General features: G+C 42.1%; 4 protein-coding genes and 1 long non-coding RNA gene across 7 annotated transcripts in view; 4 read left to right on the plus strand and 1 right to left on the minus strand.

Moving 5' to 3' along the window:
- Positions 1–15819, plus strand: part of LOC138961693 (cartilage matrix protein-like) — an 18667-nt gene extending 2848 nt beyond the window's left edge. Inside the window, exons 2-7 of the mRNA XM_070333362.1 lie at positions 8120–8290; positions 9349–9612; positions 11357–11674; positions 13018–13207; positions 15055–15211; positions 15659–15819. Coding sequence (XP_070189463.1) covers positions 8120–8290; positions 9349–9612; positions 11357–11674; positions 13018–13205 — 941 coding nt within the window. The 3' untranslated portion in view covers positions 13206–13207; positions 15055–15211; positions 15659–15819. The remainder of the gene's footprint in view (positions 1–8119; positions 8291–9348; positions 9613–11356; positions 11675–13017; positions 13208–15054; positions 15212–15658) is intronic.
- A 7646-nt stretch (positions 15820–23465) lies between these two features.
- LOC138961694 (adhesion G protein-coupled receptor B1-like) lies at positions 23466–97024 on the plus strand. Its single transcript, XM_070333363.1, has 28 exons — positions 23466–23589; positions 44912–45015; positions 45546–45604; positions 45999–46150; positions 46624–46911; positions 47392–47607; positions 48133–48273; positions 48536–48628; positions 60491–60585; positions 61197–61382; positions 61974–62036; positions 64154–64259; positions 65076–65207; positions 67736–67811; positions 70352–70448; positions 71445–71491; positions 71962–72079; positions 72582–72685; positions 73314–73416; positions 74283–74433; positions 74724–74793; positions 86602–86668; positions 88222–88307; positions 90083–90209; positions 90680–90721; positions 91047–91133; positions 93219–93267; positions 94151–97024. Exons 1-28 carry the CDS (start codon positions 23547–23549, stop codon positions 94198–94200), a joined length of 2952 nt encoding a protein of 983 aa, XP_070189464.1. The 5' UTR covers positions 23466–23546; the 3' UTR covers positions 94201–97024.
- LOC138961692 (uncharacterized) lies at positions 53718–59798 on the minus strand. Of its 2 annotated transcripts, none has more exons than XR_011454281.1 (6): positions 58887–59798; positions 58556–58597; positions 57949–58027; positions 56915–57016; positions 56248–56294; positions 53718–55282 (listed from the first exon to the last, which is right to left on the minus strand). It is a non-coding gene; the product is annotated as an uncharacterized lncRNA (long non-coding RNA). The 2 variants fall into 2 exon arrangements; XR_011454282.1 differs by having other exon boundaries at positions 57940–58027.
- Positions 97025–119371: 22347 nt separating the features above from the next.
- Positions 119372–144179, plus strand: part of LOC138961695 (uncharacterized) — a 64908-nt gene continuing 40100 nt past the window's right edge. The window contains exons 1-6 of one of the 2 annotated variants that reach the window (XM_070333365.1): positions 119372–119901; positions 121786–121956; positions 134800–134975; positions 137974–138139; positions 138825–139038; positions 139741–139868. In XM_070333365.1, coding sequence (XP_070189466.1) covers positions 119841–119901; positions 121786–121956; positions 134800–134975; positions 137974–138139; positions 138825–139038; positions 139741–139868 — 916 coding nt within the window. In that variant the 5' untranslated portion in view covers positions 119372–119840. The remainder of the gene's footprint in view (positions 119902–121785; positions 121957–134799; positions 134976–137973; positions 138140–138824; positions 139039–139740; positions 139869–144179) is intronic. The other variant, XM_070333364.1, reaches the window with a different exon arrangement.
- LOC138960849 (uncharacterized) overlaps positions 142246–144179 on the plus strand; it is a 4912-nt gene continuing 2978 nt past the window's right edge. Inside the window, exons 1-3 of the mRNA XM_070332491.1 lie at positions 142246–142261; positions 142903–143150; positions 143692–143956. Coding sequence (XP_070188592.1) covers positions 142246–142261; positions 142903–143150; positions 143692–143956 — 529 coding nt within the window. The remainder of the gene's footprint in view (positions 142262–142902; positions 143151–143691; positions 143957–144179) is intronic.

Genomic DNA, 144179 nt, shown 5'->3' on the forward strand with positions numbered 1-144179 from the left:
TAAATAATCGTGAAACCATTTCAACAATTGTCCTCTAATTCCTACTAGTTCCAGTTTATATAATAACCCTTTGTGCCAGACTTTTTCAAATGCCTTTGACACATCACAAAAAACAGCTTGAGTGGTAATTCCCATATCGTAATTTAAACAGAACTCGTCATAAATAGAAGCCAGTTGACAACTGGTAGAGTCACCAGGAATAAATCCTGACTGTGCCGGTGTTAATATATCATTTCGCTGTAAAAAGGTGTAAACATGGCTGTGGACACAGCGCTCCATTACCTTCCCAACACAACTTAATAATGAAATTGGTCGATAATTGTTACAGCAATCTGCTGGGCCGGCTTTGTAAATAGGAGTGACATGAGCCGTCTTCCACAAACTAGGATATATACCTTCTCTAAGGCTTCTATTAAACAAATATGTCAGGGGTTCTGCTATGGCGTCAACAGCAGCAACTAGAAGTCTGTTGTGAATGAGATCCGGACCAGTGGCTTTACCTTTATCAAGGGCTTTAATAACCTCTTTAACCTCGTCGACTGTAAGATAAATCTCATTAATTTCGCTGTCGAAAAAATCAGCTTGAGGCAAATTGTCGTCTGGCGTGTTAAGAACGGAATTTTGTATGAAAAAATTGTTCAGAACGTTAGCTTTTTCCTGGTTTGACTGGTAAATCTTGCCTTCAAAATTAATCGGAGGAATTTCATCAACACCAAGTCCTTTCTTGTCCATAAATGACTTTACCAACTGCCACCACTTTTTAGTACCAAAGGAACCTTGGTCGGAAATGCGTTCGTCTAACTCTATATAAAATTGCTGGACTCTGTCTCGCTTAGCTGCTGTAACACGATTACGCGTCTGACGATAACTCAGCCAATCTTCTAAAGAGTTACTCGTTTTTGCTCTCAGGTGAGTTTGATCTCTCTCGTCGATTAACTTTAAAATTTCTGGGGTAATCCAGAGTGCGTCTTTAGGGCGTACAACAACTTCTTTAACAGGCATGAACTGCTTTGCAACATTCATAAAAGTTCTACTAAAAACATCAATGCTATCATTAAACATTTCATTCGTCACCATACCTGTCCAATCAACTTGTGAAAGAGCGTTACAAAACCCTTCTATATTCAATTTATCGTAATTGAAAATAGTTCGTTTAAAGGAGTTACTTACATTTACAGTACTTTTTAATATCGCCCGTGGTACGCTGTGATCGCTGCAAACTGGTGGCAAAACATCTACAGATTTAATTATTTGTGGCGTTTGTGTAATTATAAGGTCTATGCAGGTACTGCTTGTTTCAGTTATACGTGTCGGAACATTGACAAGTTGACAGAGTTGATATGAATGCAACATATTGAAAAAATTGTGAGAAGGAGAACTTAAAAAATCAACGTTAAAATCACCACAGATCACAAACTTCAACACTTGACTATTTACTTTTCTTAAACTTTCGTCTACTAATTCCCAATATTGAACATATCCATTTGGTGGACGGTAAAATGAACCTATCAAAATACTTTCTTTATTCAGTTTTATCTCGACCCACACGGCTTCTAGGCCGACGACGTTAAACTCAGGACGGGGTTTATAATACAAATAATTTTTTACATAGATTGCTACTCCGCCATAAGGATGGTCTGGACGGTCAAGTCGAACAGGGGGACTAAAATTTGGAATCAGTAATGAGGAGTTATCATCAGAAGGCGCTAGCCATGTCTCCGAAAGTGTTAAGACATCGTGCCGTTGAACTTCGGGTTGCAATAAATTAATTTTATTCCTAAGGCTTCTGACATTGATGTGTACGACACTGATTTCATGCTCGTGTTCAGGACCTGGGTTCTTTTCTACATCACCTGATAAATACAACTTCGACTGTGCAAACGGGGTTACAGAAGGACTTGACTGCGGGTCATTAAAATCAACGTTATTTGTTTTTGGCAACTTGGTGTTGGTTAATAAAGCCGACCAGTTTTTAAAGCTGAAGGTAACACAACAAAAAACGAACAATGATAACGGAACACGGGCTGATGATTTAAGGGAAGTTAAAATCACAAATGATAACACAGAAGATTCACATAAGAAAGCAAGTTTGCGACAGAGAACTACTGCTTTTCCATAGAAACACCCAATTCTGGCCCTGTACATGCTTAAATTAACTGACATATCCAATCAGGATCAGGAACAAGAAAATGGCCAGGGGGAGGGTGTATCTGCGGGCTGGTCTGGGAGGATTTGCGCTACAAAAAGACAGCAGAAAAAACAAAGGTAAAGTTTGTAAAGAGGGTTCAAAAACAAGATTAAGTAAAGAATGTATATACAGAGTTCCCAATGGGTAACGGTTTTCCATTAGAAAACAACGACAACAAAAAACAACAACGCTTCTGTAGCTCTCAGCTCGTGGTTCAAAAATATACACATGCACATGTATGCAGACACACACACACACACACACACACACACACACACACACACACACACACACACACACACACACACACACACACACACACACACACACACACACACACACACGCACACACACACACACGACGTGTAAGCACTTGGTGTGTGGCAATGTTCAATAAACGTTTCAATTTCTGGTTGATAACGCACGTTTATTACAACCTATGAGGTAGGAAAAACACCCCCGTCAAAGGGAAATAACCTTCTCAGTTGGTGGCAGTGACTGAGTGAGAATGGTTATTTCCCTTTGACCATTAAGATGTCCCTCTATAAGTCCTTGTATAGTTTTAATCCACCAATAACTCCCTAACCGTGTGTTTGACTGGTCCCAATTTTTGTAAGGACCGTCTCAGGAATGTATAGAACCTGTTCACCAAGTTTGGTGACGATCGGTCCGTTCATTCTTGAGCTCTATATGCGAACACAAACAAACAAACAAACAAACAAACACATCGAGCGAAACCTATACACACCCCTATACCGGGGGTGTAATTACCACTCAGCACAGGGAGCAGTCAAAGTGTTGGTAATTGGTATGTGTCTAAATGGAGGGATGGTCTAATCCCATGTAACAACCAGGTATCAAATAGTGAGCAGAACGCTTCACGGGAAGGACTGTGCCTTTATAGCCAAGCGACCATTCAGAAATCTTCGTAGGTCTAGCCCCCTGGTCACGCGGTACGCTGAAACAGAGAGTCTGCTATCTCTTCCTCCCATCTCCCAACCCAGCTTCGAAATGGTCCAAAGACTATTTAAGTCATTTCACAAAACTATCCATGGAGAAAACTACCCCAGGTTTCGTGAATAATTATGAGCAGCAAAAGTTTTTGTTTTTTGTTGTGTTTGTTTTGTTGTTGCTGTTGTTGTTTTGTATATCCCGCACGTTTGTCGTCACACCTGCACACGTTTAATAAAGAATGTTCATCAAATAACCACAAATACGTGTGTCACCCCTTGTTTCAAATAGTCCGAATTCATGATCAGATTGAAAAGTTGAATCTTAATTACATAACACATATACCTGGTGTCTGTAAATGAATCGCATTAAAACACAAGTTTAAACAAGTTGCATGAAGCGAAATTAATACATTTAGTCAATCTGTCAAATTAACCGAATGATACTGAACGCACTGCATTTCACGAAAAAAGAAGATAATCATCGACCGAGACTGACAAAGCTGACGTTTAAGTGTATAGCGCAGTAGCATAAAGTGCTTAACAGAAAAGCGTGCTTTTCTGTATTATTTTATTTTCTGAGCTTATTTTTAATCCAAACATAACATATATATATGTTTTTGAAATCAGAAAATAATGTCAAAAAATAAGATGAAATCATTTGTGGATTATTTGCTACATTTTTAATTTTGATCAAAATGTTGAGATTGTAAATGCCCAAACTCATTTATTAACTCTTAAACTTCAACACTAAAATGCTATCCCATAGCTTCTGAGAAGAAAATAACCCACACCGTTTAGCATTCCATACCGAAATTGTTGGACAAGGTAGGTGAAAAACAGAATGCTTTAGGCACAAATTTGATTATTTTTTCCACTGATATGCAAACTGTGTCCAGTTTTAGCTGTTTTGATTTGTTTGTCATTTAAAACGCGGGCATCTTGCTTTTGTGAATTTCATTTTGATAGGTGTCTATTTCGCCTGTTCCAAAGTATAAATACTACCTCCTGTAAAAAAAACAACCCCACTGTAAAATCATGTTTGCTGAATGTAGAAGGGGAAGTAATGGTCTTTCGCGGCATAAATTATAACTGGTTTTACGTGCACACAAGCAGGCTTAATCGCATTCTAACGCATCTCCCCAGTTGTTCCATGACAGGTAGAATATAACTCTTACATATATTTCTTCTTTTGTCGGTATGTCTATCAATATGTGCGTGTCTCTGATGGTAGCGTAGGGATGCACATGGTTTTATCACCAGGGGTAGGTGTGCACATGGTTTTATCACCAGGGGTTGGAACCTCAAAGCACTTTGGATGCAAATTCTGAAGTGTTTGTCGCAAACATTGTGTTATGAAGGAGACCTACAACTGTGCCATGTATCTTCTAGCTTGCTGTCTTGTCACAAAATTGACAAGACATTATACAACAATAACTGCGACCTTTTAGAACGTCTTCAGATTATTTTCGGTTGTGATCATTCCATGTTTCATTTATGTAAAACGATTGTATAATTATAACCAAAAGTGAATACAGCATGTTTACAGATCAACTCCACCTAATTGAAACTGTTTGCCTCACCGTCTCCAATCTAGCCAGTCGTTTTCACGATAAGACCTCGCCTCCATTTTGTCACATACCACAAACAGCTTTTGTTGTCTCTGTGCCCAGTGGTATTGTTTTAAGAATTCATTTCCTGAACGACACTGGTGCTTTCTTTTCGGAAATTCATTCATACACACATTAAAATTCACGACAGCAAGCAGTCAAGCTGTTGATTTCTGGTATGTGAACAAGTGGAGGGATGGTTTTATCCCATGATAAGGCCTTGACAGATCTGAGACACTGAGGCGAACAGTTTTCATGAGGCGGAGTTGGTCTTTAAAGCTGTGGTCTATGTATGACTTTCCGGGGCTACGAAGTTGAAAAGATAGGGATGAAAATCATGTACAGAATTCTGTACAGCAAACACTACCCGAAACCCCACCTATACGGCGTGTATGACCTTGAGAGCTTCAGTCAACGCTTGAATTTTGCAGAGTAACATCCGGTTTGCTTTCTCAAGACTGATCATATTTTATCTTCAAGAGAGATCAAGGGGAAAAAATAAACGCCCCGGCGAAGATTCGAACTCTCGACCTTGAGACTTCGTGTCTGATGTCCTAACCACTAGGGTACCGAGGCCCCGAGGCCTTTAGTTCAAATCCCTGCCAATTCGGTGTTTTTTTCTGCTCTATCCTTCTTGACAAGTATGCTCAGCTCTGAGAGAGCAAACCGGATGTTACCACTGCAAAATTCAAGCATTGACTGAAGCTCTCAAGGTCATACACGCCGTATAGATGGGGTTTCGGGTAGCGTTTGCTGTACAGAATTCTGTACATGATTTTCAGCCCTATCTTTTTAAACTCGTAGCCCCGGATAGTCATGAATAGACCACAGCTTTAAAGCTGTTGTCTATTTATGACAGAATTCTGTTCAGCGAACACGGCCTGAGACCCCACCGAAACGCGTGTATGACCTTGGAAGCTTCAGTCAACGCTTGAATTTTGCCTTGATAACATCCGGTTTGCTCTCTCAGGACTGATCATACTTGCTCCCATGGGGTCGCCTTCACGCGGCGGGAGTGTTTCCACAGAGCTACCCCACCCCTTTACTTCTCTTCTTTTGTCTTATTTCTGCCTTACCAGTCCTTTCACCTATATTTCCTTCCAAGAAAACTCTCCCTACTATTCCCTGCAGTTTTCCAATTCTTTTCTTGTTGTCTTATTTCTACCTGACTGGATCCATCACCTTTATTTCACTTACCAAAAGTCTTCTTTTCCACATCCTTATTTCTCTGCCCCCCGCATGTCGTAAGAGGCGACTAACGGATTCTGTTTCTCCTTTTACCTTTGTTGAGTGGTTCTTGTATAGAATATAGTCAATGTTTGTAAAGATTTTAGTCAAGCAGTATGTAAGAAATGTTTAGTCCTTTGTACTGGAAACTTGCATTCTCCCAGTAAGGTCATATATTGTACTACGTTGCAAGCCCCTGGAGCAATTTTGTGATTAGTGCTTTTGTGAACAAGAAACACTTAACAAGTGGCTCTATCCCATCTCCCCCCTTTCCCCTATCCCATCTCCCCCCTTTCCCTCGTCGCGATATAACCTTCGTGGTTGAAAACGACGTTAAACACCAAAATTTAATAAAGAAAGAATGATCATATTTTATTCTCAAGAGAGATCAAGGGGGAAAAAATAAACGTCTCGGCGGAGATTCGAACTCACGACCTCGAGATTTCGTGGCTGATGTCCGAACCACTAGAGCTACTGCGCCATTTGTGAAAAAGAAGGAAAAACATTAAGGGCACAGTAAGTCTCCCGTAAACCATCACAGATGCTGTCAGGCTTTTACAAACAGTACAAACACCCTTCCATTTGAACGCTCACCGAACGGGAACATCCTGGCTGCTTTCCGTCGAGAGTGAGAAATTGTCAAAGAATTTATTTTCGCGGACCGTCTGATCTACAATCAGGCGCCTCGTTTTGGCGCTAGAACTAACTTTTAAAATCTAAATAATGAGTTGACAGCTTGTAACACAAATATTCTTAAATCATAAAAGAGTTCTTTTTTCATCAAGACAAGATCAGTACAATTCGAAGTGTTGAAAGTTTTAAAAAAGATAGCCCGGAAGCAGGGTCACGAAAGGTCGTGTCTCAAAGCAGACAGTTTTCGTGCTATTGCAGATACAGCCAGTCGCATTGAAATCACAAACTGACTACTAAATTGTGAAAAAAAGGAAAGTGGATCACACGGGTTCACGATGGCTCAGGGATTAGATCAACCACGAAATCTGGTGTGTGGTTTACGCGAGCTAAATACCAATTCAAACAAACTGTTTCATTTAATGCTATTAAATGCTATTGCAAGTGCGTTCCATAAGGTTAGAACTGCTTTTTTTGATGAGAAGATTTAAATTGTTTTGTAAACCATTTGAGACATACTGGGGCTTGAATATGAATTCATTTGATGTTTTTCTTGAAGCAGCATGATTTATATCTCTATCCGCCGACTGTTCAGAAGTGAATATAACTACTACGTATTTCTTTAATGTCTGTTTTCAACTGCACAGAGCTTTGGAGGAACCGGCACGGTTGGTCTAGTGGTAAGGCGTCCGCCCCGTGATCGGGAGGTCGTGGGTTCGAACCCCGGCCGGGTCATACCTAAGACTCTAAAATTGGCAATCTAGTGGCTGCTCCGCCTGGCGTCTGACATTATGGGGTTAGTGCTAGGACTGGTTGGTCCGGTGTCAGAATAATGTGACTGGGTGAGACATGAAGCCTGTGCTGCGGCTTCTGTCCTGTGTGTGGCGCACGTTATGTGTCAAAGCAGCACCGCCCTGATATGGCCCTTCGTGGTCGGCTGGGCGTTAAGCAAACCAACAAACAAACAAACAAGCTTTGGAGTGATTCAATTACTGTTCTTCTCATTTGTCTTGCATGTTGTAAAAAGAGATATCGCAGCCATCACATGGTGCGAGTGCCGTGTAGCATGACGGTGTAAACATGTGCTGTGATTCGTTGAAACATGTTTGAACAATGAAGGCAAATTTGAACGGCAGTGTGTCCGTTTTTGTTACGCATGAAAGGTAATTCAAGCGTTGCTTCATATAAAATTATTAATTTTGTTGACATTGTCAACACTGGTGGAGTGGCCTAGTGGTTAAGACATCGGCCCCGACATTTCAAGGTCTTGAGTTCGAATCTCTTCTAAGGCGTTTATTTTTCCTGCTTGCTCCCTCTTGATAATTATTCTTAGTTCCGAGAGAGCAAACCGGATGTTACAACGGCACAATTCAAGCGTTGACTAAAGCTCTCAAGGTCATACACACAGTGTAGGTGGGGTTTTGAAACTCGTAGCCCCGGATAGTCATAAATAGACCACAACTTTAAACCAATTATTGTGGCCAGCCCTATCACTGCATGTTTCGTGTTGACAGTGGAAGGCAGTCTTGAGACCTGGGGGCCTTGGGGCTCGTGCAGCAACAGTTGCGGAAGCGGAAGCCAGTCCCGCAGCCGTGCATGTAACAACACTGCACCTTTGACTGGTGGTACCAACTGCTCTGTAACGTTGTCTGAGACACAATCCTGCAACGTGCAGGCTTGCCCCAGTAAGTCAGTTACTGATTATGATTGAAAGTGTTTATCACGAGTTAATATGTTTAAGCGATATGTATTATGTATTATGTCCGACTAGAAATTTCATGTCAAAATGTATTGTGGTGTGCTTGGCAAACCTAAATTAATCAATACTGAATATCACTTACATTCATGGATTAAGTATTAAAATGGTATAACTTTCAAGTTAAGCTATATGAAAATCGTCTGCAATCTTCTATACATTTTGAAAAGGAATGTCACTTTTTTTCTCCATTTTATGCACCTTACTGTCTAAAGTTTTTCTGCATATTTGTTGTCCACACATTTTCTTGTATTCTCATTTATTTCACCTTGAAATCTGTTTGCCTTCTTCGGCGATATATCCTCCTAAAAATGAAGCAGTTTGTCTTTCTCTATATTTGTAACCTCCCCGCATGTTTCCTGTCAACGGGGTTATTCTGGCAATGTTCTGACAAAATCCAAAAACAAAGAGACTGCCAACGTTCCAAAATTCAGAATAAAATAACAAGAAAGGTAGACTGTTGGAACGTTTGTTATTGACAAAACAATACATTCAGAGATATTTCGACCCAACGGTCTTTTAAGTGAACAGACCAACAAATATTCACACAAAACTTATCTGAATATTATTTTGTTGGTCTGTTCACTTAAAAGACCGTTGGGTCGAAATATCTGTGAATGTATTGTAACAAACGTTCCTGCCAACAACCTACCTTTCTTGTTTTTTTATTCTAATGTTCTGACAAACATCATCTTTATGATTGACGCCCCAGGCTGATTGTGGTCGTCCATGAAGTAGTTTTCCATTTCGTCATCTTTAACGTCGACATTTTGTTATTTGTTTCCTTCCTCCCCACGGTTGTTTCATTGTCGTCATTGATTAGGCAGGTATCCCCATTGTTGTTGGTGCTTCAGGCACTGTCCACGACCTCATTCAGCTTCCAGAACCCAAAGCTTGATTGTTCATTGCCATTTCCGTGTTTATTATTGTGTCTTTTCTTGATTCTTTATTTATTATTCTGTTCACATTTTCCCCCTATCTCGCCAGGTTGCTCAGGCAACGTGCAGGCAGATATCGTCTTTGTGATGGATGATTCAAGCAGTGTGGTGGACGTCGAGTTCGAGAAGATGAAAGAGTTTGTTCGCGATCAGGTCGACGTCTTCGACATCGGGTCCAACAAGATCCGCGTGGGCGTGCTGAAGTTCTCGTCGTCTGCCAACACCGAGTTTAACCTGAACTCCTTCTACGGCAAGGACGCTATGAAGAACAGGATCATGAACATTGGCTACACCGGAGGCACCACGAACACGGGTAAGATACGATGGAGCAGGAGGAGGGTGGTTATGTGGATTACTTTCGTAAATGTTGACAGATACCCACAAACAGAAACACATCCGGACATTAAAGAATAAGAAGTAGAGCAAGTTTACCTTTTAAATATCTTTGAACAATCATGGATTGTTTGCTACATTATATTGACAATGTTGATGTTGTTTGAACAAAAATAAATCAAACTTCGTACTTTATGCGCACGAAGAGAAGTTTAAACAAGTCGCGTAAGGCAAATTGACTACATTTAGTCAAGCTGTCAAACTCGCGGAATGAAACTGAACGCACTACATTTTCTCCCCAAGACAATACAGCTTCGTCGATCCCCGCGGGAAGGAAATTGCTCACTTTTGACGTGCACAACAAATTGACAAGCCAGAATAGCGCGGTAGCGCATTGCGCTAAGCAGGAAAGCGCGCTTGTCTGTATTCTTTTTAACTTTCTAAGCTTGTGTTGAAGACAATTAATCATATATATCTGTTTTTGGAATTAGGAAATTATAAAGCATAAGGTGAAACCTTTTTTTTTATATCGATTTCTTAAATTTTAATCGTAGTACTAATTAATCTATTGTCGTTAATTGTGATCACATTTTAAGAGTAAACATGACATATGTATATTTTTAGATTCAGAACTTGTTGACGAATACGATGCAATCAATTTTAAATCTGTTGGCGAAAAATCGATTTTAATAACAACTTTAATGAGCAAAATCATTAATTACTTTGTAAACCTCCAAGCTGATATCCAATACCAAAGTCCGACCTTCGTGGAAGATTATTTGACCAAAATTTTAACAAAATTGGGAAGAAAAGGAGAGCATGACAGTGCCGCCTTAACTTTCACAAAAAGCCGGATATGACGTCATCAAAGACGCGCACACACACACACAATAACACACACACACACACACCACGACCCTCATCTCGATTCCTCCTCTATGTTAAAACATTTAGTCAAAACTTGACTAAATCTTGACATCAACATTGACAAGCCTCGATCTGACCTGTTTTTAGCGCATTCGCGGAGTATAACTTAAATAAGTAAGAGCTCATCTGCAAATTAAAACTGCTTTCTTTAAAAAACGAATGAGATATTCTTCAGTCTCAAAGTCAGTACCACTGGCCTACGTAGGTCAATATTGAGGATCTCAACGAGGAAATAAAGAATACAACACACACTACGCACATTCAGCATGGGTTTTAATAGCGGAGTCGAGATCATTGCTTGCCTAAGCAGCGAAAGGCACGCACGACAAGTACTACTCGAAACATTTTACACAACAGACAATCATCAACACAAAACTGAACACACACACAGAGAGAGAGAGAGAGAGAGAGAGAGAGAGAGAGAGAGAGAGAGAGAGAGAGAGAGAGAGAGAGAGAGAGAGAGAGAGAGAGAGAGGGAGAGGGAGGGAGGGAGGGAGGGAGGGAGGGAGGGAGGGAGGGAGGGAGGGAGGGAGAGGGAGAAGAGAGAGAGAGAGAGAGAGAGAGAGAGAGATCAAAACTTTCAGATCTCAAAACTTTACTACATAAGGATACAGGTTTTAGGTTTAGTCTAATCTTCCAACCTGTCCTTTCAACTTGAATTGGCCTTGTTATCATTTGCAATCGTGGAAACAATAGGTACATCTTTTAGTGAAACACTTTGGAAGTCAGGCATCGCATTGCATGGATCATTTGCTACCCAAATCCTTCAAGCTAATTTCTGCTGTGTCCACAACCAGGGGATGCGTTGAGCTACATGCGTACCAGCATGTTCACCACCGCTAATGGTGACCGTGAAGGCGTCCACAACATCGGTGTCATCATCACCGACGGTCAATCGAACAACTTCACTCACACAGCCGACCACGCAAGAGCAGCCCACAACGCTAACATTACCACCTTCTCCATCGGCATCAGCAGCGGCAGCGCTATGGGCGAGCTGAGCGAGATGGCCAGTAAACCGGACTCGGACTATCTCTTCACTGTCGCCAATTTCTCGGCGCTCAGTGGGATACACACGGCTTTTCAGGCTAAGGCGTGCGTGCCTGGTCTCCCTGGTGAGAATTTTGTTTATTTGTTTGTTTACTGGGTAAATTCGGTTATGGCAATCTGTCTCGCTTCTTGGTGCTCAGTAGGTTATACCAATGTCGTTTTATTGAGATTTAACTCAACCATAATTATGCAGTACACTACTGACTAGGTGGTAGGAGCGGGGGGGGGGGGGGGGTGCCTTCTGATCCTGATAAGTTGTGTGCTTTGCTTGTTTGTTTGGCTGATTGGCCGGTCGATTTAGTGAGAGGTATCTTAAAGGCCCAGTCTGCCTCAAATGGTTTACATAACGATTTAAATATTATCACGCGAAAAGCAGTTCTAACCATATGGAACACACTTGCAATAGCATTTAACAGCATTAACTGACACAGTTGGCTTTAATGGCTATTTAGCTTGCGTAAACCACACACCAGATGTATTGGTTTATTTCACTCCTGAGCCATCGTGAACCCGTGTCACACACTTTGCTTTATTTCACAATTTCGCCGTCAGTTTGTGATTTCAACGCGACTTGCAGTATCTGCAATAGCACGTAATTGTGTACCACTGAATCTAAAATAAAACAAACGACTGCGAGTCACACGAACTTATCGGCCGCGGTTGTCTTCAAACAAGCAAGTGTATGCAGAACATTCGTTCTGCTTGAAAAACACGACCTTACGTGACCAGCTTCCGGCCGGGTTCCCTTTTCTCAAACTTTCAAAACTTCGATATACATGTACTGATCCTGTCTTGATGAAAAAATAAATCTTTTATGATTTATGAATGTTTGTGTTACAAGCTGTCAATTAAATCATTTAGATTTTAAAAGTTAATTCTAACGCCAAAACGAAGCGTCCGATTGTGGTACTAGACAATCCGACTGGCCACACAAAAATAAATTCTTTGAAAAATGCTCGCTCTTTACGGAGGGCACCTAGGATGTTCTCAAGCGGTGAGAGTTTAAACGAAAGGTCCTGGGTGTTTGTTCTGTGTGTAAAAGCCTGACAGTGTCTGTGACCACAAACTGATGGTTTACTTGAAGCTGAGTCTGCCTTTAAGGGAAGAGTATTCTATTCGAGATTGTTTGTTAGTTTGTTTGTTTGTGTGTTTAGGGAAGAGGCTTGAAACTTGTTGACAAACAATTGAAGATAAAAAGAATAGACTGTGGAAGCCTTCGAATCGCTCTTGGCACAGAAATAGACATAAGCACACTGACACAGACTCATGGACCGATGGTTGAAATATACAGACTGAATATGGTTATTATTGTTTAAAGTCCCTGTATGCATGCAACCAATATGGTTCTCCGGGACCGTGGAATGTCTTTGTGTTTTTGATTTAATAATGCAATATTCACGACCTCAAGTATTCCACAACTGTGGTGGGCATCTGAGCGGTCAAGGGAGTCAGATCGTGTCCCCGAACTTCCCTGACCACTATCCCAACAACTCTGTGTGTACGTGGACCCTCACTGGACTCCCCGAGACAACATTCGTGTTTCCTTCTCTCATCTGGACCTGGAGAATTCGCCAGACTGTCATCAAGATTCACTGAGTGTACGTATGGAAAATGTTTCGCCACTGTCACAAAATTGAGCATTATTTGAAATTTCTGTCTTTCTGCTTTTTACATTTAGTAAAGTTTTGACTAAATCTTTTAACATAGAGGGGCAATCGAGACGAGGGTCGTGGTGTATGTGTGTGTGTGTGTCTGTGTGTGTGTGTAGAGCGATTCAGACTAAACTACTGGACCGATCTTTATGAAATTTGACATGAAAGTTTCTGGGTATGATATCCTCAGATATTTTTTCATTTTTTTTATAAATGTCTTTGATGACGTCATATCCGGCTTTTCGTGAAAGTTGAGGCGGCACTGTCACGCTCTCATTTTTCAACCAAATTGGTTGAAATTTTGGTCAAGTAATCTTTGACGAAGCCCGGTACATGCTAAACAAATGACTGACCTTGCAAATATGATGGCAGCTCTGTCCATTTTTTGACTGGAAGAAAAGCGATGTAAAGTTTACGTTTGATGTCACATTCTTCTTCTTCTTCTTCAGCGTTCCAGAATTGTCTGGTATGCGTGAGCTCGTTTGCCCATTATTTTGTGTTCCCCAAACTATACTCTGAGAGCATAGTCTGCTCACTCTGCTTTCGTTGAGTAGGCATGCTGGGTATTTTCGTGTTTCCATTACCCACCGAATTCCGACATGGATTACAGGATCTTTTTCGTGCGCACTTGGTCTTGTGCTTGCGTGTACACACGAAGGGGGTTAAGTCACTAGCAGGTCTGCACATAAGTTGACCTGGGAGATCGGAAAAATCTCCACTCTTAACCCACCAGGCGGCAATGACCGGGATTCGAACTCACGACCCTCCGATTAGGAGGCCGACGTCTTACCGCCACGCCACTGCGCCCGTTCACATTCAATTATGACGCGATCGCTTGAACTTCTGACGCGCTTGGGTCCATGAATTGCATTCTAAACATTACACTCCCTGTGGGTAATTGTTTATTTTTTATTTATTTATTTACGAGGATTTATATCGCGCACGTATCTCACCACACAAGGCGACTCAAGGCGCATGTTACCTATTAATGCCGTGTGAGATGGAATTTTTTACACAATATATCACGCATTCACATCGGCCAGTAGATCGACTGCCTTTAGGCGCTGCATCCACCTTTCACGGCCTATTATTCCAGGTCACACGGGTATTTTGGTGGACATTTTCATCTACGCTTATACAATTTTGCCAGGAAAGACCCTTTTGTCAATCGTGGGATCTTTAACGTGCACACCCCAATGTAGTGTACACGAAGGGACCTCGGTTTTTCGTCTCATCCGAAAGACTAGCACTTGAACCCACCACCTAGGTTAGGAAAGGGGGGAGAAAATAGCGGCCTGACCCAGGGTCGAACACGCAACCTCTCGATTCCGAGCGCAAGTGCGTTACCACTCGGCCACCCAGTCCCTTTGTACTACCAAAATGATGACAACAACGATGTTCAGTGGCTTGTTGTCAGACCAGCACTTTTTTGTTGGTCCTCAGTGAGCATATCGCCTTTTGGTACATCCTTGCCAATCTCGGCCTTCGGCCTTGGTCGAAAAAGATTAAACAAAAGACGATATGGTGCAACAAAAAAGCTGGTCTGCCAACAAGCCACCAAACATCTATTAATGTTCCCTGACTATGCATGTTCACTTTAGTACGTCGACTTTCAGGCAGTAACCAAAAATATTGGAAATGGAGGCATATCCACGAGTGTCGTCATTCATGCATTTAGCTGTTATCGTCCAATGTCAAAGTAGCGTCAACAGTTTGAGAGTAATGTTGTGTCTTAACGAAATTCACATGTTGTCAAATCGGGAGAGTAACAGGCCGACCTATCATCCTTTCAGTTTCAAAACGGTGCAGACGGAACCGCGTCTCTTCTCAGCAGAGTTTGCAGTGCCGTCCTGCCTTCTGACATAACGTCAACAGGAAACGTTATGTACGTCAGGTTCGTCACAGACCTTGAGAGCAGCGGGACTGGCTTCAACATTACATGGACTGCGAGTAAGTTATTCTGTTTGTCATCATTTTCTTTTTTTAATTGTTTAAACAGGTTTTTTTATTCAGTTGCATAAATACAAAGCCATATAATTGAATGTTATAATAAAAGAGCACAAGATAAACTTATAAATGTGCGTACGTACGTGCCCACTGCGGGTTTAATGTGTGTGTGTGTGTGTGTGTGTGTGTGTGTGTGTGTGTGTGTGTGTGTGTGTGTGTGTGTGTGTGTGTGTGTGTGTGTGTGTGTGTGTGTGTGTGTGTGTGTTTTCCATTAAATTATTGTACACACGTATGCCCAAGTGATCTATCGGTTTTATTTGAGTTTTAGAGCTAGGGATATACATCTTTTAGCTTAATCGTTTTGTTCGACCATCACACCCACACACACCAAACGACGCGTCTATCACGAAGTCTCTCATGAAACATTCATGTCTTTTGATGGCCTTTCAGAATGTTTGGAAACGCACACATTATGGTCTGGCACCATTCGGACGCAAAGGGCGGTGAACAGCAGTCATGAATGCACGTTCATTATCCGGCAGCTCCAGTCTTACGTCACATACCTTCAGTTTCAAAATTTTCATGTGGGCAACGACACCGTCAACTGTACGACAAACTACGTTGAGGTAGGTTTTGATGTTGTAGAAATATCTGATAAATACAAGACTAGATACAAGATATAACACTATGGCTCGGTCAATAAAGATGAAATAGACGAGGAAGATTGACTCACATCACACCGACACAAAAGCCTGACACAAACCATTCTTATTGTACTTGTACATTTGAGCGATGGGAGCGCGATTGCGAACTTCACAAACTGTGACTGCATGCTCACCTCATAAGCTATCGAGAATTTATACTGGCTGCAGGGTGATTACCGTTTTGTTGCTTGGTGATTATCGCGAATAAAAACCCTTCCAGATTACAGACGGGAAAAACAGAGGATGGAGTAAGTAGAGGTTACATGCCGAGTCTCAGTGATTATTAAAAATAATGGTCGAAGTTAGCGGATCATGAAAAATGCGAGCTTTAGCGAGCTTTTTCATGACCGCGAACTGAGACCATTATTTTTTATAATCACTGAGACGAGGTGTGTAACCTCTTTATTCCTCCTTTCTTCAGTTATTCAAAGAAAAGAGGAGGTTTTTTGCGAAAGTTTGATCGAATCCTATTCACTCAACCAGTCAACCTGCGCAGGCGATCGATTAATGCGCGGTTGTATAGTTCCGTGCAAATCATTCCATTCTGTTAACACTTCTTGTCAGTTTTCCTATTTTGGACTAAAATCAAGTACACAGATATGCTGTTATTCTGCTGTGGCGGCAAAGGCAGATATTGTGTGTTCTGTATATGTTTTGGTATCGCTTAGGATAATGTTCTTTCGTCAAATGGGACTAGCAGACGAACTTTTGCACCCGTGTTCCAACGCTAAAAACTGTATGAAGTTCAGTTTTCTGTGGAAAATAGTGTATGGAACCGCTTTATGTTGTTTAAATTGATGAGATGCGTGTGATCTGTTTATTAAATGAAATATTGTTGAAAACTGACCGTCGGATTGCAGTCTGTTGTCGAAGAAACTGAGTGAAAAGAAGGGGAACTACTCTTGTCGCTAGACAAAGTATGAGTTACTTGCCTTGGGAAATTGCTTGTGATGAACGTTTGAGCACGGCAGATCTAGATTCAGAAAACAACCGCACTCATGGATTTTATATGGAGATTCATGTGTTCAGGCCTGTAGTTGTTAATTTAAATGCGGTATGTTTGTATTGTTTGCTCCAGAGATGTATACTTCGTACATTAGAGCGTTCGGAACTTTTCAGTCGCAAAAAGTAGTACCGAAACAGAACAACTTCTCAACCCATTGCACTATCGAGGATTCAGGCTGTTGCTGGGTCGTTATTTGTTTGGTTGCTGGGTCATTATCGAAAAATAACTAGCTCTACAAGTTTACAGAGGTAAAGAAGCAGAGGGGGGAATAATGAGCGATAATGGTGTCCCTCCTTCCATTTCGTGACCTTTTGCATAATCGTAATGCGTTTTGCATCCCACATAGCAACACATGTTTACCGACCTTAACAATTATGTCACTCCTGCTATGTGTAGTGCTGGTTAGTCTTTTAACTGCTTTCGTTTTTTTTTTTTTTTTTTTTTTTTTTCCCCAGTTCGCGATGGTGATGAGGAAGGTTCTCCACTTCTTGGCCAGCGTTACTGCGGCACTGACACTCCTCCATTGCTCACGTCATCACAGAACATGACGTGGATACGTTTCGTCACAGATGGTTCTGACATTGCGGCGGGGTTTAATGCAACATACTGGAGAGCAGAACGTATGTCTTTTACGGAAAAGAAAATAAATATATAAGAACGGAAGGGATTTATTCAAGAAGATTTTCACATCAACTAAATCAGCCGTACTTATTTTTATCAATAACAAAATCTGAACCGATATTACAGACTAAAACTATTGAAGGAAGAATGTATCTGTTCACAGCTAAATTGATAATCGTCTACTGCATATAATGGTTAACTGAGACTTTGGAAAAACCGAATGCTGCACAAGTCGCTTAAATATATTCAGTCAATCACTCGGAAACTTCCATCCCCTGCCCTTACCTGGCAAATGTACTTTTTTTTCTCAAGGAGAGACCCAAATACCCCTTTCAAATGCAAAATGTCAACAGCATCATATAGGGCAACACATTTTTAAGGTGATTCGAACCTTTACCTTGATTGTTCTTTGTTCTAAGCGTGTCCCACAGTCGTGCTAACAGAGCGGAATGGAACGTTCACCTCCCCGTCCTACCCCAGCAACTACCGAAATTACATGTACTGCACGTGGCACATTACAGCAGAGACTGACAACGTTATCCGGCTGACCTTCGCCAACTTTAGTCTGGAGTCATCGACCATTTGCACATTTGATTGGGTGGACATTTTGGATGGCACCACTTCGCGTGGCAGGTGCGTAAAATTCAATGAACTGTACCACGTTTTGACGAGACTATCTCATGTTGATTTTTGTCCTTACGAAAATTTAAGTAATGTGACACGTTTGTTGTTTGTTCACAAGCGTGGGTTAATTCACAAATGTCCATAGAAGCTAGTTAATATTCTTCTTCTTCTTCTTCTTCTTGATCTTCTTCTTCTTCCATAACCCAAGACCCCATGATGTTATTAACTATTGTAGGTTCGGTGCAGGTTTTTACATTTAGTCAAGTTTTGACTAAATGTTTTAACGTAGAGGGGGGAATCGAGACGAGGTTGTGGTGTATGTGTGTGTGTGTGTGTGTGTGTGTGTGTGTGTGTGTGTGTGTGTGTGTGTGTGTGTGTGTATGTGTGTCTCTCTGTGTGTGTAGAGCGATTCAGAGAAAACTACTGGACCGATCTTCATGAAACTTGACATGAGAGATCCTGAGTATGGTATCTCCAGACGTTTTTTCATTTTTTTGATAAATGTCTTTGATGACGTCATATCCGGCTTTTCGTGAAAGTTGAGGCGGCACTGTCACGCTCTCATTTTTCAACCAAATTGGTTGAAATTTTGGTCAAGTAATCTTCGACGAAGCCCGGACTTTGGTATTGCATTTCAGCTTGAAGGCTTAAAAATTAATTAATGAGTTTGCTCATTAAAGTTGTCATTAAAATCGATTTTTCGCAAACAGATTTAAAATTGATTGCATCGTATTCTTCATCACATTCTGAATCTAAAAATATATACATAATGTCATGTTTACTCTTAAAATGTGATCACAATTAACGAAAATAGATTAATTAATCTTACGATTAAAATTTAAGAAATCGATCCAAAAATGATTTCATCTTATTCTTTATCATTTCCTGATTCCAAAAACATATAGATATGATAGGTTGTACTCAAAACAAGCTCAGAAAGTTAACAAGAATACAGAAAAGCGCGCTTTCCTGCTTAGCACAATACGCTACCGCGCTAATCTGGCGTGTCAATATCACTACGTTTTGCACGTGGGAGGTGAGCGATTTCCTTCACGCGGGGATTGACGAAGCTGTACTGTCTTGGTGAAAAAATACAGTGCGTTCAGTTTCATCCCGTGAGTTCGACAGCTTGACTAAATGTAGTAATTTCGCCTTTCGCGACTTGTTATTATATATAGTTTCCCATCGTTTTGTATATACGGAGCTGCGATGATATCTGCATGGCCGAGTCTGGTCATGCAGGAGGGGGTAAGCGAGGAGATGGCACGATTGCAGTAGATGATGTGGTGTCTGATCTTCCGCCACACAATTGCACAGAGACCAGCATGGTTGGCCTAGTGGTAAGGCGTCCGCCCCGTGATCGGGAGGTCGTGGGTTCGAACCCCGGCCGGGTCATACCTAAGACTTTAAAATTGGCAATCTAGTGGCTGCTCCGCCTGGCGTCTGGCATTATGGTGTTAATGCTAGTACTGGTTGGTCCGGTGTCAGAATAATGTGACTGGGTGAGACATGAAGCCTGTGCTGCGACTTCTGTCTTGTGTGTGGCGCATGTTATATGTCAAAGCAGCACCGCCCTGATATGGGCCTTCGTGGTCGGCTGGGCGTTAAGAAAACAAACAAATTGCACAGAGCTGTACATAGTTGTGATGCCTATATTTTCAGGTGTGCATTCTTCTTCTTCAGCGTTCCAGAAACTCTGGTGACGTGTGAGCTCGTTTGCCCATTTGGGTTCCCCACACTATACTCTGAGAGAATAGTCAGCTTCACTCCGCTTTCGTTGGGAAGGCAAGCTGGATATTTTCGTGTTTCCATAACCCACCGAACTCCGACATGGATTACAGGATCTTTTCCGTGCGCACTTGGTCTTGTGCTTGCGTGTACACAGGGTTAAGTCACTAGCAGGTCTGCACATAAGTTGACCTGGGAGATCGGAAAAATCTCCACTCTTAACCCACCAGGCGGCAACGACCAGGATTCGAACTCACGACCTCCCGGTTAGGAGGCCGACGTCTTACCACCACGCCACTGCGCCCGTCAGGTGTGCATTCAGACCGCATTGTCATATACGAAGGAAAAAGGTTATGTTGTTGGTCTACCGTATAGACACTGTCTCAAGTGAAACAAATCTGTTTGCCGAAGATGGTAGGAGAGAAAATAACATTTCTAAGCATAGAACTGGTTTTACCATAAACGGCCTCATTACAAATGTCTGTCCACAAACGGATATGCCTATTTTTTTATGACCGACAAAATTAATAAATTTAAAAATTTATAAATTTATAACAAAAATTATAAATTTATTAAAAAGAATTTTAAATTTTTATTTTTAATTTTTTTTTAATATTTTTTTTTATATATATAGTAGTATATATTACCCAATATTGACGGACTGTGTGATGATATCTTCTGCTATGGTCTGTTGAGACAGTGATATCAAAATCGAGACCGGAGGTCGAGATTTTGATATCACTGTCGAAACAGACCAATAGCAGAAGATATCGTCACACAGTCAGTCAATGTTAGATATATTGCTAATTCTTTGGACATTTTGTATTTACTGTAAAGAAATTACAAAAAGTATTTGTCTCAGTTTTGGCTGTTCCATATCCCTCCCTCTGATTATTATTTCTTTTTGTTCACTCTTTTCTTGTACTTTTCAGTATTTCAAAATGTCTTTTCTTTCAAAAAGTCTTTAGTCACTTGCTCAACTAAATTCTGGGATAATTACATTTTCATATATATTTGTCAGTTTTTAAATGTAGGTGTTTTTGTTTTTGAAGTGGGGAAGCAATAAAGAGGTCGTCGATATCAAAACTGATATCGACGGAAATGTCGTCGATATCACTTTTGCACTGAGCTCAGTTTTGCCCAATTGACCAATGGAAATCCACGTAACATATGAAATAGCAATATATATATATATATATATTTTTATAGTAGTGAAGGGATACTTTTTTCTCTCTATTTAAGTATCTCTTCACAGACAGCCTATTGGGAGCATCAGACCCTCCTCAAGGGGGACCGAGATTTACAGAGCAAAATCCCTTTGTGGGGGGATGTATCACAAGGTAATAATAATAATAATAATAAAGATAGCTTATATAGCGCCGCTTCACAAATTTAACTATGCTCTTAGCGCTGTACATCGAGATATAACAATTTCAATAATATAAATACAAAGATGATATTATCATAATACACATTTACAAATATCACTCACGTGCATACATCCTCGTGCACACCACGCGCATACACACTCCCACTCATTAACAAGTGCTTCCATCCCCCTGCCACTGAGATGTTCATATACCCCCCTGGACAAGCTCACACCATGTCCGTCTCCTCTCTGGACTGTACATACACTCAGCAAGAAAAAACAAGTCGCGTAAGGCGAAAATACAATATTTAGTCAAGTAGCTGTCGAACTCACAGAATGAAACTGAACGCAACGCAACGCAGCAAGACCGTATACTCGTAGCATCGTCACTCCACCGCCCGTGGCAAAGGCAGTGCCCGTGGAATTGACAAGAAGAGCGGGATATTCGTTGCGCTGAGAAGGATAGCACGCTTTTCTGTACCTCTCTTCGTTTTAACTTTCTGAGCGTGTTTTTAATCCAAACATATCATATCTATATATTTTTGGAATCAGGAACCGACAAGGAATAAGATGAAAGTGTTTTTAAATTGATTTCGAAAAAAAAATGTTGATAATAATTTTTATATATTTAATTTTCAGAGCTTGTTTTTAATCCGAATATAACATATTTATATGTTTTTGGAATCAGCAAATGATGGAGAATAAGATAAACGTAAAGTTGGATCGTTTTATAAATTTTTATTTTTTTTTACAATTTTCAGATTTTTAATGACCTAAGTCATTAATTAATTTTTAAGCCACCAAGCTGAAATGCAATACCGAACCCCGGGCTTCGTCGAAGATTACTTGACCAAAATTTCAACCAATTTGGTTGAAAAATGAGAGCGTGACAGTGCCGCCTCAACTTTCACGAAAAGCCGGATATGACGTCATCAAAGACATTTATCAAAAAAATGAAAAAAACGTTCGGGGATTTCATACCCAGGAACTCTCATGTCAAATTTCATAAAGATCGGTCCAGTAGTTTAGTCTGAATCGCTCTACACACACACACACACACACACACACACACACACACGCACATACACCACGACCCTCGTTTCGATTCCCCCTCGATGTTAAAATATTTAGTCAAAACTTGACTAAATATAAAAAAAAGACTAAATGCAAATTTCATACACAACCCTATGGCTCAATCAAGGCTGAAGCAACTATACAAAAAAGACACATTCAAACAACAAATCTAACTTCACCGCTAACAGTCTATAAAGATGGCAAGGACAATTTACAAGGATTCGCGAAAAAGGTGCGTTTTAAGGGAACTAATCTAGTCCTGAGGAGGACCATTGTTTTTGTACCTAGACCAGACACGTGTTTCGACACTATTGTGTCTCATCAGTGGTCAGGTGGTACTGATGGCGAGAGTTGTCAACCCATGGTATCCAACTAAGAAGCAAACCACTCTCTGAATGGTAGCTTCTGTTGGCATGGGAGACTACCCTCATCTGACAACCCCAAGGGGATATCTGTGAAGGGAAACACTTTGATTAAAGGCCAAAGTGTGGAATTGATATCTATTAAGAAAGAATTTAGAAATGTAGACAAGTTTTAACCAAGCAATTAGGTTAAAACAAGGGAAATTTGAAAAAGCCTAAAGGGAGGTAGCTCTGTACCAGCCTGCAGATCCAGAAATGGATACGCGAACAAGTTAGATCTAATTTTGAAAAGGTTAAACAGGAAAAGCGGTCAACTTTTCACTGCTGTTCAACACAGGACTTGGTAAAGAAGAAGTTTTCTGCAAGACTTGTTCAATTGGATCGCTTGAAAGGCGATGCAACTTTCACGGTGACCACATTATAAAACATCAGATATTGTGTTAGAAACAATTGAAAGTCAGCAGAGACTTTCTTCCGAGATTTGTTAAAATCTCTTAGCAGAGAAAGAGAGAGAAATAAGAATCCCTTCACACACAGCCTATTGGGAGCATCAGACCCTCCTCAAGGGGGACCGAGATTTACAGAGCAAAGTCCCTTTGTGGGGGACGTATCACAAGGTAATCTAGTCCTGAGGAGGACCATTGTGTTTGTACCTAGACCAGACACCTGTTTGGACACTATTGTATATCTTTGCTTCTGTATACTAAAATAACCTTTAAGTCAAACACCTGGATGTAGCCTAAACCAAAAACTGAATGTTATCAGATACTGTGGAAATTCAGGACCTGGAACGGTGACATCATCCAGCAACAGAGTCACAGTCACGTTCAAAACGGACTTCAGTGGCACCATGCGAGGCTTCTCCGCGTCCTACGTCACTTACCCTTCCTCAGGTAACTGGCCCATTTCTTTCACTACTAAATGTACAGTTTGGGTATACCGTATCATTGTTCAACCTAGAAGATGGTAATCCAAGACGTTGGAATAGCAGAATAAGTAGTTATACGAGAAATGGTGGTGATACCAGAAGTAGTCAAAGTAGTTGTTATAGTACATGTAGAAGTAATAGTATAATATAGTGGCCGCAGTGGAAGTGTTAGAAGTAGAAACAATGGTAATGATAGTATGAGTTGTTTCTAATATACTGACTATTAGCAAATGATCACAGACATGTCGAGAAAAAGGATATCTGCATGAGCCGGCAGATGAATGCTGATATCATGTTTTAGACATGTCCGTTACCATTTGCTAAAAGTCAGCATATTAGATATAACGGTTTTATTACCGTCTATTTTCGACCAAAAGAAATGTTGAAGCAATCCCGGGAATTAGACAGAACATCTGCAATGGGGCCTGGATCGATCCTTTATGATTATGCCTTTCGGTCAAAGTATTTTCGAGACCTGGGTCAGCCAATCTTTCACCAGAAGTGATGAATTTTAACAGGTAAAATGCACTGACACAACAATCTCACAAGATAAACCATGTTGAACATGTTTTTCTTGAGTGACGTTATTTCAATTGATTCTTCAGAACTTTGACAATGACATTTTTAAATGAGCGGGTCAGCATTGCACACTTAGAGGGTGGGTTATGCCCTGCCGCTCTGGAAAGCACCCACCGACAAAACTTGCTTTTCCGTATTTTTACATTTAGTCAAGTTTTGACTAAATGGTTTAACATAGAGGGGGAATCGAGACGAGGGTCGTGGTGTATGTGTGTCGGTGTGTGTGTGTGTGTGTGTTTGTCTGTCTGTGTGTGTGTGTGTGTGTGTGTGTGTGTGTGTGTGTGTGTGTGTGTGTGTGTGTGTGTGTGCGTGTGTGTGTGTAGAGCGATTCAGAGTAAACTACTGGACCGATCTTTAAGAAATTTGACATGAGAGTTTCTGGGTATTCTTCTTCTTCTTCTGCGTTCGTGGGCTGAAACTCCCACGTACACTCGTGTTTTTGCACGAGTGGAATTTTACGTGTAAGTAGTAGTATTCGCGCACGGACCGGCCCCCATTTTTTTGCGCAATGCGCAATGCGCAAGGGTATGGCCCAGCATAAAGTTATAGGTTAAGGTGCCTGTGTTTAAGTAGTGATAAGGAGATATTGCGGATAAACGGTTTATTGAGTTTTATATTTTGTCATGTGATTTCATGTGCCTGTACCTGTTGCTCGGTACTAATGACCACTCCAGCTGGGGTAAGCACCATTAAAAAGCAGTAATTCCCCCCCATTTTCTCCGCGCTTCGCGGAGTCCTCTCTCTTTAATAGCTATGTAGTTTGGTGCCCTGTCAGGGGAGGTGTCAGGATAAGGTAATAAAAATGGTATCCCTACTCTTTGCGGAGCCCCTTCCCCGATAAAACCACCAGAGGTGGCCAGCGGTTAGAGAAGTTTAATAGGAGGTGATTTGTCTACCCCGAGGGATGATTAGGGTTTAATGCTTAGATTAGTGCTAGACAAATGGTGTGGGGTGGGTGTGGAAGTTAGCTCGACTGATGAGAGGGATGGGAGCTGATGTACACATATAACAAAAGTTTTAACAAGTAGACTCAGATTGTTGTTTTTTATGTGGGTGTTATAAACATCGGAGGTACATTTTACACCCGAACAAGAGTTGTTCTACAGTCAGTCATACATAATGTTAGGTTAGAGACTGATCACGTCTGAGCATTGCACCACAGAGACGCAAGACCTTACATGCTAGACCATGTTGGTTGGTCAGCACTAAAAATAGAAACGGTTGTTCTACATACAAGGTTTTGCTAGGTACACCAGATAAGATAGGTATTATTTTGTTTTTGATATTTATTTTCTTCGTTGTTGCGGTGTTTAATTTTTTTTTATTTTGTTGTTGATAGACTATGTAAGAGGTAGGGTTATATGTGTGGTGGGAATAAAATGTAAGTGCAAACACACACACACACACACACACACACACACACCTCCGATCACACACACACACACACACATACACACACACACACATGCGCGCGCGTTTACACAAGTACTTCCAAACAAGAAGGTAAAAAAGTCAGACGTAAAGAGTAACAAAACAATACATAAAACTGCTCACGGTAGCATTCAAGAGTTATACAGACACATAGTTATTAACTTTTCCAATATGATCATTTTATTATAAAAGTGACAGCAGTCTTTTGAATATTAAAAATAAAAAAAAATTAACATTTTGCAGACACATACATTAAACCAAAAAAAATCCAAATCATGATTGTCAATTTAAAGGAACGAGGTGGTCCCCGGATTAGTTGTCAACTTCATAACCACTTCTTGGTGTCACAGGAAGAGGATTTACGGTTGTGGTAGGACAGTAAACCGGACATGTGGAATACAGGGGTCGCTGCAGCTGCTGAGGGTATTCCTCGCTTTGTGTCGAAGCCGTGGCTGTGGTTGATGGTGTTGAACAGTAGTAGTCTGACGGCGGACACTCTGTGTGATTTTTCGGATGTTTTTCCTCCTGCTTCTCCTCTGTGGGTGACAGAGAAGATACCTGTTGGTGGAAGTCTTCTTTGAGTTTTTTCTGCACTCTAAGCAGTTTAAGGGTCATCACATTAAAACTTTGTCAATACGATACATTTCTTTCTCTCCTATTTTTTGTAGTTTTTCTTTGTAAAAAAACTACCTTGTAGTTCTTCTGCGTGAGCGTCTTTCAGCTTATGGGTTACTGGCGTTGTTTTCAACACACTGCTAACTGTAAATAATTCTTCTGTCCTCGTAGGTAAATAACTTTTTTTTAAAGAGTCACCGTGTTTTACTTAGTCTCACACGATCACCAACCTGTAGCCTACCTTTGGGTGTTTTCTTTGGGGGTTGTCCGTACAAAACTTACCAAACTTCTTCGTTGTTTCTTCGTTAGCGAGGCAAACTTTAACAGGTGCTGTTTTATACTTCTGTGAAACGAATGGTTATACGCGTGTACCAGGTGTTGTAATTCTTCTACATATCTTACACGATTAGTGTGTGTAAAAAAGCGACACATTTTCTCTTTTTAAGGGGCGCTCCCATAACTTGACGTGGGGCGACTTTCGTATTTAACAATGTTGGGTTATAGTAACCGAGGTCGTTGAAGGTAGACACACCAGCCGGTTCCTGGTAGCAGTTTTCAAACAGATTGCTGCTCTCCGAGTATTTGACAGGTGTGTGAGGTAGTTCGTCTGCTGGTGTTTCTTCTTTTTGTTCTGGACTCTTCTGACACGTCTGGTGGTTTTTTTTAAACTTCTATAGCTACAACTTCTGTTTGTGTTTTAAGTCGCTTCAACAGTCTTTCTCGGACTTTGATCAGGCGAGTAAATTCTTTACTGGCCAAGACCACCCCTCTTTGACTTGGTCGCACGCGTCTGTTCTTTCTGTTTCCTTGGTGAAAACCAAGGAAACATATCAGGTTCGGGTAGCGGTGAGCTAAACAGAGGCTCTTTCTCGTCAAACATCTCTTTTGTCGTTCTCAGCAACAACAACAACAAAAGTGTTAAACAACTTTTACCTCTAGGAGACTGTCTTTGTAGACTGTAGTGTAGAGTAGGCGGTGTTGTCTTGTGGCTCGATCAGGGAATTTAGTAAAAAAAAATTAGCCAACACCATCTTTATATATAACCTCCTTACACTATGACATCAGTTACTATTTTTTACAACAACAGCTTTAGACTTGTTGCGTTAACGCATCTCTAAAAAAGTGCTATGAACTTACGGTCATTTACAACAGGGTTTTGGGGGGTTAAAAAATAGAAATTATGTCACGGAGCCTTGTACCTTGACTCTTTTTGATGATGAAATACATTGCAAACAAACCACAAGTAGAACTTAACATCCCCTGTAATACCTGTTCGTTGGTTTTAGAACACAAACCAATGACGCATAAAAAACAAACACCTTCAATGTCTTTGTGATTCGGTTTAAAACCAAAACTATCAAAATATTCAATATTCCCCTAACCAGCATAATACACACCAAACCAATGAGACCCAACCTTATGTGCTGGGTCTGTGTTTATGACGTAAGACGAGGGGTGAAGTAAATTTATCTCAGAAGGAAGTTGGTCTCTGGTGTAAACACCCATAAACGACCGTCTTGCCACGGGGTGTCTTAACAGTAGGCGAGAGATCTCTAGTCCATTCATGATGTAAAATCAGTGATAACCTGCCTACTCCGATCATTTTCTAGCAACGAGGCCATTTCTGCATACACAATAACGTGAACAGGCTCTACCAGGGGTGCACTAAACTTTTAGTCCCAGACGCAAACTCCCACAGTAGTATTCATAGACAATTCTGTTACCGGCGTCACCAACACCCACTCCTGTTCCTGCGGTCAAACTAAAGAAACTTCCCACATACTGTCTGTTTTCAAAAGTCTGGTGTTAGTGGTTTTGCAGGGGCTTGTTTTCCATCAACATAGAGGCAGAGAAAATTCAAGTTGTGGGTTTTAAAAGTTGAATGGTTTTTTTTTTGTGTAGCTACCGTTAAACGCAGCGCTCTCTACTAGTCCTACTACAACGCGTGTTGGTGGCTGCCTGAGAAACAAATTGTCTAAAACAGCACTATGGTTTCCACGCGGGATCCCGTAAGATTTCATAACTACTCTTTTTAGAGGGTATTTGGCTGTGGACCTCTCCAGGGCTTTTGCGTGAACAAGACTTACAGCTGGATTTAGTTTTGCTTTTCTGACAAACAAAGAGGCGTGTGTAACCACCGTTAGGTAAGCAGGGTTAATCCGTGGCTCATCACATTAAAACTTTGTCAATACGATACATTTCTTTCTCTCCTACGTTTTGTAGTTCTTCTTTGTAAAAAAAAAACTACCTTGTAGTTATTTTGCGTTAGCGTCTTTCAGCTTATCGGTCACTGGAGTTGTTTTCAACACACTGCTAACTTTGTGGCTCGCTCAGGGGATTTAGTAAAAAAAAAAAAAATTAGACAACACCATCTTTATACATAACCTCCTTACACTATGACATCAGTTACTATTTTTTACAACAACAGCTTTTAGACTTGTTGCGTTAACGCATCTTTGAAAAAAGTGCTATGAGCTTACGGTCATTTACACCGGGGTTTTGGGGGTTAAAAATAGAAATGATGTCACGGAGTCTTGTACCTTGACTCTTTTTGATGATGAAATACATTGCAAACAAACCACAAGTAGAACTTAACATCCCCTGTAATACCTGTTCGTTGGTTTTAGAACACAAACCAATGACGCATAAAAAAAAACAAATAAAAAAACACCTTCAATGTCTTTGTGATTCGGTTTAAAACCAAAACTATCAAAATATTCAATATTCCCCTGACCAGCATAATACACACCAACCCAATGAGACCCAACCTTATGTGCTGGGTCTGTGTTTATGCCGTAAGACGAGGGGTGAAGTAAATTTATCTCAGAAGGAAGTTGGTCTCTGGTGTAAACACCCATAAACGGCCGTCTTGCCAAGGGGTGTCTTAACAGTAGGCGAGAGATCTCTAGACCATTCATGATGTAAAATCAGTGATAACCTGCCTACTCCGATCAATTTCTAGCAACGAGTCCATTTCTGCATACACAATAACGTGATCAGGCTCTGTCAGGGGTGCACTAAACTTTAGTTCCAGACGCAAACTCCCACAGCGCATCAGCTCAATCTGATCTCCACCCAACATTGACGGTGACAGGTCAAATACATACAGCGTATAGCCTCCGGAGTAGTCTTCATAGACAATTCTGTTACCGACGTCACCAACACCCACCCCTGTTCCTGTGGTCAAACTAAAGAAGCTTCCCACATACTGTCTGTTTTCAAAGTCTGGTGTTAGTGGTTTTGCAGGGACTTGTTTTCCATCAACATAGAGGCAGAGAAAATTCAAGTTGTGGGTTTTAAAAGTTGAATGGCTTTTTGGTGTAGCTACCGTTAAACGCAGCGCTTTCTCCCAGTCCTACTACAACGCGTCTTGGTAGCTACCTGAGAAACAAGTTGTCTAAAACAGCACTAAGGTTTCCACGCGGGATCCCGTAAGATTTCATAACTACTCTTTTTAGAGGGTATTTGGCTGTGGAGCTCTCTAGGGTTTTTGTGTGAGCAAGACTTACAGCTGGATTTAGTTTTGATTTTCTGACAAACAAAGAGGTGTGTGTAATCACCGTTAGGTAAGCAGGGTTTAGTCCGTGGGTCATCACATTAAAACTTTGTCAATACAATACATTTCTTTCTCTCCTACTTTTTGTAGTTCTTCTTTGTAAAAAAAAACTACCTTGTAGTTCTTCTGCGTGAGCGTCTTTCAGCTTATCGGTCACTGGAGTTGTTTTCAACTCACTGCTAACTGTAAATAATTCTTCTGACCACGCAGGTAAATAACCTTTTTTAAAGAGTCGTCGTGTTTTACTTAGTCTCACACGATCACCAACCTGTAGCCTACCTTTGGGTGTTTTCTTTTGGGGTTGTCCGTACAAAACTTACCAAACTGTTTCTTTATTAGCGAGGCAAACTTTAACAGGTGCTGTTTTATACTTCTGTGAAACGAATGGTTATACGCGTGTACCAGGTGTTGTAATTCTTCTACATATCTTACACGATTAGTGTGTGTAAAAAAGCGACACATTTTCTCTTTTTAAGGGGCGCTCCCATAACTTGACGTGGGGCGACTTTCGTATTTAACAATGTTGGGTTATAGTAACCGAGGTCGTTGAAGGTAGACACACCAGCCGGTTCCTGGTAGCAGTTTTCAAACAGATTGCTGCTCTCCGAGTATTTGAAAGGTGTGTGAGGTAGTTCGTCTGCTGGTGTTTCTTCTTTTTGTTCTGGACTCTTCTGACACGTCTGGTGGTTTTTTTTTTAAACTTCTATAGCTACAACTTCTGTTTGTGTTTTAAGTTGCTTCAACAGTCTTTCTCGGACTTTAATCAGGCGAGTAAATTCTTTACTGTCCAAGACCACCCCTCTTTGACTTGGTCGCACGCGTCTGTTCTTTCTGTTTCCTTGGTGAAAACCAAGGAAACATATCAGGTTCGGGTAGCGGTGAGCTAAACAGAGGCTCTTTCTCGTCAAACATCTCTTTTGTCGTTCTCAGCAACAACAACAACAAAAGTGTTAAACAACTTTTACCTCTAGGAGGCTGTCTTTGTAGACTGTAGTGTAGAGTAGGCGGTGTTGTCTTGTGGCTCGATCAGGGAATTTAGTAAAAAAAAATTAGCCAACACCATCTTTATATATAACCTCCTTACACTATGACATCAGTTACTATTTTTTACAACAACAGCTTTAGACTTGTTGCGTTAACGCATCTCTAAAAAAGTGCTATGAACTTACGGTCATTTACAACAGGGTTTTGGGGGTTAAAAAATAGAAATTATGTCACGGAGCCTTGTACCTTGACTCTTTTTGATGATGAAATACATTGCAAACAAACCACAAGTAGAACTTAACATCCCCTGTAATACCTGTTCGTTGGTTTTAGAACACAAACCAATGACGCATAAAAAACAAACACCTTCAATGTCTTTGTGATTCGGTTTAAACCAAAACTATCAAAATATTCAATATTCCCCTGACCATCATAATACACACCAACCCAATGAGACCCAACCTTATGTGCTGGGTCTGTGTTTATGACGTAAGACGAGGGGTGAAGTAAATTTATCTCAGAAGGAAGTTGGTCTCTCATAAACGGCCGTCTTGCCACGGGGTGTCTTAACAGTAGGCGAGAGATCTCTAGTCCATTCATGATGTAAAATCAGTGATAACCTGCCTACTCCGATCATTTTCTAGCAACGAGGCCATTTCTGCATACACAATAACGTGAACAGGCTCTACCAGGGGTGCACTAAACTTTTAGTCCCAGACGCAAACTCCCACAGTAGTATTCATAGACAATTCTGTTACCGGCGTCACCAACACCCACTCCTGTTCCTGCGGTCAAACTAAAGAAACTTCCCACATACTGTCTGTTTTCAAAAGTCTGGTGTTAGTGGTTTTGCAGGGGCTTGTTTTCCATCAACATAGAGGCAGAGAAAATTCAAGTTGTGGGTTTTAAAAGTTGAATGGTTTTTTTTTGTGTAGCTACCGTTAAACGCAGCGCTCTCTACTAGTCCTACTACAACGCGTGTTGGTGGCTGCCTGAGAAACAAATTGTCTAAAACAGCACTATGGTTTCCACGCGGGATCCCGTAAGATTTCATAACTACTCTTTTTAGAGGGTATTTGGCTGTGGACCTCTCCAGGGCTTTTGCGTGAACAAGACTTACAGCTGGATTTAGTTTTGCTTTTCTGACAAACAAAGAGGCGTGTGTAACCACCGTTAGGCAAGCAGGGTTAATCCGTGGCTCATCACATTAAAACTTTGTCAATACGATACATTTCTTTCTCTCCTACGTTTTGTAGTTCTTCTTTGTAAAAAAAACTACCTTGTAGTTATTTTGCGTTAGCGTCTTTCAGCTTATCGGTCACTGGAGTTGTTTTCAACACACTGCTAACTGTAAATAATTCTTCTGTTCACGCAGGTAAATAACCTTTTTTAAAGAGTCGCCGTGTTTTACTTAGTCTCACACGATCACCAACCTGTAGCCTACCTTTGGGTGTTTTTCTTTGGGGGTTGTCCGTACAAAACTTACCAAACTGTTTCTTTGTTAGCGAGGCAAACTTTAACAGGTGTTGGTTTTATACTTCTGTGAAACGAATGGTTATACGCGTGTACCAGGTGTTGTAATTCTTCTACAAATCTTACACGATTAGTGTGTGTAAAAAAGCGCCACATTTTCTCTTTTAAGAGGAACCCTTGTTCTGATTTCCCCCTGATCTGTTCCATGAGTGACTTGTCTTTCTTTCATGCATCAGTCAATAACCACTCTGGTTTGCGGACATGGTTATTTTTGAAGGTACACTACAGGGTGCTCTGGTGGGAAAAGTTTTGTCCTCAGACGAAGATGATCGGGTGGCTCTTGTCGCAAGTCAAACAGCAAATAACCGTGAGGCATAGAAGTCGCATCTTTAAATGCCTCTTGGACATACTTTAGCTTCCCAGGGTACATCTGCTTGGCCAGATGGGTGATCTGTGAAGCATCCCGTGGGTTTTTAAACACCACCAGGTAGTGACTGTTCAAACTGATCGTCCTCTGCTCTTTGTTTTTTCCAAACAGGTTCTGTACAATATACATTACACTCAGATTCCGATGATGACTTTCTTTGGTGAATAGTTGTGTGACCTTGTCGTTTGTCTCACTCATCAAATCATCAATGATGACCAGTCGCCTTTTGACCCCTGTCCACTGTTCCACGTCGGGTAAACCCTCCACAAACGTCACATGTCTCATCTCATTGTAACCAGACTGCCACGCCCCATAACACCAAATCAATTCCTCTGGAGGGGGTGTCATCATATCTTGTAAGTGATTCAAATATTGTTTGACAAAATGAGTCTTCCCACTCCCTGTGGGACCGGCAATCACACAGGTAAAAGGATGTTTCCACCTTGGATCCATTTTCACATACTAAACTAAGATCCTATCCGTATCTTTATTTATTAATTCCACCAAAAAAAAAAAAAAAACCCCATCTACTTTAAATTTTATATTCAAAACTAACTAGTTATGTTAGTCTTTTTTTCTACCATCCAATACACACACACACACACACACACACACATACACACACACACTCACACACACACACACACACAGTCACACACACACACACTGTCACACACACACACACACACACTGTTACACACACACACACACACACTGTCACACACACACACACACACACACACACACTGTCACACACACACACACACACACATACACTGTCACACACACACACTCACACACACACACACACTCACACACACACACACACACACACACACACACACACACACACACACACTTTCTCTGCGCTTCGCAGAGCCCTCTCTTTTATGGCGCTAATAACTATCAGAGGTGTCAGGATAAGGCAATTAAAATGATAACCCTGCGCTTCGCGGAGCCCTCTCTCCGGTAAACCTCCAGAGGGGGTCATTGGGTGCTTACGCTTGAGTATTGCACCACAGGGATGCAAGACCTAAACATGTTAGAACTTGTTGATTGGTCAGCACCTAAAAATAGAAACGCTTAGTTAGAATACGGCGGTGATGCGGTCAACAGGGGTATAAATAAGCTTCTTCTGGGCTAAGTCTTGAGTGTCTCTTCGACTTTACAAGTGTGAGGTGGTGAAAAAAAAACCCAACTATGGCGACCAGCAGCAGCAGCAGTGACGCTAACACAACGCCACAACCGGCCTCAACAGATTTGGTAAGTTGATTTTGTTTTTGTAAAGATAAAAAAAAATAAAGTAGCGTGTTACTTTTTTCTCAGACATAGCTTTTTAGAAAAATAAATGTTTTTATGTAAGATTTTTTTTTGATATTGTTTTTTTTTTTGTAGCTCAGACATAGTTCTTTTTTTCATTGCAGCGTAACCAATGCCCGCACTGTGAACAGGTTTTTACACAAAACTACAACCTTAACGCTCATGTTAACGAAGCCCATAACAAAGCCAGACCTTTTCTCTGTGCTATGTGCGGCAAGTCGTTTAGCAGAAAACACGGCCTTGCTCGGCATGAAAAAACCAAAAACTGCCAAGATGTTGCGAGTCGGACACCTCCACCACCAGCGCCGACAGTCGCTGGGTCCAAAAGAAAAAGTTCGTCTTCACAGGAAGCCCCTTCCCCCAAAAAGGGATTAAACAAACGAGCACTAGAAAAAGAAAAAATCAAAAAGTTACCTTCTGAAGAAAGACAAATGTACGAAAAGCATTGGAATTCTGTTAAAACTCATAAGCGGCCTGGTAAACTTCAGTCAACCTATACCATTCTCTGGAACCCTTGTTCTGATTTCCCTGATTGGGACGAGTCGCTTCTTGAGCTGTTCCATGAACAAAACAAACGCTTCAAAATCAATTTTTCTCACTCTTTTCTTCTCAAAAACAAAGAGTCGGGTGACTTGTCTTTCTTTCATGCCTCAGTCAATAACCACTCTGTCTTACAACGACCGCGCCTGATCAACTCAAAGCAGGACTTTCTTTCTTTTCTCGGTGAAATCAGTGACCATGACATTTTAGAACAAGTTAGACTCGAACGCCCAAACTCTCGGTATTCTGTTCACAGCATCATGTCTTCCAGTTTCTATGTCACGCCTTTGACTGACTTTCCTATCGGTTGTGCCTGTGGTAGTCTACCTGACTACATCACAAACACACAGTTCTTGCACAAGTTGCAAAAAGACGAGCATCATCATTTTCCTTATACTGATGGTCTGTGTCTCTTTCGCTGTCTTGCTTTGCACAAAGGAGCCTCGCGTCATTCTTTACAAAAACCCACAAAAACCTTGTTCAAACAGTGGGCCGGACATTCCCCCCCTGTCCACTTTCCGGGGATCACTTTGTTTCAACTTGAGTCGATTGAATCTGAGTTTAATGTGAACATAGATGTGTTTGAGTTTGATGAGAGCCAAACACCTGTCTGTCTCGTTCCTCTGCGTCGTAGCGCTTACAAACATTCTGGCGTTATGCGTCTCTTGCGTTACAAAGACCATTTCATGTACATTTTAGACATTGATAAACTCGGTCATGCGTTGGCTTGTTCCAAATGCGGGAAACTCTGGGCGTCTTTGTCTCAAATGAATCGACATGAACAGACTTGTCAGGGTGAGGGCTCAAAAGAAAAGTTCAAAGGTGGGGTTTACTCACCACCTCAAAACATTTTTCAACAGCTACAAAACCACGGTGTTCAGGTAACCACAGATTTTGTTTTTCCCTACAGAGCGACTTTTGATTTTGAGGTGTTTTTTGACACAGATAACTTACCACAAACAAAATCAGCTGAGTCAAACTGTACACAGTACACAGCAAAACATATTCCTCTTTCTGTTTCTGTATGCAGTAACGTTCCCCATTTCACAGAACCAACCTGTTTTGTGAGTAAAGGTAACCCTCAAGAACTAGTGGATAACATGGTTAACTACTTAGAACGTATCTCTGAAGCCTCCTGCGCTCTTCTTTGTGAAGAATTTAAAGATGTGTTTGATCAGTTGACTGAGATCGAAGAGACACAACAACACGAGACAGATAGCCTCAACATCCCCGTAGAAAGACTCAGACAGAAATTATATGAGTATTTACAAGAACTGCCTGTCGTAGGTTTCAATTCTTCTCGCTACGATCTGAATGTGATCAAACCTTTTCTCATTGAAAAGTTTGTCAAAGACAAAACAGCCCATAACGATCTTCCAAAAGACGAAAGTCAAACAGACCCTGTTTTTGAACCAGATGGTTTTGATACCGTGGGTGAAGAAGAAGAAGAGGAAGAGGAAGAAGAAGAAGAAGACAAAGAAGTCAAAACAGAGGGAAAAAAGAAGGCCCCTAAAAGACCCCCTTTCAAGTTTGTTGTTAAACGAAACAACCAGTATATGTGTCTTTCTACAGACAAACTTCGGTTTCTCGACATCAACAATTTTCTTGCGCCAGGTTTTAGTTATTCCAAGTACCTCAAGGCGTTCGGTGTCGAAGAGGAAAAGGGTTTTTTCTGCTATGAATACGTCACTAGTCTAAGTACACTAGATGAAAGAGAACTCCCACCCCATGCAGCTTTTTTTAGTAAGCTCAAAAACTCAAATATTTCTGATACAGAGTACGCTTTTTGTCAGCGTGTGTGGACTGAAAACAAAATGATGACTTTGAAGGATTTTTTGGTGTGGTACAACAACCTAGACACAGGGCCGTTTCTGGTTGCTTTGCAGCATCAGATTAGTATGTACGCTAGTCTGCGAGTTGATTTGCTGAAAGACGGTATTTCTGTCCCCGGGGTGACACTGAAGTATCTGTTTGACACGTTGTCTTCAGATACCTACTTTTCACTTTTTAACGAAAAACAAAAAGACGTTCACGCACTTTTGCGAAAGAACATTGTCGGGGGGCCGTCTATTGTCTTTCACAGATACCACGAAAAAGACAAAACATACATTCGTGGTAATCAGGACAAACCGGTACAGTCTGTTCAGGGATTTGATGCAAATGCGCTGTATTTAGCTGCACTCATGCAAGACATGCCCACAGAGCACCCTGTCATTCGTAGAAAAGAAAACGCTTTTAAAGCGGAAAAAACAGATCCCTACGGTCAGCTAGCTCGGGAATGGTTGGAGTGGGTTATGGCATCAAAACAGATCCATCTCCAACATAAGTTTAACGCGAAAGAGAAGGCCCTTGGTCGAAAAAGGATTAGAGTTGATGGTTGGGATGCCACAAATCAAATTTGCTATCAGTTTCACGGATGTTTGTTCCACGGACATGACTGTTCTGTGACCGCCGGTAAAACGACTAACCCTGTCACCGGAAAAACACTAGTTGAACTCAGAGAACATACAAGCAACATTACCAAATACCTACGTGAGGATGTGGGTGTGACTGTCGTCGAAAAATGGGAGTGTGAATGGCACGCAGACAAAAAACAAAACACCTCCATTCAGACTTTTCTACAAGATCGTTTTCCGACACTTAAACCCTTCCGCCATCCTTCTACCATCACAGATCAAACTGTCTTAGACGCGGTGCAAAACAAAACTTTGTTCGGGTTGGTACAGTGTGATATTTATGTACCTGATCATCTAAAAGAACATTTCAGTGAAATGCAGCCTATTTTCAAAAATGAGTCTGTCAGCCGAGAACAGATCGGGGATTTTATGAAAGACTACGCTGAAAAACACAAGCTCTTATCCCAACCACGCCGTACACTTGTAGGGAGTTACCACGGTGAACAAATTCTGCTAGCTACACCCCTTTTGTTTTGGTACGTGCAGCACGGGTTGATTGTTAAAAACATCACGCTGATCGTAGAGTATCAACCCAAAACCTGTTTCCGTCAATTTGGTGACAGCGTTTCAAACGCAAGACGAGCAGGAGACCAAGATCCGTCAAAAGCTATCTTAGCTGAAACTTTCAAACTGCTCGGTAACTCAGCCTACGGAAAAACCTTAACTAACGTGGCCAACCATCGTGATATTCATTACGTTTTGTCTGATGAGGCCTCAAAACTGATCAACAATGGTCGTTTTCAAAAATTAACCGAAGTAACAGAAGTTGTCACTGAAGTAGAGATGGCTAAAAAAAAAATCAACTGGTCACTCCCCTCTCAGATTGGTTACTTTGTTTACCAGTACGCTAAACTACGCATGTTGGAGTTTCATTTTGATTTTCTGGATAAGTTTGTGTCCAGAGCCGACTACCAGCTTTTGGAAATGGATACAGATTCTCTATACATGGCGCTTAGCGCTTCAACGTTAGAAGAGGTGGTTCGTCCTGAACTGCGAGAGCAGTTTTACCAAGTGTATTTATAACCAATGGTTCCCTGCACAAGCCTGTGACCAACACGAGGCAGCCTTCCAAAACACACGTTTAGCTAACGCCCCATGGGACGCGACTCTCTGTCAGGCCTGTACAGCGCGTGTCCACTATGACAAACGAACACCCGGTCTCTTTAAAACCGAATACCAAGGAAATGCGTTTATTGGCTTGTGTTCGAAAACCTACTTTTGTGAGGGAGACAGTGGGAGTAAATTTAGTTCAAAAGGCTTAAACAAAAACCAAAACAAACTGACAAAAGAGTCTTACCAACAGGTGCTTCTAACGCAAGAAAGTGGTGGCGGTACAAACACTGGTTTCAAGACAGACGGAAAGTCTATGTTCACATATTCCCAAACCAGAAAGTCACTCTCGTTTTTCTACATCAAGCGTGTGATCGCTTCTGATGGGGTTTCAACCCTACCTACACCCGTCTAAAGGGTCTCTTTCCTTTTTGACTGTGATACCCCTCTAATGGGTCTCTTTCTTTTTTTGACTGTGATACCGCCGCCTGTGATATGGTTAACATTCCAATGCCAAACAACTTTGTCGTTTTTTTGTAAATAAATTTGTTAAGCCGTGTTTTGCTTCTGTAAATAATGCTCGTATTGTTTAATCCCAAAAAACCCCAATGTGGCTTTGACATACCCTGTCAAAACGGTCCCAAGCCCGTGAAAACACAGAGGGAGGGTAAACACCTATATGCGACTCTTTAGACAGTCCAGTGAAATTTAAACACTTTTCTGGCTGACTATTGGGGTGTAAAGGTGCCCAAAGCAAAACGCCGCAACAACGAAGAAAATAATAAAAATAAAAAATAAAATAAAAACTTTAGTCAGTGGGTTAGTTACGAAGGTTCGCTGTTTTATATAGATGCTGTTCACAACTGCCTAGTACAATTAAATGGGTTTATCTGTGCTTCGCGTAGCCCTCTCTCTTTTATGTTGGTAATAGTTATGTAACTCGGTGAACTGCCAGAGGTGTCAGGGTAATGCAGTAATCCTGTCATTACCCCAGCTGGAGTGGTCATTAGTACCGAGCAACAGGTACAGGCACATGAAATCACATGACAAAATATAAAACTCAATAAACCGTTTATCCGCAATATCTCCTTATCACTACTTAAACACAGGCACCTTAACCTATAACTTTATGCTGGGCCATACCCTTGCGCATTGCGCATTGCGCAAAAAAATGGGGGCCGGTCCGTGCGCGATACCTACTACTCGTGTATGACCGTTTTTACCCCGCCATTTTGGCAGCCATACGCCGCTTTCGGAGGAAGCATGCTGGGTATTTTCGTGTTTCTATAACCCACCGAACTCTGACATGGATTACAGGATCTTTTCCGTGCGCACTTGGTCTTGTGCTTGCGTGTACACACGAAGGGGGATAAGCCACTAGCAGGTCTGCACATAAGTTGACCTGAGAGATCGGAAAAATCTCCACACTTAACCCACCAGGCGGCCGCGGCCGGGATTCGAACCCTCGACCTTCCGATTAAGAGGCCGACGTCTTACCACCCCGCCACAGCGCCCGTCGTTTCTGGGTATGATATCGCCGGACGTTTTTTTTCATTTTTTCGATAAATGTCTTTGATGACGTCATATCCGGCATTTTGTAAAAGTTGAGGCGGCATTGTCATACCCTCATTTTTCAATCAAATTTATTGAAATTTTGGCCAAGCAATCTTCGACAAAGGCCGGACTTCGGTATTGCATTTCAGCTTGGTGGCTTAAAAATTAATTAAGGACTTTGGTAATTAAAAATCTGAAAATTGTACAAAAAATATTATTTTATAAAACGATCCAAATTTACGTTCATCTTATTTCTCATCATTGTCTGATTCCAAAAACATATAAATATGTTATATTTGGATTAAAAACAAGCTCTGAAAATTAAAACAATTAAAAATTATGATAAAAATTAAATTGTCGAAATCAATTTAAAAACACTTTCATCTTATTCCTTGTCGGTTCCTGATTCCAAAAACATATAGATATGATATGTTTGGATTAAAAACACGCTCAGAAAGTTAAAACGAAGAGAGGTACAGTAAAGCATGCTATATGAAGCACAGCGCAACCGCGCCAAACAGGCTCGTCACTTTCACTGCCTTTTGCACTAGCGGCGGACTACGTTCAATTTCATTCTGTGAGTTCCACAGCTTGACTAAATGTAGTAATTTCGCCTTACGCGACTTGTTTACATTAAAAAGCGTTTTATCTGACAACATTTTAAGCGTCATTGTTCAGAATAAGTCACGCTGATATTGTTACTTCAAATTTCTACAATGTCTTGTTTATTTTTAGCGTGATAAAGAAAACAGGTCCCGGCCTTGGGTCACCTAGAATCAGTTCTGATTAGTCAAATAGCCATATGTGGTGCACTGAAATGGTAATAATAGTTGAAATAGTGGTATTTGTGTCGTAAAAGAAGTGATGAAACAGTAATAGTGGCTGTGGTATTAGTACAAATTAACTCCCGCTCATAATTATGGTGTTGTTGTTGTTTGCAATTGCTTTGTCGCCCAATTATTCGTAATTGTTGTATTACAATTTAATCATTTATCACTCATCTGAGCATATATAACCACCCTTCTGTAACAGGATATATGTTCATTGAATCGTCTTGATTAGAGCGTTCCTAGTGGTATTAGCAAACAGAGAAAATCAGTTGTTTTGATGAAACATTGAGATAAAATGATTGGGCAAACCAATCTGTTTTGAAGTCAGATTTGCAATATGCTTCGTTACCATGTATAGTGACATACATTTCGAACCAACTATTTGGTTTATATTTGTGTTGCAGTCCAAAGAATTGCCAGGATCCTTGACTAAATTCAGATGTGTTTTTAATTGCTCATTACAAGAATTCCAGTCTCCTAACCCCCGGTAAAACCTGAGATTCTGAGCAAATCAGAATACCAAACAATCAAAATACACACAGATTTTTTTTATCAGATGGCAAGAGCGAGCTAAAGATCCCTGATTGTGGCAATCATGTATTTTGAACAACGAAGACCTCTTTGAGGCACTTAAAAGTCAGTTGTTTCCCTTGTCAGAGTTATTTTTGATGACAACAAAAACGTATTTTATATGTATTGTGCGTGACAATCAAGGGTTATTTTTTTCATATTCAGATATACTTCAAGAATAAAGTTGAAATACTATTCGATTTTGTGTCAGGCAAAGAAAATCTTGAAGAAGGAGGGATTGCATGCTAAGTAGGATAATGTCCAAAACGCCTCCCGCGCTTTTATCAGTCCACACAGACAAAACGACACACATACAAACGACCAACTAAACAACCAATGTAATAACCAAACAGGTTAGCTATTCACCAATCAACCGTTTAACTCACCATCCTACCAAACAACTAAATAAGAAACAAACAAACTTTTAAAGATTGAATTAAAGATAGCACACCGAAGACGCCATAATGGAAATTATTCTGACGATTTGGACCTCAAAACGTTCTAGGGGCATTCGCTGTACTATCATTTAGAATCAACTCCAATGATTTGCTTAAAACTGCTCCGAAATTATGCCAAATAAATAAAGTACATTAATTTTAATCAGCAAGCGGTTGCTTCGTGTCAGGAGTCCAGTCGTCATCATTATTTATTTAGTGTTCATAGATATCAATCAGGGCCAAAGTGCGCGTCCTTGCGTCCTATACGCACTGGAAGCCAAAAACACGTACTAGAAATTGATGGAGGGGGTCCCGGGACGCATTAAATTTTAAAAGAGCGGATCCTGGGACGCACTACATGTTTGTTATCATGCGTCCCGTAGGTAATCTTTTCAGAATGCAGTCGTCAGCTAACATTCCAACAGAAAGACCAGAAGTCAAGCTGAAAGTGTGCGTGTGTGTTGCATTTAACCTTCGCCGGTCGTCGTGGGTCCGTGTGGACCCAGAAGGGTGTTTGATTGCAAATATCTCTTAAACCAGTTGGAATTTTTTAATGAGCTTTTAAGAATGCATCAGACACCTAAAAAGCTCTTATGTTCTAAAAGATCATTAAATTTCAGCGAGAAGTAATGAAAAAAAACAAAGGTCAAATTTAGACTACACACGGAAGACATCGTGGGGCCGTGCGGACCCATGTTTCTCAAACTGAAGGAACTTACATAAAAACTAGGGAGAGAAGTCACAAACCTTCAGGCATTGGCTCTGAACATCATTTTCTACGATCTGTTTAATTTTGGAGTTAATAAGCAAGTCGCGTGGAGCGAAATTAATACATCAGATTTGAAAAAAAGAACGCTTAAAAACTAGTTCTAAGAACTTCCTCGTGTGTGTTGTCAAGCATTCAACTCCCAAAACGAACTCTGTAGCGCTAGGCTCACTTTCAAATCTGTATCTCTAAAAATAGCGGATGTAATACTCAGGGTAGTACAAAAATTAGGACACGCACAAAGAGGCGTCACAATGAGAATTACGGTATTTGTACTCTACTCAAAACATAGCCACGTTTTCAATTTCAGTAACTCAGCGCTTAAACGTTTATTTTAAGGTTTTCCTGGTGTGTGGTCACATTATTAGCCTACAACCCCCGACCTGAACTGTGGGCTATATAACACTTGCGTTACGTTTCACGGCTTATTAATATATGCATCGCCTTATGAGATGTGCTTATGAAATCGCGGTCACCCATGCGTTACGTTTCATAACGCGGTTCAACATTACCACTTCCGCTTACTCACTCGCACGTGAAAATGGCCGATTTTGAAGAAGAAACTAGTCTCGGCCCGTTCTGAATAACAATGACCGAGACTTCTTGTAATTCCTTCGCGTGACGTCGAACCCTCTTACACCACAATGTGACGTCTTCAAGACATAACGCTGACTTTATTCCTGGATTACTGCGTCCCATGGATACATTTCAAACATGAGGCGAAGCCTTCAAGGCTCACGTAAGAAATCGACAAACAGTAACACAAACTCAATCACTCCGTCACACATACACACACACAGTAAGCATAGGTGACACGGTGCAAGAGTGCGAGACACTAGATCTAGATATGTCTGTCTGTAGCCTACTTACGGGGACACGACTGCCAGATGGCCAGATCGACACTGCGCTTTCGACAGCGCTTCCTCGCGCAGACACTGGAAACACGCTGTGCAGATTAACCTGTGGGAAATCTCCTTTGGTATCTTCTTTATCTATTTTTCTGGAGCTACGAAACCGAACAATGTGAAATCATGAGTCGTCTTCTCCGAATCGGCGAACTGCAGCTCGGTGATAACTGTATCTATACCACAATCCTTCACGCGATCTGACCTAACCTTGACCCCTGACCTGGTCTACATACCACACACGACACAAACTAGTCAGCTGTTTTTACCCCCAAAAAACCCCCCACCACCCGTTCTTTGGATACACACTTTACATACGTGCCGACGAAATGTTGATCATTGCTTCAATACTTTGAAGCTGTTGCTTGAATAATAACCAGGTAAAATTAGTATTTCGGTGTTCAGTCAAATGTTAAAGTTTCTACCACAGACATACATACATACGCACGCACGCACGCACGCACGCCCGCACGCACGCACGCACGCACGCACGCACGCACGCACGCAGAGACAGACAAAAGTTAGCATCGCATGGGCTACACTTACGTGAGCCAAAAAGGATCACCATGTATGATTCAGAATCCAAACATAATGTGAGCATTCTTCTACGGATAATCACATTTTCTGTCGGATTAACGCGGTTGTCCGACAATGGTGATAGAGGAGAGCAACACTGCAATCGGGCAACTCCCCGTGCAAAGACAACAATCAATTGACTGGCATCTCCTTCGTGAAACCCGATTGTGTTGGATTTCTGAATTTCACTGGTTCAACCACGGCATTCGACCGTCTGTGTTTCTGTGTTGTGAAACTGGCACCTGGCCTCTCCTGATTGGTCAACTTGCTCCGCGTTATGAAATCTACATAGAGAAATAGAACTTGTCCAAAGCTTATGATTTTGACATAAGCTCATGCGCAGAAGAGATTGCATAAGCGTAAGGAAGTGTGACACCCTGCATAACGCAAATGTGACAGGGCCTTTAATCAATCAATCAATCAATATGAGGCTTATATCGCGCGTATTCCGTGGGTACAGTTCTAAGCGCAGGGATTTTTTTATGCAATTTATATCGCGCACATATTCAAGGCGCAGAGATTTATTTATGCCGTGTGAGATGGAATTTTTTTTACACAATACATCACGCATTCACATCGGCCAGCAGATCGCAGCCATTTCGGCGCATATCCTACTTTTCACGGCCTATTATTCCAAGTCACACGGGTATTTTGGTGGACATTTTTATCTATGCCTATACAATTTTGCCAGGAAAGACCCTTTTGTCAATCGTGGGATCTTTAACGTGCACACCCCAATGTAGTGTACACGAAGGGACCTCGGTTTTTCGTCTCATCCGAAAGACTAGCACTTGAACCCACCACCTAGGTTAGGAAAGGGGGGGGGAGAAAATTGCTAACGCCCTGACCCAGGGTCGAACTCGCAACCTCTCGCTTCCGAGCGCAAGTGCGTTACCACTCGGCCACCCAGTCCACCATTAGGGCGATTTGAGACAGTTGTCTTGATAGATATAGTCGCTTGAACTTAAACCCGGTCTTTGAATTTGATGTTCGTGCGCATTTCAACACAGTTAACCCTCTGTATGTTTGTTGATGTATTTCTGCTGTTAACGTGTGTTTACGTTCATGTAGCCTACAACTTCAAATCGTTACCCCATGCCCTCTCTGTGATTCAAAGTCACAAGGACCAGGTTTGTATTCTTGTCTCTTGCCACAGGACGCTTGCCTGATCGAGTTCATTGTTGGTCACGAATGAATTTTGTTCAATTGTATCGACAGTGGTGTCCGCTGAGATCAAACTAACCAATGAAACTTGGTCACGTGATCTTCTGGACAACACATCTGTTGCCTTCATAGACCTTAGCAACAAGATTGAGAGTGCGGTAAGTGTGCTAGTGTTGTTGTTGTGGTTGTTGTTGGTGTTGTGGTGGTGGTGATGGTGGTTAAGGTTGTTGTACCAAACACATCTTTGTGGTTAGTTTATTCGCACACCTTCGGTCATCCACCTTTCGTTATTCATTCTCACCTTCTACAATTATAACTCTACATAGAAGACTTAAGTATTTATCCTCTTAGAGAACTTGATATATTGAAACTTAATATTCTCATTCAATATGCCCAATATATGTATCTCACACACGCACAAGAACATGACACAAATACACAAATCAAGTTAGGCAGTCAGACGAACATCATCCCATACCTTATTTTCACGAAGAAACTGCCTCGAACTACAAAGCTTCCTTTGGATGCACCCATAATTCGTTTCACGTAAGTAAGGCAGGTTTCAATTTTTTCCAAAGAATGTTTCTCATTGAAAGCATGCGAAACACTTCTATCAGTGGAAAATATCAGTTCTGTATTGAAACAGTTAAAGATAATACAAATCGAGTTTTTTCCCGTGTATTTACAGGTGCACAACAGGCTAGGAAGCGTCCTTGGTTACGTCAGCACGAAAGTCAGAAGTTTCCGGTAAGAACTGTGAATATTTTGGGGCGGATGATTTGTTTGTTTAGTTTTTCGTTATATTTGCCATGTTTGTATTGTAAATAATAATGTGGTGTTCCTTACTGTTTCTACTTTATTTTAAATGGGTGGGTTATCTCTTTCATAAGATCAATACTTTGCCTTGTTTGTCTTTCTTCGTTCTCCTTTTTGTCCCCTCTCAAAACATAGAATCGCACGTCTACACATAGGACACAACACGCACATACGCACAACATGCCTACACGGACACACACACACACACACACACACACACACACACACACACACACACACACACACACACACACACACACACACAATCTTGAAGAATGTGCCCCTTGTTACCAGCTGTATATATTTATTTGTTGTTCACTTCCAGGGGTAGCAGTGTATATGCAGACATTGCTGTTACCAGCAACCAATCGTTATCTGACACTGGCGATCTCGAGACATTGTTATCTTCCCTTGTCAGCAGTGGCTTAGTGGGTAACCTGGCGGTAAACAGCAGCTATTTCCAGTTCTACGATGAAGGTAGATATATTAAGTCACTTGAAAGCATAAAGTTTAAGCTAGGCTGAATTTTTGTCCTTTTGTTTTAATGAGTGTTTTACAAAATGCTGTTGTCATGTTCAGTTGATCTTCGTTGTGATTTTCTGAAAAGGGATGAATACATTGTTGTGATTGTTATTGTTATTGTGTGATAATGTTATTAAGTTTCCATATCATACCTGTAACATTCTACACCAAAGTAAATTTATTTTTTAGAAGTTGTCTTCCCCTCATTACGCCCTAAGTCCAGTGCGTAGTTGCTCACATATATGTGAACTCACCGTCTCAATAATAGTTGTTTAAACTACCTTACTAAGCAACTTCTGCTTAAATTGTATTGATGACGTTTTGTTGACTTGTGGATATGGCAGACTTAGTAAAATATACTCTTAAGTCTTGATTTGTTATTTCAAGTGACTCAGTTGATTTCTTTTTTCTGGTGCCTTCCTTGACAGCTTACTACATAGCTGACACGTTCGTGGACTACACTTCTAAAGGAAAGGTCAGCAACTCCAGCCCCGGGGTTTACGTCATCGTGACCGGATATGACGTCACAGCCACGTGTAGCTCTCGGACACCTGGGGTTAGCCAGCCCAAGTTTAATTGGACGCTGGGCGGCCGCGACATGACCAGCATGCAAAGTTCGGGGCGTTACGTCATTTCTCGCCCGAACCGCAGTGACAACGATCCGTTCAAGTTTGTCAGCTCCGTCAGGATCAAGGAGATTTTGACGACGGAAAGTGGTAAGTTACATATGTCTGTGATGCAGGGGAGGGGGGGGAGTAGAGTAAGAGCGAGTAAAGAGAGAGCCATATAGACAAAGAGATAGAGTGAGAGACAGAGGATGAGAGAAAGAGAGACAGATAGAGAGAGAGAGATCAGAACTCCGAACTTTATTGCGACAGGTTAAAGGTTTTAGGCAAAGACAGAGAGAGACAGACAGAAATACAGACAGAGACAGACACGAACAGAAAGACAGACGAGAGAGAGAGAGAGAGAGAGAGAGAGAGAGAGAGAGAGAGAGAGAGATAGAGAGAGAGAGAGAGAGAGAGAGAGAAGGAGAGAATGAGAGATATATATATACAGAGCCAGACAGAGAGAGAGAAAGAAAGAGAGATGTTTTTGGCAAAAAGACGCAGAAATCGACCAAAGGCTGGCTTTGCAGTCTTAGTCACACTAAAATATTGGTTTGTTGTTCATCTGCTTTTTTTTCTAAATTTCAGGTCAGCTGGTATGCAATGTTACCGCAGCAGGCAATACAATCAGCCAGCAGGTCGTGCTACAGGTTGTCGCAAAGCTGGAAACCACCTTGAACCCGAGTAGCTCTATCGTCAGCCCAGGAAGTGACGTCAATCTGGTTTGCGTACGCAGAGCGGGATATGAAGTTCCTTGGCAAGCCATCTTATACCCTGCCGAAAGTGCTGGAGGTCAAGTCCAAGGTGTGTTGTTTGTCACTTGATTAGCATGAACAGATTCTGCACAACTACGTTTGCGTTCCAATGTATTGCGACTTTAAACATATCGTAAAAGTATATATTTTTTTAAATGGATGCAGCGAGAGCTGTTTGCATTCAGTGAACTATTCATAATATCAGCTTTAGAGCAATTTCACATACATCATTGTATGTGCATTTTAATTACTGGAAATGAATGTTCAGTAGTCTTCTTCGGGTCTGCTTTGCCAAAAACAATCCTCTGAAGAGTCCAGCGTTTTACAAGCCTGCAATTACCACAGAGATTTACTTTGCAGTATAAGACAAATCCGATATTTAAATTCATTTTTAGTTCAAAATAACCTGTTTTGTATTTGTATGTATGTGTGTGCATACACAATTGCATATCGGGGTTAGGACCATGGTTAAAAGGATGATTCCCTTCGTTTTGTTGTCTCCAAAGTCCATCGAGCCAATAATTGTACACTTCTTTTTTTTACATGAAATATATATTTGTTTCTCAATGTGAAGTTGTGAACACTACTGAAAAAGACGAGCAGGCCAACTTCACGATTCGAGGCGTGTCGTCAACGGTTCGCTATCGATGTAACATCTCAGACAGTATTGCCACAGCCGTCAGCAATGAGGCGACTATTTTCATCCCAGAGCCAGGTACATTTAAGGGTGTTGTTTGTCGGTTAGAAGAGAGAGAGAGCGACAGACAGACAGACAGACAGACAGACAGACAGACAGAGAGAGACAGACAAGACAGACAGAGACGGACAGAAAAAGTCAATGTGTGGGTGTACATGTATGTGTCTGGTAGTATATCGTAAAGCTTCAAATAGTGTATGTTTTATTTTATTTGTACTGTACAACTCGTAGGTAAGAAAATAAATAAATGTATAAAATGTATGCCAAACATTCTTAACAGCGACCAGAAATTGCTCTGAAGACGAGGACTGGGATAAGACTCCAGGAGGAAACACTGCACACCTGAGTTGTCCCCAAGGCTACGCCGATGGAGGTGAGGCTAGTATGAGTTATTTTTAATATGCTGACTGTTAGCAACTGATAACAGACATGTCGAGAAAAATGGATTATCAGCCATGAGCCGAAGGCGAATGCTGATATCATTTGTGAGACATGTCTGTTATCAGTTGCTAACAGTCAGCATATTAGAAATAACGGTTTTATTACCGTCTGTTTCGACCAAAAGAAATTTCGAAGTGACCCCGCGAATTAGACGGAACAGCCGCAATAGAAACTGGGTCGCTCGTATCTGATTATGCCTGTCAGTCAAAGCATTCTCGTGACCTGGGTAAGCCAATTAGAGTCACTCACCTGGCGAGATGAATAATTACAGGTCAAATGCGATCACACAACAATCTCACCATGTTGAACATGCGTTTCAGTTGCTTCGATATCTGTTGTCCACCTGAGAGCGACAGATTTCGAAACAACGCCAGAGAGAAAGAAAATGACGTAAAGATATATTTGACGTAAATTAAGTGACGCAATTTCGCTTGAATCGTCAGAACTTGGAAAATGGCATTTTGAAGTGAGTGGGGTCGTCATTGCAAACGCAGAGGATGGGTAGTGCCTTGCCGTTCTTGTTAAGCGTCCACCGACAAAACTGGCTTTTTTTGTATTTTAAAGATAAAATGTGTACATGCTGTACCTGACAGCATTTGAAGTGTAATTCTGATATTGTTAGTTCCAATGTTTACTTTGTCTTGTTAATTTTTAGCGTGATAAACAAAAAGGGTCCCTGCCTGAACGTTATAACATTTAGAAGGTCACCTAGAATCAGTCCTGACTGGTCAAAAAGCCATATTGTGCACTGGAATGGTAATACAGTGTGTTTGTTCTTAGAGTTTCTGTATGTTGCGTCAATAGAGTTGAAAATCAAGCATATTTCCCCTCTGAAAATGTTGATAAAAACATGAAAAATTGAGCAATCTGGTGCACTCTGAGCCAAGAAACTTCCCCTAATACACCTTCCAAAAAGTAAATTTAAGAAGACAAATTTGGATCAAAACAAGGACAACCAATCGATCTGGTGCAACCTGAGCCAACAAATTACCCAACTACTTTCCAAAACCGTCACTTAAAAGACAAATGCCGGCTCCTAGGGGGGTCCGGGGTCATGCCCCCGGCCCCCCCGGGAAAATGTTAATAATAATCAAGGAAAATGGAGCAACCTGGTGCAATCTTTATTCTCAAATTTTTTACAATTTTTACGCTAGGTCCGGGACATCCCCCCCTCACCCCCCTCCCGTAGATCCGCCCCTGACTGTTCATAACGTCACTGGAATTTTGAATTTTGTGTGTTTCTTCTGTGTGTCCCTATATGCTACGCTAGTGGAAGCAGTATTCGTGTGTTTTGTGTGTGTGTCTGCATTCTACGCTAATGGGGATTATTATTTAAGGCGATGTGAGGCACTAAAATCACCAAAATTAAACTTGGAGAATACATGGAATAACTTGGGTAGTTATTGAAGTGACTTATGAAAAGAAATGAAAAATATGTAAATACTACAGGACATAGACTGCTATGAGAACTGGCTTAAACAGCGCCATATTGGATTTCTTGGAAACTGTTTTAACTCAACTCAACTCAACTCAACTCAAATTTATTAATCCATATGGAAATTATATTGTAACAATACTCATTTCCAATCAAAAAAATAAGAATGCATAATAAGAAATAAAAACATCATAAGAAAATAAGTGAGTATGATTATTATGAGTATGATCACAGTCTCACTAACGCAAACAGTCATCCGTCAAGTCAAGTCTGCCAACACACAACTCACTCACACAACAACAACAGCAACAGCAATACAATTTAACAAAAACCATAATTCCAATAACAAAAAGACGTCCGAGAGTCCACCTCCACATCCACGCACACACAATACAATACAATACAATACAATACAATAACTTTATTAATCTCTAAAAGGGAAATTGCATTGCTGAGCTTTTGTGTCCGTAATAGACCATACATAAAACATTCAAAAATAAACATTTGTTCTTTGTCATTCATACATTCTTGTGTTCTTATACATTTCTTCAATTCATACATCAATATTCTATCATAATTATGTACATACATTTATTCTCTTTTAACAGTCTGTCTTCAAACGCATCTCAGAGAGGGAGGCTAGAGATTTGTGTTGTGCCATAGGTAAAATCATGTGCTTAGCTATGAAGTAATGTTATCACATGTTATTTAAGGAAAATGAGTAAATATATGTACCAAGCGTATAACATCAGCAAAACTGAGAAAATACAGCACATTGGTTATCACATAAGAAAGTATATTAAAAATAAATTAACATGCATTCACCATCAGCAATGCACAAACGAAAGTCAGCACCTTGCCGGTTATCACATATTGTCTAAGAGAGTAGAATAAGAGTATATAATCATGCAAAACAAAATCAACAATACTGAAACAATACAGAACACTGACCCCGTGCATCAGAGTATACAAAGCACCACATGTCGACTAGAACACCGCACATTTGAACTACGGTAATACAGTTACTAAAAATACATACATTACAGATAACCCAGCAACAGAGTACAGTAATAATTATGACAGAGAAACATGATAGAGGCCTCTAACATGTGATTGGTTGAAAGCATGGATAGCTCTGGGAACAAAAGAATTGCGGAAACGTGACGTTCTAGCAACCATAGCCCTCAGTCTACCACTCCTGTCAATGCGTCGAGAGTCAAATTCAGGTTTCAGTGGGTGTGTCTCGTCAACCAAAATTGAGGTCAGTCAGTCAGTCAGTCGTCTCTGGCAAACTGATTCAATGGTCTCTTGTTTCCTGCCTACAACAGATCCAGCCTTCTTGACTAGCTTTTCTAGCCTGTCACTATCCTGTTTACTAAGGTTAACCCCCCAGCACACACATGCATATGTCAACACGCTACCAACAGTGGACAGGTAGAACATCTGCAGGATGTCATTACGACGATCTAAGCTTCCTTAGACAGTACATGCGCGTGTGCGCTTTCTTCAAGATTTGGTCAGTGTTGGCATGCCAAGACAGCTTGTTGTCGATCACTACACCTAGGTAGCGATAGCTTTCAACCTGTTCGACTTCAACACCAGCTATCACGATAGGCTTGTGTGCTACCTTTTTTCTTCTAGTGTCAAAAATCATTTCTTTAGTTTTTCCTGTGTTCAAGTCCAGGTAATTCTCGTCGCACCAGTCCACAAAGCTGCTAACTTCTTGTCTGTAGTGTGTGTCATTGTCGTCAGTAATCTGTCCTGTAAGTCCAGTATCGTCAGCAAATTTGTCGATGAAGCACGACCCGTGAGAACTCCTGCAGTCAGCAGTATACAGGGAGAACAGAAAAGGTGACAATACTGTTCCCTGCGGAGCTCCTGTGTTGGTATTCAGTACACTAGATAGCACGGTCTGCGGAGCACCGGTGTTTGTGTTCGGGCCATTAGATGGTACTATACCAGCCCTAACAAACTGGGGTCGGTTGGTCAGATAGTCTGTGACCCACAATGAAGTTGGAACGCTAATTTTCATTTTCAGTAGCTTTTCAGCAAGAAGGTGAGGCTGTATCGTATTGAACGCGCTAGAAAAGTCAAAAAACATCAGTCTAACACATGCTCCAGGTTTATCCAGATGAGAATAGATACTGTGCAACACATGTAAAACGGCATCCTCAACACTTCTACCCTTTCTATAGGCAAACTGCCACGGATCCATAAACTCCGCGGTAAGCACCTGAAGCTTCACTAATACTAGTCGCTCAAGAACCTTCATGACAGCAGAAGTCTATGCTACAGGTTACAGCAACATCATACATCAGAAATGCTTAATATTTGGCACAAAGATACACACGCCGTGTATCTACAATCATATAGAACGGTGTTTTGAGAAAAGACTACAGTTGAATTTATATTAATTTTTAGAAATAATGATTAATGAATATGCGGTTAGAAATTCATTAATCCTTATTTCAAAAATTAATATAAATTCAACTGTAGTCTTTAGTAAACATATCGTTCTATTCACGACTTTCCGACCTTGACATTGTAGTGGGGGTCAAGTGGGCGTCGGCATCATTGTCCAATCAGAAATTTTGATGCGCTTCCGCTTCCTGTCCCGCCCAGTCTGCGCAAAAGAAATGGCGCAAAACTGTTTGCGCGGAAAAAGGTGATGAAAAAAAGAACACAACCTGGTTTGATAACCAAATGATTGCGATCTTGCATTCTAGCATCATTTAATGTGGAACAACGACACATCTGATAAACAAATAGCCAGTTTGTTACCAACATGAGAAACTAGGGTTTAGAATCGAAGCGGTAAACCCGGACGCTGTTTGTACACGTAAATCCGGAGAAGCTATCGAAGTAGGTGACATGTCGTTTCACTCCGAGTGTGCCAGCACCGGCCCTCTACCCGCCAAACCCCCACTAGGCAGGGAAAGTGGTTCGACCTTGCATGAATGCAGGGCAAGTTCGAGTTTGCTAGCTAAAATTGCTGCTAGTGCTTGCCTTGTCTAGATCTGGAACTTTTTCAATTGGATTTTTTCTCTCTATTATACTGGAATAAGTGGGTGCTTTTCTAGATCAAAGCATCGACCGAATTAGATAATGATGTTCCTTGCATTGCATTCTCCTAAATCTGTTATTCTAACCAGTTTGTTTAAGAATATAATTGTTCGTTTTTTGTTGATAAGCTTACAAGATTTTTTCTTTTTTAAGTAAGTGGTTTCACACGTACAACATGAGACCCACATGCACTAGACAATGGAAGTTGAGGTCCTCGTTCAATACCACAAATGCCAGTATTATACTTCAGACTCCTTTTGGAGGAATGTGTGGGGTTTGGGTGTTGAACTTGAAGTGGCAGATTGTTTGCACAGGTATGAATGTTCGTACGTTCGTACGTGCACGCATGTATGCAGGCATTTGTTTGTCAAGCAGGAACATGCAACATTTTGTTGACCGTATGTGAGTGCGTGTGTAATAAAACCAACGACAAACAATACAAAAAGCTCCAGCTCTGCTTCTTCACCAGTCACAGACGCATTGCGTTGTTCAGCTTTCCAGAAATATATTAACTCAGTCAGAACCGGCTTCATGAATATTTTATTTCAGGAAAAAGTCAATCGAATCTACACAAAAAAAGGTTATTGCGTTGTTCTGTCTTTGAGACTGTACCACGTAATATTGAGCTTCTAGAAGAAACATGTCTGTGGCATAGTTTGACCCAACAGATAGAGAAGTCAACAGAGGTATTCTGCCGTCAGCAGCTTTATTGCTGTTTTGAATTTGATCTTGCATAATTTTATTACATAATTTTGCAACACACAAAGAAATCGTAATTGAATATTTTACGCAAAATTGAATAATTCGCAAACATGTTTGTATGAACAAATATTATTTTAAGAAAATATGAGTGTGAGGATGGACGTATTTTGAGTGAAGTAGCAGAAATTCTTTTTAAGTTCTTTAGCTACATGCACACGTTCTGTTAATTACGTTCTTAGCAGGGAGATCCAGATTAATAATACTGCTGTGACAGGTTGTGGTTTCCATACACACTTTGAATACAGGAAAACAAAAACAAAAACACAGTTAAAAAAAAATGTGCACATAGGATTAAATCATTAAAGTGTACAGAATAAAAGCAACATATGTACAAAAACAAATCTCGTGGTTCTCTTGTCAAACCCACTGTAGTAAGCACAGAATAGGAGAGAAGATTTTGGAGAAGGTGGCTTTACCTACTGAAGTAAATGATCAAGAGGATTCTAAGCATCCAGTGCTAAAGCTCTCAAATCACAAGACATACACACTTGTTGTGGCTATCCGAACTGTTGATTTAAAAAAAAACATACCTACAAATTGAAAACATCTATTACAAAATTATATATATTGTATGGATCTGTCTTTGTAAAATATACTGTACAGAAAATTTTAAATAATCTGCACAAATCTCGTGGTTCTCTTGTCAAGTAGTAGGCACAGAAAAAAAACCAAAAAACCCTGTGTTTTGTCTTGTAAATTATACTTTACTAAATGTGTACAGTATTCTAAGAAAAAAAAATTCTTCCTTTTTATCATATCAATTGCCTCCCTTGAATTTTATTTGTAAAATAATTCTGAGAAAAAAAGCTTTCTACTTAAAAGCAGTGCAATCAAGAAAATGGGTACAACCTGTGTGTATACCTTTATTCCTTATTCTTTTTATTTAATTGAGGATGTCACAACGCAGGTTTACTGATTTAAAAAAAAAATTCGCTTCAAATTATCTCCCTTGAACAAACACTTCTTTTTACAATTAAATTTTGTTTACACGAAGAGGTAGTTTTAAGGGTATATATACAAAAAAACAATATTGCAACCTTAGATGTATTTACATTTGGACTAATTCCATTAAAAAAAAATTCAAACTATAAATGATAAATCAAAATAAAACAGATTTTGGGGCTGTACACAAGCTAATAGGATTAAACACGAAAGTCGTACCCAAGAATCGTCAAATACTTTTGCTAACAGCTATACTTAAACATAAGAAAATATGATCTGCATCTCTTGTTATGAAGATGATGGCACTGGTCCACCGAAGTGCATGCCATATATGCTTTACTGTGCGCTCTCCCTCTCAATGGTCTTTCTCTGGCTGACTCGATTCTGAGGATATAAAAGAAAACACATTCAGTACAAGCTGTAAAAAATAACAACAAAACTAGTATTACTTAAAGTAGCTGCTGGTTTCTGAGTATTTGATTGAAGGCCCAATCCGACTTGTAAGAAGTTTGCCCGACTGTCGCAGATTTGGTCAGGTATGGAGTAAAATCATGCCTCAATTTGGTAACATACAAACTGCAATATTCTAAGGCTGTGAGTGTGAGAATACATCGGTGCCACTTTTTAAAAACTTTCTTTTTGTGTGTGCGCATGTTTTAGTGCCAAAAATGAAGAGGCCGAGTGCTCTCTCTGCAAAACTTGTGTGAAGCTTCAGAGCTCTATCAATGGTTTGAAAGAAAGAACATACTTTTCCATTTTTGACGTTCTTGTTCCCTTCCCTGTGAAATTTACTGTCCGTAGGTTACCGGATTTTGTTAATGTCCGTGAAAACCTCAACTATTCATTGCTGAGTGCCTAGTGATAGCTATCCCCCCCAACGACCTAGCACTGCTGAATCCTGATTCTTCCCATTGTTTGATTCTGTAATGAAATTGTGTAGTTGGTAGTTATGTGAGCTTCTTCTTGGAGGGGTGGGGGTGGGGGGGGGGGGGTGCTGGTTGGTTGGGTTTTTGGGGGTTATTAAACCATCAGATTAAAAAGTAAGACTTCATTGTATAAATGTGCAGATATTTGTTCAGGTGCCCACCATTTTCTATGTGAAAACATGTTGCTAACTAACATGAACCCAACCATAAAACGTGATGTAGGTGAGTAGCCCATCTAGAAAAAAGAACCTGTTCTAATTCGGAATTAGAACAGGTTCGTTTTTCTAGATGGGCTACTCACCTACATCACGTTTCATGGTTGGGTTCATGTTAGTTAGCAACATGTTTTCAAATTCTCATCAGGTAATCACGGCTGACACTAAACACAGAACAGGTGGGAGAGACATAATTCAATTTACTCACCTTCCTTGCATTGTGAGACTGGCCATATGAATCTGCTGAAGTAGTTCCTGCACATATTTAATCAAATATTCATCTTAATAACGTGTTAATATCGCTTGTTCTAGCAAATCAGACTTGACAGTTTTCTGATGGCTTGCACAATTTAAGAGCTTGCCTGTCCCCAATCATTACAATAAGAAACAACATCTAGTATGCAAGTATTTTCAGGGTATGAAGGTTTTAATATAATGTCGGTTCTTCTGGGGGCATGGAGAAACACCTTACACAAAGTAGAACATACACAACAAATTTCAAACAATTGAGGTCACACCATAGTTTTACTCACAAACAAACAACAGCAATACAATAAACAGTCTGCAAACGCCTACATGTTGTCTACACTAGGTATAAAGAAACAAAGAAGCACATGAAGACGGGCTTTGTCAAGTAGACCATTATAGCGAATGAGCAACAGCTGATGATCCAGACCACCAAATTGACATGATTTCCCCTTATTCAGTTTGTGATTGTAGTCATATTGACGATGCATGACTTCAATTTTTCAAAGTAAGTCTCTTGGTGCGTTTACGGATACATTCATTGTCACAATTACGACATGCTAATGTCTAATCTGGGTAAACTTCAATTCATGACTTTTTTCAAACTGGCATAGAAATTATGAGCATACCAGAATTATTTTCCTGTTAGACTGTCTTCTTCTTTTTCTTCTTCTGCGTTTGATATTCAATTCATGGCTGTCATATCGTCAGGTCAGTGGCTGCCATGAAGTCTGCAAATTAGATGATATTGTAAAGAAAGTACATGTAAGTAACATCTCATGATATTCTAACTTCAATTACATCACCTGTCTCACAGTCTGCCTCTTTAAAAATTAATGAATAATTTCAGTAACATAATTTTTGGGTAAAAAATAAAAAGGTATGAGAAATAATCCTCACTTTTTTTGTAATAACCCTCACCACCAATTGTTTTATTTCATTTCCATTTTAACAGATTTAGCACCTCTCCGAAAGCCAGAAATACACTTTAAATCCCACGCCCCCCCCCCCCCCCCCTCGGCCCCCCCTACATAAACTAATTAAATAACTAATTAAGGAAAAAAATCCTTACATCATAAAAAGTCAGAACCACCAAAACCACCCCCCCCCCCCCCCCACCCATCCAATAAAACCTGAATACAAAAACACTTCAAAATAAAAAATGAAAACATTTAATTCCACTTACAAAATATAAAAGTTGTTATGCTTTATTTTCATTATCTGTTTACAAACACATAAATTGCTGTGCAAATCTTTTTAAAAACATCAATGCCTGAGACACCAGTAACCTGTTTATATTGTTGACCTTGTAGCTTTTCAGTTTAAGAGGCTGTTCTGGAATCTGCACTAAAGTCAAACATAACCATGAATACCGTGGGAAAAATATTACATCACCAAGACCGAAAAAATAACACCAACCGACACTCCTCACCCTTATTTTACCCACTATGCCAACCCAAAGACTGGAAAATAATAATCAAATACAGAATGAACAAAAATGCTTGATTTCATTTCTTCAATGATAAGTTGAAAATCTTCATTCTTCATAATAATGTTATTGGCATAATGTGTAATTGCCACAATTTACAGAGTTTAATTAAAAAAAATGATGCGATAAAAATCAAAGTGAAAACATTTGTTTTTATACTGATACCTTATTTACCTTGTGGCTTGTGTGCCTCAGGTTTAGGAGCGGCTCAAACGTCCTCTGCTCCTCAGTCTGCAAGAAATTAAGCGATGGCCTGAAGCAGAATAGAAAAAGATCCTTTGTCAGCACCCTGTGTATGTGTGTGGGTGGGTGTGTTAGATAAATAGGCGGGGGGGGGGGGGGGGGGGGTGCAATAGCTACCACGCCTAATGCAGTCTGCAAAACAAGTGCAACACTTCTACAGAGCTTTTATGATACAAAGCTTCAAATAAGAAACACATTACAATCAAATGAAAGCTGAGCCTGTCATTGCAAAATAAGGAATATACAACAATCCAGTGGCATGTAAAATATTGTTCCTTCAGAAAGATGGCTCTGACAGCAGAAACAATTTAACTTGAAGTTTGAGTCCAAAATTATTTCTCTACATTAGTGAACGTACTTGCAGTAATACCCCTCACACATGAACTATTCACAGACTGAATAACAGTGTGTTCCCAATGTTGCTTCCGTGTATCGGTTAGATCCATCTCGGTTAGATCCATCTGCAGAGTACGGATTGTCATCCGTTTAATATTAAAAAGGAAAAACAATCAGAACTTGTCATCAGTGATCAACCTACCTTGCAAGAGTGGGGTGAAACACTCACTTCCTGCCAACATGTCTGCAAAAAAAAGAGGAAACAATACCAATGGAAGCTTAAAATGGTTCTTTTGTTCAATATGTGTACACGTGCTTCATTTCTGGGGTGAAAGTGTAAAATATATTGATGGATTGATAGAACAATATTGCCTCAAGTTCACCGCACCAAAAAATACTTATCAATCAACATTGTCATCACTCGATCAGCTATTCCATCTCTTTCATAAGTGTGTGTGTGATGGTGTGAGCGTGTGTGTGTTTGTGTACGTGTGTGTGTGTTTGTGAACAAGCGTTGAAAAACGTATGTTTACCTTGCTCTAGATCTACCGACTTTCGTAGGCGGAGACTTCTCTGCCGTGACAGCGGCTTCGTTTCCCTGGCAGAATTCAACATCTTGTACAGATCTGCCGGTCATTTTCATTTCCTCCGCTTCTAGAGTCACTTGATCCACAGGTTTAACGAACATTGAATGTTCTTTTAGTTCTTGTGACGGAAGTAAAATCAAGGAATTAAGTGGGCATTCCTGAGCCCTCTGCTGGCTTCATGTCCACAAAGTAAATCGCACAAACTTGCAGGGTTTGGGGGGTAGTTTATTACTTTGAAGAAGAACAGCTAGTCGTCGCTGCCCGTTCAGCATTCTTCGCGCGACTTTTGTTTTGCAGAGGAAGGCATATGCAGTTTTTTTTCCTGATGAATGTTGCCAGGGTGCACAAACTGAGAAAGCATTCCCGATTTTCCACAATTTTCTACTTCTTTAAGCTTTACAGTCTTTTGCACAACATGATTTATAACTGCCGGTGTACGTCTAATTCATGATGCCAACCAGCTGGGTCAAAAGTTACGTTCGAGAAAATACTCGTTGAACTAAGTTCCAAACGAATGTCAAGGCCAGTTCTTGACTGGTTTTGAACTGAAGTTGGGCTCCAAATGAAAATAAACACTTCCTCCAGCTGCGCGACCCATTGATAACAACAGTTGGAACTGGTAGGAAGATGAACAGGTCTTGCGAACTGGCTACACACTGTTACGGTTCAAGTTTAAGTTCAAAGTAAACACTCAACTGAGGTTGCAGGTAATGGCGGACTTGACTTCCTTCATAACCAAATATCACTCTTCTGACAAAAAAACGCAAATGCTATGTTAAACCGGAAAATACGTAAACCGGAAAAGGAAGCGCATCAAAACCAAAATGGCAGCCCCCATGAAATTCGAAAGGTCACGGAAACAAGTCGTGAATATGATTGTAGATAAAAGTCATGTGTATCTTTTTGCCAAATATCATGCATTTCTGATGTATGATGTCAAACCGTTTCCTAGAAATCCAATATGACGGCTGTTTCCATAGCAACGGCGATCTGTGTCCCTTAATATTTACACATTTTTCATTCATTGTTATAAGTCACTTTAATAACTACCAAGAAAACTAGGTTATTCCATGTATTCTCCAAGTTTAATTTTAGTGCCACACATCGGCTTAAGCTTGTTGTTTATTCTCGCGTTTCTGAATGTTGCCCGTGTCTTTAGTTTCGAGTTGGTATGCATGTTGGAAACCAGGTAACACCCTTTGAAGATGTGAGTTTGACTGCACTTGAAAAGTACATCTCTCAACAAACTACTTCAGTTCAGCATCTAGAACAAGAGGAACAAGGAGAACAAATAACTTATTGTCTGTCTTTACAAAACAGAACATTTGCTTTTAGGCCTGCCCACAATATTGCACACAAACATAAAATGATTACAATTAAATTAGTCTCGGCTCAAGATACGTCATCTTTGTCATCTTTAGTTGGTAAAGTACCCCCCCCCCTCTCTCTCTCTCTCTCTCTCTCTCTCTCTCTCTCTCTCTCTCTCTCTCTCTCTCTCTCTCTCTCTCTCTCTCTCTCTCTCTCTCTCTCTCTCTTTTTTAATTGTGCAGGTCTTCAGTATCGACAGTGTGGCAAGGACGGACAATGGCGAGAACCAGACACATCTCAATGTGTCCGACAGGAACTGGAGGACTTGAAAACAACAGTAAGTGAAGTCATCTTCCGGGGTACACAAGACATTCTTTTTTTTATGGCGTTAAAGTACCGTAAAAGAAGGCCGCAACTGGTCAACCCGTTGATTGCACGTGACCGTACTAGTAAATTAAATGTTAGCAGATTAAAGCTGCGGATTCAAGCTTACCAACTAACATTTCTGGCGAAAATAGTTTTCTGGTGATCCTTGACCGCGGGAGGAATCAACCTGTCAGCACAATCCATTGGATAAGTTCTCATACGAGTATGTATCTATCCTACTGGTTGACGACTTTGAAGGAGATGGTGCACAAACTATTGCTTACGCAATCTTTCAGAGCATGTCTTTGCCTATCAAGTTCACCTGCTTCGAGAAAGAAGGGCGTGGTACACAAACCAATTTTAGGGCTGGGTGAGGGGAGGGGGGGCAGGGCCCTTTGGTTCCGGAGACCCCGTCCCCGTTTCCTCGCAAATATACCTTGTTTTTCAAGGAGAGACCCAACATACCCCTTTAAAATAGCATCTAGGGGGCAGGGCCGAATGTCGGAATCCCCTCTCTCTCTCATACACTAGGCCCAGCCCGGATTGCATACGCTCTAGAACAAGAATGTTTTTACCCTACAGATTGACCAGATTGGAACAGGAACGACAAACGAGAATACCAAGGATGTAATTGAAAAACTTCATAGGAGCACAGGCGGTTCAAGACCCCTCCTGAGTGGTGACGTCATAGCGGTCGTTGACATCCTTGACAAGGTGGCCAACTTCTTTGTGGACACCAATCAAGCCCCTGGAGAAGAGGAACAAGAGGTACGTACGCTGTGTGTGTGCTGGTCCGACTTTGTTGGGGTGTTGTTTGCATGAGTTTGCTATTGCTAGTAGTCTTGTTGTTAGTCGTTTGCATTTAATTGTTACGGAACGACAAAAGTTCTTATTACATATTTGACTGGCCACCTATTTAAATCTAGGTCTCGGTCCATCTCCCTGTCTGTCTGTCTCTCTGTGTATTTCTGTTTGTCCCTCTCTCCATTTGTCTCCACTTTCTTTCTCCGTCTCTCTCTCTCTCTCTCTCTCTCTCTCTCTCTCTCTCTCTCTCTCTCTCTCTCTCTCTCTCTCTCTCTCTCTCTCTCTCTCTCTCTCTCTCTCTCTCTCTTTCTTTCTTTCTTTCTCTTTTTCTATCCCTCTTTCTCTCTCTCTCTCTTTCCCTCAATTCTTGTCTTTCTTTCCATCTGTCACCAAATTTAAATACACGCGCAGGTACATGTTCTCATATGCCCCTTCAACCCCCCCCCCCCCCCCCTCCCCTCCCCTTCTACTTCTCTCGTTCTCTTCCTCTCTAGCCCACGTCAAATATTATCACACTCCTCATTCCAATGATTGGATTTCATTTTTACCACTCAGAATTTCGTCATGATCGCAGACAATGTGCTTCATGCTTCAAGTGGTGTGTGGCAAGATCAGACGGTAAGCCTTTCTTAAGAATATGGTTTAGCCTTTAAAGGTGATGAGAATCACAATCACCATCAAGCAAATAAGCGATCATTTTGGAGGTTGTAGTTACCGTCATATACGGACCAGCGACTAAGCAAATATACAGAGAAAAAGGTTTAAAAAAACCACTCACTACCATTTGCATACACAACCACACTGGCCTGTAGCGAAATGTATTTGGAAATATTTCAAACTGTGAATAACAAAAGTGTATTTGAGATCCATTAAATGAATAGGTGGAGCATTCTAGACAGCAACCCCATTTTAATGTCCATTTATGCTGCAGTGCAAAACCATCACTGGCAAGAAGTAATTACTAAAAGATTAGGATTGTTTCATACACACCATTCACTGATAGGAAGTCTCGAAAAGCTGAAATTATATATCACTCACTTGGCACATAACTGTTTCCCAGAGTTGTACATGTACAACTCAATCCATACACAAGAGGCATGTGTTTCCCAAAGTTGTAAATTTGCCTTTCACTTGGCGAACAACAGGTATCTCGTTCCAGAAGTTCTTAAAAGGAGGTACCTGTTTTTAAAAGTTTTAAAATGTGTCAACCATTTGGTACACAATAGGTATGTGTTTTCAGAAGATTTGAATTAAAATTGTCGAGTATTTGGCACACAAGAAGTTGTTAAATAAGTCCTCCATTTGCTACATAAAGTCATCTGTTTTCAGAAAGTTTAGAATTTTGACTTACTTGATGCTTAAATATGGTATCTATTCCCAAACGTTGAAAGCATCTCACTTGCCACACAGAGGATTATGATTCCAGAAGTTGTACACCAGGAGACTCCTGATTGCAGAAAAGGCGAATGCAAATTCATTGGTAACGAATGCGTTACTTGCTTCCAGAAGATGTAAATATATCACGCTCTTGCTGCTTCTGGAACAAAAAACAAGTCGCGCAAGGCGAAAATACAACATTTAGTCAAGTAGCTGTCGAACTCACAGAATGAAACTGAACGCAATGCAACGCAGCAAGACCGTATACTCGTAGCATCGTCAGTCCACCGCTAATGGCAAAGGCAGTGAAATTGACAAGAAGAGCGGGGTAGTAGTTGCGCTGAGAAGGATAGCACGCTTTTCTGTACCTCTCTTCGTTTTAACTTTCTGAGCGTGTTTTCAATCCAAACATATCATATCTATATGTTTTTGGAATCAGGAACCGACAAGAAATAAGATGAAAGTGTTTTTAAATTGATTTCGAAAATTTAATTTTTATAATAATTTTTATATATTTAATTTTCAGAGCTTGTTTTTAATCCAAATATAACATATTTATATGTTTTTGGAATCAGCAAATGATGGAGAATAAGATGAACGTAAATTTGGATAGTTTTACAATTTTCAGATTTTTAATGACCAAAGTCATGAATTAAATTTTAAGCCACCAAGCTGAAATGCAATACCGAAGTCCGGGCTTCGTCGAAAATTACTTGACCAAAATTTCAACCAATTTGGTTGAAAAATGAGGGCGTGACAGTGCCGCCTCAACTTTCACGAAAAGCCGGATATGACGTCATCAAAGACATTTATCAAAAAAATGAAAAAAACGTATGGGGATATCATACCCAGGAACTCTCATGTCAAATTTCATAAAGATCGGTCCAGTAGTTTGGTCTGAATCGCTCTACACGCACGCACGCACGCACACACACACACGCACACACCCACACACGCACACACAAACACACACATACACTCACACACACACACACACACACACACACACACACACACACATACACCACGACCCTCGTCTCGATTCCCCCCTCTATTTTAAAACATTTAGTCATAACTTGACTAAAATGTAAAAACCGGCCCCATTCAGCTGCTTAATATACGGTAGATGTTTGCTTGCAAAAGTTACAATTCCTTTTTACTCACTTTGTATATAAAAGGCGAGGTATCTCTTTTCATAACTTCTAATTATTTCTCAAATGTTTGACACAAAAAAGTTTTTGTTTTCGAAAATAGAATAAGTCTCATTCAATTGGTGCAATGAAGGTATCACAAGAGATGTGATATTTCTGCGGTACATAAGACGTATCACAAAAGAAATTTGATGTTCCTTTTGATAGACAAAAGCCTTGTCCTTGGTGAATGCTGTGGATAGGATGGGAAAGGCCTCGAGCAGAATGCTCAACTCCAGTGGTTCACAACGACTAATCACAAGCAACAAAATTGGTCAGCATTGTGTTTTATTATTTATGTCCGTCTGTCTGCTTGTCTGTCTGCCTGTCTGCCTGTCCATCAGTCTATTATTGTGTACACACACACACACATACACACATGCTCACACATACACACACGCACATATTTACCACCATATTCTTGCAAACACACATGTATCTTCTAGGCAAGGGCCGCTAGCGGAAAACATTTTTAATTAATTTTTTTTTTAATCAAAGCAACTTTTATTTAATGCTCAAGAAGAAACGTTTTTCCGAACGTTTAGTAATATATTGTGTTAAAAGGATTAGGTGCTATCCCTAATCGTTTTGGCTCTACACTCGTACATTCTTGAGGGATTAGACCATAAATGAATAAATTTCAACCCCGTACGAGCCTCAGTAACGCACCCACTGACCTCTCCACTGTGCCGGGTGCACGTTCTTTTCACACCTAGTTCCTCGGTCAGGTTCTGTTATATGAGCGTGAAATTTTTATGAAGCACGAGATTTCAAACGAATTATATTAAAATGTGACTTTGAGCTTAGGGCTCTTTTCAGGTATAAATGTGAGGGGTGTTTCTCTTGCTTTGCAAAAATGTACGTGTACAGGGCTCAAACTGCATAAGCTTGAAACTAGTGATTTTACCAGAAGGTAGTACAAATCGTTCTAAACAGTTTTTCTTCTTGGTCAGTTTGCAAACGTTGTCAAGATTCTTTTAAAATAAGTAAAACCGCCCTCTACCTGCCATTCGGCCAGACGATATATTCACAAAACATTTGCACCATTTACATTGTTAAAGAAAAAAACCAATCTACGCCTTCATTTCAGTTCTGCAAGTTGGACGATCAAACAGAAGCGACATCGTGTTCCCTACACCAAGCCAGACGGATAACTATCCTCAATGGGTTACTGCAGCCAGTAACTCCGCCTTCCTTTCAAAGGACGCCTTAAATGCAAGCCGTAAGTTGAACTTCTCTGAGCCGTGTTTTCACGGACATCCAATCAGCAACTATGGTTGGCCCTGCGTATTTGTTAATGAGTGATGTTCAATGTGTGTGAATCCTCTTACAAGCATGACGGACTGGTAAGGTGTATTTATTCATCGCCTTGTGATTTGAAATTAATTGTAAATCCTTGTTTGGGCAATCCTGAGTTGGAAAATTCTTTTTTGATATACATTTACATATATTACCACTTTCATGCTATCCACTGATTGAGAGCGTTGAAAGAACGCGCATCTATCAGTAAACATTTCACCTACACGAGCCTTCTTTTGCCTGTGTTCCAAAAACGCACCAGAGCTGGAAAAAACCTTTGCTCCACTAATTTCTCTTTTGCTCAGAGCTGGAACATCGTCTTAGCGAATTAACTAATTTTGAGTCAATTCTAGGACCAGCACGTAACTTTTGTGTCACCAAGTTAGAGCGCTTGCACTGTTTTACCTCCCCATTATGGTTTGTGTTGATCTTTGTCGAGCACCATGAAATGGCTCTCTCAGAACATTACCACCTCAGCCTTTAACCCATGAAACGACTCCCACACCGTGTAAAACGAAATGTGGTGATAACTGTGACAACTTTGCCAAAATTTAAAAGAAAATCTTAAGGTAGTTCACTGGACCCGTTAAATATAATTTGGTTTCTCCCAAAAGTTGGTTATTTTTTAAGTTCGATCTGTCTGCTATGCATTCAGCATAAAAAAAATATAGGGTAGTGGGTTCGTTTCGGAGCTATGGGTCTCGAAAGACAGTGCCCGTTTTGAATTTTGGACCGAAAAATCGAAAAATGGGTATGTTTTGAAAACGGCCAATTACACAAACATCTGCTTAGGAATAGTCATTTAAAAAATATCACCCAAAGCAGCAATGGGCAGGTAACGAAGTGCACTGGTAAACGAAAATGTTGCGCATACTCAAACTTTGTGACGTCACGTCTTTTGCCAGAGTTTATTTTAAATTTGTTCCTCATGTTGAGGTATTTTATTGCTGGTAGCCTGGAAATAAATTACGATTTGATGAGATGGGTTGTAAACGCAAGAGCGATCAAAACGGCATTAAAAAAAACAAAAAAAACGACAGGTTGGTAGTGTTTTTAGGGGGGGTTCACTCCCTTGATTAACTCCACCCTTTGCACTATTACTGTCCAGTGTGCCTCAGCAAAATATGTGTCACGATAATGTAAAGGGCTGTTGTCCGATCATTTGTCTCAGATATATGAGCCAACTAAATTATGTTTTTAAAAACCACTGTTACATATGACCTCTGTTGAAAGTCAAAGGTCACCGCAACTTTGAAAGGCCACAAGTCCGATTCAAATGTAATAAAAACGCCAATCAAAAGGTGGAGGTCACTTGTTTGATACAAGTGTAATAATAAAAATTAATAATCAAGGCTTGGTTTATAATTTTGCTTAATAGTGCGTACTGTTATTTGTTACGGTTTGAAGGCTGGGACTTTTTGAGGGTGGAATTAAAGCAATTTTTCGCCTTATGGGCCCCTTATGCCTCGAAGGACTTCAATTATTGTATTAGCTGCTGCCAGCGTACAGTAGAAAGAGGGCTGCATACACAAGACACTTGTTCTTAATACTACTGGCTGTTATTCTAGTTCAAACACCGGTTTTAACATGTGGTATTCTGATGCAATCACGCTGTGAGCATCACGGGTTGGGAGACACTCTCTTACCTGCTACCGGAGCTTCAATGTTAGCTTTGGTGATTATTACGATGTCACTGGCAAAGAGAACGGCTTTGTACCGATTTCATTAGATGCCCACGTGTTTTTGACCTCGTGGTTGGGAGGCGTGTCGCATTGTTTTTATTTCTGGCGGTGTCGTCATTTTCTGACGTCATTCACTTACGCTGCCTGAAAAATGTGACATTTGTTCTATTTACGTCATTCAAATGTTCGACGTGTTCTTCTTCTTCTTCTTCTTCTTCTGCGTTCCCTGTTCGATGTGTTCGAATTCCCAGCCTGCCAGGAAAAAATGGCGACACAACTCAGTGGCTTCCCTTTGTGTATGAAGAGTAATATCCCTGTCTCCATTTGACCTGCCAGAGCGCTATTTAGAGATCAAATAACCAAAGGGAGGTAAGCGCTCCAAATGCCTACGACGTGTAATGGAGTAAGCGAGAGTCATACGGAATCAATCTCATGGCACCTGAGAGAACAACAAGCATTGAAATGAACAAGTGACTTTCAACCCCATTATGGTTTGTGTTGATCTGTGGCAATTAAAGGATGAATGCTTTTTAGTCTCTCATGTGCCAGGAGATTGGTTCCACATGACTCTCGCGTACTCGATTGCACAAACATGTCGTATGCATTTAGAGCGCTTACTTCCCTTTGGTTATTTGATCTTTATCCAATGTTGTAATGCCGTTATAACCAAACAGTTTATCTACTGCTTTGCGAACAAAAAGTAGTGTTTACAATCTTTCTTTCGTTTTACATTTAGTCAAGTTTTTATTTTTACCTTGCATTGAAACAGTGGGTGAGGTCGGGTACAGCGCCGTCATCTACAGGAATCTCAGCAACGTTTTCTCTGGACAGGTGAACCAGACTCTGTGAGTATACCATGGGACATTTTTCTGTTCATCTTCATCTGTTGTTCGATCATCTGAGACAAGAAGAAAAACCAGTGTGCATTCTGCATCGAAGCTGAGGGTTAAGCCATAACTTGTCTTGATGAATATGGCCTTGAGAAATATAAGAAGGCTTATTTGTCAAGTCTTATGAATTGAAAACGAGCTCTGAAAATATTATATATTAGGTAGGTATTAGAAAGACATCAGTTTAAAACCAAACTGAGACCGTCACTAACATACACATTATATCAAGAAAGGAAAACAATAAATGTTGCGCTGGTACTTAGAAATACTGATAACTTTGACTCTTCACATTTATACTTTGTGCAAAGACATAATTATGTGATGCTGTGTTCCGAATGCAATGTTTCCTTTACAGAACTGACGTTGTTGAATTAATATCAATGGATTTATTTTACAAAGAAGTTTCCTTTCTCTCTTCTCCCTCTCTCCCTCTTTCTATCTCTGTCTCCCCCCCCCCCTCTCCTTCTCTGACTCTATCTTTCTCTCTCTCTCTCTCTCTCTCTCTCTCTCTCTCTCCCTCCCTCCCCCCCTCTCTCTCTCTGTCTGTCTCTCTCTCTCTCTCTCTCTCTCTCTCTCTCTCTCTCTCTCTCTCTCTCTCTCTCTCTCTCTCTCTCTCTCTCTCTCTCTTCTATTTTAAAGTGTGCAAAGGTATTACCGCTTCCAAAAAATAAGGATCTTACAGACCCAAACAACTTTAGACCTATTTCCCTCTTACCTGTTCTATCTAAACCCTTAGAAAAGCACATACAAAAACACCTACTGGCATATATGGAACAAATGAATCTGTTTCATCCTTTTCAGTCTGGATTCCGCTCTAAGCATTCCTGCCACACCGCCTTAAGCTCTTTATGTGAGACTTGGCTGTCAGCAATAAACAAAGCAGAAATAACGGGAGCGTTGTTTTTGGACTTTAAGAAAGCCTTTGACCTAGTAGATCACTCACTTCTACTAAAGAAATTAAAGTGCTATTTAAAAGACGACTCCGCCTGTGCCTTTTTTGAATCGTATCTTTCAAAACGGAAACAGTATGTATCCATTAACTGTAAAACTTCGTCAAACGAGTTTGTCAGGAGTGGTGTCCCTCAAGGGTCTGTATTAGGACCTATCTTATAAATATATAAATATTTATATAAATGATTTACCCCTTTACGTGTCCGATGAAAAAGTTAGATGCGAGTTCTTCGCGGATGACTCTTCTGTTCACACCAGTCAAAAATCTTTGGAATCCGTCAACTCTTCTCTTCAAACAAGTGTGGATGAAATCACTGAGTGGTGCGTTTCTAATGCAATGATCATTCATCCGATTAAAACAAAGAGTATGGTGATAACCACGAGACAAAAAACCCAATTAAGTCCTTTACAATTACAACTGTCAGTTGGTTCAACTCAAGTGCAGCAAGTTAGGGAACATAGATTATTGGGTGTTACCATTGATCAAGAGTTGAAATGGCAAACTCATTTGAGTAATATTTGCAAACTAGTATCAAAATATTTGAACTTGTTATCAAAATTAAGGCATTACGCAGATTCTGCAGCACTCAAAATGTTCTATTACGCCCACATAATGCCTCATATAAACTTCGCATCGACACTTTGGGATAACTGCAGTGATGTTCATTTAAAAAGACTCAATTCCTTGCATCGCAGAGCTGCAAAACTTATTCTGCATGATTTGAATAGGTCCACGGATGATAAACTAAAGCTCCTGAATTTCCTCCCCTTGAAAGATCAGTTGACGTTAAACAAGGCTGTGTTCATGTATAAAATTCCAAATGACGACTGTCCTAAATATTTGCAATCACATTTCAAACATGCCACAAAAAGATATGGGTCCCAAAAAATCATCTCTCCTATACCTCGCATAGACCTCTCTACAAATCGAGCTTAGCCTTCTCGGGAGCGTTTCTCTGGAACTCCTTCCCCCAACAGATAAGAAATGCAACTTCAGTGAAAATGTTTAAGAGACAGTCACGTTCACACATCATTCGTAAATGAAATGTCTTGTTCGATTGCTATTTTGTTAAACATTTTGTACTAGTGTTAACGGATGTGTAGCTGATCGGAGCAACTTTATTCCCAAATGAAAGGTATAACTATGTCAATGTAATTTTGTAATTTTTCAGTTCTCCTTATGAAATTCCTTAAATGCACATTGTGTTGCATTCCATACAATGTATTTCTGTATTTTATATGATTGAATTTATATTTTTGTATGTGCGTCTGTCTTTATGTGTTGTATAAAGGACAGGTTGGAAGAATAGGCTTTGCCTAAAACCTTTATCCTTTTGTAATAAAGTTCTGACTCTCTCTCTCTCTCTCTCTCTCTCTCTCTCTCTCTCTCTCTCTCTCTCTCTCTCTCTCTCTCTCTTTCTCTCTCTCTATCTCTCCCTCTCTCTCTCCCTCTCTAGTGGTGTGCACATGTATGCGATGATACGCAAACATACACATTAGACTTATTGCATGACCCTGTAATATATTTTCTTAATCTTTCTCAGTGAGCTGTCAATCAATTCTCCAATCCTGGCACTGAGTCTAGCACTAGATGGCGACCGTCTTCTCAAGCCTGTCAGGCTCACGTTCGATCACATCATGGTTGGTATCAACAGAGGACTATACTATTAGTTATCGTTAGATTTTACTGTGATATCAACATTTATCAGTCTGAATGTCGAGAAAGCTGAAATCATATCAGATCGATATCAAATTCGCTGGGAACTTCCTGCGCGATGTCAATTGATATACAGTTCCTAGTTGACCAATGACAACAGCATGTTTTGTCATGTGATCAGTAAAAATGCGATAAAGCCCTGTATTGTTAATTTCCCATTTACTTTTGTGTCAGTCAGACTCTGTAAGCAAAACGTCCCACCAGGTTTTATAAGAACAATAATCTAGCGAGGTTGCCGAACTTAACAATGGAATTACAGTACAACCTGTCTAGACCACCCAAGAGAGTGAATTAAAGTGTAAACAGGGACAAAATGTATTGTGCATTTTTTGGAGCGGTCGTCGTGGGTAGGGGGTCGTTACTGAGAGGTGGTCGCAGTGCAGGTTTGACTGCATGTACTTTCCTGGGACCATCATCAAATGAAATTAAGGGATAAAGCTGGATAGCTTAATTGATTTGACCATTTTCTGGGGTTATTTTCTACGAAATTCTTCCTTGGTCAGCCCGAGTAGAGCCACACGTTTTGATCACCACGAAGAGCTCAGAATGAGGTTTTATTATGGAAACACGGACATACAGCGACTGTTAGTAAATATGGAGATTACCAGTAGAAAATTGATAGCGCGTGTGGGTGGTGTAGTTTAGGCTGCCTAACTTATCAATAAATGAACATAGACTTCAGAGACTCGATCAAATAATTTCAATTTTGCAAAACAGAACAGCATTATCAGTCCCATAACATTCTATATTCCTGCTCTTAGACTGAAAAATTCCATGCATCGTAGATTCGTACCTTATTATCACTTTGAAACTTGAAATTACCCACCATAACAATTCCAGAAGATAGGATCTGCACGCGGAAAAAAACAACCATGGATTTTAACATCTCGGCCCAATTTTTATTTCTGTGATGTTTTCAGGTTAATTTCAGCAGTGCCTCATGTCAGTTCCTGGACTTTTCAGCAAGGTAGGTGATCACCGCTGTTGTCTTGTGCTACCTATCATCATTCATTGGTCGTGGGATGGGATGGGATACGGGGGCAGATGAGAGTGTGGTGAAACTTGGTAAGGGGAGATTCAATTGAAGGTTTTCTAATTTTACAATTTCAAGAGCAATATATCATTAATACCGGCAATAGAGGGGAGCATCTTCATTGGAAGAATTCCTGAGCTACGTCACACCCTCCTCAATTTCCAACAAGAAGGAGTGCACTGATCACTCAGTTTTATGTTTGTTCTTCGTTCTGTATATAGCTAATCTTTACGTTTCTTTAGCTTACTTTTTACAGTTTTTCATTGAGTAACCTTATAAATGGCGGTTTTCTTGCAGTCATTGAGGGCATCTGGTCATCAAACTCTTATTCTAGCTTATAGCACTAAAGGCCTAAAGTAGATGCAAACGTTGAAAAGCCTTTCTTGTATGCGAATTTGTTTCAGTGCCAAGGGCATCTGGTCAACAAAAGGATGTCGGGTGACAAAGTCCCACAGTACCATGACTGTGTGTGAATGCGATCACCTCACCAACTTTGCTGTGCTCATGAGTCCATACAGACCTGTAAGTTGATCAGTTTATGTTGGAATGTTTTGAAGATGTGTCCCTTGTTTTGCGTTCTTTCGTAAAAGTTGCTGTGCTTGAAGGTCCATGCAAGCATGTGGGTTGTTGAGTTCATTTTGAGCTGACATCATGCTGTTTTATTGTCTCTTCTTCTAAACTCTGCATTTGTGTCTGAACTTATTGTGAATGATTTATCTGGACTGAGCTGTACTATTCTGAGTCTGTGATCGGCAAGATAGATTAACACTACATTATGGTTCTGTGCAGACTAAGCTGATCGACATTGCTTACTCAACGTTGAATTTGAAATATGACATTGTGTTAGTCACAAAACTAACAGCAAGCCGCATGGGTAGCAGACTTCCAGAGGACTTTGGGACGCGCATGACATTTACATAGAAATGGATACACACAAACAAACAATGAACTCAATCGTGATTTATGTGAACACTCTCTCATGCGCGTTTGACCGGATTCACAACAGCTGTGGTTATGTTTCCAGGCGAATGAAGTCGCGAATGTGCTGAACGTCTTCTCCATCGTTGGTTGCAGCATCTCTATCTTCTGTCTGATCCTCACTCTCGCCATCTACTTCATCTTCTGGAGGTAAGAGCGAGGGCCCGTAGCTTAATGATACCACCTCCAAATGAAAGGCTCTGACTTTGGATCCAACGGGCAGCTTCTAATATAGTAAGGACGAATTTGTCCAACCTCCCATGTCATCAGAACAATGTGCATAGACCTGTTTGTGTCTGAGCCCCCTTCTTTTGAATGCGAATGCATATTTGTTATTACGCGTACTTAATATCAGAAGAATCCTTGTCAGTGTTTGGTGGGTCAATGAAATGCAAAATATCCAGCATGCACCGGCCAAATAGAGGGTGTGGGTGAGGGTGTCGTGAGACGGTCATACACGTAACATTTACCAATAAGAAATTGTATCCCATGAATACCGCAGGAGAAGAAGAATATAAGAGCATTGCATGACTGCGCTGTGCATGTATCAAGTGTAGTTTCAACTACAGGAAGCTCCGCTGTTGGTTCTCATTTTGGAAAGAGGGAAATGTGCTTACGGCTGACTATACATAAACCCTTCGTCTTTTGCGGTTGATTGAGCTAAGTGCATTGAACCATACTTGGCTTCTTAGCCCAAAACGGCATACGCATATTAAAACTGTTAGCAAGCATGTAAGAGTAAAACAATTCATTCTGGGTATGTGTGTGTTTTTCTCAGGTATGTGAAATCCGACCGCAGCGTTCTCCTTGTCCACATGTGTGTGGTCCTTGTCCTCGCTTACGTCACTTTCCTTGCTGGCGTCAACCGTGTGGAAAATGAGGTACGTCATCGTGACGTTGTACTGTCATTCAGGAGCCATCACTTTTTTACTTTCCGCGAAACCCGATTGAGAAGCACAGTAGTTTAGACCTAGAGAAAGCCAGATTGGCAGATTTCATTGAAAAGCTGTACTGGGATTTGCTTGGTTGCTTTGGTTTTATTTGTGGCGATAATATTTGTTAGGTTAACCTTTTTATTTGGTCACTCACATATTACTCGTTACTGTTTTAACCAGTGAACGTCTAGAATAGTACATAAAATCCACCAAGAGAAATCTATTCGTGAATCAAAATTACAAAAGTCTGTGGAGAAATAGTTTTAAAAAAATGAGAACATAACATTTCAAAATTCAGGAGCCCTACCACAGAACATTCCTTTTATGATTAGTTAGATTCATGAAGCAAAGCAACAGTGAGACTCTGTTCATCAATTAAACATTTCATCAGGTAACCTATTTGTCTGAATGCTCATTTCGAGGCAAATAACAACGAGGGTTTCAACTTACTGAAATACTAATTTCCTGATCGCTACAGAGTGTAAAGAAAAAGTCAGTTACAGCCAGTGTACTGCACTGCCTGTGGTATATTGTCCTCTTGTTTTTGATGCTCTGTGATGGATGTTTTGTATTATTAGTTATTAACATGGTCATCCAAAACAATATTCGAATTTTCATGTTTGTCCTCATTGCCATGTCATTTTCAGGTAGAAAAGATTCCGATATGCATTGGTTTATTAATTGTGATGACATTGATCAGTGCACTGGATTGGCAGCATGCACACGATGTTCTTACCAGATGGACTTTGACTCTGTTATTGACTTTCTCATCATTTTTGTTTGTAATTTAATGTTGTGTTTGGCTGCTTTAGATTGTGTGCACGGTTGTTGCGGGGCTACTACACTACCTGTGGTTGGTGGTCTTCTTCCTGATGCTGTGTGAAGGGATCGACATTTTCATCACCATCGTCATCATCTTCCCCACAAAGTCTGCTCTGGCCTGGCTCCTACTTACGGCCTATGGTCTGTATCATTTGTTATATTTAATATGTGTGGACTTATCAGAATTTAGTAACGGATAGCTTCTTTGTTTCCATTCCTGCGTTTGCTGTGTTGTGGCGTGTCCGTGAGAGTGTGCGTACTAGCATATTCCTGTTGGTCAGTATGTTTGTTCCTCTGCCTCTGACTCTGTGCGTTCCTTCAGAAACATAAACCTAATTCGAAGTTATGCTTTGTTTGACAAAAAACAATACACAGAACCCCAAAGCCTGCGTTTCTTCAATCTCACTCATCTATATTGCTCGTTCTTTCAGGTGTGCCTGTGATAATTGTTGGAGTTTCAATGGGCGTAACCAAGAGCCAGGGATACGGAGGGACAGTCTTGTAAGGCACATTCTTAATTGCGTATTCCCTTATGAAATGGTGGGGTATGGCTTATATCTGATCCACGTTTTTACTGTTCCATTCTGTTTTGTATGCTAATTGTCAAATGAGAAAGAAGCCGAACTTGACAGAAGATGATAATAATGATTCCAGATTAATGCTCAGTGCTTCTGGAAAAGTAGTATTGTTCATGCTGCTGCTGTAGTGGATTTTGATGATGTTGGTTGTAGTGGTCGTATTCTGTGTGCATGCCGATGTGGCATGCATTCACCTACTTTTTGTTGTAATTACGTTTGCTCAAGTCATTGCACGATGTAAAAAGAAGTAAACCGTGTTTTTATTGTGGCACCTTGTTGTGACCCGTTTTGTGGAGCGTTAATATTTTTACGTGAAATTCACGTGCTCCTTGTTCAGTTGTTGTGACCTGGTTTTGGTCGGAGCGTCACAAACTGCGTCGTTTAGTTCTAGAACACCGTGAGATTCACGTGCTTTTTTTCGTGTCTTGATTTTGAGGTGAGCCCTGCGAATCTGCGTTGCAAGTTTTAGAATACGTGTGACTCACGTGTTTTTAGCTTTGTGATGTCAGCTAGTTCCTTGGTCTTCTTTCTGTTAAATATACCGTTTTAAGTTTTGAGCATGCACGGAGTGCGTGATCGGTTACTGATTGGTTGTAAAATAGTAGTTTCACCCGATTCTGTCTTAGGAATGTTGTTGGTTGGTCAATCCGGTGACCTTTGACTTTTGAATAACTATTCCATGTTAGGTTTTTGTTTCCATAAATACCGCTGCTTGACTCCTGTCTCGTCAGTCGATCTGAGGGTTTTAGGAAGCGTTTGGTTTTGATGTAAACGTATGAAGGTTATCAAGTGAACCAACGGAGTGTTTCTTATGTTTTAACGTCAACGTAATGTTCTTGGAGACAGTTGTTTCTCAAGTGTGAATCGTTTTGTGCCCTTCGTTTGTGAGGCAACACGTTTTTGGTACTGCTGGTCAACCCACACAGCGCATAAGGTAATTTTGTTGTTACTTGTTTGTGTTGTGTTTTGGTCGCCATTTTGTAATGACTTTGTGAGTTGTTTATGTATAACGTGAGTTGAAAGTCTGACTTGTTGTAGTGTTTCTTTATTGTGTGTTCAACTGTTCTAGTGTTGTGAACGTACAGCAATGTTTTGTAGACGCTAGAAAGTCGCTAATGTTTATAATGATAACTTGTGTTTTCTGTGGTTAACGAAGTTCGAAGTGAAACGTTTTCTCCGACTTTTTCAGCCTTACGTTAAAAGAATTTAGGTAAAAGAAGCTTGCGGTCTGTGGTGATCGTTTGTAAACGGGCTTATTTCTTGTAACGTTATTGAGGGAAAGTGGATGAGTAAATATCTTGTTTGTGACTTTGATTAACGCAGGAACGTTGTCGTTAGACTTTTTTGGTATGACAGTTTGCTTTGTATTCTTGGCCTGATGAGTCAACGTTTTGTATTTTTCTGAAAGTAGCCATTTTGGTTTTAAACGTATGTATGCTAAGTTTCTTGAGTATTCTTAGCGCTTATGGTATTGTTGAACGTACGGAACGTAATTCTTTATTGTTGAACGTACAGAACGTAACTCTTTATTGTTGTTGAAGGACTAACCAACGAGTGTTTGGTAATTGTAACTTTCTTGTCTGTTTGTCTTCTCCTGTCTTGTGATTGTTTATTTTTCTTGTATTTACTTCTCGTGTCTTGTTAATGCTTTTGATACTTTTGCCATGTCTAATAATTTGTTTTCTTTTCTCTTTTTCTTTCTGTCCATAAGTTTTTTACCGCAATAAGTAGTATCGCAATACGTAGTATCGCATTACGTAGTACTGTAACTATATATGCATTACTGATACCTTAGTGTCAGATGTAAAATAATAAACCAGTACTTTTGCGCGTTATCGCTTGTAACCTGTGTTTGTCATTTCGTATGAACAATATGTAGTACCAGCCTCGCTCACGAAGGCGCGCACAGTAAAAAACTTTAGTTGCTGTCGTCCAGTAAAAAACTTTAGTTGCTGTCGTCCAGTAAAAAACTTAGTTGCTGTCGCCCAGTAAAAAACTTAGCTGCTGACGCCCAGTGAAAGAACTTTAGCTAAAGTAAAAAACTTAGCTGCTGACGCCCAGTGAAAGAACTTTAGCTAAAGTAAACAAACTTAGCTGAAGTCCAGCCAAGTGAATGTAAAGAACTTTTGTTATTGACGCTCAATGAACGTAAACGTAGCTGTTGATAACCAGCAAAAGACTTTATTGTTACCTGTCACTGTGTTAGTGAACCATAGTTTGACACAGATCAACTTGTCGGTTAGAGATCTTCCTACTCCATATCCGGCGCATCTTTTGTGACTTTTGTGTATTATCCCAAACGACCCTCAGATCGATTCATTTTACTTTATAAACAGATAAACCTTATGTAGGTTTTTAGTGCTTTTGAATAAGCGAGCATTGTAATGGAGGAGATTCCAGCTGATAAACCATTGGAAGCTTCAGGTTATGACATTAACGGCGATGAAGATGAACATTCTCAAAGGCCTAGGCGTGACATTAAGCCTACTGAAAAAGGTAGAGAGTACCAGATTGAGATCAAAACTAGAAACTTTGCAAGACAACGAACATTCTTGGAACGAGCAATCGGTGAGGTAGTAACAGAGCTTAACCAAGAAACTCCTAATCAAGAGTCGTTAACCAGTCAGAAACAAATTGTTTTGAGCATGTACAAGGATCTTGGTGACTTAGAGAAAGGTCTTCGTAGTATTGGTAGCGGTGAAACCATTCAGGAAAGTTGGGATGATGTTCAGAGAACAGTTCAGAACATTATGTTTGACATTGATCGAGCTCTTGACAGACAAACGACTAGCGTGCAGGTGGCTAAGGAGCCTACTTCCAGGCATAGCAGTGTTACACCTAGCGTTGGGTCATCCACCCACAAGTCAGCCAGTGTTAAGTCTGCCATTCATAAAGTAGCTAGCATTACGTCAGCCATCCACAAGTCAGCTAGCCACAAGTCAGGTATCAGGAGATCAGGTAGCCAAGTAGCTTCTCGCGCCGAGTCTCTCCGCTCTAAAAGTGTTAGCTCTGAAGACACTAAATTGGCTCTTAAATTAGAGGCTGCATCTCTGGCCATAAAAGTGGAAGGTGACGCAATAAAGGAAGCTCAGTTTAGTGAACTGGATCTCTTACAACAACAATATGCTGAGAGAACAGCAGCTAGGCAGACTGAGGAAGCTGAGAGAAATGCAGCTAGGCAGATTGAAGACGCAGCTAGGCAGGCCGAAGAAGCAGCTAGGCAGGCTAAGGAAGCTGAGAGAACAGCAGCTAGGCAGGCCGAAGACGCAGCTAGGCAGGCTAAGGAAGCTGAGAGAATAGCAGCTAGACAGGCCGAAGACGCAGCTGAAGCAGCTCTTGAAGAGATTAAACAGAAGAAGGCTTTGAGACAAATTCAGTCCACCGAATTAAAAACTAGCTTAAGAGAACAACAAGCTATGTTACAAGTATTGGAACAAGGTGAATCCGTTCAGCAGGATCTCCCCGATCTACCGTCAGTTGATTTGTTGAACACTAGGTTCCACCCTCATCCTTTCGTTCCCTTGTACAGTCTTGTAGCCCCTCCTCTAAACAATGAACAAACAGCGATAGGAATAGGGACAGGTGCTGCCGTCATTGCTGACCAAGGGACACACCAGTCAGCCTTGGACGCCACGTCTGTTCCTGTCTGCCAAGCTGCCGTCATTGCTGATCAAGGGACACACCAGCCAGCCTTGGACGTCACGTCTGTTCCTGTCTGCAACGCCGCCAGCACCCGTGACATCTCTACTGTCAACGCTGCTGTCACCAACTTCATCGCAGGAACCACAACGACTGAGCCACGACAGCACGCGTTACCTGTCGTGGACCTCGTCGTTGGAGTCAACGCCTCTACACGTGCCGCTAGTACCAACAACGCCACCTATGAGGCGTACGGACCTCAACGTAGAGAGGATGTCAACGCCCCCCATCACGCCGGAACGAGCGCTCCTTTCGTCCGTCAGGAGCCCTTCACACCCAACTACACGACGGCTGCAACTACATCCTCCATGCGGCCTACAGCGCTGCTGACCACACTGCAGCACCCTCTTGGTGCGTACACTGGTCAGCCGCCTCTGCACAACGTTGGACACTCAACGACAAGCGTCACAGGCTCTCGCCCGCCTGATCTCGACCACACAGGTTGGTCCTATCACCTACCAGAGACAAGGGAAGGTGATGAGACGCAAGGACAACACACCTACTTCCCAGAAGAACGTCACCAACGCATGGACCACAGACGTTTTCAAGTTACCCCACCCTGTTTCCCCTATGATACCCACCTACATCCCAAACCAGAGCCTTTCGTGCCCACATTCCTGGACCCACATCAGACCACCCCCAAAGTTATTTGGGGAAACGAAAACGCAAGGCCCCCTGCGTACATGAACTTTGACAAGGAATGTCATGCAGATCGTCCATTTGCCTCCTACCCCCCGTCTGCGTACTACCAACGTCCACTTGCTACTCCTGCCAAGCAGGACACTCCTATGGACTCTCTTGCCAAAACCCTATCAGACGCTCTGATGATCAACCGTTTGCCGATGCAGGAGCCGTGCATTTTTGTTGGTGACCCTCTCCAATATCCAATTTGGAGGTCGTCGTTTTCGTTCCTCATCGAGAGACAGAACATAACCAGCAGTGAGAAGTTATTGTATCTGCAACGGTACATCGGAGGTCAAGCAAAGGAGGCCGTGACCGGCTTCTTTCTGCTAAGAGAAGGTGATGCCTACGAGAGAGCCATGGAAGTGCTGGAAAATCGGTTCGGCAACTCATACGTCGTTTCGCAAGCTTTCCGGACCAAGCTGGACGAATGGACCCCAGTCAAAAGCAAGGATCCCAAGGGACTCAGAAGTCTGGCCGATTTCTTGCAGCAATGTTCCGTTGCTGCCCAGGAAGTTGGTGGACTGAGCATCCTGGATGATGCCCAGTACCTACGGAAGATCGTCGGAAAGCTCCCAGACTGGATGAGTCACAGATGGTCTAGAACAGTTGCTCGAACCAAGGTTGAAAAGAAGAGGTATCCTCTGTTCAATGAACTCGTGTCGTTCGTTACCCTCGAAGCAGACATTTCTAACGACCCTGTTTTCGGCTTGACAAGTGCATCGGGGACACCAAGAAAGTTCACAACGAACCTGTCAACCCTGACAGAGGATGTCTCCGCATGTCTGCACTGTCAACTTCCGGACCATGACGCTGGGACATGTAAGGAACTCATAGAGAAGCCTCTGGTTGAGATACGAGATTTTCTGTTCAAGAACCGTATCTGCTACGGATGTCTCAGAAGTAAGGATCACCAGAGCCGTCAATGTATGCAGAAACAGACGTGCAAGAAGTGCAAGAAGGCTCATCCCACTTGTCTTCATGATGACAATTTCAAGTATCAGAACAGTATGAGTGAAACCAAAGGGGCGAGTGAACACAAGAACAATTACCGTACCTCTGCTGCTGACGTTCAAGAGCCACTGTCATCGTCGACCCCTACGGTGTCTGCTCTTAAGGCCAGCGAGGAAAACAGCATCGGTTTCACGTCTATGATCGTTCCCGTTCTCGTTTCCAGTGACTCTAACCCCAACGTAGAAGTGCTGACGTACGCACTACTGGACACTATGTCCAACGCCACTTTTGTAGTGCAGTCAGTGGCTGAAGAAGTTAAAGCCAAATCGCAGCCGACTACACTCAGGGTCTCCACACTGACTGAGGACAATGCTATGGTCTCCGGCAGGAAGTACTCTGGATTGCGTGTCCGCTCTCCTACCTCCAGTGAGTTTGTCAGGCTCCCTTCTGCCATCTCACGACCTTATCTGTCCGTTGACCCCACGCAAATCCCCACCTCAGAGACTGTCAAAGCTTACCCACATCTCCAACACCTGTCTCCTAAACTGCCCCCCTTGTACCCTGACTGCGAAGCAGGCCTCCTTATTGGCTACGACTGCGCTGAAGCCCTCATGCCCCTAAACGTTGTCCAAGGACTGCCATTTGCAGTAGAGACTAAGTTAGGTTGGAGCATCGTCGGCAAGGCACCGCATTCCGTCGCCTTTGATGGCATAGGCTCGTCCATGCACGTAGTCGTCAAGCCAGGATCAAGAAAAGAAGAAAGTGCAGCTCACGTCTACAGAATACAGGTGGATGAGGTATCGTGTACTGACCTACTACACGTTATGGAGAGAGACTTTGCTGATAGTGACACAGGATCCATGTCTCAAGATGATGTGAAGTTCATGAAGATCGTGAAGGAGAACGTGAAGGTCAACGAAGCTGGTCACTACGAGATGCCTCTGCCTTTTCGGCCAGAACAACCGTCTCTTCCTGACAACAGAGGTGCCGCAGTCAAGCGTCTCATGGGACTGAAACGCCAGTTTGAGAAGAAGCCTGGGTACCGTGAAGACTATATCAAGTTCATGAACGTGATTTTGGAGCGAGGTGACGCTGAACTGATTCCCAAGAACGAAGTCGAGGTCCCAAATCGCTGGTACATCCCACATCACGGCGTGTACAACGACAAGAAGCCAGGAAAGATTCGTGTGGTTTTTGACTGTAGTGCACGTCACCTAGGCACGTCCTTGAACGATCTTCTCCTACAAGGCCCAGACCTAATCAGCTCCCTTTCCGGCGTTCTCTGTCGTTTCCGCAAGGGTCCCATAGCATTTTCCTGTGACGTGGAAAAAATGTACCACCAGTTTCACGTCTCCGAGCCCCATCGAGACTTTCTGCGCTTCCTTTGGTGGAAGGACGGTGATACGAGTGGCCAGCCGCTTGACTACCGCATGAAGGTGCACATTTTCGGAGCTACATCGTCTCCAGGCTGCGCAAACTTCGGCCTCAAGCAGGTGGCAAAGGACAACGCCAAAATCAGCGCCAAGGCATCAGCCTTTCTGCAGCGTGACTTTTATGTCGATGATGGACTTCAAGCCAAAGACTCTGTTGAAGAAGCAGCAGATGTGCTCATGAAGGCTAGAGAAATTTGTGAACACGGACAATTGAGGCTGCACAAGATAGTCTCCAACTCAAAGGAACTTTTAGAGTACTTCCCCGACTCTGAAGTTACGTCAACCAAGGCCACAGAACTCGCAGTCCCTTGTAGCACACCAGAAATTGAGCGGACTCTTGGCCTTCACTGGTGCACTGATGATGACACGCTGGGTTTCACTGACAACCCCAGACTGGGTCCCTCGAACAGAAGAGGAGTTCTCTCTACAATTGCATCAGTCTACGACCCCCTTGGTTTTCTGGCCCCCTTTTTGCTGACTGGAAAATTGATCCTCCAGGAACTATGTCGCCAGGAGCTCGGCTGGGACGATCCGCTGCCACCATCGCTTCAAGAACGTTGGGAAGAGTGGCTGAAGGATCTATCCCGACTGGGTTGCGTCAAGATACCCAGGAACTACTTGCCCACAGACTTTGGCACCGTGAAGAATGTAGAGCTACATCACTTTTCAGACGCGTCTACAGCAGGATACGGCCAGTGTTCGTACCTTCGCTTTGAAAATCATCTAGGCAACATTCACAGTACGCTTGTAGTCGCCAAAGCACGCGTGGCTCCGCTTCGACACGTCACTGTCCCTCGTCTGGAGCTAACGGCAGCAGTACTTTCTGTCAAGATGGCAAGATTTCTTCAAGAACTGGACTTTGAGAGCATTGAACATTTCTTTTGGACTGACTCTATGATTGTACTCGCTTATTTGAAGAACGAGTCCAAGCGTTTTCACGTCTTTGTCGCAAATAGAGTCCAACAAATACGTCAGTTCTCACAGGCCAGTCAGTGGAATCATGTTTCTACAAAGGAGAACCCAGCTGATTATGCATCACGGGGATTGTCTGTGAGTGACCTCATGACATCAGAGTGGTTCCATGGTCCCGCGTTCTTGAGCCAGTCCCTTCCGGAATCAGATGACTTTTTCGAGATCCCAGATGACGATGTTGAGGTGAAAGTGTGCAAGGCTACTACCTCTAAAGAAGTGTCTGTTCAGTCGTTTGAGCAGATCGCCCGACGATTCTCCTCCAAGACATCTCTGATAAGAGCCATGGCTGTTTTGGTACGCAAATGCAATGCCATTAAGGGGCACCAGTCGTCTCCCCTTGAAGTGCTTGAAGTCACTGAGAAGAAGTTCATCGAATGTCTTCAGAAAGAACATTTTGAACGCCCAACGCCTTCTTTACGTAACCAGCTTCAGGCACTCAACGCTCACAAGGACGTTGATGGAATACTGAGAGTATATGGTCGCTCTCAAAATTCATCATCCTCTTCAGCTGACAAGTTTCCCATACTACTACCTCGAGACAGTCACTTCTCTTTCCTGGTGGCTCAGGACTGTCATGCTGCGATAGCCCACCAAGGGAGAATGTTCACGATCAACCAAGTACGAGCCAGCGGTTTCTGGATCATTGGCATTCGTCACGTCGTCTCCTCGTTGGTGCGCCGCTGTGTTCACTGCCGATGGCATCGCTCAGGGCCAGCTGGACAGAAGATGGCCGATCTCCCTCCAGAGCGTCTTGACCCATCCCCACCGTTCACGTACTGTGGCATTGACTGTTTCGGCCCATTTCACGTCAAAGATGGACGTAGGGAGGTGAAAAGGTACGGACTGATCGTGACGTGTTTTGCCTCTAGGGCAATCCACATTGAAACCCTGGATGACATGTCAAGTGATTCCTTCATCAACGCCCTACGCATTGTTGTCTCCATGCGAGGAAACATATCACGCATTTGGTGTGACAAAGGAACGAACTTTGTAGGTGCATGCAATGAGTTCAAACTGGCATGGAAGGAGATGGACTCTGAACGACTGACATCAAAGATGCTGGAAAGCAAATGTGAGTTCAAGTTCAACCCCCCTGCAGCTAGTCACATGGGTGGCGTTTGGGAGCGTCAGATCCGGACGATACGCAGCATCCTGAATGGTCTTCTCAGAAGATCAGGCCAGCGTCTCACTACCTCATCACTTCGTACGTTCCTATACGAGGTGATGGCCATCGTGAACAGTCGACCACTGTCTGTCGAGTCACTGGAATCGGCAGATGGACCACGCCCTTTGACCCCCAACCACGTCCTCACCATGAAGTCAGGTGCCATCCTTCCGCCCCCTGGTGTGTTTGAAGATCCAGACCTGTACGCCAGGAAACGTTGGCGCTGTGTCCAGCGGATGGCAGACGAATTCTGGCTGCTATGGAAGAGCCAGTACCTTTCACTTTTGCAGAAACGTCGTGTCTGGCAACGTCCCCAGGCAAACGTACAGGTGGGAGATGTTGTTGTCTTGCATGACCAGAACTTGTGCAGATCAGAGTGGTGCATGGCTCGTGTAGTCGAAGTGATGCCGGGATCTGATGGACTGGTCAGACGAGTGAAAGTGCATGTTGGAACAAAGGCTCTAGACAATCACGGCCGTCCCACTGGTGATAGTCGCATATTAGAGCGACCTATTCACAAAATGACTGTGTTAGTAGATCGTGAAAATCACAAAGACAAAGCTGTGTAAGCGAACTGAAAGAACATTGAACTTTGGAGTGTGTTTCCAATTTGACAGTTGTAGATTGTTGCAGTTTGTTTTTATACCAGATGATGTAACAGACATTTATGGTTTAAGTGGTGCGTTTTTTTTTTTTTTTTTTTATGCCGTCGAGTAAATGACTAACGGCATTTAGTTGAAACGTGATGTGTTGAAACACTGAAAATGATTGAACCATAATATTGTGTAAATGTTTTGCAACACAATGATTTTGAGTTGTAAATTTGAAATGTCTAAATCTGCGTTATTCTTCTTTTGATATAAGGAATATATTTGTACAAAGGTTTTTGAAGTAAATTATATTAATATAATTTCCGGTGGGAGTGTGCATGCCGATGTGGCATGCATTCACCTACTTTTTGTTGTAATTACGTTTGCTCAAGTCATTGCACGATGTAAAAAGAAGTAAACCGTGTTTTTATTGTGGCACCTTGTTGTGACCCGTTTTGTGGAGCGTTAATATTTTTACGTGAAATTCACGTGCTCCTTGTTCAGTTGTTGTGACCTGGTTTTGGTCGGAGCGTCACAAACTGCGTCGTTTAGTTCTAGAACACCGTGAGATTCACGTGCTTTTTTTCGTGTCTTGATTTTGAGGTGAGCCCTGCGAATCTGCGTTGCAAGTTTTAGAATACGTGTGACTCACGTGTTTTTAGCTTTGTGATGTCAGCTAGTTCCTTGGTCTTCTTTCTGTTAAATATACCGTTTTAAGTTTTGAGCATGCACGGAGTGCGTGATCGGTTACTGATTGGTTGTAAAATAGTAGTTTCACCCGATTCTGTCTTAGGAATGTTGTTGGTTGGTCAATCCGGTGACCTTTGACTTTTGAATAACTATTCCATGTTAGGTTTTTGTTTCCATAAATACCGCTGCTTGACTCCTGTCTCGTCAGTCGATCTGAGGGTTTTAGGAAGCGTTTGGTTTTGATGTAAACGTATGAAGGTTATCAAGTGAACCAACGGAGTGTTTCTTATGTTTTAACGTCAACGTAATGTTCTTGGAGACAGTTGTTTCTCAAGTGTGAATCGTTTTGTGCCCTTCGTTTGTGAGGCAACACGTTTTTGGTACTGCTGGTCAACCCACACAGCGCATAAGGTAATTTTGTTGTTACTTGTTTGTGTTGTGTTTTGGTCGCCATTTTGTAATGACTTTGTGAGTTGTTTATGTATAACGTGAGTTGAAAGTCTGACTTGTTGTAGTGTTTCTTTATTGTGTGTTCAACTGTTCTAGTGTTGTGAACGTACAGCAATGTTTTGTAGACGCTAGAAAGTCGCTAATGTTTATAATGATAACTTGTGTTTTCTGTGGTTAACGAAGTTCGAAGTGAAACGTTTTCTCCGACTTTTTCAGCCTTACGTTAAAAGAATTTAGGTAAAAGAAGCTTGCGGTCTGTGGTGATCGTTTGTAAACGGGCTTATTTCTTGTAACGTTATTGAGGGAAAGTGGATGAGTAAATATCTTGTTTGTGACTTTGATTAACGCAGGAACGTTGTCGTTAGACTTTTTTGGTATGACAGTTTGCTTTGTATTCCTGGCCTGATGAGTCAACGTTTTGTATTTTTCTGAAAGTAGCCATTTTGGTTTTAAACGTATGTATGCTAAGTTTCTTGAGTATTCTTAGCGCTTATGGTATTGTTGAACGTACGGAACGTAATTCTTTATTGTTGAACGTACAGAACGTAACTCTTTATTGTTGTTGAAGGACTAACCAACGAGTGTTTGGTAATTGTAACTTTCTTGTCTGTTTGTCTTCTCCTGTCTTGTGATTGTTTATTTTTCTTGTATTTACTTCTCGTGTCTTGTTAATGCTTTTGATACTTTTGCCATGTCTAATAATTTGTTTTCTTTTCTCTTTTTCTTTCTGTCCATAAGTTTTTTACCGCAATAAGTAGTATCGCAATACGTAGTATCGCATTACGTAGTACTGTAACTATATATGCATTACTGATACCTTAGTGTCAGATGTAAAATAATAAACCAGTACTTTTGCGCGTTATCGCTTGTAACCTGTGTTTGTCATTTCGTATGAACAATATGTAGTACCAGCCTCGCTCACGAAGGCGCGCACATTCTGGTTTAAAGTTTGTGGTAACTAATCTGGTGGCTGTGGTGGTGGCGGTTGCGGTGGTGTAAACATTTATACATTTGGTTGTTGAAACGAGAGAAGAGCTTTCCAGACGTAAATAATTAGCAGCATGCAATATATTAAAACAATAAATTTTTGTTCGCAGTTGTTGGTTATCACTTGAGGAGGGCCTTTTCTGGGCTTTTGTTGGACCTGCCGTGGCTGCTTTGGTGGTAAATATCAATGTTAATAAACTTTCTGTATGTGATTTGATTATTCATTAATTCTGGGCAAAGTGAAGCTTGCTAATATCCTACACTGGAGTATAGGGTGTACATGTTAATAAACGTTTCGTGTGTTTTTTTTAAATACAAATTGATTCCCTTAAGTTGATTGTTGAAGCTGTGAAAATATCTGGCACCATTAACAGCTATTGTGTTTTCAGCGTAGCAATAGGGTCCGATATTTAGATGAGACAAGTATAATGCCGACGAGTCGAAGACGAGTCGCATTATACTTGTTCGAGTTTAAATATCGGACCCTATTGCTACGCTGAAAACACAATAGCGTTTATATAGCTATTCTGACATTAAATTCTGTTTTAAAATCATGTTTTGTCGAGATAACCGGATGTTTAGCATTAGGTCAATATATGCTAGGAATCATATGACGTCATGACGTATCATGCTTGCTTACGTATATTCTATGTTCGAAAGTCTGATTTCTGTTAGGGATTCGCGTGATGAAGACTGCGGTATATCTGTAGATGATAAGATAGCAAGGATTGTCTCAGAAGAAACGACAAAATATTTCAGACCGGTAACTTCATTTCAACATCGCACTATACATTGGACGTTCTATGTGACAGGAGAGTTTGCTGATTTTGTGTTAAACATTGGAAAGATCGTCTGCTAGAATCAGAGATAGGTCGCTTCACATTGCAGCTTCTTGAACTTTGCAAGGTTTGTTGCCTGTTAAAGAACTGGATTTTACCCGTACTGTATGTCATCTACAGTAAGCAACAAAAAACACACACACAAAGCAAATGGCATCGTCTGTCGACTAGTCACAGAAACAAACCTGGCGAGGTATGCGTAAACTGTATACACGTGGAAGAAACCGGAATCATGCGTCTTTGTTATTGGGATATCGGCAAAAAATTACCAACTTCCGTAGCGTTATGCTTTGATGATCGCAATAGGGATGTGTGAGACCATCCAATCACAGCCCCCGAATTCTCCCACGTGTCTATTTGAATAGCTATATACATTTATAACAGGTTCAGGTTCTCACGTTCCAAGCTCCGTTTTTATATCATCACTCGTAAAGTGAAACCGGCACGGTTGGCCTAGTGGTAAGGCGTCCGCCCCGTGATCGGGAGGTCGTGGGTTCGAACCCCGGCCGGGTCATACCTAAGACTTTAAAATTGGCAATCTAGTGGCTGCTCTGCCTGGCGTCTGGCATTATGGGGTTAGTGCTAGGACTGGTTGGTCCGGTGTCAGAATAATGTGACTGGGTGAGACATGAAGCCTGTGCTGCGACTTCTGTCTTGTGTTTGGCGCACGTTAAATGTCAAAGCAGCACCGCCCTGATATGGCCCTTCGTGGTCGGCTGGGCGTTAAGCAAACAAACAAACAAACAAACAAACAAACTCGTAAAGTGTTGTTGTTTTGTACTGCAGGGTATATGACATATGCAAGCAGAAAGTGTCGTGTGCGCAACCTCTCGTATTGTGCAACCATGTTTGTAACTACATGGGAAAACGCATTTCTGATTTATTTTGCAGGCTAACTTTGTGGTCATCGTCATTGTCATCTATACAATGCTGAACTCCAGAGTCATGATAATGAAAGAAAAGCGTGAAAGAGCAAAGTGAGTATCACGTGATCTGTTTTCGCGGTTCATGATTAAATATCAGACAAATAACATTCACAGATAAGACTGATACCGGATTAGCGTTGTCTTTGATGTCAGAAAATGCTGCTTTTTAGAATAGGAATTTTATATGTTCATTTTCATTCTTGAACTGACATTGATTTGTGCATTGTTTGCTCCCATGATTTCATAAGTTTAATTTGTACCTAGACGAAACTAAACTAATGCGAAATGCTATTGCCTGTTTTCACATTAGTCAGAAGTATATTTGTAGACTTACTTTCTTGGACTGACATAATCTTTGAATGTTTGTTTTGCAGGGTCATGGTTAACCTAGGTGGTGGGTTCAAGTGCTAGTCTTTCGGATGAGACGAAAAACCGAGGTCCCTTCGTGTACACTACATTGGGGTGTACACGTTAAAGATCCCACGATTAACAAAAGGGTCTTTCCTGGCAAAATTGTATAGGCATAGATAAAAAATGTCCACCAAAATACCCGTGTGACTTGGAATAATAGGCCGTGAAAAGTAGGATATGCGCCGAAATGGCTGCGATCTGCTTGCCGATGTGAATGCGTGATGTATTGTGTAACAAAAATTCCATCTTACACGGCATAAATAAATCCCTGCGCCTTGAATATGTGCGCGATATATAAATTGCATAAAATTAAAATAAAATAAATAAATAAATCCCTGCGCTTAGAACTTTACCCACGGAATACGCGCGATATAAGCCTCATATTGATTGATTGATTGATTGAATTCAATTTGTGATAAGAAAAACAAATGTACTCTGTCCAGGCCTGAATTATGTGATAAATTTGATTGTTGTCGTGTCTGTACACAGTTGGATAGTGTAATGATAGTCTTGAAGACACGTGTTGCTACAGTAGAGAGCCTCTTTAGGCGGCGAAATTCTTGTCTTTCTCTTTCTTTGGGCATGTCCACCACGCTTAGCGTTGAACACACGCGTGTTGCCCCTCACAGGGCTAACACCTTTCCGCTTCCTTGCCGGAAATCCGGTTTTGTGCACAATTCTCTCGCCGGAAAATCCGGTTTACATTTCTTTTCTTTTTTTTTCTTTTTTTTAAATCCGATGTAATATTTTCGCCGCGCGACTGATCCGACTGTTCCCTTAACTGAAACCGGAAGAGCTCACGTGATGTGCGAAAAAGAGCGCCACTGGCCGCCATATTGCTTTTGTCTTGCATTCATTGAATCGAATCTTCAACCTTGCATTATGCGATGTATTTCCGAAAACTACGCTTGCAGTGTTGCAAAAACTACGCAAATAAATGAAGGCACCCATGAAAGCCCCTTTATGTGAGCTTGAAGAACATGTGAAAATCAGAGAGGTTATCGAAGACTGAAGCAGCTGATGCGGGAAGGTAGTTTTTGCGTTCGGCCGTGTCGGAAACTTGCACCCAACCAGAGGCCCGGCGACCCTAGCCTTTCAGGTTTTTCAGAATGTGTTGGTGTTATCCCTGCCCTCAAGCGGTAAAGACAACGGGAATTTTGGTTCGCTAAAGCGGCGGATTGCCAGTGCTGATTTGGTCACACCTTCTGCTCTCACTGGTAGATCAACACATCAGATGCTGAGAACACAACTCAAAACACATTTTGATTGCTTAGTATATTTGTTGGCGCTGAAAAGCAAAGTAACACACCCCATCAAGTCTATATCGTCAACTCATATGTGAAGGTAAAATTTTGGTCCACAAAAACCTGAAAACTTATATTTGTATCAACGCTAAACTCCCTATGTGTTTTCAGGTCTGTGGTGAAAGCAATATGTGTGATGACTCCCATTCTGGGCCTGAGTTGGATCTTTGGCGTCATGTCCGTCAACGACGACACTGTGGTGTTCCAGGTCCTCTTTGTCGTGTTCAACTCGTTACAGGTTGGGACTGTTTTACATTGAATCCTAAGTGTGTGCTCTTGTTCTTTCTTAGAATGTGCTTCCTTCTTTTCTACCCAATCTTCTTTTGTGCCTGCTTCCTCTGTCTGTCTGTCTGTCTGTCTCTCTCTCTCTCTCTCTGTCTTCTCTCTCTCTCTCCCTCTCTCTCTCGTATGCGTATGTGTGTGTGTGTGTGTGTGTGTGTGTGTGTGTGTATGTGTGTGTGTGTGTAGTGTTCGTGTGAATGTGTGTGTGTGTGTGTGTGTGTGTGTATTTATGTTTTTGTTACGTGCGCAAAAGACTTAACCCAATGATGTTTAACCAGCCTCACACTTTGGCGGCATTGAGTTCCGTATTTCGCTTGTTAACAATGTAATTATTATTCTACTGTTATTAATACATAAGCTGTAGAGATGGCAATTTAAGGTTTTTTTTTAAATCAGTCTTTAATAAGCATAGTTATTTTGTTTCAGGGCCTGATGATTTTTATTCTACACTGCCTGCTGTCAAAACAGGTAAATTGTTGTGTCACGAGTGTGGTTCCACGAAGTTTAATGCAGCTGGCTGAAACTGTGTCCCTTTACGTTTGATTCTTTTTCATCTTCTTTTTCTCCCTATATGTCTCTCTTCTCTCTCTTTCTCTCTCTCATCCCCCCTCTCTCTCTCTCTCTCATCCCCCCTCTCTCTCTCTCTCATCCCCCCTCTCTCTCTCTCATCCCCTCTCTCTCTTTTTTTCTCTCTCTCTCTCTCTCTCTCTCTCTCTCTCTCTCTCTCTCTCTCTCTCTCTCTCTCTCTCTCTCTCTCTCTCTCTTCTAGTTACACGTGTACACACTTTTACAGGTAAGGGAGGGTATGCAGCACAAACTACGACGCTATCAGACCAATTCCAAAGGTGTAGATGACTCGTCATCAAAGTATGTCACTCAGGTGAGACAATTGCTTCTCCTCCTTTTGCCTGTAACAACCCGAAGGAAAGTTTTCGATTCCTGACTTTGACAAATTGACAGCCTCGATCAAATATTCATCTGCAGTGTGATAGAAAATATTTTCCCCTTTTTTTAAATGGCTGAATGTCCCTCAATATTATACTTTTCACACTTCTAAGGTTCAGATATGACGGAAGTCTGGTTGACCCTTGTCGAATTCCAAGGGTCATGTTGGGTCAGTAGATTGAAAATTATCATTTGTTAAGGTTACAGTTTTGGAACTTCAGACTCTCAGGGTTGGATTGCCTCCAGACATGTCCCAAGCTTGGTTGACCCTACTCAAGTTTCAAGGTCATTGTGGGGCCATTTTTGATACAAAATGGCAATTGTAAAGGATAGCTTTTAAACTTTACACACTCCCATGTTTGATGACCTCTAGAATTAATTTTACCAAAGTCTGCTTGGTGTTTGCACATTTTGAATTTCAAAGTAACCGTTGAGTCATGAAAACCTATCATGTTCACGAATATTTTTTAACCTAGATCTTTGTAATTTCACACACTTGCAGAGTTTAATAACATTAACAGGGTCCGGACATGACTCTCGTTTGGTCGATCCTGTTAAGTGTTACGGGTCATAACGGAGGTCAAGTTCAGTTCAATAAGCAGACAACTACTATTTTCTTGAGCGTTTATAGAGCTATGGCATTATACCATTTCTGACTCGTTAAGTATGACGAAAGCAAGTCGTGCGGGCACTCATTTCTTCTTGTTCGTTGTCACCATAGTAATCATTGTGAAGCTTAAACTTCATAGTTAATCTTAAAGGCACAGTAAGCCTCCCGTAAACCATCACAGATCTATACTGTCATGTAAAATTGCTCGCTCTTTACGGAGGGCACTTAAGATTTTCTCAAGCGGTGAGTGTTTAAATGAAAGGGTGTTTGTACTGTGTGTAAAAGCCTGACAGTATCTGTGATGGTTTACGGGAGGCTTACTGTGCCTTTAACCTAATAATTTGTAACAATGCCTGTAAAATATTGACAGAGAGAATCCTCATATATTTGGATGACTCAAACTTGACTATGTCCTACCCCCCGCGGGTTAGGGGGAGTCCCATATTGGTTGGGACGAGAAAGAATTTACCCGATGCTACCCAGCATGTCGTAAGAGGCGACTAACGGATTCTGTTTCTCCTTTTACCCTTGTTAAATGTTTCTTGTATAGAATAATTATAGTCAATGTTTGTAAAGATTTTAGTCAAGCAGTATGTTTGTTTGTTTATTTGTTGCTTAACGTCCAGCCGACTACGTAGAGCCATATCAGGACGAGGAAGGGGGGGATGAAGGGGGCCACTTGTCAAGCGATTCCTGTTTACAAATGCACTAACCCATTACTTGTGTCCCAGCAGGCTTTAGTAAAACTAAATTAATACCTACTGGAAGATTACCAGTTTCCAGTATGTTAAAATAGGCTTAACCTATCTACTGCTGGGCTTACATCAGAACACTAACAGATTAAACTATACATGAATCGCGAGACAAGCGGCAAGAGAAGAGATTTTTTGGAAAAAATACAGGTGAATGAGCAAGAAGGCAGAAAAAAGAAAAGAATTCATGAAGAAAAAGAGAGCATGACAGGAAAGAGGAACCAAAAATCTACCTAACAGCAAACTAGAAAGCTCCTGCGGTTCCAAAAACAGGAGGGGCCTTTAATTTCATAACCGCAGTGCCCCACTGCGGGAAAATGTTAAGTCCTTTGTACTGGAAACTTGCATTCTCCCAGTAAGGTAATATATTGTACTACGTTGCAAGCCCCTGGAGCAAATTTTTGATTAGTGCTTTTGTGAACAAGAAACAATTGACAAGTGGCTCTATCCCATCTCCCCCCTTCCCCCGTCGCGATATAACCTTCGTGGTTGAAAACGACGTTAAACACCAAATAAAGAAAGAAAGAAAGACTATGTCCTCTTAATCGATCGGCGTTTGTTAGCTTTGGTACCCTTGCACTCTTTTGTGACTGTTAGCATCACGAGTCCAAATGTTCTTACCTCTCCCAGGTATGTTCTTATTTTGTTTATTTTACAGAAGCAGACAAGCGAATCCAATATGTCATCAAATGACTTGGACCGAAAAAGTGAGTTGTAGATTGAAAACGTGTTTAAAGTATGCAAATGTTGTGTAGTATGTGTCTGTTTCATAATTTTTCATGTTATCAATTTGGCAAAATGTTCGCATTAGAGGTTGCATTTTTGGGTTTACAAAATTTGACAAAGATTGACAAAATCAAAGATTATTATATGATTAGATTGTTGACATTCTTGTCGGAATTACTCCAGCACTGAGGAATCCTGTTTATCATGATGCAGTGGTAACAACACTTGTCAATGTCTGTCTTTCTCTCATGATGTCACGTGCTGCATCTTGAAGGGCGTAACCTAGCAACGCTTGGCCTGCCACACACTTTTCACGCCTTCTTCTTCAATTTGTTTTCTTTCAGCTTCGTTCACAAGCAAAACTTCGTTTTCTCTGAGATACAGCTTAGTCAGGACAAAGTTTAACAACAAAAACATTGAAACGTCACGAGACTAAATTGTACATTTTTTTAAGTCGTTGCTAGGACCTTCACACTCCGCACACATATCGGTTTTAACCAGTTATTGCAGTATATCTAGTCTACAAATTGTAGATGGTATGTTTACTGCTGTGATCTTAATGCTGATGTTGTTTTTGCTTAATCCGTACTGATGTATTCTCTCTTGATAGTGTTGTATACATTTATTTCGTGATTTCATTAGGTATTTGGTGAGTTACCCAGCTATTTCTTTATTTTCTCATTTCACAAAATTGGGTTAATCATTTATTCCTTTATGTGTTATTCAAATATTTCTTGTGCAATTATGATCCATTTACATATTATTGTCTTTACGAATAGAATAATGTTGTTCGTCGGTGTTTTTTTTTAAGGTACTGATCATGGTATACCTATTTGTAAAGTTATTTTCATTTGTTTCTTGCAGCCGGCACTGTCCTCCGCCGACAGATGCGTGCGAGTGACTCAGTCCACTAAACCACAGCAACATCAGAGGCGCGGTCAGCATCACCCGCCTGTCCGTCACCCTTCTGGGCCATCCCCATTCCAACAGCCCCACCCCTCTTCTTTTTACCGATTGGCTGCCAGCGCCGATAATGTAGGCTCCAGCGCCAAGAATGTAGGCTCCTCCTACTACCAGCCTTTCGCCACTCAGAAACAAATTCATAAACGTCATGGCAACAAGAGACAGCCCACTCAGGTGGATGCCAAGCCCTCAATGTTGTACCGCGAACCACCTGTTGCCTACCAGTGAATTCCTTCAAATCCTTGTCAGTGGACCCTTCGGATTTGTTTAGATCTATGTTTCATGAGCCGAAGAATTCTCGTATCCAAGCTGCAACCAATCAATTACCTCGCGCAACATTCTCACGCAATGAACTAGGCTTCAGAATCACCTCAAAGTGATGAATGAGGTAAAAGAATGCATTTGACTCCAAACAAGTGACGCATTTTTAGCCCATTTGATACTTCAATACCTTCACCAGTCAAAATACAAGTGAACTGATCAGCATGGCATGCTGAAAGGGCTGGGGGGTTCAGGGGTGTGTGATGTCTTATCGGAACAGTCTATAGATCGATGAGCATGTGCCAGGACGTAAAAGAGAGTACAGAACATATATCTGGAATTCTGTTGCGTGGAATTCAGCTTCACATTAATCTGTCGGAGCCTTTGAAGTATGGTGAAGGATTAAGACCGACACAAAAATGTTTTTGTATTCACTGTAAGACTTCGATGACGACATACACATGCTAATGTCTGAAAAATATTTGCTACTTATGACAGTTGATTATGGTAAGACGTGTTTAGTCGGTTTCTTTATTCTTGAAAATGTTTGTGTTTGCCTAACTGATGTGGACTTACTTGAAATGTTTTACTTGTACCTAGGTTTAGTCTTGGACAAAGGCATAATTTAAGACTTTTACCACAACATAGACGCTCAAAGTGCAAAGTACCTGAGACTTTAGGATAGGCTACGCTGTGTTTGTGACCGCCATGAAAGTGTAACATGTTATGATATGAGGGATGTCAATGCAAATGCAATGAACGTTGTTGGCATTTGTAGTTGATTTGCATCAATACCAAGATCAGCAGACAGTTTTTGACTGTTAAGCAGTGCATGTCAGTACTCTCTATTTGCCCACATAAAGTGGAGTTTCTGTAAAAAGTGGGTTGCAGAATGGTAAAGCTGTGTGTTTGGTGCCTATGACTGACCACGGTGTGTGCGTTATTAATGTAAATACAGGGAATGCTGGCATAACGAGTTCATTTGCAACAATACCTTAGTAATTGTTTTGACTGCTTACTGATGCATGTTGATGGGGCGGGGATGTAGGTCAGTCAGTAGCGCCCTGGATTTGTATCCAGTTCACCGCTGCCAGCGTGAGTTCGTCCCCACGTTCGGCGAGAGATTTATTTCTCAGAGTCAACTTTGTGTGCAGACTCTCCTCGGTGTCCGAACACCCCCGTGTGTACACGCAAGCACAAGACCAAGTGCGCACGAAAAAGATCCTGTAATCCATGTCAGAGTTCGGTGGGATTTAGAAACACGAAAATACCCAGCATGCTTCCTCCGAAAACGGCGTATGGCTGCCTAAATGGCGGGGTAAAAAAAACGGTCATACACGTAAAATTCCACTCGTACAAAAAAAACACGAGTGTACGTGGGAGTTTCAGCCCACGAACGCAGAAGAGAAGAAGTATTCTTGATTTGCTTACACAAAACGCCTTTCTTTGGTTATTAAAACTGTTGTACTTTTTTTTAATTCATATGGTCTAATCTGACGAGGACAATAGGTTTAGGGACTGGGTGGCCGAGTGGTAACGCACTTGCGCTCGGAATCGAGAGGTTGCGTGTTCGACCCTGGGTCAGGCCGCTATTTTCTCCCCCCCCTTTCCTAACCTAGGTGGTGGGTTCAAGTGCTAGTCTTTCGGGTGAGACGAAAAACCGAGGTCCCTTCGTGTACACTACATTGGGGGTGCACGTTAAAGATCCCACGATTGACAAAAGGGTCTTTCCTGGCAAAATTGTATAGGCATAGCTAAAAATGTCCACCAAATACCCGTGTGACTTGGAATAATAGGCCGTGAAAAGTAGGATATGCGCCGAAATGGCTGCGATCTGCTGGCCGATGTGAATGCGTGATGTATTGTGTAAAAAATTCCATCTCACACGGCATAAATAAATCCCTGCGCCTTGAATATGTGCGCGATATAAATTGCATAAAAAAAATAAATAAAAAAAATAAAAATCCCTGCGCTTAGAACTGTACCCACGGAATAAGCCTCATATTGATTGATTGATTGATTGACCGATATTGCAACGTCTACTTTTGAACCTGCTGACTTTGAGGATCACTGAACCTGTCAATTGCTCGACCTTTGTGTTTTTTACCTCCCAAGTAAGAGTGAAGGAATAGGTTGTTTTCTGTTTGTTTTGTGTGTGTGTTTTTGTTGATTGATTAGAAGGTTGAATTGCAAGTTTCATCTTTGTATGATCGACAGAACCATTTTGTCTTCTTATTTCTTCAAATTTTTACTTAACTTTAACTACCTCCGTAAGGTTTTCTGAACTTATTTCATTCAGTTCATTTCATTGTTTGATTATCTGGTGTTGTTTGCTTTGCTTGTTGTTTTTGACATGCATAACAAATCTGGTTTGTTTGTTTATTTGTTGCTTAACGTCCAGCCGACTACGCAGAGCCATATCAGGACGAGGAAGGGGGGGATGAAGGGGGCCACTTGTCAAGCGATTCCTGTTTACAAATGCACTAACCCATTACTTGTGTCCCAGCAGGCTTTAGTAAAACTAAATTAAATAAGATTACCAGTTTCCAGTATGTTAAAATAGGCTTAACCTATCTACTGCTGGACTTACATCAGAACACTAACAGATTAAACTATACATGAATCGCGAGACAAGCGGCAAGAGAAGAGATTTTTTGAAAAAATACAGGTGAATGAGCAAGAAGGCAGAAAAAAGAAAAGAATTCATGAAGAAAAAGAGAGCATGACAGGAAAGAGGAACCAAAAATCTACCTAACAGCAAACTAGAAAGCTCCTGCGGTTCCAAAAACAGGAGGGGCTTTTAATTTCATAACCGCAGTGCCCCACTGCGGGAAACAAATCTGGTGTAGGCGAAGGAACAATGTGGTTTTTGTTTTAACCTGATTTGTGTATGTCCTTTGTTTCCAACAGGACAGGGACAAAAAGCATTGCTTTTAACACCGTTATTCGTGGACACTAATTTTAAAACTCCACCCAACCCTAGCTAATGATTCGAAGAGGAGTCGATAGAGTGTTTTCTGTTACTGTTGCTGTTTTTCACCTGTGCCATGGTGCGTTGCAAGTATTAGCTACACTTCAAGCAACTGACATGAAAATGATACGTATTATCGATAGACTATGTACACTGTCCGTTAAAAAAACCGAAAATGGTACCCTACTTTTTCTGGGAAAAGTAATAATGAATATAGTGGGGTGGAAAAGTGTTCACGACAGTATAACAACATGAATTGATTTGTAGATGTAACTGTTGTGTGACCATGGCACCGTGTTAACCTGGTTGGTTTATTTTTTGTGTTGCTGTTTATTTCTTGCATGTTCGTTTCTTTGTTTCGTCTGAATTTTTTGCTGTAAGTTGCTTTGTTTGATTTTATTAATTTTTGTTATTGGTTATTTTAACCTTGTTTGGACTGATATTTCTTTTGATCAAGAAATCCTTCATTAAAGTTACTAAAAAGAGAACTTTCCTTCGGTTTCTTTAAATGATGTCTCGAATATTTTCTTTAAATCTGTCGTCTATTTATGACTATCCGGGGCTACGAGTTTGAAAAGATAGGGTTGAGAATCATATACAGAATTCTGTACCGTGGACGCGGCCTGAAACCCCACCTATACTGCGTGTATGACTTTGACAGCTTCATTCAACGCTTGAATTTTGCTCTGTAAACTTCCGGTTTGCTCTGATCCTTATCCCAAGACGTCGGCCACGTTATTCATCTTGAACACACGGCCAGTACCGTATAACTGGCCTTGATACGGAACGATTCAAGGGGGGCAATCTCGGTCATCTGAAAGAAGAAAATCCAAACGCAATCCGCCTTGTTCGATTTTATGGGCTTGGACGATAGAGAAAAATAAGAAAAGCAAAAGCTGGAGTCCAGTCTGGACGAAACTGCTATCAAGAACGCAGAATTGATTTTTTCCGGCCGGGGTTTTTGTTTGAATAAAGAGAGGCAGAGGGAAAGAGAGGCCGAAAGAGAGAGATATATAAGCCTATATATATATATATATATATATATATAGAGAGAGAGAGAGAGAGAGAGAGAGAGAGAGAGAGAGAGAAGAGACGAAGACAGAAACAGAGAGAGAGAGAAGAGACGAAGACAGAAACAGAGATACAAACACACAGACAGACACAGACACAGACACAGACACAGAGAGTTTTGAACACTATTCTCATCATCGTAACCGACACTGAGAAAACGTCACCTCGGCATATTACCTTCACATACACTCAAAATAAATATGAGAGATACAGAGAGGGAGACGGAGAGAGAGAGAGAGAGAGAGAGAGAGAGAGAGAGAGAGGGAGAGAGAGAGGGAGAGAGAGAGAGGGAGTGAGATACAGTGAGAGAGACACACACACACACATACACACACATACATTACAGCAATATCAAAGCAATGATATCAAATCAAAAAAAGGATCACAATAATAATAATAATAATAATAATAATAATAATACACACACACACACACACACACACACACACACACACATACACACACACACAAACACCTCACTACAAAACAGACCACAAGACAAAAACAAAACAAAATCGCTACACCTGAAACTAGTACAGAACAAGCTCAACAAATAACACCTCTCAACTTACCCAGAAAAAGAACACACCACAAACAGACACGCTGGTAGAAAAATCACCGCAGCAATGAATGTGTACACTCCCAGTCCCAGCAAAAATCCTCCAGTCTTGTTCACAACTCAAATAAGATCACCAGACACGGCCCCTACACTCGAAGTAAAAACAATACGGCGAGAAACACTTGAGGGGCTGGAGTACCGTCGTTTTACACGTAATGCTACATGTCTTACACATTTCACTCTTCAACCACACATCAGTGTTACACGTAATGCTACATGTCCTACACATTTCACTGCTCAACCACACATCAGTGTTACACGTAATGCTACATGTCTTACACATTTCACTGCTCAACCACACATCAGTGTTACACGTAATGCTACATGACTTACACATTTCACTGCTCAACCACACACCAGTGTTACAAGTAATGCTACATGTCCTACACAATTCACTGCTCACATATCAGTGCTACACGTAATGCTACATGTCTTACACATTTCACCGCTCAGCCACACATCAGTGTTACACGTAATGCTACATGTCCTACACATTTCACTGCTCAGCCACACATCAGTGCTACACGTAATGCTACATGTCCTACACATTTCACTTCTCAGCCACATATCAGTGCTACACGTAATGCTACATGTCCTACACATTTCACTGCTCAGCCACATATCAGTGCTACACGTAATGCTACATGTCCTACACATTTCACTTCTCAGCCACACATCAGTGCTACACATAATGCTACATGTCCTGCACATTTCACTGCTCACATATCAGTGTTACACGTAATGCTACATGTCCTACACATTTCACTGCTCAGCCACACATCAGTGCTACACGTAATGCTACATGTCCTACACATTTCACTTCTCAGCCACACATCAGTGCTACACCTAATGCTACATGTCCTACACATTTCACTGCTCAGCCTTATATCAGTGCTACACGTAATGCTACATGTCCTACACATTTCACTTCTCAGCCACACATCAGTGCTACACATAATGCTACATGTCCTACACATGTCACTGCTCAGGGCATGTAGCATTACGTGTAACACTGATTACACGTAATGCTACATGTCCTACACATTTCACTGCTCAGCCACACATCAGTGCTACACATAATGCAACATGTCCTACACATTTCACTGCCCAGCCACACATCAGTGTTACACGTAATGCTACATGTCATACACATTTCACTGCTCACCCACACATCAGTGTTACACGTAATGCTACATGCCCTACACATTTCACTGCCCAGCCACACATCAGTGTTACACGTAATGCTACATGCCCAACACATTTCACTGCTCACATATCAGTGTTACACGTAATGCTACATGTCCTACACATTTCACTGCTCAGCCACACATCAGTGCTACACGTAATGCTACATGTCATACACATTTCACTTCTCAGCCACATATCAGTGCTACACGTAATGCTACATGTCCTACACATTTCACTGCTCAGCCACATACCAGTGCTAGACGTAATGCTACATGTCCTACACATTTCACCGCTCAGCCACACATCAGTGTTACACGTAATGCTACATGTCCTACACATTTCACTGCTCACATATCAGTGTTACACGTAATGTTACATGTCTTACACATTTCACTGCTCAACCACACATCAGTGTTACACGTAATGCTACATGTCCTACACATTTCACTGCTCACATATCAGTGCTGCACGTAATGCTACATGTCTTCCACATTTCACTGCTCAACCACACATCAGTGTTAAACGTAATGCTACACGTCCTACACATTTCACTGCTCAACCACACATCAGTGTTACACGTAATGCTACATGTCTTATACATTTCACTGCTCAACCACACATCAATGTTACACGTAATGCTACATGTCTTACACATTTCACTGCTCAACCACACATCAGTGTTACACGTAATGCTACATGTCTTACACATTTCACTGCTCAACCACACATCAGTGTTACACGTAATGCTACATGTCTTACACATTTCACTGCTCAGGGCATGTAGCATTACGTGTAACACTGATTACACGTAATGCTACATGTCCTACACATTTCACTGCTCACATATCAGTGCTGCACGTAATGCTACATGTCCTACACATTTCACTGCCCAGCCACACATCAGTGTTACACGTAATGCTACATGTCCTCCACATTTCACTGCTCAGCCACACATCAGTGTCACACGTAATGCTACATGTCCTACACATTTCACTGCCCAGCCACACATCAGTGTTACACGTAATGCTACATGTCCTCCACATTTCACTGCCCAGCCACACATCAGTGCTAAACGTAATGCTACATGCCCTACACATTTCACTGCCCAGCCACACATCAGTGTTACACGTAATGCTACATGTCTTACACATTTCACTCTTCAACCACACATCAGTGTTACACGTAATGCTACATGTCCTACACATTTCACTGCTCAACCACACATCAGTGTTACACGTAATGCTACATGTCTTACACATTTCACTGCTCAACCACACATCAGTGTTACACGTAATGCTACATGTCCTACACAATTCACTGCTCACATATCAGTGCTACACGTAATGCTACATGTCTTACACATTTCACCGCTCAGCCACACATCAGTGTTACACGTAATGCTACATGTCCTACACATTTCACTGCTCAGCCACACATCAGTGCTACACGTAATGCTACATGTCATACACATTTCACTTCTCAGCCACATATCAGTGCTACACGTAATGCTACATGTCCTACACATTTCACTGCTCAGCCACATATCAGTGCTACACGTAATGCTACATGTCCTACACATTTCACTTCTCAGCCACACATCAGTGCTGCACATAATGCTACATGCCCTACACATTTCACTGCTCACATATCAGTGTTACACGTAATGCTACATGACCTACACATTTCACTGCTCAGCCACACATCAGTGCTACACATAATGCTACATGCCCTACACATTTGACTGCCCAGCCACACATCTGTGTTACACGTAATGCTACATGTCATACACATTTCACTGCTCACCCACACATCAGTGTTACACGTAATGCTACATGCCCTACACATTTCACTGCCCAGCCACACATCAGTGTTACACGTAATGCTACATGCCCTACACATTTCACTGCCCACCCACACATCAGTGTTACACGTAATGCTACATGTCCTACACATTTCACCGCTCAGCCACACATCAGTGTTACACGTAATGCTACATGTCCTACACATTTCACTGCTCACCTACACACATTTAACAAACCCACGTTTTTAACACTGCTCGGTAGATCACCAGAACGCCGTGTGGTTTCAAGCAGTTCATGTATCGACTCCCTTTCGAACCATTTTTGGTGAACACTTGCTGACTTTGTAATAGCTCTTTGCTCGTGAGTGAATTTGGATTTCTTGGAAAATGTTATAAATGTTCTAGGTTAAACCGACACAGTGTTTTTTGCGACACCTCCCTCCGATTACACCCCCCCACACACACACACACACACACACACACACACACACACACACACACACAAATTTCTTAGAGTCCATGGAAAGTACATCATCATTTAGGAAACAAAAGCCTCAGAACCTGTAGGCGTTCTAACCAGCATAGTGCGTCACTTCCTTGGCGTTATTTCTTAAATGCGGGGTATTCTACACGGGGGATAACCGGTCAAAGGCCGAACAGAAGCCGAAGGCCGCTCATGACACGTGTGAAGGCAAGTTTTGTCTGTTTTCTAGGTATTGTTTGATTTATGTGGGGATTTAAGGTAAGCTACTGATTCAGCGATGACTAAATTTGTTTCTCGATGCATAAAAAGTCAGGGAGCGATTGATATTTGCCCGTAAATAGCCTTCAAAGCTGAAAATGTCCGCGATCGAGCACCGGAAATGGCTGTTCGATGGGTTTTGCAAGTAGAAATGTGCTTTATTTCACCAAATCAGCTCGTATTTGGTGTGGGTACGGGATTCTAGAGGACGAAGGAGTCATAAGAAGTGCAAAGAAGTGCTATTTGGGAGTACAATAAATCTTCCGAGACAGTAGACAAGAGAAGGTCATATTTGAGAGATGCGCGTAGGCCGATTGTCTTTCCGACAAGCGAATGATACAGCAGATTAACCATTCGTTTTGACCAGAAACCTAGTCTCTAGTTTTTACGAATGAGTTTTTTAATTAAAACAATCACGAGAACTCTCTCGCTTAGCCTAATGGCTGTTCGATGGGTTTCGCAAGTAGAAATGTGCTTTATTTCACCAAATCAGCTCGTATTTGACATCGGTTTGGTATATATATATATTTTCTAATCCTACCGCGAACTGGATAGCAGACGCGGCACGACTGTTGCACCACACTTTGAAGTAATCCCACACTTTGAAGTAAATTACTTCAAAGTGTGGGGATGTGCCCCACACTTTGAAGTAAACTCAGTTTTTACTTCAAAGTGTGGGGGGATCTTCCCACACTTTGAAGTAACTTACTTCAAAGCGTGGGACTTTTGCATCGCCTGTTTGAGCCTGATGATTTTGTCAAAAAAAATGGCAGTCTTTTGGATGAGTGAACAGAAAAAGTGAGCGAGCCAAGAAACATAGTGATGTTTGTTATCAGGCTTTTAAGCAATGTCCCATTGTTGAGTGTGACGAAAACTCGTGGTGACGATTTTAAAACATGTTGGGTCACGCATGGTCCAATCTTACATGGTCCAATCTTACATGGTCCAACCTTATATGGTCCAACCTTACATGGTCCAATCTTACATGGTCCAACCTTACATGGTCCAATCTTACATGGTCCAATCTTGCATGGTCCAATCTTACATGGTCCAACCTTACATGGTCCAACATTACATGGTCCAACCTTACATGGTCCAACCTTGCATGGTCCAACCTTACATGGTCCAATCTTACATGGTCCAATATAACATGGTCCAACCTTACATGGTCCAACCTTACATGGTCCAACCTTACATGGTCCAATCTTACATGGTCCAACCTTACATGGTCCAATCTTACATGGTCCAACCTTACATGGTCCAACCTTACATCGTCCAATCTTACATGTCCAACCTTACATGGTCCAACCTTACATGGTCCAATCTTACATGGTCCAACCTTACATGGTCCAATCTTACATGGTCCAACCTTACATCGTCCAATCTTACATGTCCAACCTTACATGGTCCAACCTTATATGGTCCAATCTTACATGGTCCAATCTTACATGGTCCAATCTTACATGGTCTAACTTACATGTCCAACCTTACATGGTCCAATCTTACATGGTCCAACCTTACATGGTCCAATCTTACATGGTCCAACCTTACATGGTCCAATCTTACATGGTCCAACCTTACATGGTCCAATCTTACATGGTCCAATCTTACATGGTCCAATCTTACATGGTCCAATAATATATATATGGACCATGTAAGATTGGACCATGTAAGATTGGACCATGTAAGGTTGGACCATGTAAGATTGGACCATGCGTGACCCAACATGTTTTAAAATCGTCACCACGAGTTTTCGTCACACTCAACAATGGGACATTGCTTAAAGCCTGATAACAAACATCACTATGTTTCTTGGCTCGCTCACTTTTTCTGTTCACTCATCCAAAAGACTTTGCCATTTTTTTTGACAAAATCATCAGGCTCAAACAGGCGATGCAAAAGTCCCACGCTTTGAAGTAAGTTACTGAGTTTACTTCAAAGTGTGGGAAGATCCCCCCACACTTTGAAGTAAAAAATGGGTTCACAGTCGTGCCGCGTCTGCTATCCAGTTCGCAGTAGGATTAGAAAATATATATATATACCAAACCGATGTCAAATACGAGCTGATTTGGTGAAATAAAGCACATTTCTACTTGCGAAACCCATCGAACAGCCATTAGGCTAAGCGAGAGAGTTCTCGTGATTGTTTTAATTAAAAAACTCATTCATAAAAACTAGAGACTAGGTTTCTGGTCAAATCTGCTGTATCATTCGCTTGTCGGAAAGACAATCGGCCTACGCGCATCTCTCAAATATGACCTTCTCTTGTCTACTGTCTCGGAAGATTTTTTTTTTTTTTTATTCTACTCCCAAATAGCACTTCTTTGCACCTCTTATGACTCCTTCGTCCTCTAGAATCCCGTACCCACACCAAATACGAGCTGATTTGGTGAAATAAAGCACATTTCTACTTGCAAAACCCATCGAACAGCCATTTCCGGTGCTCGATCGCGGACATTTTCAGCTTTGAAGGCTATTTACGGGCAAATATCAATCGCTCCCTGACTTTTTATGCATCGAGAAACAAATTTAGTCATCGCTGAATCAGTAGCTTACCTTAAATCCCCACATAAATCAAACAATACCTAGAAAACAGACAAAACTTGCCTTCACACGTGTCATGAGCGGCCTTCGGCTTCTGTTCGGCCTTTGACCGGTTATCCCCCGTGTTCTAACGAAATACACTCCAAAAATCTTAATACTAAGGTTGTGATTTTGATAAGGAAGAAGAGAATACATTCTGCGGCAATATATTAACGTTTTGAATTTCAGATAACTCATCGGAAGTTAGAAATTGAATGTATCTGTTTGCGAGGAATAGCAATGAAAATGCAACTGTTGTCTGATAGCAAATATTAAAAGTTTAGGGAAAAATCACAATTAAGCGGCATTCTTCTCTGTCTTTCCTTATTACAAAATACGAAGTTTGCTCGAGATAATTTTGCTTGTTTACTGGTGCAGCAAATTTCAAACAGTTGCTGTAATATTTTTTTTTTACATTCACTTTACTGTATCATTTGACGAGAGGGGCCTTTCGTCTCTAAAATGTTTGCTTTTTTTTTGGCTATGCCTGTTTTGACATTTTCAGTAAAAGCGTCAATATCAATACGTGTTATAGCATTTCATTTTGATTTGGTGGGTGTGCAATACTTCTAACAAAATGCCTGCCTACATTATTTCTTGAATCGAATGTTTATTAGTTTAATGGTTGTTGACAACATTGTCATTTGGTAAGTCACTTCACAAGAGCCTATCCAAAACCTGAACACTAACCCTTTTGCACCCCCTCACCACCACCACCACCACTTCCAGCCTCCGCGTGTGTCTCTCTATTTCTTTCTCTCTTTCTCTTTCTCTCCCCCTCTCCCCCTCCCCCTCTCCCTCTCCCCCCCCCCCCCCCCCATCTCTCTCTCTCTCTCTCTCTCTCTCTCTCTCTCTCTCTCTCTCTCTCTCTCTCTCTCTCTCTCTCTCTCTCTCTCTCTTGTGCATGCGCAAGTGTGTGTGTGTGACATACACATTTACAAGCGTACATATCAGTATCATTTTAACTTGCTCTAACTTCTTTGGTACAACACCACGTATGCCACATTGCATTTTGCAAAACGGTCAACGAAATCGTGCAAACCGTTGCCGATCTAAATCTGGACAAAGAAACAGTAGCAATACACTCTGCATGTTGACACTTTATGTATTCGTACCTGTGATACACAGCCGTCTCTGGTGCATGAGAACCAAAGTAGGATGTAGGCCTACGGAATGAATTAAAATTCTAAGTCAACTTATTGCTTTTTATCTCGATTTTGGGTGGGCAACAAACGTTCTGTTCTGGTCCTCCCTCTCCGCACAGTTAAATAAATAACCTGCAATAGCTTTAAGTTTCGAAGTTGGGATGTCAAACGTGTATAGTACCCAGAGATGAAATAAATATCCCTTTAGCCACGGGTGCAGCGACGCATCTTTGAGATGAAAGGTTGGATGCTAAATTTGAATATAACCCAGTGGTGAAATATATCTCTCACTTACCCAGAGGTGCGTCGTTGTTTCGTGACAGAAGCGGCTTTCCCCAGTAAGTGCAGACCTCCGTCAGACATTAGTTCATCGCTGTGTGACCACTCGTTGTACCGAGTCACACAGAAAACAACACTGAGGTGTGCGGACAGTGAGGACATGCTCAAAACCTTTTCCCTTTCTTGACGTTAGTGAGTTTCAAACAACAAACAGCGCGTGACACGAACACAACGACGTGTTGTGACTAGCTCTGCGCTGACGACGGACAGGCGTCCGTTACGTTGCAAATCTGAGCGGCTATTCACAAATTTGACGGAAATAACAAATGTGGTAGACTTAGTTAATGAGGTAATGTCAAATAAGTGATGACAGTAAAAAGCAAAATCGACTTGGAAAATGTAACACCTATTTTCAAGTACTCTGATTTTAATATGTGAAACTTGATTTTTGGAAACATTGTCTCGCAGACTAACCTGATGGTGTGACGGCGAACGCAAGAAGAAGAAGGAAACATTGTAAAAAATATAAAATAAAAAAAGGATGTTTGCGCAGCAGTAAAAGAGAGTTATGTGGTAACAGTATCATTGCACCTGAGTATCAGAATCATTGAACCGGAACCAGCGACTTTCATCCTCAAACGATTTTGGGAAAACGTGCTTTGAGACTACAAGAAAACCAAGTTAAGAATTAACGTTTGTCGTTTACAAAACTCAATCAACGCGGGATGCTTTCTTTCTCCTACTTTTGAAGCGAAATTTGTTTGTTTGTTTCTTTGTTTGCTTGTTTGTTTGTTTGTTTGCTTAACGCCCAGCCGACCACGAAGGGCCATATCAGGGCGGTGCTGCTTTGACATATGACGTGCGCCACACACAAGACAGAAGTCGCAGCACAGGCTTCATGTCTCACCCAGTCCCATTATTCTGACACCGGACCAACCAGTCCTAGCACTAACCCCATAATGCCGGACGCCAGGCGGAGCAGCCACTAGATTGCCAATTTTAAAGTCTTAGGTATGACCCGGCCGGGGTTCGAACCCACGACTTCCCGATCACGGGACGGACGCCTTATCACTAGGCCAACCGTGCCGGTTTGAAGCGAAATAAACGTAATTCAAACAACCAAAAAAACTAAATACTTCCACCATTTCAGACGTTCCGCAATACTTAATAGTGTTGATTATTAGTAATTAGCAGGTTCCCAACAACAGTCGAGGGCTCCAAAGGGTTTAAAATCGTGATCGTGATTGGCGTTTTTTTACCTTTCTGTGACCGTGATTGCCGAAATTTCCATTTCTGTGATCGTGATGGGACTTTGCCCGTGATCCGTGATGACAAAAAAATCAAGTCTCGTGATCGTGATCGTCATTTGTTTTCGTGATCGTGATGGGCATTATTGCAAAGCATTTTATTTTCAACGTACATTTTTCACAGCTGTATCACTCTATGATCCTCTATTCGTCAAGGAGCCAATCCCGATTGAAGGGAAGCAACAACACATTCAGAAATATGATTTTGACAGAGATCCAATCAGAAGGCAAATTGCAAAAGTCTGCCAAACTTCATCCAATGGAAGGGCTTCGTGCAAAAGTTTTGAGTGCATTCAGTCAAATTCGAATTCGAAGATCAAAAATGGCGTGCAGCGGTACTGTCATCGAACTTCTGTTATATTTTGTGGATTCAAGCCAGACCAAAGCAGGCGGCGAGAATGCCTTCCTTCTACGGGTCGGTCTTTCCGAAGACGAAATATCAAGGTATGTTGATCTATGTTGCTCTATGACTGTTCTGAATGTAGGCAAAGATCTTGAAATTTGTTCAAGATCTTTGAGTTTGAGTGAGATCATTGACATTGTCGACATTGCCGCGTCCGGCTGTCACTCGCTCAGTGTGACCTCGACTGGCTCGAGATCGAGTCTGCGTGTAGCCAAAACCGAAACTAGAAATGTGGTTTTTTCATCCCAGCAACGTGGACACGCTTGGCATATATTCTAATTGTCGCTTCTTTGCATTAAGCTTGGATTTATTTTAGCGCCTGTAAACTTTAATTTCAACAATGGGTTAAATTCAAAAACAATGGCGGGGAGACGTGCCAGTTTGGGTCACTTGATCCTCATGTCAAAGACGATCAAAGTCATGTTCGTTGGGGATTTTGTCAGGCATGCTACTTTTCCGGTAATTGCCGGAAATCCGATTAAGCCGTTTTCAAAATCCGATAAAGTCAAATTTACTCCGGTGAAGTTGAAACATTTCCGCAAAAACGATCCGTGTGAATATCGCGCAACGCGACCTGGCGCCGGTCCGAATGAAGTCAGCGCACAGTAGTGTTGTTTTCACAAGTTTGGAGGTGTGTTGAATGGTGGTGGGGGGAGGCTAAAATGAGATTTTTAACAAGATCACAACACTATTACAGCCCTGAAAATGATGCCCAGAATGCACCAGATTGCACAGATTTTAACCGTTTTTTGAAAATTTCGGGGGGGCATGCCCCCGGACCCCCCTAGTTGGCTCGCCTGCTTCGCAGGCTCAGGCTTGTGGCTTCGCCACTGGGCCCGCGCGCTTGTTTCAGGTAAAACCATTTTTGGCCTGTAGCATTCCTGTTTGTTTTTCAAGGCCATGAAACCAGGCGATGGTGTACCTCAAATTGTATGGCAAAGTTGAAAATAAAGAACCCATCACACATACATGTACTTTAATTTCATTCCACCCAATAGTTTTTGAGAAAATGGGTTTACAAGATTTAGCTCTGGAAATGTGAAATTGTGCAAGTATATATTCATGTGTGTGAGTGAGGGTGTGGGAGTTGAATGTGTATGAGTGGGGGGAGAGAGAGAGAGAGAGAGAGAGAGAGAGAGAGAGAGAGAGAGAGAGAGAGAGAGAGAGAGAGAGAGAACTCAGAACTCAGAAATTTTATTGTAAACCACACTGTTGTGTTTGTACAAGGGGGGAGTAGAGTTTCCATTCAATGTATACTCTCTCACAAACAAGTAAGAACAAGTGCATAATACAGTGCTAAGGGTTGGAACATAGCGATCGAAAATCATTTACACACATTCATTTTAGCCTAGCAGCAGGGTATCTGATAGCGTCGTAGTTTGTGCTGCATACCCTCCCTTACCTGCAAAAGTGTGTACACGTGTGACTAGAAGAGAGAGAGAGAGAGAGAGAGAGAGAGAGAGAGAGAGAGAGAGAGAGAGAGAGAGAGAGAGAATATTTTAAGCACAATGAGCCAATACTGCAAAGTGGGGGTGGATTGGAGAGGGGTATTCGAACACGCAATCACATATCGGAAGCCGAATCCAAAAGTTCACGTACATGAGAGAGAGAGGACTGAACATTAACTGTTAAAAATCAAAACGATCTTGTTGACCCAGACATGAAGTTGTTTTTAACACATTTGTTTCAGAGAGAGAGGAGAGAGAGAGAGAGAGAGAGAGAGAGAGAGAGAGAGAGAGAGAGAGAGAGAGAGAGAGAGAGAGAGAGAGAGAGAGAAAACAATGAAAACAACATTCTTGTTACTGATTACAAATCATGATATGTATTTCTATGTGTGTATGAAAGAGAATTAAAAAAATAATAAGAAGAAAGTGCAACAGTTCTCACTTTGTGTTGAATAAACAATAGATCCAGAGGAGCGAATTACTGTGTGGTTGTGTTTACTTTGACACGTGCTTTCTGTACATGCAACTTTTACCGTGACCGTGATTTGCCACTGGTGTTCGTGATCGTGAAAACAAAAATCAAGGTAACTGTGATCGTGAAAGCTAAAATTTCCCTTCCCGTGATCGTGATGATACCCCCCCTTTGGGGCCCTCACAGTCGGACGATATCCCTGAAAAACGCCGATGACACGACTTGCCATATGCTGTTTACGTCGTGCGAAGGTTACAATTTGAAATTGTGCACTGTTCCACTCTGAAAACGTTGTTGCCTTTTTCACGTGCGTGGTAACTATAGTTACCGGGTGCTGTTTGTTGGAGTGGAGGGTTCAGCTGTGTCGGTTATGGGTCAGTGCATTCGCACACGCTTTTTTCGCATGACGGACAGGTGTGAATAAAAAAATATATCTGTGTACTGGGTCAGCTGCTTTCGATGTAATGTGACACAAGAGAAATTGTGTGTGTGTGTGTGTGTCAGTGTGTGTGTGTGTGTGTGTGTGTGTGTGTGTGTGTGTGTCAGTGTGTGTGTGTGTGTGTGTGAGGGAGTGAGAGAGATGCTGTATAATGTGTGTGTGTGTGTGTGTGTGTGTGTGTGTGTGTGTGTGTGTGTCAGTGTGTGCTCTCGCATGTATGAGTGTGTGTGTGTGTGTGTGTGTGTGTTGGTACCCGCGTACGTGTTTGTGTATTTGTTTGTTCCTGTGTGTGTGTGTGTGTGTGTGTGTGTGTGTGTGTGTGTGTGTGTGTGTGTGTGTGTGTGTGTTGGTACCCGCGTACGTGTATGTGTACGTATTTGTTTGATCCTGCGCGCGCGCGCGCGCGTGTGCGCGCGCGTGTGTGTGTGTGTGTGTGTGTGTGTGTGCTTGTGTGCGTGTGTGCGCGCGTGTGTGGGTGTGTGGGTGTGCTTGCGTGCGAGGGTGCGTATGGGATAAATAAATTAAGTTATGACAAGCAACTCCGCTTTTATTCATGTGTGGGAAGTACGTTGAATCTTCGCTTAAATGGAACTAAACTGCCTGACGATAATCGCCCCTCATACCGGAAGTTGACCCTACTAGGCAAAATGGATGAAGCAGACGACAACTCCGCCTGCCAGTCAGCAAGCAAATCCTTTGAGGTAAGCGAGTTATATCGTTTTCGAATTATGATTCTTGCTGATTGTTGATAAATGTACAGACGTAACAAGCGGTCGACACAACAACTGTTACTGCTGTTTGCGGCTACGCATGGTTTTTGATTGAACCGAGCGATAGCTGTGTGGGTAGGGCTTTGGAAGTTTGCCCGCCACGACAGTTCGAACTCTTGCACTGAGTTCAATACTTGTAATTGTTGCACCCGGTACTACAGTTTTATGAATGTTTCATGTGTGTTAGGTCTCCTCGCAAAGATTCATTGCTTTGTGATCAAGAAGTTAACTGAAAAAGCGGTGTAGTAAGGATTGCTCTCGGGCGCAGTGTCCGGAAAGTATGGTCGGCCGACCTATGACAGAAATTTGGGGAGTTTGATATTTTGTACTTACTTCCTTGCGTTTTCTTCGTTATTCTGCACACATCTATATATATATATACGACTTGTGTCTGTGTGTCTGTGTGTGTGTCTGTGTGTGAGTTCGCGATGCACGGCCAAAGTTCTCGATGGATCTGCTTCAAATTTGGTGGGCATATTCAGGTAGACCCGGAACAGGACACAACCTGGTCGATATTTCAACACGTGCTCTCACCGCGCAGCGCAGAACCGATTTTGGTTCCACCTCATCTACCCGGGCCCCCATACCGACACACCAAAGCCGCTACACCACATCACAACGCCAAAGTTCTCGGTGGATCTTTTTCAAATTTGGACACCGTATTCAGCTACACCCTGGACACAATATCATCGATGAGATATTTCAACACGTGCTCTCAGCGCGCAGCGCTGAACGGATTTTGGTTTTTGGATTGGATTGGATAAGATTTACAGTCCAGTGAGGTTACCCTCATGGAAATTCGGGCTGCTTTCTCCCCGGGGAAAGCGAGCTGCCATACATACGGCGCTACCCATATTTTTTTTTTTCCTGCATGCGTGTTTTCATGTTTCCTGAGACTTAATGCCGTGTGAGATGGAATTTTTTTTACTTTTATTCCAAGTCCCACGGGTATTTGATGGACATTTTTATCTATGCCTATACAATTTTGCCAGGAAAGACCCTTTTGTCAATCGTGGGATCTTTAACGTGCACACCCCAATGTAGTGTACACGAAGGGACCTCGGTTTTTCGTCTCATCCGAAAGACTAGCACTTGAACCCACCACCTAGGTTAGGAAAGGGGGGAGAAAATTGCGGCCTGACCCAGGCCTGAACACGCAACCTCTCGCTTCCGAGCGCAAGTGCGTTACCACTCGGCCACCCAGTCCTTTTTGTGTTCATTTCACCATTATAAGTAACTCTTCCTTATCTTCTCCAGTGTTTGGCGTTTATCTCCCTTCCTTCGTGTGGCTTTCCCGTTTGTAAGTTACTATTTTTAGAATGTCACTGCGCTGTCCACTGCGCTGTCCACAACGCTTCCCTTGCACCCGTAAGTTGTTCTTACTGTCAAAGTGAAAAGGTCGAATCAATTTATAGCCACGCGAAAAATACACTCTCACCTATCTCTATATATTTATAGATATAGATATGCATATATATATATACGGCTTCTCTGTGTGTGTGTGTGTTTGTGTGTGTGTGTGGGCAAAAACCTGTGTATTGTAGAGTTCTGTTTGTGATGTGGTCTAGCGGCTTTTGTCTGTCTGTATGTTCTGGCATTTGAGAAGCCACAGCAGATAATATAGGGCTAAGAAATAAGCTCTAAAATTCTCAATCCCGTTTGACAGGACTTCGCCTTCAAAGGTGATTGTGGTGAACCGCCACGCTGTCTGTCTCTGTCTCGCGATTCACCCCGGCGAAGCCGGGTATTCCTCTAGTATATATATATTTATGGTATGGCTGAAAAGAACTAATAAGTATATATCGGAGATTATTTATCTACAAGAACTTTGATCCATCGACAACAATTCAGATTAGGCATAATTGATTCTGGGAGTGCCTTTATGTGGAAGGCAGTCATGTGACCCCTGAAAAAAAACCTTTGATCCGAAAAGCGTGCCAGCTAGACTGCAAAGTTGAGAGCCTTTAATGACACGGAAAGAGACACTGACATTGCACATCGGCTTTGGTTTCAACCGACCCTCTCAGAGGACAAAACATATCGGTACCGGTATCACCCGAGCATTGTTCAAAGGTGCAGTTTTTCCAGTCTGAACCATTCGAATCATTATCAAAGATCTGTCCAGGCTGTATCACAGGATAAGATCACCCCTCCACTTCAGACAGATACCAACATTTAACTGCCGGCTGTTTAAAGTGAATAGTGGACATGTTATTGTCTGAGTGAGTTTCGTTGATTGACATGCATGCCAGTTACGAAGTTACTTTCTCCAAACAAAATACCCGCTCTGCACAGAAAACTGGCAGGATATCTATTTGTGTATGTGTCCAACCGGAGGGATGATACGGCTTATCTCAAGCGAAAGTCTTGACAGATTCAAGATAGCAAGCCGACCTGTTTTCACATCAAGGCCTGTGCCTTTAACCCGGATATCGTTGGGTGTTTGTTTTTCTACGACGACCTTGGGGGGGGGGGGGGGGGGACAAAAGGAGGATCTTATAAGTACAGATGTTACATGAGCCACCAGTCATTCAGCGTGAGACGCTACCCAGGAGCCCAATCGTAGCGCCTGACTTGCGTTATATGATACGGCACAGTACTTGTAGTATGTCAACGTGATACTCATTGCACACATTCGGTTCGGCGGTAGGGAGTGAAGGGGATGTGGCGGGTTAAGGGGAGTGGGGTGGGGAAGGGAGGATTGGTTGGAGCGGAGTGAGGGGGGGTGTGGGTGGGGGTATGGGCTTAGGTCTGCTCAGACAATTTCTGATCAAAATGTCGAACCTGTCTCAAATAACCATCCAAGGGACAGGCCAAATGTGGCCGTTACAGAAATGGGGTCGATATGACAAGGGGAATTTGATGCGAAAAAATCAACGTAAAAAAACTTCCCGGGAATCCTCCAATTAGGTTTTCGCTGTGGAAAGGAGGTCATCGTGGAGATTTGGTCGTGAGAGAGAGTTGATGATCACCAGGGCAGGCTCGACTGTACGGTAATTTGTGGAATGCAAGGCGCTACCAATTTAACTAAAGTGCCCGTATCTGTTTGCGACAATCTCCCTTGAAAACAAATGTAACCCCATATTAGAGGATTTAGCGTCAATCAGGTGCTACACTCTATGCAGGAGAGCGCATTCTCAGGTTACAAGGGCGACACTTCGTCACTTGCTATGACCATGAGAAAGGGATGTTTTTCCGTGAAAAGTATACGCCATGTTCAGGTGAAATCTGCCACCTGCACTTCGGGCAAAAAGACCGACGCATTGTGCGTGCCATGTACGGTGGTTGGACTACATAGATACCGTCCCCGAGTCTGTGCAGAAAGTAAACTCTTGTTCGTCTCGATCCCGATTAAAACCCGAGACCCGAGGATAACTAATTTATTGCTCGCTCACCTATTCATATAGGAACAAGTAGTTTTGCTTTTTAAAGATGAGAGTATTCTTCAACTCAGACACATAACAATACATATTTTTTATATTTAGTCAAGTTTTGACTAAATATTTTAACATCGAGGGGGAATCGAAACGAGGGTCGTGGTGTATGTGCGTGTGTGTGTGTGTGTGTGTGTGTGTGTGTGTGTGTGTGTGTGTGTGTGTGTAGAGCGATTCAGACTAAACTACTGGACCGATCTTTATGAAATTTGACATGAGAGTTCCTGGGTATGAAATCCCCGAACGTTTTTTTCACTTTTTTGATAAATGTCTTTGATGACGTCATATCCGGCTTTTCGTGAAAGTTGAGGCGGCACTGTCACGCCCTCATTTTTCAACCAAATTGGTTGAAATTTTGGTCAAGTAATCTTCGACGAAGCCCGGACTTCGGTATTGCATTTCAGCTTGGTGGCTTAAAAATTAATTAATGACTTTGGTCATTAAAAATCGGAAAATTGTAAAAAAAATAAAAATGTATAAAACGATCCAAATTTACGTTTATCTTATTTTCCATCATTTGCTGATTCCAAAAACATATAAATATGTTATATTTGGATTAAAAACAAGCTCTGAAAATTAAATATATAAAAACTATTATCAAAATTAAATTGTCGAAATCAATTTAAAAACACTTTCATCTTATTTCTTGTCGGTTCCTGATTCCAAAAACATATAGATATGATATGTTTGGATTAAAAACACGCTCAGAAAGTTAAAACAAAGAGAGGTACAGAAAAGCGTGCTATCCTTCTTAGCGCAACTACTACCCCGCTCTTCTTGTCAATTTCACTGCCTTTGCCATGAGCGGTGGACTGACGATGCTACGAGTATACGGTCTTGCTGAAAAATGGCATTGCGTTCAGTTTCATTCTGTGAGTTCGACAGCTACTTGACTAAATATTGTATTTTCGCCTTACGCGACTTGTTTAGTTTCATGTATGTGTCAGTTTAATGTGTCATCACACAAACACACACACACACCCACACACACACACACACACACACACCCACACACACACACACACACACACACACACAAGCACATACGCACACATACACATACCCGTACGCGTGCACCAAACCATGTACACACACACACACACACACGCACACACACACACACACACACACACACACACACACACACACACACACACACACATACTCATATCTTTATGTTTTGATGTATCATGTATGTCTATATGTCTGTTTCTCTCAGTGATTGCGTGCATGTGTACCCGAGCACCTCTAAAAATTCAGTGTGTGATAATGGACATGTAATTTAGTAAACGTATTATTGTCAGCCGAGCTTTGTCAACGACAACGGGCCATGCGCATCACACACAAAAAGGACAGCCCGTTATCTAACCCAGGCTTGTTTTAAGACATCCAGAATGCTCGTTCACCCAGACACACAAAATTGACATGGATACAATGGGTCCTTTGTTGTTCAAGAATGAGGAATAACTGAGTATATCACGTACCTCTCACGAACATGTTGTTTTTAATTAATTGCAAACGTGCATGCCACATTTGACTCTGTCTCTGAACTTCTGGTTTTGGTTTTCAGTCCTTAGATTGTGTGACTTTGTAATGGTCCAATAGTCGATCGCCGAAAATATCTCTGTCAGTCTTGAATGGGTTGTAAAAGAGTTCGTACTCTTGCTTTTATTGAGGCAAACTTTCCACACGTGCTCCTTTTCTACATGTTTCAGAAACACCCCTCGCTAGTGACTGGCTTGGGATGTCACGTGAAAATGCTTGCCTAAAAAAAAGCAACAGTATACATTCTTTCAAAACACATGCAGAACACATGCAAACCCGTTATAACATAGACGGGGAATCGAGACGAGGTGGTGTGTGTGTGTGTGTGTGTGTGTGTGTGTGTGTGTGTGTGTGTGTGCGTGCGTGCGTGCGTGCGTGCGTGCGTGCGTGCGTGCGTGTGTGTGTGTGTGTGTGTAGAGCGATTCAGAAAAAAATAATGCACCGATATTCATGAAACATTCCTGAGAATGACATTCCTTGAGTTGTTCTTTTTTTTGGAGGGGGGAGTTACAAATATCTTTGATGACGTCCTTTCCGGCGTTTTGTGAAAGTTGAAAGTTGAGGCGGCATGCACTGTCACACCCTCATTTTTTGATCAAACTGAGTGCAATTTTCGTCAAGCAATCTTTGGCAAATTCCGGACTTTGTTATTGAATTTCAGATCTGAAGCTTTAAAATAACTGTGAGTTTGGTCATTAAAAATCTTAACATTTTCAGGGCCGGACTAGGCGAAGAGGAGGGGGGGGGTTGCCAGTGGTGGCCCAGGGGGACATCCCCCCTGGCGGCAGGGGCGGATCAGTTCATTTTATGACTGGTTTTTTTCAAAAGTATATTGTGAAGATATGGGTGTGAAGGCGCGAAGCGCCGAGCCGACGGCGCGAAGCGCCTAGCTTGCTAGGGGGGTCCGGGGGCATGCCCCCCCGGAAAATTTTGAAAAAAAGGATGCAAAATGGTGCAATCTGGTGCATTCTGAGGATGATCATTACCAGTTTCAGGCAGCAGATTTTGTCACTGATTAATACCCCAAAAATTGAAACTCAATGTAAAATAAAGAAATGCATAGGCCTACCTCATTCAATATTTTTATTTTTTGGCTGGGGGGGGGGGGGGGGTCCGGAAACCCTAGAACCCACCACCCCCCCGTCGTTGTGGGGGTCAGGGGGCGAAGCCCCCTGAAGCTGACGGGTAGGTCATATTCTGAGATAGGAAAATGGTCGCTCCTTGCATGAAACGGCATAAAATAAGCAATAATAAAAAAAAATTAAATAAGTAAGGTACATGTTTAGGCTAGGGGGGGGGGGTTGCGCAACCCCCATAACCCCCCCGGTAGTCCGGCCCTGATTTTAATCAAAATTTAACTTTTAGAGTCGACTCAAAAATGTTTCTATCTTTTTTTCTGGTTCAAAAAAATATAGATATGTTATGATTGGATGAAAAACAAGCTCAGAAAGTTAAAAAGAATATTGAAAAGCGCTCTTTCAGCTGATGCGCTCTACGCGGCTGCCCTACACTGGCTTGTCAATTTCTCTGCGTTTTTCACGTGAAAGTGAGCGATTTCCTTGCCGCGGATTATTGACGAAGCTATATGGTCTTGGTAAATAAAAAAAAATGCAGTGCGTTCAATATTCAATGGGTCAGTTCGACAGATTGACTTTTTCAGAAGAATGTCGTGATACTTTTGTGTTGTTTGTTTATTTGTTGTTTGTTTGTTAGCTTGCTTGCTTGCTTGCCTGTTTTTGTTTTGTTTCTTTGTTTGTTGTTTTTCAGTTTGTTTGTCAGTTTGTTTGTTAGTTTGTTTGTTTGCTTGTTTGTTTGTTTATGTGTTTTTCTGTTCGTTAGTGTGTTGGTTTGTTTTCGGAATACCCAGATAATTCCGTTTTTTAAAACAAACAAGACGTCTCTTTTATTTTTGTGGAGATGTAATGGGTGAATGAGTCACGGAGGTATTTGATAAAAGATAATCTCATGTGGAAATTAAGGACAGTATTTCATAATAGCTATGGCCGAGATATTTTATTTCAGGATGTTGAAATTCGAAACGCCTAGAGTTGCTCTTGATAACAGACAGATTGACACTGACAGACAGACAGAGAGAGAGAGAGAGAGAGAGAGAGAGAGAGAGAGAGAGAGAGAGAGAGAGAGAGAGAGAGAGAGAGGGGGACAGGCAGACAGACAGAGAGAGAGGGACAGACATACATTCAGACAGACATACATTCAGACAGACAGAGAGAGAGGGACAGACATACATTCAGACAGACAGACAGAGAGGGACAGACAGACAGATAGACAGGCATACAGAGACAGACAGTCAGACCGACAGAGACAGACAGAGAGAGAGAGAGGGACAGACAGACAGACAGCATGACAAAGAGAGACAGAGCGAGAGAGCTTAGGCGGAGGTTGGCCGGGTGGGTAGTGGGGTTAGGGAGTGGGGTGAGTGGGGCACAGAGAGGAGAGCTAGGGTTGGGCAAAGAGATCATCACATACATCAACCGCGTAGCATAGGCTGTGCCAAAGCGTATCTTCCTTGAAATTCAAAACCAAAATCCTGTTCCCATTTGAGCTACTTGATATTGATTATGTGTGGTATAATCATGTGTTCTCTAAGAGGTTTCCCCGAATGCGTCGACATGCTTCTTACGTTTTTAGCTTCGGTTGTCTGTCGTCTAATGTTCGTAAACCGATATAAGGTTTGCATTGTAGCTTGACCTGCATACCCCGTTGCATTTGAATGTGTTCGGAACGCGGGCCTCGTACATATTTAAGTCAGTGTCCGTGTCGAGAAACCAGTCAAGACAAAAGTCTCGTGTGTGCACAGTTTTCAGCTGTCCGTCCCAGAGCCCCATTTGTGACCGGATGTAAGTTTCAGACGCGAAACGTTACGTGGTGAAGGTTTGTTCTGCTGTATGATACAACGATCATTGTGCTACTGCTGCTGATGATGAGGATGATGACCATAATGAGATAGAGAAGGAGGTGGACATTTGTTGTTTCTCGTCTTGCAATTCTCAAGCTTGTGAAGCGGTTAGTTTCTATACAGAGAGCAAGAAGACTTCAACAAATCAAATACGTTGTAGACGGTGAGCTAAGCAACGCAGGCGAGCAAGGGAACAAATATGTCTCCTGGAAGAAGATCCATCGTACCTGTGGTGCTACTCTTCACTGTGTTTTCAACACGTAAGTTTAAACTATTTTTACTATTTTGAGGATTTGTTCTGATGATTTGATTTCGTCAACGACAGAGCATTTGTGAGCGTGCGTGTCAGGTTGCTTTACGTATATTATTGGGTGGTGGTTTTCTTGGTTGGTTTTAATGTGGCGCGTTTGTTACTTTACTACTTTATCACAGATAACGCACGTTTAAAAAAATACTATCAAGTGTTTCATGAAGATCGGTCCAGTAGTTTTCTTGGAATTGCTCTACACACACACACACACACACACACACACACACACACACACACACACACACACACACACACACACACACACACACACACACACACACACACACACACACATGCAATCGCACACACATTCACCACCACCCTCGTCTTGATTCCCAGTCTATGTCAAAACATTTAGTCAAAACTTGTTAAAACATTTTTTTTTAAGTCGAGGCAAGGGTTGGTGACTGACGATACAAAGGGACGCTAATCAAAGAAAGTATGCATAAAGTGAACAATACTTCTGCGTCGCAATAAGCCGCCGAGATAACAGACATACGGCAGTGTTCCCAATGTCAGTGTAATCGGAAGGACAAGGCAATACGTGAGTATGCATACTTCAATCAGAGAGCCCATAAGTAAACAATTGGGCGAGTGAAACACAATGACAATGTACACCGCACAGTTCAACATAAACAGTTTGTCAGCGTTGTATACTTCCTCGAAAGTTCACGTAAAAACGAACCTTAAACTCACAGTCCTTCCAGTGTAAAAAGTTGGGCTCGCCATCCCAGATTTGGTCAGGCTTTTTCGTGGGGTAAGATCATTCCTCCACTTAGTCACATGCAAAAAGTGAACTGCCTCGGTGCTCTCTGCGCACCATCCAAACGGCTTCAACGCCTGCTTTTTAGGGGGGTGGAGGGGGAGGGGGGCTTCTGAGAAGAAAATAACCCACACCGTTTAGCATTCCATACCGAAATTGTTGGACAAAGTAGGTGAAAAACAGAATGCTTTAGGCACAAATTTGACTATTTTTTTCACTGATATGCAAACTGTGTCCAGTTTTAGCTGTTTGGGTTTGTTTGTCATTACAAACGCGGGCATCTTGCTTTTGTGAATTTCATTTTTATAGGTGTGTATGTTGCCTGTTCCAAAATATAGATACTTTCTTTTGTCGGTATGTCTATAAATATGTCCGTGTCTCTGATGGTAGCGTAGGGATGCACATGTTTTTTTATCACCAGAGGTTGGCACCTCAATGCACTTTGGATGCAAATTCTGAAGTGTTTGGAGACTTCGACAACTGTGCCATGTATTTTATAGCTTGCTGTCTTGTCGCAAAATTGACAAAAAAATTATGCAATAACTGCGACATTTTTAGAACGTCTTCATAATGTTTTGCTTGTGATCAAATACCACGTTTGCCAACTCCGCCCAATGAAAACAGTTCGTCTCGCCGTCTCAGACCAAGCCAGACTTATCACAATAAGACCTTGCCTCCATTTCGTCGCATAAGAAAAGTGAGCAGCTTGGGTGCTCTCATTGCACTTTTCTTTACTTTCTTTATTTGGTGTTTAACGTCGTTTTCAACCACGAAGGTTATATCGCGACGGGGAAAGGGGGGAGAGATGGGAAACTCGCGGGGGGCTCTCATTGCACAGTGGTATTTTTTTAAGAATTAATTTCCTCAAAGTCATTAGTGCTTTTTCGGAAATTCATTCATAAAAAAACAGAACACACGACTGCTAGAAATGAGGCAGTTGATTTCTGGTATATGAACAAGTGGAGGGGGTCCATGGCAAATCTGATACAGTGAGGCGACCAGTTTTTATAAGGCTTAGTTGGCCTTCGCACCAAGAGGCCGGCCCTATCACTGCCTGTTTCGTGTTGACAGTGGAAGGCAGTCTTGAGACCTGGGGGCCATGGGGCTCGTGCAGCAACAGTTGCGGAAGCGGAAGCCAGTCCCGCAGCCGCGCATGTAACAACACTGCACCTTTGACTGGTGGTACCAACTGCTCTGTAACGTTGTCTGAGACACAATTTTGCAACGTACACGCTTGTTCCAGTAAGTTAATTACTGAGTATAGGTGAACGTGAATATGTTTAATCACTATTGGTTATGTATTATGTCTGACAAGATATTTCATATGTCAAGATATCTCGTGGTGTACTTAGCAAACCTAAACAAATCAATGACTGAATATCAATTCATTATTTGTAAAGGATTAATACGGAGCAATCTGCTGTACATTTGGTTTAAACAGACTGAGTATTTTAATCAGATGCACGTTTACAAAGCCATGGAATGTATATTTTAATAAAGGAGCACAACACGATAAACTTACGAATGTGCTCTTAGAAACAAACTGATAAATTGGCGGGCGATATTATGAATTCATAACTCAAACCAATCAAAACAATTATAAGAATGACATTTAATGAATACCGCTTTTTACTCCATTTTATGCACCTTACTGTTTCAAATGTTTTTGCATATCTGTTGTCTATATTAATGTGTCGTGTTTTCTCATTTTTTTCACCTTGTTCTCTACAATCTTCATGCCTTCTTCGGCGATTTATCTTTCTGAAACCGCCCTGATATGGCCCTTCGTGGTCGGCTGGGCGTTAAGCAAACAAAAAACAATCTTTCTGAAAATGAAGCAGTTTGTCTTTCTCGACTTTCTCTATAATCGTAATCTCCTCTTGTGTTTCCTTTTTACAATTCTGGCAATGTTCTGACAAACATCATCTTTATGGTTGACACCCCTTGCAGTTTGTGGTCGTCCCTGAAGTAGTTTGTTCCATTTCGTCATCTTAAATGTCGGCATTTCTGTATTTGTTTCCTTCCTTCATTGGGTTGTTTCATTGTCCTGATTGATTAGGCACATTCCCCATTGTGGTTGGTGCTTCTAGCAGTGTTCAGGATCTCATCGAGCTTCCAGCCCCAAGCTTGCTCGTTGTTTGCTGTTTTCGTGTTACTACTTAGTCTTTTCTTGCGTCTTCATACATTATTCCATTCACAAGTTTCCCCCTATCCCACCAGGTTGCTCAGGCAACGTTCAGGCCGATATCGTCTTTGTGATGGACGCTTCAAGCAGCGTGGGGGACGTCAACTTTCAGACGATGAAAGAGTTTGTTCGCGATCAAGTCGATTCCTTCGACATCGACGCCAATAATATCCGGGTAGGCGTGTTGAAGTTCTCATCAACTGCCAACACCGAGTTCAACCTGAACGACTTCCTCGACAAGGACGCCATAAAGAATAATATCATGAACATTAACTACACCGAAAAAAGCAGTTCTAACCTTATGGAGCACGCTTGCAATAGCATTTACCAGGATTAAATGACACAGTTCGTTTTAATGGTTATTTAGCTTGCGTAAAGCACACACCAGATTTCGTGGTTTATTTTACCCCTGAGCCATCGTGAACTCGTGTCACACACTTTCCTTTTTTGAGTCACTTGAGAAAAAGTGACTCTATGTAATCGGTCAGTGTTAGTCTGTCCGGCCGGCCGGCCGTCCGGCCGTCCGGCCGGCCGTCCGTAGACACCACCTTAACGTTGGACTTTTCTCGGAAACTATCAAAGCGATCGGGCTCATATTTTGTTTAGTCGTGACCTCCAATGACCTCTACACTTTAACGATGGTTTCGTTGACCTTTGACCTTTTTCAAGGTCACAGGTCAGCGTCAAAGGAAAAATTAGACATTTTATATCTTTGACAAAGTTCATCGGATGTGATTGAAACTTTGTAGGATTATTCTTTACATCAAAGTATTTACATCTGTAGCCTTTTACGAACGTTATCAGAAAAACAAGGGAGATAACTAGCCTTTTCTGTTCGGCAACACACAACTTAACGTTGGGCTTTTCTCGGAAACTATAAAAGTGACCGGGCTCAAATTTTATGTGAACGTGACTCATTGTGTTGTGAATAGCAATTTCTTCCTGTCCATCTGATGCCTCATATAATATTCAGAACTGCGAAAGTGACTCGATCGAGCGTTTGCTCTTCTTGTTTCACAATTTCGTCGTCAGTTTGTGATTTCAATGCGACTCGCTGTATCTGCAACAGCACGTAATTGTGTACCTCTAAATCTAAAGTGCAACAAACGACTGCGAGTCACGCGAACTTATCGGCAGCGGATGGCTTCAAAAAAGCAAGCGATATGCAGAAAATTCGTCTGTTTGGGGAAACACGACCTTGAGTGACCAGCTTCCGGGCTCCCTTTTTAAAACGTTCAACACTTCGACTTGTACTGTTCTTGTCTTGATGAAAAAAGAAATCTTTTATGATTTAAGAATGTTTGTGTTACAAGCTGTCAGTTTATTTTAGATTTTAAAAGTTAGTTCTAACTGTTGTGGAGATCGCTAGATACCACTGGAATCGAATGGAAGGATAAAGAACATTATGGAACTTACTTTGATTAAGTGCGCAGTCACTCATGACGTAAGCGTAGACGCTCATCGGACAGACGGAACTGTGTAGATCTAACCAGATTAGTGTCGATGTTTCCCGAATATTCTCGTATGTCCATTAACTATATAAGTAGGGCTGCGCACACGTATTGTTGTTCTTTACCAGTCTTGCACTTGTTCTTTCTTACATTGTGCTGAGAGATATTGTCACCGTTGTTCCAGCTGTTAATAAATCTACAAAACCTACACAACGAGAGTGTCTCCTTTGCGACTGAGAGTGGCGAAAGGAAAAACACGACAACTGGCATCGCCGACAGTTATTTCCCTTGTCTGTTCGGAGTGACTTATTACTGCAAAATGACGGAAACAGAGCAGCTGATAACGCTTCTAAGGGAGCAGTTGGAGCAACAGCAACGCCAGCACAAAGAAGATATGGAGCAACAAAGGCACCAGATGGAGATGATGATGAAAGTGTTCAGTGGTGCCGCAGCTTCTGCCAAGGAGGAAAGCTACGACGATCCGAGTGCTTCGAATCTACGTTTTCCCATTACTACACAGGCAGCTGCAATCCCATTTTTTGTTGCGTTTGATGCAACATCAGGACTGTGGCCTGACTACTGGTCAAGATTTTGCACGTTTGTGGTCGCCAACTCCGTGCCGGAGCAGCGCAAGGCTCAAGTTTTCTTGACGAATCAGACTGCTACGGTCTACAAACAACTGGCAAATCTGGCTACTCAGCAAAATCCGCCCAAGGACATCAACAGTTTGACAATGGACGAAATTGTCAAATTCATGAAAGAACAGTTCGACCCGAAACTCTTCTTAGTGCGTGAACGTTTCAAGTTCTGGAGTGACATGAAACGGAAGCCAGGCGAAACTCTCCAGGAGTTAGCAGCGCGCATACGCCAAGACGCCGCTCCCTGTGACTTTCCTTCGATCAAAAACCCACAAGACGAAGCTCTGAGACAGAGATTCATATGTTCTGTCAACAATGAGGCTGTCTTAAAGGCTCTATTCAAGATCAAGGACACAGAGCTGGATTTCGCACGTGCTGTCCAAGTCGCGATTGAGACTGAAGACGCAGCGAAGGTTGCCAAGGAAACTGTCTACGGCTCTAAGACCATGCCAGTCAACAAGGTCCACCAGAACAAGACTACGGGTCCACGAAAGAACCACAAGCAGTCTAATTCCACAGACAGGAAGTGCTACCGATGTGGAAAGGCCCACAAAGCAACAGACTGCCCCTACAAAGAAGCCAAATGCCGATACTGTGACGTCACAGGACATTTGGAAGCTGTCTGTAGAAAAAAGCAACATCAGAATCGGGAACGACATTCCCAGGCTTCCGTGAAGAGAGTCACGAAAGCAGAGCTTGTCAACGCGATTCTCGGTGAAGTTCCCCAAGATACTCCTAGGTTGGATGTACCCATAACAATCCAGGACCGACAGTTCACCATGGAACTGGACACCGCAACTACGGGAAATTTTGTTTCTCTTCCGGTCTGGAGACAACTAGGAAAACCGAAGCTGGATGACGTCACACATCGTTACGAGTCTGCCAGCAAGCACGACCTGCCCGTGCTGGAAACTTTCATGGGCCAAACCAAGGATCCAGTGACTGGTAAGCAAAGCTCAATTCCGTACATCGTCACCAAGATCCCTCATCTGAATCTGCTAGGACGCAACGCAATCCAGAGGGGTCCTGATTTGGCCTATTATGGTCCGCTGGACCCGAAAAGCAACAGCTAACTAACTAACTAACGCAATCCAGACTCTGGGAATTTCTGTGGACAATGCTCTAGGACTGAGGAGCATAGAGAGTCACGCTAAGAGTGAGGGTGCAAAACCTATGCATCCAGCGACCTCCAACGCGCCTTATGCTGCCCTGCAACGAGATTGTCACAGACTGTCTGATAAATTCCCAAATCTCTTCAAACAAGAATTGGGATGTCTCAAGGACTTCGAACTGGACGTGAAGTTCAAGTCTGATGCGAAGCCGGTTTTTCACAAGGCACGTCCGGTACCTTTCGCTCTTCGTGATGACCTCGCCAAAGGCTACGAAGAAGGCATCGCCAAAGGAGTCTGGAAGCCAGTCCAGTTCAACGAATTCGGAACGCCAGTGGTACCAATTCTTAAGGCACAAACCTCGGGCACCCTGAAGCCCAAGCTACGGATCTGTGGTCACTACTCAGTGGGCATCAATTATCAGCTTGAAGATCACCGTCATCCAATGCCACTCCCAGAGGAACTGATGCAGAAGCTAGGAGGTGGATTCGGATACACCAAGATCGATCTTGCTGATGCCTACAACCAGATCAAGCTGGCACCAGAGAGTCAACGCAGACTAGCCCTCAGCACTCACCGTGGGGTACTCCTGCAGCAACGACTTCCTTTCGGGATAAAGTCAGCACCTGGTTACTTTCAAGAGATCATGGAAAGCCTGACCTGTGATCTACCTGGTGTTGCCGTCTTCCAAGATGATATACTCGTCAGCGGGAAGGACGCCAACGACCACCTGAGCAACCTGGGACGTTTGCTCACTCGTCTGAACGACAAAGGACTCAGATGTCGTCGTGAAAAGTGCGAGTTCGCACAAGCCAGTGTAGAATACCTTAGACATACCTTATCGGCCGAAGGGATCTCCAAAGGATCGAAGGTCGAGGCAGTTTTGAAAATCCCAGCCCCTACGGACGTCTCAAACTTGAAGTCTTTCTTGGGCTCAGTTCAGTTTTACGGGAAGTTCATCCCTAACCTGGCCAGCATGGCAGAGCCGCTCTACCGCCAGACGAAGAAGGCGAACCCCTGGAAGTGGGGAGATGAGGAACAGGCAGCATTTGAACAGTTGAAAAATGTGCTTTCCTCGGATCAAGTTCTGGTACACTTCGATCCAAACAAGATTTTGGGACTAGCTTGTGACGCGTCCAACGTTGGAATTGGAGCAGTCCTATTTCATCGCTATCCAGATGGAAGCGAGCGCCCAATCGCCAACGTGTCCAAGACTCTCACGGCTGCAGAAAGGAACTACAGCCAAATCCACAAGGAAGCCCTGGCCATCATCTTTGGCTTGCGGAAGTTCTACCAGTATCTCTACGGACGTCAGTTCACACTGGTGACAGATCATAAGCCACTGACATCACTGTTCGGACCAAAGAAAGGGACTCCACTGCTCGCAGCTAACAGACTAGCTCGGTGGGCCCTGTGGCTGAACCAGTTTAACTACACCATCGAGTACCGGAAAACAGCGGATCATGGCAATGCAGATGCCCTTAGTCGCTTGCCATACGGAGATGACATCGACTTCGACAGGGAGGAAAGTGGTGAAGACATGGACATGGTGTGTGCCATCAAGGTTCTCAGTCTTCAAGTCCAGCCTGTGGATGCCAATATCCTCCGTCAAGAGTCAGGAAAAGATCCAGTGATATCTACTGTGATGCGCTATGTCCGTGAAGGCTGGCCACCAAAGAACGCTGAGATCAATGAAGATGTCAACAAGTTCCGGAAGTTGTCGGACTCTCTCAGTATCTGCCACGGATGCCTCGTCCATGGATCGAGAGTGGTGATTCCACAGAGCCTGCAGTCCAAGATCCTTGATCTGCTGCATCTCGGACACTTCGGCATGGAACGCATGAAACAGTTGGCAAGAACTGCTGTTTACTGGCCCGGTATCGATGCTGCTATTGAGATGGCTACTCGACGATGTGACTCGTGCGGTGAACATCAGAACAAGTCATCCAAGCCTCCAGTTCACCCATGGATGCTACCAGAAAAGCCGTGGAGCCGCTTACACCTGGACCATTCAATCAACTTCATGGGTAGAGACTGGCTGGTGATCACGGATGCTTACTCCAAGTATCCATGCATTCATCCTACGTCATCCACGTCCTCTAGAGCCACTCTAGACCTGCTGGAAGAAGATTTTGCTCATTTTGGATTGCCTCACACACTTGTCACTGACAACGCGCCGACCTTCACTTCTAAAGAATTTCAGAGCTGGTGCAAGGAACGAGGGATCACGCACCTGACAGGGGCATCATATCATTCTACTACCAATGGAGCCGCCGAACGTTTGGTGCAGACATTCAAACAAGCACTGAGAAAATCTTCTTTGCCACCGAAGCGTGCTCTTCAAGAGTTCTTGATGCAGTACCGGAGAACGCCGACATCCTGTGGTTTCGCTCCGAGTGAACTCTTGAATTCCAGGCAGTTACGGACAAGGATCGACACTCTGCTGCCCTCGCCAGCCCACATCGCTCAGGGCAAGAAATCCAAGGAGGCATCCAAGTCTCAGATGACTCCAGACTCGAAAGCTGTCGTCAAGGTAACCAGACTGTACAAGGCCGAAGATCCTGTGTATGCTCTGTACCATGGACCTCGCCGAGACAAACAACCCCGATGGGTACCAGCAGTCGTCAAGAAGTCTCTGGGTACTCGCTGCTTCATCGTCATGGTCATTCCTCATGGTCCAGTATGGAGACGACACTGGGAACAGCTACAGCCACGCTACACCACTGAGGAAGACAATGAACCTGGTGAGGAAGTGGACACTGTTTCTGAACTTGTAACAGATCACCCCATGGAGATCTTGGAAACTGTGCCACAAACTCGGAGACAGACCAAACCCAAAGGTACTCCATCCGTTCCAGAGTATGGACCAGACAATCCAAGACGGTCAAAGAGAACACGCAAACCCACAGAGAGACTTTGCTGTTGATGCTTGAGGAGTAGCATCAGTTTAGGTGGGGAGGTGTTGTGGAGATCGCTAGATACCACTGGAATCGAATGGAAGGATAAAGAACATTATGGAACTTACTTTGATGTAGTGCGCAGTCACTCATGACGTAAGCGTAGACGCTCATCGGACAGACGGAACTGTGTAGATCTAACCAGATTAGTGTCGATGTTTCCCGAATATTCTCGTATGTCCATTAACTATATAAGTAGGGCTGCGCACACATATTGTTGTTCTTTACCAGTCTTGCACTTGTTCTTTCTTACACTGTGCTGAGAGATATTGTCACCGTTGTTCCAGCTGTTAATAAATCTACAGAACCTACACAACTCGTTGTGTCTCCTTTGCGACTGAGAGTGGCGAAAGGAAAAACACGACACTAACGCCAAAACGAAGCGTCCGATTGTGGTACTAGACAATCCGACTGGCCACACAAAAATAAATTCTTTGAAAAATGATCGCTCTATACAGAGGGCACCTAGGATGTTCTCAAGCGGTGAGAGTTTAAACGAAAGGTCCTGGGTGACAATGTCTGTGATGGTTTACTTGAAGCTGAGTCTGCCTTTAAGGGAAGGGTATTCTATTCGAGATTGTTTGTTAGTTTGTTTGTGTGTTTAGGGAAGAGGCTTGAAACTTGTTGACAAACAATTGAAGATAAATTGAAGATAAAAAGAATAGACTGTGGAAGCCTTCGAATCGCTCTTGGCACAGAAACAGACATAAGCACAAAGACACAGTCTCCTGGACCGATGGTTGAAATATACAGACTGAATATGGTTATTATTGTTTAAAGTCCCTGCATGCATGCAACCAATATGGTTCTCTGGGACCGTGGAATGTCGTTGTGTTTTTGATTTAATTATGCAATATTCACGACCTCAAGTATTCAACAACTGTGGTGGGCATCTGAGCGGTCAAGGGGGTCAGATCGTGTCCCCGAACTTCCCTGACTACTATCCCAACAACTCTGTGTGTACGTGGACCCTCACTGGACTCCCCGGAGAGAACATTCGTGTTTCCTTCTCTCATCTGGACCTGGAGAATTCGCCAGACTGTCATCAAGATTCACTGAGTGTACGTATTGAAAATGTTTCGCCACTGTCAACAAAGTTGAGCATTATTTGCAATTTCTGTCTTTCTGCCTTTTAATTGTTTTTAATCTTTCTATAAAGGCTACCTTTACGTTAACATCTCTTTTTGAGTGTTGCAGAAAGATACACCTAATCACTGAAAGAACTCAAAAACTTTGTGTGTGTTCTTTCTTTTCTGTGTTAACCCACCATCCTCAAAGTAAGAAGTTGATGCACCGACCAACTGCTGAAATGTGATATGCTTTGAATCTTGACGAACTAAAAACGACATCAAAACAACTCTTTTCAACTTCTGAAACAATGTTACCAGCCTGATACCGTTGGACTTGTGTGTGCCCTTTATCGCATCGATTCGATACAGACTTTGTTGTTGGTTAAAAAAAAATTCTCGGGAATTCATGTTTTCTAGTTGGTATTTCGACGGGCGCAATGGCTCTTTTTCTTTATTTGATGTTTAACGTCGTTTTCAACCACGAAGGTTATATCGCGACGAGGGAAAGGGGGGGAGATGGGATAGGGGAAAGGGGGGAGATGGGATAGAGCCACTTGTTAAGTGTTTCTTGTTCACAAAAGCACTAATCAAAAAATTGCTCCAGGGGCTTGCAACGTAGTACAATATATGACCTTACTGGGAGAATGCAAGTTTCCAGTACAAAGGACTAAACATTTCTTACATACTGCTTGACTAAAATATTTACAAACATTGACTATATTCTATACAAGAACCACTTAACAAGGGTAATAAGTGAAGAATTTTATGGGTGAGAAAAGGAAAGTAAAAGGACTTTGGGGAGGCAGAAATAGAGAAGAAACAAGAAAAAGATCCTAATTAGGTTCACGGCATCGAGAGTGATGCGACCTTCTCTCAGAAGTTAGTAGAGAAGGCTCCCCCATCCACCACCCGGGGGACGCGCCTCTACGCCAATTAGGGGGCGCGAGGCGCGCAATGGCTGAGTGGATATGACTAAGGCCCGGCTCCCAGCGGAAGGTTGAGTGTTCGAATCCCGGCTGTTACTTACTGGTGGGTTAGGGTGTAGATATTTTTCTGATCTCCAAGATCAACCTAAGACCAAGTTCGCACGAAGAAGATCATGTAATCCATGTCAGAGTTTGCGATGGATTATAGAAACTCGAAAATCCAAGTGTGCATCCCCCGAAATCGGTGTGTGTCTGCCTAAATGGCTGGGTAAAAACGGTCATACACGTAAAATCCAACTCGCGCAATAAACAGGAGTGTACTTTTCACGACTTTTCATTCATAACAAGCTGGGTAACAAAAAACACTGTCCATATTTAACAAATCACTTAAAAGAAAAGGTAAATGCTAAACAAATGACTGACCTTGCAAATATGATGGCAGCTCTGTCCATTTTTTGACTGGAAGAAAAGCGATGTAAAGTTTACGTGTGACGTCACATTCAATTATGACGCGATGGCTTGAACTTCTGACGCGCTTTGGATCCCTGAATTGCATTCTAAACATGATGCTCCCGGTGGGTTATTGTAAGTACTTTTGCACTACCAAAATGATGACAAAAACGATGTTTAGAGGCTTGTCGTCAGACCAGCACTTTTTTGTTGGTCCTCGGTGAGCATATCGCCTTTTGTTACATCCTTGCCAACCTCGGCCTTCGGCCTTGGTCGAAAAAGATGAAACAAAAGACGATATGGTGCACTCGGACCAACAGAAAAGCTGGTCTGCCAACAAGCCACCAAACCACCACTATTAATGTTCCCTGACAATGCATATTCACTGTATCACGTCGACGTTCAGGCAGTAAGCAAGGTTATTGGAAATGGAGGCATATCCACGAGTGTCGTCATTCATGCATTTAGCGGTTATCTTCCAATGTCAAAGTAGAGTCAACCGTTTGAGAGTCATCTCGTGTCTTAACTAAATTCACATATCAAATCGGGAGAGTAACAGGCCAACCCGTTCATCCTTTCAGTTTCGAAACGGTGCAGACGGAACCGCGTCTCTTCTCAGCAGAGTTTGCAGTGCCGTCCTGCCTTCTGACATAACGTCAACAGGAAACGTAATGTACGTCAGGTTCGTTACAGACCTTGAGAGCAGCGGGACTGGCTTCAACATTACATGGACTGCGAGTAAGTTATTCTGTGTGTCATCATTTTTTTAAATTTAGTCAAGTTTTGACTAAATGTTTTAACGTAGAGGGGGGAATCGAGACGAGGGTCGTGGTGTATGTACGTGTGTGTGTGTGTCTGTCTGTCTGTGTGTGTGTGTGTGTAGAGCGATTCAGACTAAACTACTGGACCGATCTTTATGAAATTTGACATGAGAGTTCCTGGGTATGAAATCCCCGAACCTTTTTTTTCATTTTTTTGATAAATGTCTTTGATGACGTCATATCCGGCTTTTCGTGAAAGTTGAGGCGGCACTGTCACGCCCTCATTTTTCAACCAAATTGGTTGAAATTTTGGTCGGGTAATGTTCGACGAAGCCCGGACTTCGGTATTGCATTTCAGCGTGGTGGCTTAAAAATTAATTAATGACTTTGGTCATTAAAAATCTGAAAATTGTAAAAAAATATGTTTTTTATAAAACGATCCAAATTTACGTTTATCTTATTCTCCATCATTTGCTGATTCCAAAAACATATAAATATGTTATATTCGGATTAAAAACAAGCTCTGAAAATTAAATATATAAAAATTATTATCAAAATTAAATTTTCCAAATCAATTTAAAAACACTTTCATCTTATTCCTTGTCGGTTCCTGATTCCAAAAACATATAGATATGATATGTTTGGATTAAAAACACGCTCAGAAAGTTAAAACGAAGAGAGGTACAGAAAAGCGTGCTATCCTTCCCAGCGCAACTACTACCCCGCTCTTCTTGTCAATTTCACTGCCTATGCCGTGAGCGGTGGACTGACGATGCTACGAGTATACGGTCTTGCTGCGTTGCATTGCGTTCAGTTTCATTCTGTGAGTTCGACAGCTACTTGACTAAATGTTGTATTTTCGCCTTACGCGACTTGTTACATTTAGTCAAGTTTTGACTAAATGTTTTAACATAGAGGGGGAATCGAGACGAGGGTCGTGGTGTGTGTGTGTGTGTGTGTCTGTGTGTCTGTGTGTCTGTGCGTGTGTGTGTGTAGAGCGATTCAGACCAAACTACTGGACCGATCTTTATGAAATTTGACATGAGAGTTCCTGGGAATGATATCCCCGGACGTTTTTTTCTTTTTTTCGATAAATATTTTTGATGACGTCATATCCGGCTTTTTGTAAAAGTTGAGGCGGCACTGTCACACCCTCATTTTTCAATCAAAATGGACTTCGGTATTGCATTTCAGCTTGGTGGCTTAAAAATTAATGAATGACTTTGGTCATTAATTAATTTTATTTTAATAAAAAACGATCCAAATTTACGTTCATCTTATTCTACATCATTTCCTGATTCCAAAAACATATAAATATGTTATATTTGGATTAAAAACAAGCTCTAAAAATTAAAAATATAAAAATTATGATCAAAATTAAATTTCCGAAATCGATTTAAAAACAATTTCTTATTCCTTGTCTGTTCCTGATTCCAAAAACATGTAGATATGATATGTTTGGATTAAAAACACGCTCAGAAAGTTAAAACGAAGAGAGGCTCAGAAAAGCGTGCTATGCAGCACAGCGAAACCACTACCGCGCTGAACAGGCTCGTCAGTTTCACTCCGTTATGCACAAGCGGCGGACTACGGTCATTGTGAAATAATGCAGTGCGTTCAGTTTCATTCTGTTAGCTTGACTAAATGTAGTAATTTCGCCTTACGCGACTTGTTTCTTGTTGTTATTGTTTAAACAGTTTTGTTTGTTTGTTTGTTTGTTTGTTTGTTTGTTTGTTTGCTTAACGCCCAGCCGACCACGAAGGGCCGTATCAGGGCGGTGCTGCTTTGACATTTAACGTGCGCCAAACACAAGACAGAAGTCGCAGCACAGCCTTCATGTCTCACCCAGTCACATTATTCTGACACCGGACCAACCAGTCCTAGCACTAACCCCATAATGCCAGACGCCAGGCGGAGCAGCCACTAGATTGCCAATTTTAAAGTCTTAGGTATGACCCGGCCGGGGTTCGAACCTACGACCTCCCGATCACGGGGCGGACGCCTTACCACTAGGCCAACCGTGCCGGTAAACAGTTTTGTATTCAGTTGCATAAATACAAAGCCATATAATTGAATGTTATAATCCGGGAACGTAGAAGAAGAAGAAGAAGAAGAATGTTATAATAAAGGAGCACAACAAGATAAACTTATAAATGTTCTCTTAGAAACAAACCAATTCGCAAACGTGAAATAGATGCGACTGTTACGTACGTGCCCACTGCGGGTTTAATGTGTGTGTGTGTGTGTGTGTGTGTGTGTGTGTGTGTGTGTGTGTATCTGTGTGTGTGTATCTGTGTGTATGTATCTGTGTGTGTGTCTGTGAGTGTCTGTGTTTTCCATTAAATTATTGTACACACGTATGCCCAAGTGATATATCAAATAATAGCGGTTTTGTTTGAGTTTAAGAGCTAGGGATATACATCTTTTAGCTTAATCGTTTTGTTTAACCATCAAACCCGCAGTGGGTACGTACGTAACAGTCGCATCTTTGTCACGAAGTCTCTCATGAAACATTCATGTCTTTCGATGGCCTTTCAGAATGTTTGAAAACGCACACATCAGGGTATGGCACCATTCGGACGCAAAGGGTGGTGAACAGCAGTCATGAATGCACGTTCATTATCCAGCAGCCCCAGTCTTACGTCATATACCTTCAGTTTCAAAATTTTCATGTGGGCAACGACACCGTCAACTGTACGACAAACTACGTTGAGGTAGGTTTTGATGTTGTTGTAGAAATATCTGATAAATACAAGATTAGATACAAGATATAACACTATGGCTCGGTCAATAAAGATGAAACAGACGACGATGATTATACTTACATCAGACCGACAGCAAGCCACCAGACATCTTATAATGTACAAATGTACATTTGAGCGATGTGAGCTCGATTGCTAACTTCACAAACTGTGACTGCATGCTCACCTCATAAGCTATGGAGAATGGCTGCAGGGTGATTACCGTTTGGTTGCTGGCTGATTATTGCGAATAAAAACCCTTCCAGATTACAGACGGGGAAAAACCGAGGATGGAGTAATGAGCTGTTGGAATTACCCCCAACACTCCTCCCATTTCGTGGCCTTTTGCATAATCGTAATGCGTTTTGCATCCCACATAGCAACACATTTGACCGCGACAACCACACCCCTGTGACGGCGTCATTCCCCGACCCCTCGTCCCCCCTGCCTCCCCCCTTCACTGTCCGTGAGCGGGATGTCCGGCTGCTTCTCCGCAAACAGAAAAGCAGGAAAGCGGCTGGCCCAGACGGCGTCTCAGGCCCTACCCTACGGCATTGTGGGGATCAGCTGACACCTGTTCTCACTGACCTCTTTAACTCCTCCCTCCAGCTCTGTACTGTTCCCCACTGCTTCAAGGCCTCAACCATCATCCCCGTCCCCAAGAAGCCCACAGCGTCGGCCATGAACGACTACAGACCGGTGGCCCTTACCTCCCTGGTGATGAAAGTGCTTGAGCGCCTGGTCCTCAAGCACCTCCAGTCCGTCATCAGCGGTAGGCTCGATCCCCTCCAGTTCGCCTACCAGGCCAACCGGTCTGTGGACGACGCTGTCGCCGTTGCCCTCCACTTCATCCTCCAGCACCTCGAGACCCCCAACTCCTATGCCCGCCTCCTCTTTGTGGACTACTCCTCGGCCTTTAACACCATTATCCCCCAAAAACTCTATGACAAGCTCCTCCTCTTTGACCTTGCCCCTTCCCTCTGCCTGTGGCTCCTTGACTTCCTCCTTCAGCGCCCCCAGACAGTCAAGGTCAACGGCCTCCTCTCCAAGACGCTGGTCCTGAGCACCGGAGCACCCCAGGGGTGCGTCCTCTCACCGCTGCTCTACTGCCTCTTCACCAACGACTGCGTCGCCTCTCATGACTCAGTTCAGCTGGTGAAGTTCGCTGACGACACCACAGCCGAAGGTCTCATCACCGGCGGTGATGAGACCGTGTACCGCCAGGACGTCGACTGTCTGGTGTCGTGGTGCGACAACAACAATCTCCTGCTGAACGCCACCAAGACCAAGGAGATGGTGGTGGACTTTCGCAGGAAAAAAGGCCCTGTGGCTCCACTGATCATCAACGGCGATCCCATCGAGATGGTGGACTTTTTCAAGTTCTTAGGCACCACCATCTCCAACGACCTGTGCTGGGATGATAACGTTGACGCCATCGTCAAGCGAGCGCGGCAACGCCTCTACTTCTTGCGCCAGCTCAAGAAGTTCCGCCTCAGCCAGGTCATCCTGGTCCAGTTCTACAGGGCCGTGGTGGAGAGCATCTTGACATTCTCCATCACAGTGTGGTACGGCAACACCTCCCAGCTGCTCAAGAACAAACTGGAGCGTGTGGTGCGCACTGCTAGCAGGATCGTCGGCTGTGAGCTGCCCTCCCTAGCATCCCTCTATGCCAAGCGCATGCTGTCCAGAGCCCAGAAAATTGTGGCTGACGAGTCTCACCCTGGCCATCCCCTCTTCGAGCGCCTGCCCTCAGGTCGTCGATTCCGATCCCTGGGGGCACGCACTCGACGTCTCCAGACCTCTTTCTTCCCCCAAGCTGTTTCCTCCCTTAACGCATCCCATCCCTCAGTTGGGCAGCTTCGCAGTCGGTGATCCTGCTGGCGGTGAGCTCACCACATCCTGTGACTCAGTGTTAGGTGGTGGTGGTGGTGGTGGTGGGGAGGGGGAGGGGGGTTGAGTGGGACTTTGATGTGTGATTTTTATTTTTTTCTATATTTTTTAGCTGCATTATTTTAGTCATTCATGAGTGGGTGGGTGGAGGGGATGGGCTAGTTCTAACTATGCATTAGATTATAAAATTGTATTCTGTGTAGACCCTTCCACCAGCATCTTAGACCACTCTTTGTACTTTTTCTTTTAATAGATGATTGTCATTTGTTTTACCTCATGTCTGCCCTGCGTGTGATGGTGTGATCGTGACTGCTGTAGTGTGGGCGTGTGTGTGTTGGTGTGTATGTCAGTGAATGTGTGGGCGTGTGTGTGTGTGTGTCAGTGTGTGTGTGGGTGTGTGGGTGTGTGTGCGTGATTTTACCAACACTACGCTAAATTCCTTGTGTTTTAAATGTTTTTTTAATGTCACTTGGCTCAATAAATACTGTATTCTGTATTTTGTATTCATGTTTACCGACCTTAACAATTATGTCACTCCTGCTATGTGTAGTGCTGGTTAGTCTTTTGTCGTCTGTCATATGAGCGTTGATGCGTTGAGCTGTCGTTATGCGGCATACATGGCCCAGCTCATCCGGCTTCAGCGTGTTTTTATATCGGAGTGATCCTTCTCCTAGACTGGTGGCTTTACAGGGCTGTCGAGTCCAGTCTACCCGGCTATTTGGCCATAGCTGGCTGGTTTGTTTATCTGAGGTGACCTTCCCCAGGGCTAGAACTTAAAATGCGGCTCTTGATCGCATGATGATCCCGTCATTGGACACCTGGGGTATTTCTTGGGTGTAACAGTGCCACCTGTTACCCCGCCCCATCCTGTTGGGAGCACCGCCAGTTGGTCCGCGACTGCTTATTCATCCTGGCAAGCCTGGCTTATTTCGCAGCTAACCTCCATATCTGAAGGCCATCACACTATCCGCCACCTGTGAACGCGCCTGGCTGGGGGTGGTCGCCCCTACTGTCCCAGGGTTAGTCTTTTAACTGCTTTCGTTTTTGATTTTGTTGATTTTGTTGTTGTTTGTTTTTCCAGATTCGCGATGGTGATGAGGAAGGTTCTCCACTTCTTGGCCGGCGTTACTGCGGCACTGACACTCCTCCATTGCTCACGTCATCACAGAACATGACGTGGATACGTTACGTCACAGATGGTTCTGACATTGCTGCGGGGTTTAATGCAACATACTGGAGAGCGGAACGTATGTATTTTTCGAAAGAAAATAAATATATAAAGATGGAAGGGATTTATTCATGTGGTTTTTTTTACATCAACTAAATGAGCCGTACTTATTTTTATCAATAACAAAAGCTGGACAGATATTAGACTAAAACTGTTCACGGGAGAATGCATCTGTTCACAGCTAAATTGATAATCGTCTACCGCATGCATACTATGGTTAATTGAGACCTTGGACAAAGTGAATGCTACGCAAGTCGCTTAAATACATACAGTCAATCACTCGGAAACCTCCACCCCGCCCTTACCCGGCAATTGCACTTTTTTTTTCTCAAGGAGAGACCCATAATACCTCTTTCAAATGCGAAATGTCAACCGCATCATGGGGCAACATCCCACCCCCGCCTCTCCGCTGCACCCCCGCCTGGCCAGTCCCTTTACCCCTGCTTCACTTTGGAAGCCCCTTCCTCTCAATGACCAGATCCAGCCAGGTGGGATTTGGTTAATGAAGATTTATGTTAGTTTGATTAATGGCAGCTTACACGTTTCGTTTCAGCTCTTTGTCACACGCAGTATAACATAGACTGGTAATGAACGTCAACGTTCACAGTTTATAACTACAGCTCATTACATCTAAAAAAAAATATTTATTTTTGAAATTGTTAAAGTGATTTCGAACCTTTACCTTGATTGTTCTCTGTTCAAAGCGTGTCCCACAGTCGTGCTAACAGAGCGGAACGGTACGTTCACCTCCCCGTCCTACCCCGGCTACTACCGAGATTACATGTATTGCACGTGGAAGATTACAGCCGAGACTAACAACGTTATCCGGCTGACCTTCGCCAACTTTAGTCTGGAGTCACATCCCGATTGCAGATACGATTGGGTGGAGATTTTGGATGGTGCAACTTCACGTGGAAGGTGCGTACAATACAATGTACTGCACCACGTTTTGACGAGACTATCTCATGTTGATTTTTGTCCTAACGAAAATTTAAGTAATGTGACACGTTTGTTTGTTCACAAGCGTGGGTTAAAATGTCAATAGAAGCTAGTTAATGTTGTTGTTGTTGTTGTTGTTGTTGTTGTTGTTGTTGTTGTTGTTGTTGTTCATCTTCTTCTTCTTCTTCTTCTTCTTCTGCGTTGTACGGTTGTGTCTCTCATAACCAAGGACCCCATGATGTTATTAACTAGTAAGTTCGGTGCAGTTTCGTTTTTCTTTATATATACATTTAGTTTCCCATCGTTTCGTCTGTGGAGTTGCAGTGCTATCTGCATGGCCGAGTCTGGTCATGCAGGAGGGGGTATGGGAGGAGATGGCACGATTGCAGTAGATGCTGTGGTGTCTGATCTTCAGCCACAAAATCGCACAGAGCTGTACATATTTGCGATGCCTATACTTTCAGGTGTGCATTAAGACTGCAGTGTCCTCTACGAAGAAAAAAAGGCTATGTTGTTTGTTCTACCGTATAGACACTGTCTTAAGTAAAACACATGTTCGCCGAAGATGGTAGGAGAGTAAATGACCTTTCTAAGCATAGAACTGGTTTTACCATAAACGGCCTCATTACAAATATCTGCACACAAACGCCAGGATGTAAACAAAAAAATGAATGTTATCAGATACTGTGGAGAGTCAGGACCCGGAACGTTGACATCATCCAGCAACAGAGTCACAGTCACGTTCAAAACGGACGTCAGTATCACCAAGCCAGGATTCTCTGTGTCCTACGTCACTTACCCTTCCTCAGGTAAGTGCCACATTCCTTTTACAAATAGACGATGTTCGAAAATAAATTTTTCAGGATTTTCAGCGGTCGGAAAGACTAAGAGCCCCTTTACCCCCAACAAGCTTTTGACAACATCGAACAGTGACGCTTCCGATCAGCTTCATCCTGCGATCGGTACTAACACCTAACTCTGATGTGTGTGTGTGATGCAGAGCGCTCAATACGATACCTTTTTCTTTCCAAAATCAGCGTTCACGAGTTCATCGTTGTTAACAATTTGCTGCGGAAATAATCGCTGGCACGTAGTGATCGCTCACAACGTGTTTTGATTGCGGTCAAGTGGGTTTGGCTTGTGCAAACGTGAGTTTAGGAAAACACCCGTGCTTACGAGCACTTCCAGTGATCAACAAGCCGTGGATTGTTATTTTTGGCTCCGATTTTTATATTTTCGAAAGAAATGGTATTATGTTTAGCGAAGGCTGCATAGCATAGACATCAGAGTTAGACGCTCATCCCGATTACAGGAAAAAGCCGATCGGAAGCGTGAAACATGTTCCGGGTGCAAACATCTAGCCCGAGGTAAAGTAGCTCTTACTCTGCCAGACCGCTGAAAATTCTGACAGAGTTATATCCGGAAAACGTCAATTGACGTTTTGCGTATCATCGTTCAACCTGTAATTCAGGACGTTGGAAAAGCAGAACGGCTAGCAATACAAATAATAGTTGCGATAACAGAAGTAGTAAAAGTAGTTAATGATATGAGGGCACGTGTAGTAGTAATTACCCAATATTGACGGACTGTGTGATGATATCTTCTGCTATGGTCTGTTGAGACAGTGATATCAAAATCGAGACAGGAGGTCGAGATTTTGATATCACTGTCGAAACAGACCAATAGCAGAAGATATCATCACACAGTCAGTCAATGTTAGATATATTGCTAATTCTCTGGACATTTTGTATTTACCGTTAAGAAATTACAAAAATATTTGTCTCAGTTTTGGCTGTTCCATATCCCTCCCTCTGATTATTATTTCTTTTTGTTCACTCTTTTCTTGTACTTTTCAGTATTTAAAAATGTCTTTTCTTTCTAAAAGTCTTTAGTCACTTGCTCAACTAAATTCTGGGATCATTACATTTTCATATATATTTGTTTGTTTTTAAATTCAGGTGTTTTTGTTTTTGAAGTGAGGAAGCAATAAAGAGGTCGTCGATATCAAAACTGATATCGACGGAAATGTCGTCGATATCACTTTTACAATGAGCTCAGTTTTGCCCAATTGACCAATGGAAATCCACGTAACATATGAAATAGCAATATACAGGGTGACACAAAAAAAACAGATCCCACCAAAAGTTTAATATTTTCTGAAATAATCAGCCGATTCTTTTATTTTTTCAGGTGAGCCAAGCTGAAATGATGTTCTAACAGCCCACCAAGTTTGAGCTTCAAGATGTCATGGACAACGGAGCATAAGACATTTATAGTCGAGGCCTATTTTCGGTCGAATTCTATCCACGCTGCTCAACTGGAATTCAAAAGACAGTTTGGACGTAGAGACTTTCCTGTTAAATCAGTTATCTATGGATGGAGGGATAAGTTCAGAGACCATGGGACTGTCAATAACCTCAATAGTAAAAACCCTAACAGGGGATCCCACTCTGGTCGACCTAAATCAGCAAGGACACCGAGGAATATTGATTCAGTCAGAGAGTCTGTTGTGCGCAGCCCGAGCAAATCTGTTCGCCGGCGAAAATAGGCCTCGACTATAAATGTCTTATGCTCCGTTGTCCATGACATCTTGAAGCTCAAACTTGGTGGGCTGTTAGAACATCATTTCAGCTTGGCTCACCTGAAAAAATAAAAGAATCGGCTGATTATTTCAGAAAATATTAAACTTTTGGTGGGATCTGTTTTTTTTGTGTCACCCTGTAGTATAATATAGTAACATCAGTGCAAGTGGAAGTGGCACGTAGTACATGGTCGAATTAGTAGTGATGATAGTAGTCGAAATAGTACGAGGTATGATCCAAACAAAATGATAAAAATTTTTAAGGTGATTTTCGCAGAGACTGTTTGGCGTATCTGGCCCAAAATACAGCAGTCATTAGAACTACTCTCCTCCTACATTGATGCAAAGCCACAAGTGCCTGAGCCAATCCGAAGAGGCCTTAGGGTGGCCTTATTTGGGGTTGCTTTTAAGCTCTGATTTGACGGCTTTTTTGAGGTCCTGAGTGCAGCGAAACTTGTTGGCAAAAAGTATGATTTTCAAAGAGGGTATAACCAAACATCACAAGGGGTGTAATCAGGTCTGAAGAATGTGTGAGGCAAAAATGGGATCATTTGGTCTTTTAGGAATGAAGTTACGGCCCTTCTTTTGTGGAGACTGATATTTTCATGGAGGAGAAGGGAGGTCTGGGTTTCGCAGTTTGGTCGCTGACTGTTAAACTCGTAAGTAAGTTTGGGTAAAAAGGTTTCAGCATAGTACGTGACAATGACAGTGCTGTTAGTAGGCAGAGTATCGACTGGAACGGGACCTTCGTGGTCGATCGAAAAATACAGCGAATAGCCCTGTTTCTGCTTTGAAAACCTCGCTTACAAATGTCATTTTGGTATAGAGACGCTTTGTTTTTGTGTTCTCTGGCACTAAAGTAGAAGGAAACCAAAGTCTAATAATCAGTGACTACAGTAACAACAAATTTGGGTCTACTGGGTTCACAAAGGTTGAGCAGATCGCGTGCAAGAGGACCCTGATGCTCCTTACGTTCCTCTGTCAGCTAATGAGGCACCCGTTTTGCGGCCAGCTTTTGAAGCCGAAGATCATTGTATAGAATTCTCTGGACTGTTCCATATGAAAGTTTAAGTTTTGCACTTTATACTCGCATGTACACTTTTTAATTTTAGTTCAACCGAACAGCCAAACACCAAACAGTGCAACCAAAACAGGCAACCAACGCACTGATCAATCGTTTAACTAACTGACACACAATAAACTAACCAACAAACAAAAACAATGTTGAAGCTACATGGTCACTCTAACACTGTTGCTTACAGGTTACCCGCCGGAGTGCTCATCAACGCAGAACAACGTGTCGTTCCCAGACTCTGCAGCAGTGGGTACGTGTAGCACAGTCACAGTGCAGTGCAGCACTAACGGACCGGACACGACGCTCAACGTCACCAACAGCACAGACGGACCGGTCCGCTGGACCATCAGTCACGGGAACATGGACACCGACTCTTCGCTCGTGTTCACTGTCTGTGTCACTGACGTCTTGTTTCACTTTATTGGACAATACGAGGTAAGGCTTATTATTTTGTAGGGAATATAGGGGTGTGGGACGCCATGGGAAACACTATTTATCCTACATACGTGAGAGAGACCACTCCTGAGATAACAATATCGTTCAATTCACACGTGATAATATTATGTAAATGAGGTCGAGGTCAAACTAGCCTGGCAGGGACAGGATTTTCCATTGCTCATGATGCCAAAATCACCGAGACAATCGCATTCACGAGGCTTTCAACTGACGGACTTTCAACTAACTCGTTGCTTTTTCAAAAAAGTTAAAAACTCGCTTACGCTCACAGTTCAATACTTAAAAAAAAAAGCAACTCTTGTAAATCTGGTAGGACAGAGCAATTAAATCATGTAGTATTCTCTATATATTATGGATCGCTAAGAACGCTATTTATGGAGCGCTGTTGTTGTTTCCAAGTTTGTTTCATATCAATGAAGTTTGTTTTGGATGTTTGTGTTTTGCACGTTGTCTTTTGCGTTTTTTCTACTCGTTGCCAACTGAGAGGTGGGAGTTTGAAATTGTATGATGTTTGTTACAGGCATCTCTGAATGTATCCAATTCCACGGGTGTGACGTCAGTCACGTGGTCTGTGACGATCGATGACGTCAACCAGCCGCCAGCATTTCTCAGTGCTAGCTACAACATCCAGGTTTCGGAAAACACGGCTGTGCAGGCGACTATCGCGCAAGTGCCACTAGTGACGTCACGCGCGATGGCAGATTCGACCAGCAATAACGTCATCACTGTGTGGGACCCTGACAATGTGACCGCTGGTTTTGAGTTCAAAGGCATCAATGTCCAAAGTATGTATGTGTGTGTGTGTGTCTGTCTGTTTGTCTGTCTGTCTGTCTGTCTGTCTGTCTGTCTGTTTCTGTCTGACTGTTTGCATTTATGATCTGATATTTGTCACCCTTTTATTTGGCTTTCAATGACAAAAATAAGAGTGATTGTATCAAAATGTCCGTGGTTGAATAAAAACAAAAACTCACACATCAAAACGATCTGCTAACATTTCAAAATTCAGAA

The sequence above is a fragment of the Littorina saxatilis genome, linkage group LG3, assembly GCF_037325665.1.
Source record: "Littorina saxatilis isolate snail1 linkage group LG3, US_GU_Lsax_2.0, whole genome shotgun sequence".
NCBI lineage: Eukaryota > Metazoa > Mollusca > Gastropoda > Littorinimorpha > Littorinidae > Littorina > Littorina saxatilis.

Coding starts and splice junctions, on each gene's coding strand:
- LOC138961694 (XM_070333363.1), top strand. CDS start 23,547: ATGCGAGGCTTCTCCGCGTCCTACGTCACTTACCCTTCCTCAG. Junction 72,686..73,313: donor ATCTACTTCATCTTCTGGAG/GTAAGAGCGAGG, acceptor TGTTTTTCTCAG/GTATGTGAAATCCGACCGCA. Junction 88,308..90,082: donor GAAAAGCGTGAAAGAGCAAA/GTGAGTATCACG, acceptor ATGTGTTTTCAG/GTCTGTGGTGAAAGCAATAT.